The 121,896-nt window shown below is 42.5% G+C and overlaps 2 protein-coding genes and 2 long non-coding RNA genes across 13 annotated transcripts; 1 reads left to right on the forward strand and 3 right to left on the reverse strand.

Annotated features, from left to right (window-relative positions):
• Positions 1–14,618: 14,618 nt before the first annotated feature.
• On the reverse strand, positions 14,619–23,076 carry LOC147302922 (uncharacterized). The gene is made up of 14 exons (XM_086283610.1): positions 23,057–23,076; positions 20,838–20,912; positions 19,669–20,145; positions 19,321–19,345; positions 18,772–18,893; positions 18,404–18,632; positions 17,445–17,610; positions 17,277–17,359; positions 16,930–17,109; positions 16,573–16,680; positions 16,400–16,480; positions 15,325–15,462; positions 15,040–15,168; positions 14,619–14,765 (listed from the first exon to the last, which is right to left on the reverse strand). The coding sequence occupies exons 1-14, from the start codon at positions 23,074–23,076 to the stop codon at positions 14,619–14,621; spliced, it is 1,980 nt and encodes a 659-aa protein (XP_086139736.1).
• A 6,780-nt stretch (positions 23,077–29,856) lies between these two features.
• LOC147302923 (uncharacterized) lies at positions 29,857–33,973 on the reverse strand. Of its 5 annotated transcripts, XR_015127327.1 has the most exons (6): positions 32,787–33,973; positions 32,465–32,681; positions 31,170–31,300; positions 30,878–30,915; positions 30,581–30,702; positions 29,857–30,438 (listed from the first exon to the last, which is right to left on the reverse strand). It is a non-coding gene; the product is annotated as an uncharacterized LOC147302923 (long non-coding RNA). The 5 variants fall into 5 exon arrangements; XR_015127325.1 differs by having other exon boundaries at positions 30,581–30,915; XR_015127326.1 differs by having other exon boundaries at positions 30,808–31,300.
• An 11,663-nt stretch (positions 33,974–45,636) lies between these two features.
• On the forward strand, positions 45,637–120,585 carry LOC147302924 (protein NLRC3-like). Of its 6 annotated transcripts, XM_086284387.1 has the most exons (17): positions 45,637–45,737; positions 46,066–46,197; positions 52,819–52,953; positions 53,259–53,393; positions 55,016–55,257; positions 55,362–57,147; positions 59,218–59,391; positions 61,472–61,651; positions 66,616–66,795; positions 68,135–68,308; positions 85,763–85,939; positions 90,948–91,127; positions 94,661–94,834; positions 97,210–97,383; positions 115,271–115,444; positions 117,916–118,095; positions 120,393–120,585. In XM_086284387.1, exons 1-17 carry the CDS (start codon positions 45,637–45,639, stop codon positions 120,583–120,585), a joined length of 4,491 nt encoding a protein of 1,496 aa, XP_086140513.1. The 6 variants fall into 6 exon arrangements, with proteins under 6 accessions (XP_086140513.1, XP_086140514.1, XP_086140516.1 ...); XM_086284388.1 differs by lacking the exons at positions 53,259–53,393; positions 97,210–97,383 and having other exon boundaries at positions 55,022–55,257; XM_086284390.1 differs by lacking the exons at positions 52,819–52,953; positions 85,763–85,939; positions 90,948–91,127; ... (3 more) ...; positions 117,916–118,095; positions 120,393–120,585 and having other exon boundaries at positions 45,637–45,667; positions 46,089–46,167; positions 53,259–53,363; positions 68,135–68,327.
• On the reverse strand, positions 103,327–104,755 carry LOC147302925 (uncharacterized). Its single transcript, XR_015127334.1, has 3 exons — positions 104,185–104,755; positions 103,988–104,099; positions 103,327–103,907 (listed from the first exon to the last, which is right to left on the reverse strand). It is a non-coding gene; the product is annotated as an uncharacterized LOC147302925 (long non-coding RNA).
• Positions 120,586–121,896: the final 1,311 nt, after the last annotated feature.

The raw sequence follows: 121,896 nt of genomic DNA on the forward strand, positions 1-121,896 counted from the left end.
TCTTCAGTCACCTTTCCTACTCACTGTGTGTTAATGCAGCTCTCTGCATTGAATCATACCTGTTATTAACCTCTGTCTCTCTTCCACAGCGTGTCTTTATCCTGTCTTCCTTCTCTCATCCCAACCAGTCGCAGCAGATGGCCCCGCCCCTCCCTGAGTCTGGTTCTGCTGGAGGTTTCTTCCTGTTAAAAGGGGGATTTTCCTTCCCACTGTCTCCAGACTGCTCACTCATAGGGAGTCATATGATTGTTGGGCTTTTTCTCTGTATGTATTATTGTAGGGTCTGCCTTATAATATCGTTGTGATTTGTCGCTGAGAAAATAAAATTGAATTGAAAATTGAATTGTGAAGGCCACACCAGAAGCCACACAATTGGGAAGTCAGTAACGTCAGACACCAGCATCTTTATTTTAATTTTAATGCACATTTCCACAAACATAAATAACGACACATGTCCCATAAACTATTTCTGGTTAATGTTTTACTGGTGCTGGAGGTCTGTTGGACTGCTGAGGGTAACTGGAGAGAAAATGATGTGTTGTTTTCACTGGACGTTAAGGCGTCTGGGAAGGGATCTCAGACCATTTACATCCTGGGCCATCTGACCTCAGGAAATCACATGATAAGGTGGGGCCAGGTTTCACAATGAGCTCACCCGAAACCCTGGCTGATTAGGACCCACATCCGCTTTCACACCTTGGCTCATGTGATTAGGTAGAGGATCATCAGGGGTCCTTTGTCCCTCTTTGGGGGGAAACTCCCACTGGTTTTAAGTCTGGGACTCCCCACCATTGACCCTTAGAACTGAAGAAGCTTCTCGGATGAGAGGTGAAACGTCTTCAAGCAACTCAAGAAGTCCAGACGCTTTTCTTTCCAAGCTCCTTAGACTACGATGACCTGGATGACTGAGAACCTTCACAGACTTAAGTATTAAATTAATAGTTGGTTTTCATTCTTTGTTTTTAGATTTTTTTTTTCTATTCGTATCCTCTCGTGTATTTAACTGGCCAGTTCAGTCCAATTTACTTTGGGAAATATTTAATCTGAGGTAGGGATGCACCGATACCGGTATCTGGTATCGGCCTCGATACCGCATTTTCTAAAGTACTCGTGAAAAGTTCCCCGATACCGAGGACCGATGCCACGGTCTGAGACCTGTCTATGTTTGAGCGGCATGTAAGGGGTTAATCACAGGCGCCGAGTGCCCGCCCCCAGGCCCCGGCTGCATCTCAGAGCTGGGAGAAAGCGAGGCGAGACAAGTCAGCCGTGTGGAACTATTTCAAAGTGAACGAAGACACTAAAACAAAGGCGGACTGCAAATTGTGCTCATCGAAATTGTCCAGAGGAGGCTCAAAAGGTAGTGCATTTAACACAAGTAATTTAATCAAGCACCTAAAATCCCAACACGACAACGAGTACAAAGAGTTTGCCCACGCTTATTTACCCACGCTTATTAGCACAGAGGAGCATAGCTGATGCTAAAGCAGTGGGACGGAAAATAGTTGGGCATTTTAAACATTCCGCCTTAGCCTACTCCCGCCTCGAGGACATTCAGGGACAGCTCAACCAGCCAATAAAGAGACTGCAGCAGGACGTACAGACACGCTGGAACAGCACGTATTACATGACATCAGTCCTATTTTTCCACATATTAATACATTTATGAATTTTGTGCAGGTATAAAGATCGCTTCTTCTCCAACAACACTGCTCCAGAGGCCAAGCTGCACCTGAAGCAGGAGCTTCTAGAGGTGAGGCAGAGGGGAGTCGGGCAGAAGCTGCAGAACCTCCTGCTAAACTGTTCCTCAAGGCCCAGGCTGCCGCTGGCAGCAGGTGCTGCCATTGAGCTCGACACATACCTCGGAGAGGCCCCAAGCCCTCGTGAAGACAGTCCTCTGAAGTACTGGGGTGTCAACAAAATCAGGTTCCCCACTTTGGCTAAAATAGCCTGTAAATAGCTCTCAGCCCCATGTAGCAGTGTGGACAGTGAAAGGCTTTTTAGCTCAGTGTCACACATTATAGATGAAAACAGAAACAGTCTGACTGCTGATGATGCAGAAAAGCTACTTTTCTTAAAAAACCCTGCCACTCACTGTTTCTCTCCATTTAGTGAGTCATCTTAGACTTGATGTTAATACCTACCTCAGCTGCACTGACTGCCACAGTTCTATGTCAGTGGATGTTGTTAGTTTATTCACATATTGTGCACTAAATGGCAAAGATGTTTATTAATGCCCCTTGTGTTGTCCAAAGCGGCAGAGTTTAAAATAAACTGAAAAATACTTGAGTTGCACTGTCACTGTTTAAATTTTTTTTATAATTATTTATTCTGTAATATGTTGCATACAACATGCTTTTATTTTAAATAAATGTTCTTAATTCCAAACCAGTCCCTTGTTTTGTTTTGTTTGTTGTTAAATTATAGGACTAAAGCTGTTACCTGTAAATTTAAATCATGTTTTTATTAAGTACTCGGTATCGGCGAGTACTGAAATGCAAGTACTCGTACTTGTTTCCAAAAAAGTGGTATCGGTGCATCCCTAATCTGAGGTAAACATTTTGCTTTTCATTTGACCCCTGACCTGTCTGCTGTAATGCAGGAGGCAGGTTTATGACCTATACTGCAGACAGACACCACAGGAAGCCTTCCTCCATGTTTTCTTTACAGTAATTGATTCAGCCAGTTTAAGTCTCCTTTGTTTTTGTGCATTAGATCACTGTGTGGGTTGTGTTGAGTGCTTATGTATTTGTAAGTAGCCATTATGACTTGACTAGTGGTGTTTATCTCTTTTAAGGGTCTAGTATCATCAGTTAATTAGTTTTTACTGTTTGGAGAATTATAACCATCATAATCAACCGAATCATCTCAACATGTATTTGCTCAAAAATGTATTTATTACCACAAACATGTATTTAATTATCAACAAAAGGAAAATCAACAGTTTCTAGAACTCCAACAGGGGCAGGACTTGGAGGTACTGGGATTTCAGGAGGCAGCAGAATGGTACACTGGTCAGTGTCATTATTATTGACCTGTGATGGTGGATGGCCTTGGAGGGAGCTGAGAGGTAACTCAGACCTCTTGTCTTCAGGACACATAAAGCAAACATACTCCTTCTCAGCAGCTGGAGACTTAGAGACATCCCAACTCATCAGCCTCATGCGTTTGGGCATCAAATGTTCCTCTTCATCATTAACAGAAAAAGCAGTAGAATACCTGCGCTTTCTGCAGAGACCTACCTCTGCAGTTGGTGGAGGTCTCGGAGGCAGAGGAACATCGCTAGGACACATGAAAAACATCACGTCATCATCCAGGGATGAACGATCGTTTTTCAAATCTGGATTAATGATCTTGTCTGTGTCCTTTGCATGAAAGCTGGCATCAGCAGGTGGAGGAACTGAAGAAACTGGTACATCAGAACTCATCAGCCTCATGCGTTTGGGCATCAAGTGTTCCTCTTCATCCTCCACAGAAAAAGCAGTAGAATATCTGCGCTTTCTGCAGAGACCTACCTCTGCAGTGTGTGGAGGCACTGGGATTTCAGGAGGCAGCAGAATGGTACACTGGTCAGTGTCATTATTATTGACCTGTGATGGTGGATGGCCTTGGAGGGAGCTGAGAGGTAACTCAGACCTCTTGTCTTCAGGACACGTAAAGCAAACATACTCCTTCTCAGCAGCTGGAGACTTAGAGACATCCCAACACATCAGCCTCATGCGTTTGGGCATCAAATGTTCCTCTTCATCCTCCACAGAAAAAGCAGTAGAATATCTGCGCTTTCTGCAGAGACCTACCTCTGCAGTGGGTGGAGGTCTCGGAGGCAGAGGAACATCGCTAGGACACATGAAAAATGTCACTTCATCATCCAGGGATGAACGATCGTTTTTCAAATCTGGATGCATGATCTTGTCTGTGTCCTTCGACTGAAAGCTGGCATCAGCAGGTGTTGGACTTAGGAGCTCACATGCAGGTGCGCTGATAGGTCGGAACATGAAAGCGGGAACTTCACTGTCCAGAGCACAACGGTCTGCACTGGATGAGCGTGGGAGCTTCTCCTTTGCCTGTGGAGGAGGCAGACTTTGACTTTGTGTTGCAGAGGAACATTCAAGTCATCTGACGTTTTGCTCTGTTACATATTATTATTGTTGTTGTTGGATTTTTCTTTAAAAATTCACACGATTTAATGTTTAGAAACAGACACAGTGAAGGGTAACTTACCACAGCTCGAGCCATTTTAGGCGTCTGTCAAGGCAAAGACGCAGGATTTGGTTTCTCTGTGTAAGATTACAGGACAGTTGTCAGTTTCATTTTCAAGTCAGTTGGATAAATTCATATCAAACTTCTCAAAATGTATCATTAAACCATTGTTCAGGTGGACAAATATGAAAGATATGAAGATAAAAACAGTAACAGCTGGCAATCAAGGGAAAACAACCTTACGAAAAAGGTCTTAATCATTATTGTTTAAAAGTAAATCTTTCAGTCCTTACTTCAGTGATTGTTTGAAGTCTCTGTGCTTGTTGTCAGTCGCAGATTTGTGTAAAATATTTGCAGTTTGTGAATAAAGTTTGCAGGAGCTCCAAAGTTTGTCTGTTCAATACCAAAGTAATGAGGAGACTGAGTGCAGGTTTGGAATCCTCAGTGACAGAAGAATGCAGCAATGTTTGAATTTGAATTTGTTATTGTTTTATTAACAACAACTACCAGGATCATACCATAGCAACACAGTGATGCCCAATCAAATGTCAGGTACAAGGGATAGCCCACATACACATCCAACAGCACAGTAAAGCAATGGGCACCAATGCCACCAGTCAGGCCTTAAAAATACTGAGTTATATAACAGCACACTGACAGTGTCTCATCCAAAAATAGAAAATGTATAAATACAGTTAATATCATTTTTATTTAAATTTTATTTAATTCTCTTCATATAGTGCCAAACAGATGTCTCAAGTCGTCACTGTTACAACATAGATAAACATGAACATGAAATCCATTATTTAATTCTCTTCCATTCACTCCAGTTCAATTCAATAGCTATATAGATGGATAGACAGATACTGTATTATATACTATATTGATTCCAAATGGAGAATTAATGTGTTATATCACCAGGATAATGAATTCAAGTAGTACAATCTCCAATAAACAGACAACACAGTTCAAGTTCAAAGTGCAATATGTGCAGGATCCAGGCTTTATATTGTAAGATGCAAAATGTTTATATATACATAATATTGTTGAAAAACTAAAGAAAGTTAAAAATCAAAATAAGTTTATTGTCACGGTGGCTGATGTGATTGCAATATGAACCCGGAAGCAGACAAGGGAGAGATGGAACTGAATCTTAACAAAAAACAAACCATTTATTAGGTTGAAAAACACGAACACAAAACAAGGCCCAGCAAACAGGGGCGGAAACTAAAACCTATCCTGGGAATAACTCGGTATGACTATGACAACTATGACAAGAAAAACATGAACATGAATCCGAGGAGGTGCATGCGAGAAACTCTGATGAAAAAACATGAACATGAACATGGACCTAAACAGAATCAGGAGATAACCTGAAACCCGGAATAACGTGAACGGAGGAAAACGCACCAACACTGCCCAGAGGAAGACAGCGGACTTAAATACACAGAAGAGAAAGGAGGGAAGTGGAAACACAGCTGACACAAATGAACCTGACACCACAGGGGAAGCAACATGAAACACACTGAACATGGAAACACAACCCTTTCATAATAAAAGACGAAACAAGGAGAGACGTGGACGTGTGATGGGCTGAGTTGCCAAATGGCTGGTAGGCTTTTAGCTAGGCTTTAGCTTCAGCCAAGTGGAAGCTAAATTGGCTAGTCATTCATATGTAAATTAGGTTGTTACCTGAGAATTCTGGAGGGGAGTGGGGGTGTGTGAATGATTGCTGATTTCTAACTGCCAACTGCCTCTTTGTTTGTCTGGGGGGGAGCTGCTAAAAGCGGTGAACTTCCTTTTGTGTTCGTCTTGATGCATTCTCAATCATCCAGGAAAATAAATCTCCAAAAGTCACCAACTTGGAGTGGTTAGTTTCCTGAGCCACGAGGAAACTTGTGTTTCAGTTTGCCATCTTAGGGAGAAATCAACACACATGGGTGTATGTCCTTTGTTGCTGAGATTTATTGATAAAAACAGTACAAAAAACCAACCATTTGTACACATATTTACAAATAATAATAAAAAGTGAGTGAGTACATTTCAACATTTTCAGCAATCACTCACAATCCTGGCACTGCCATGGTATCTGTAGTCTGCATTTACCACATGTGTATCTGTAGCAGTGAACACATCGCACAGTGGCATGATTGTTCTTGCATTTGTGTTTGACCTGACACATGGCTCTTTTTCCAGGGCTCGGTGTGGAGGGTTGTGTCCAAAGCAACTGTTCTTTTCTTGCCTTCTTCCCAGCTACATGAGAGTGAGCCAGCTCTCTTGCAAGCTCCACCAGGAAGTCCACGCGTCTTTCCTTCGTCCCGGTGCATGCTTGATACAGCACATCCTGCGGAGCTCCATAGGATAATTCTAAAAAATGCTTTAGTTCCTCACATTTTAATGCAACCCACTGAATTAAAGCTGAAACTACATCTGAGTTGTATCATTTCAAATTCATTGTTGTAATTTACAGAACCAAAGTTAGAGAAAGTTGTTTCTGTCCAAAGTCTTATAGATATAACTGTATGATTTTCAATGATTTCAAGGACAGCTGAAGATAAAAAGTATTCAACAAGGAGAGACCAGGAATTAGTGACGTGCAGAGTTTGAATAAGAAGCTGTAATTAGACTGAATGCAAGACGAGAGCAAAGCCATGGCAACAGCAGGAAGTGGAGCAGGACCTGCGTGTGTCCATGAAGCTCCATGTTTTTGTGCACAGATCACATGCAGTCTGAAATGTTGTGCAGTCCAGACTGTATATTTTGCTGAGTGAAATACAAAAGCTTCCTTCATGGATGGAAAAGAAACTGTTTCAGTGTCAAATGAAACACTTTCTGTTGATTTCAACTCCCAGAACTGAGTTCAGCTGAGCTCCACGGTGCAACAATTAGACTCCACTATGTTTTCTCTGCTTTGTAACAGCAACAGGCTGTTTAGGGCAAGATTTGCTAAAAGGCTCAAAACAGCGCTTACAGACATGGTTCGTTTTTTGGGCCAATTACAAAAGTTCTGCTGTTTTCTAAACACTGGAGATGTGAGTTCAAATGTATAAAACACAAAAATAAGACATGCTTATTTGTATTAAATATCTGGATAATGATCTGTAGATGTTAAAAACATTAATAACACAGTTTGAATGTCCAGAATTGGGTCTTCATCAGGGTCACAAAAATCTTTGAGATTCTGTCTCTGACACACAATCCTGTCGCTGCGCTCGATTTGTAAACACTAACAGCTGTTTGACTCCAGAACCCAGTTTGTGTTGGTGCGAGGCATTAGTGGATCTCTCTCTTAGAGTAGAGTTAGAGTTACTACAGTTTCTTAGGAAACTGAAGAAGGCCCATCTCCCTCCTCCAGATTCCCGTGCAAATGTCAGACAATTCAAAATCCTGTTTGACTTTATAAAGGAGACACAAATGTGCAACAATCTTGACAGAGTGCCACAGTGTCACAGACAGTTGCACTGCCTTTGATGAGAAACACTGAGTGATAGTAAAACTAAACAATCACTGCAACACACTGATACAGGAGAAGTTGTGATTGTTCTTTTCATTTGTCCTGTTGTGTAGTTTGGCTGTAGTGTGCCCCCCACCCACCCCCCTTTCAAGAAGCCAGCTGTATGATCGTCCACATTAAGAGAAGGAGTTAAAAGTGGGAGTCAAAACCTCCAACTTAAAGTGGAACATTAATGTCACACAAATGCAGACACAGACTCAGTGCCATTTTTATATTGTTAGATTCAGAGATTTTATTGAAGTTCTCAGTTATATTAGGGACATACAGAATGCTTTCTAATGGAATAAGAGGAGAGAGTGAAGCAACTGTGCCACCCTAAGGACCATGGAGTGGGATTAATGATCAGTTGTGCTCATTTGATACCAACTAATGTGTGTTGGGTGCATTGTGAGCGCCGTCCCGGAGCGAACCAAACCCCAAGACTGGCAATTGGGACATTGAATGTCACCTCTCTGGTGGGGAAGGAGGCTGAGTTAGTGCGTGAGGTTGAGAGGAACCGGTTAGATATAGTCAGGCTCACCTCAACACACGGCTTGGGCTCTGGAACCAGCCTCCTGGAGAGGGGCTGGACTCTGTCTCAGTCTGGAGTTGCCCCTGGTGAGAGGCGGCGGCCTGGGGTGGGTATCCTGGTGTCCCTTCAGCTTGCTGCCTGTATGTTGGGGTTTCTCCCAGTGGATGAGAGGGTTTGTTATCTGTGCCTCCGGGTTGGGGTTCAGAGTACCCAGCCTTCTTGGAGTCCCTGGGTGGGACACTGGAGGGTCCTACTGGGAGACTTAAATGCTCATGTGGGCAACAACAGTGAAACCTGGAGGGGCGTGATTGGGAGGAATGGACCCCAGGACCTGAACCCGAGTGGTGTTTTGTTATTGAACTTCTGTGCAAACCACAGCTTGGCCATAACGAACACCATGTTCGAACATAAGAGTGTCCATAAGTGCACGTGGCACCAGGACACTCTAGGCCACAGGTTGGTGATTTGTTGAGTCTTCTCAGTTTGTGCTAAATCATTGAGTTGATTCTCAGTACTGTTCATTACAGTTCCTGACCTGTTCTTTCCTGTACCTAGATTTCCTGGACGCGTCCCTGACCCTGTGTGGATTGCCTGTTGCTGGATTGGCATGAGAGTGTAACGGTGTGAGGGTGAGTGGCTGAAGAGGAGTGAGCGTGCGAGCCTGGAAGAGGTGAGTGTAACACAGACGATGCGACGAGGAGCACAGGCAGACAGGAGGGGACACAGCTGGAACTAATGGGCATAACGAGACACAAACCTACAAAGTAAAACAGGAAACTCACAGGCTGTTTCACAATACCAACTTGGGGACACGAACAGAACACAGAGGAAAGACACAGGTAGGGACAATAGAAACACTAAACACACAACTCAAACCCTAAGAACAAATACAAAACAGCAGAAACTGGAAAATAATACCAACAAACTCAAAACACTGGGTCAATGACTCAGGACCACGACAGATCTGCCCTGTTTCACACTTAACACTTTGTGCCCACAGAAATTGGGCGCACCCACAGAAACGCAAAGCAGGAGATGAAGCATCGCTGAATATATGTCCAAACCAACTTCATTCTAAGCCAAAGACTAGAAAATATGGTGAAGCATATTTTACATGTAGTTGTTTTTTCCTGTGTAATAATATTCAACATTGCTATCAATACCTACCTCGGCACTTGTGCAGGTGAAACCAAAGGGAAGATAATCACACCGTGACGCCTCTGCCTTTGTAAATGGAGGGACAGTAACTGCATGTGTGTATGTAAGCGTGTAAAACCTGCAGATAGTCAGATTAACAGTATTTTGTCTCTATCTGCCATTCTGCAATTCATCTCATGTAAAAAATAATGCGCGCACGTGACGTGAAAAAAAGGCACATATCTTTGACGTTGCGTGACCAACTCTGTATTCCTCGTCTACACGTAAACGCAAAAAAGGAGTTTTAAAAAATCTCAGTTTTCGGTGATTCAAAACGCCGTTTACATGTGGATGAACAACAGGTTCTCACTCCCAACTCGTCAAACGTGTGACGCATGGTCAGGCTCCCTCTGCTTCACTTATGGACGCGCAGGGTACCCCCCTCGCGTCGGGAATTGACGTGAAGGGTCCTCCGATTGAAGAGATTGCCACGGAAGTGCCTGTTGTCGGTATATTTAGACATTTTCCAAATCACATTGTAGTGACGTATACAGAACACAACAAATTATATAATGTAAACAACTACCTGAAAAACAGGTAGAACGATACTTTTGTATGGTTTATTGCATTTACGGAGGGAGTGATGTATGCTGGGTAATGGCACAGCTAGCTACTGGGTGACTTTATTCACCCGCTTCGGCTGTTATCAGTCCATACAATGGGCGTTATTAGCACAAATCAGTCCCATAGATATGGGCCATCTCCTGCTAGATTGTTCAGAAGGTTGTTCTCATCCATCCAGATGGAGGATCACTAACAGGAGCGTGGAAGACTCCAGAATCCACTCTGGCTGGAATCTGGTGGATATGCAGTGTGTACAGGTAAGACCATTTAAACGGACAGCATTTATAGAATGACTATTAAAAGTCAGCGAGTGTCAGTAATGTTAATGTGGTTATCTTAGTAATACACCGAGTGCTAATATAACAGCTTTAAGATGCATTTGTAGATATTATTACGTGTTTTACCGTCTTTATGGTGCTAGCTTAAAGTTACGGTGTAAACGTTAGCTTATATTAGAAGAAAGCTGTTACTGTTTAAACGATGTTAGCACAGAAATATTAGCTTCTGTCATGACTGATGAAGTTACTAGTTAATAAAGTTTCCAGTAAAGTGTTTAATCGCAGCCACAGACTGACAGCAAATATCTCGATTAGCTTCAGTGCATCTGTAATAAATATGTGCAAGTTTCAGTGCTTCGTTTAAACTGTATGATACTTACACTCACCCAGGGTCAGTGTAAAATACAATCCTAGCTGTGTGAACAAAGCCTGGCTCCTTTAATCCTGCATGACAAACCTCAGGATGCAGGTTATTATTACTCTTTCCTGCTGGCACACCTGTCACACCTGAGAGTCAGCTAGAAACGTACAGTGTAGTGTGCATCATGCAAAGACTGCCAGACTCTGTAATACTGCAAATGATCAGTGACTCAGGTTAACACTAAACTTTAAATGGCACCTCTGTGTCTCTGTGTGCTGAACATCTAGGATTGAGTCAGGCTGCATTACTGGTGTCAAGCCAGCCTCCAATTCGAGACTTGCAGTCAAGCCAGCCTCGAGTTTGTTTTTGCGTATTCAAAGTATTACGGGAATGGATGTGGAAACCGGATTTCAAAATAAAAGCCAACTTCGAGTGAATTAACAGATATGTTAAGAACATAATAACATATAATTTAGGCTTTTTTTATTTTATTTTACAAACTCTAATGAATGATCTATATGACACAGCCTTGTACCCTAATTGTGCCCTGTCACTATCAAGGCCATCTTATTTTGGATTTCAAAGTAAAAGCCCTGTGAATCTTCATTTTTGAACTACTCTTTCAATGACTTCATAATGCTCTTAAAAGCAAAAGTCGTATTTCCTTTTTTTTTTTTTTTTTTTTTTTTTTTTGCCTGTCCCGTTTGGGAAAGAGAAACAGCTGAGAAGAGGGACGGGGGAGAAGGGCAAAAGACAAAAACCAACAGAACGGGCAGAGAAAGAAAAAAAAATGCATATATCAATCACCTGGATCACCTGCTGAGAAAGAAAAAAGAAAACAAGCAGAAGAGAACAAGAGTAATAGAATAAACAACATCACAATGATATATGGGAATATGACAGTAAATACTAAATGTTAAACATTATTGTGCAGCACATAAGATCAACAGAACACAGTGTGCTTTGAGGTAGGAGCCAAAAAGGGTGTAGTTTGTGGGTGTGATCACCCGTGTGTACACCTGTGAGCATGGACGCGCTTGTTTTTTGTTTTTTAAAAGGTTCCTTCATGTAATGATCTGCTAGAGGGTGTGGGGGGGGGGCCACAGCCCCGTCCTCCAGGGCATGAAGCAGGTATGGAGGAGATCAAAACTCCAGACATCCAGAGGCCCCCAGAACACAAGAGACCAAGGAAGACCAACAGAGGGGCAGCCGCGCCACTGTCCCAGAAAGAGCTGAGGAGAGTCCCAGATGAGGGCTCACTCAGCAGCCGCGGAGCAGAAGCCAGGGGGGGTTGCAGTGACGCGCCCGTGAGCTCCGCCGGCAGCCAGCTGTGCCTGAGTGACCGATGCTCTAAAATGAAAAATTCTTGTTTCGACAGGGTAATTCCACTTTAGATCAACAGTATACAACCCCACAGTGATACCATATCAATATCAAGTCATTCTGATTTTGCTTTCAAAAACAAAAGCCCTTTCAAATTGTCCATAATTGACCTAACTTTCAGTGATTTCAAAATGCTCTAAAATGGAAAATTCCTGTTTCCACAGGGTAATTCCACTTTAGACCAACAGTATACAGCCCCACAGTGATACCATATCAATATAAAGTCATTCTGATTTTATTTATTAAAATTTACTGAAGTGGATTTCTTGTCTTTACATATTAATGACACAATCTTTTCTTTGTATTTGTAATGTTATGAAATATAACTATTTTCATAAAAGTAACATAGGTAAATCTGTTTATCTTGGAAAACAAAACCCAGAAAACAGCTCAATACAAGGAGAGTAAATTGTAAATTCCAAAAGGTGCAGTCATGATAACATTAAAGGTGCTTTAAAGGTAAATGACAACATCACGGAAATGTGAATGAAATATGTATGAAAACGTTTCACCGTATTATGTTGCTCAAATTATCACTTTGGTGGAGACAACAGAGTACGTCTTCAAATATTTTGACACAAGCATCCAATAAGTCTGTGGTTTAACAGCACAGGAGACAATTCCACGCTTCTTCCTTTGCTTTTTTAAAGTCATTGTTGGTCATGTCAAGGCACTGTTCATGGTACCATCTTTGACAGTTGTCACATTGTATCTATTTAAAATTAAACAGACAAAGCAAAAAAAAAAACCCATTTATACTCAAAGACTTTTACACATTTTTGAGAAATTCAAATACCCTCCAACTCACCCAGTTCATCATTGAAGGTCCTGATCCATGTGGCTTGGTCAGCGAACACATGGCACAGTTGCTGTTAGTGTCAAAAACTAAAATACAGGATCAAAACACATTAGATAGACATTTTTAATTGAAGGCCAATTCATGCATATGTTAAACTGTGTACTTAAAAATTTCTATCGATTAGACCACAGCATAAAGTGCCATTGTGCACTATAATAATACTACTAACAGAATAATACATTTCAATCTACACACGCACACATATACATTCAAAATACATATACACACACACACATTTTCTCTCTTATTCACCCCCAAACCAACCTGATGCTTGTAGTATCTCCACAGCCATCAATTTTCTTTACTCTGCCATTTTCTCTTTTGATGTTTTTAATTTCATGACGGGAAAATCTGGAAATACTTTCATCACTGCCCGTGACATCTACCGAGAAATACTCAAAATTTTAATTGTGAAAAAAAAAAAAACACAATTCTGCTCAATATAAAATTTCTGATGTTTATAATCTTGCATAAACAGTATGAAAAACAAAGAGCAATAAATAGATTTAAGTCTTTATGAACACCAGGTAACTTCTAACACTCAGTTGTTGAAATGGACATCGTGGATGAATAACTATGTGATATACCTTGTAAACATAGAGAACAAAATGGACAGGGTTAAAAATAACACTCCACTCTACAGTAAGGGCCAGAGCCATGTATATTCTTTTAAGCTGATGAATAACTGAAGTAGGGAACATCTTTAGTTACTAGTTATTAGATATAGTCTGCTTCCAATGTGTGGGCAGCTGACTTCTTTTAACATCTGTTGGGCAATACTCAGTACATTCTATAAAAATGTTGTGGAGAGTCGCAACCTGTGTTATGCTAGTGCCACAGAGACTCAATAAAGTGAGTCCACAGGGTGGCCCTACAGTCTCGTAAGGTGCTGTCAGAGATGTGGCTGTTTTCCAAGTTAACCACAATGCTGGACAATACATACCACCTGCATCATGATGTGCTAGCCATTCACCAGAGCGTGCTCAGTGAGAGAATGAGATTACTGATAATGCACCATTATGACACAGGAAATAATTCCCTACGGTGACTTGCTCTCTTTAAAGTATAAGTACTATCTGCAATCGCTGTGCAGCCTTAATATTTGCAAATCCTAAAAAGAGTATGTCACAAAATCTGCATGACTTAGGGCACCAAAGTATTAACCATATACTTAATTTGTGCAGTATACTGTGAAATTTAGAATTAAGATGTATTCATATCTATTACAGCTACTGTTATGGATGTGGATATTCTTCTGACCATGGCATGATGGCATGGCAAACAAGTAAGAAATTATATACAAATGTATATTATCATCACTTACCATCACCACTAATACTCCACAGCTGAAGCCATCCTTCTGCACTGGATGGGTCAAGACACCTCCCTTCCATTTAATGTCGACCCATTCTGTTTTTGCGTGGCGGGTTCTCCTCATTTTTAAGTAATCACTGCACATTATTACAAAGCAGAATACAATTTGGTATATGTCATATTTCCTAATTTAAAAAAAAAGATATTTTACAGAATTAAAGAGAATTTTATTTATTTTTTATTTATTTATTTTTTGGCCTGTCTCGTTTGGCTCTTTTGCCATCAGAATTATTGTCTTAATAATTTGTTCACCTGATAATTTTTATTTAACCGTACTGATTTATTTTGCAAATGAGACCTGGCCAAGAGGATGCCAACAGAGAAACACACATTGTGGGGCCAGGTACAAAAAGCTTCTACAAAAATGCAGTTGTAGTAAACTAACTTGTAAAGCCTATTTGCATATAACAAAATGTGTTGAAGCCTAAGTACCTGAATTTACGTGCAGCGAGTTTAGAGTCTTCCTCCTCTGATGAACTTGGGGCAGGATCAAGGAGATAAACAGTGTGATTCACTGCATTGATGAATTGTAGCAAAGATAAATCATTAAAACAATATTAATATATCGTCATTAAAAAAATACACAGGCTTTAAAGTTATAATCTTGTTGCTTACCAGAAACTTCCAGTGTACATTTTTAATGTTAACAAACGTGACAATGGCCTGCTACTGATCGAAGTTTACCTGTCAGAAAACATTTATGTATTTCTTACAGTTTGTGGAATTCTATTAGCATTCAATCAGTAATTCTTTCTAAATGTATTTGAACATAATTATATGGACATTGGACAGTCATCTTACGTTCCGCAAGCTTTGGCGAGAAAGCTGTGTCCGATCACCAAAGAAAATCAAGCCCGCTGTGTAATGGTTCATAATGTAGATCCCCTTTTGCTCCTTTTTTGCCAGACAATGAAAAAGCCCTTCAATTACCTACGTAAAGAATTTTCATAAACACAAAGCTATGTAATTTATATAATTTAAATTGTGTTAATGATAAATAATTACATGATAATGTCCTTTTAATTGAATTACATTACACAGTCGAATTATTGTGGTTATGAGTGCTTAAATTAATCATTGATATACCTCGCCTGTTAGCCACAGGTGTGGTCGAAGGGTTCGCAAATCACTGTGGCGGATAATTATGGACGTACCATGGTTTGTTGAGGGAAGCACAGAAACCACAACCTCTGTGTCTCTTTTCTTCCACAAAGACAGGACCTCCTCATTAAAGAAAAACACACTTAACATACGATCTTACCAGCTATTGGACATGATTTTGTTATTTCTAACAAAGGTTTATGGACTGTTATTAACAATATGTCTTTGGAAAATTCATTCAAAATGTATCACTCCAAGTCTTGAATGGTAAATGAACTGGTTCTTATAAAGCGCTTTTCTACTCTTCTGAGCACTCAAAGCGATTTACACAACTTGTGCATTCACCCAAGCAGATTTTTCTAAGTGTGTTCTAAGTAACATTCACACACAATCGATGGATGCACTGGAGAGCAATTTATGGTTAGTATCTTGGATTTTTGGTATGCAGACTAGGAGAAGCCAGTAATCAAACCAGCAACCTTCAAATCAGTAGATGACCTGCTCTACCACCTGAGCTACAGCCACCCTTGAGCACTGGTAACTATATAAACTCAAAGCTGTAATGGCAACACTTGCAAAGTTAATTTTCCCATACTCTAACTATGTTCCCGAATGCTTTTTCCCATTCAGTTTCTACTGAGGAAAAAATATTTATTTATTTAGTTATTCCCAAAATTTACCATGTAATCACTGCATTCATTTTGAATTTTGGTGCCTCCCACTTAACACTAGGAGTCCCAGGCTTCTACCGTTCTACCTTTAAAAGCCGGAGAGCAGTCAAATGCTGGAAGTGGAAGATATGTATATTAGGTTGTTACCTAGGAATTCTGGAGGGAGGGGAGTGGGGGTGTGTCAGTTAAGGTTACAACTAGTCAACCAAAATCCTGGATATTCACATCGAATGAGTTGAACATGAATATCAACATGTAAATAAATAAGATTTGCCCTTCATACACGTGTCCATGACTGATTACTGTGTCATGGAAAGGATCTTCTATGGAAAAAGAAGGCATTACTATTACTTTGATGAATCCTTTATGTTAGCAGTTGTCAATCCTACCTGGAATTCTGGAGTTTCCAAGGTAACATCCTCAACTCTACCAGTCTGCACAGGGGAACTCGGGGCCATAGAGGAAGCAACCTATATAAATATCGTGTACAAGAAATACAAAAAATGTTATGCAAAATATTGGTCTTTATATATGAACGATAAATTTGCGCAACATTTTATACCATCTTTGAAGATCTCCTGAAAGGAAATGGCTTGCGGAGTACTGTTACATATCTCCTCTTCTTTTTTTGGCGACGTTCCTTCCATTTTTCTTCGTCCACTCTAAATTTCTGAACCAAAAATATGAGTCATTGAACATTGTTTAGGAATTACAAGTGAAATGCTGTGACAACATTTTCCTTAATTTACAATAAACCAAAACACACAAAAATGTCCAGTAAGACACACAGGTGCAACCAAGCTAATAACATCACAATGTGGGGCACCTCAATATCCCACCACATCAAGAAGACTTTTTTTTAATGTTCCATTTTGAAACGGCAAAGCATTGATGGACATCAGCCAGTCATTTTGCAAACCTTTCTTTGAAGCATTCTTTTTGAGTCTTCGTACTCCTTCAGCAGCGCTGTGTGACTGATTTGATACTGGACAACAAAGTCATCCAGCCTGGTGAGCCTTCCCGAATGTAGACGGATATGTTTCAGATCCCACTGGCTCTTCTCCATTATCCCCTGCGTTTTATTATTCTCAGTAATATTCTGAAAAATCAAATTAAGAAATCATTAAATGTGATTTTTTTTTAAAGATACACATTGTTGTTGTGTGCAATGTTGTATGATCTGCAATACAGATGACTCCTCTGGACCCGCCGTTTCTCAATCACACCACACAAATATGTATATATACTAAAAATCATGTGTCTTACTTGTCTCTTGATCTTTCTTAAGGCATTGTATTTGTTGTGGTACTGCTCATACATTTTCCCAGTGCCATGTCTTCCAAGGTCACCTTTGGATTTTGAAGATTAGAATAATATTGATGTGTGTAATTTCATTTTATAAACTAATTACTTGTCTACTTTAAAATGGCTTACCTAACATTATTGCAGACCATAATCCAGAAAAAGGAAGAAGATATTTGCTGATGTGCTCCATGAGCCCCTTGCTGTAGTAAGGGTTTGCCTCACCATCCATCTCCAATGATGTGTTGGAAATTAGCTTCTTAAAATGTCTCCCAAAGAGGTTGTTTCCCTTGACTCCCTAGCCAACAGACAAAACAGAATAATTATGTGATTTGAACATTGTGTGCACTCATCTTTCATATCTATAATCTAAAAACCCAACATTATGTTGTATAAAACATTTAAAATTACTTGTGACTTGTGATTATTATAGAATAGAATAGAATAGAATAGAATAGAATAGAATAGAATAGAATAGAATTCAACTTTATTGTCATTGCACATGCACAGGTACAGGGCAACGAAATGCAGTTTGCATCCATCCAGAAGTGCTTTAGTGATATAGATATATTACAATATATATTAGCAATAATATAGATATGTGAGTATATTACAGAAATGGGTCTATTATGGTATGTTATAATGTACACGGTATGAAGTATGTTGTGAATATTCTATAACTATAAGTATGTACAGGCTGTAGTGAGTACAAGCTATGTACAGGATATGAACAGGATATAAATATGAAAAACTATACAGAATATGAAATAAATAACTTTACAGAATCTGGGATATACAGCTATACAGAAATGGGAACTATGCAAGTTGTAAACAGTTGTAGGATTAAAAATTATCGAATGTACAGAATGATTATTTACACAGAGCTATACAGTAGTGCAGTTAAGATAAGTGAGGGTGTAGATAGTTTCTACAGAGGCTATATAAAGTGCTAGTGGTTGTGAGTGGTGGTTCAGTCCATGTTATTATTGTGTTTGAGGGTACAGTTATTATGCTATTCCAAAGTATTTAAAAAGATATATAAGAGGCAAAAGTTTAGCCTTTAGTTTTAATAAAAATTGACTTCAGTTTACCTTCAGGTCCTCATCAGCTTTTGAGTTTCTGTCATTGCCATCAACATCAACATTGGCTTTCTGCATCAACAACTGAAGGTTGTGAAAATGTTTTTCGACATTCTCACCACTACACGGACTCCCAAAAACAACTGCAGCACTTTGAACCATGTCAGTGAGGTCTTTTAAGGAAGTTGCAGTAGTGAAGACTCCAAAAGTGTGCATTGCAAGATGGTAGTTCTTTGGTGCACTGCAGTTAAAGAAAAAATTGTCTTTAAGTGTTTCCAAAACAGTAATAATGTTTTCCCAAATTGAAAAATGAAATGCCATGTCACATGTCACAATAAAAAACAAACAAGTGAACACCATATTAAAAGGACTACACTTACTACTTTTTACAGATCTCCTTGGCATTCTTCATAACATGACTAAGGCATCTGTGAAGAATTGGAACCTCGAAGTCTTCCTTGTTTCCTTTCCCCGAAGTGATGTTATAATAATGATTTATTGTCCATCCATCCATCCATTCGCTTCCGCTTATCCTTTTCAGGGTCGCGGGGGGCGCTGGAGCCTATCCCAGCTGTCATAGGGCGAGAGGCGGGGTACACCCTGGACAGGTCGCCAGTCTGTCGCAGGGCCAACACACAGGGACAGACAACCATTCACACTCACATTCATTCGCACGTTCACACCTAGTGGCAATTTGGATTAATCAATTAACCTATCCCCACAAGCTGATGAATGGGGGCAGCACGGTGGCACGGTGGTTAGCACTGTTGCCTCACAGCAAGAAGGTCCTGAGTTCAATTCCACCATCAGGCCGGGGTCTTTCTGTGTGGAGTTTGCATGTTCTCCCCGTGTTTGCGTGGGTTCTCTCCGGGTACTCCGGCTTCCTCCCACCGTCCAAAGACATGCAGCTTGTGGGGATGATTTATTGTGTCAGAGAGATTTTTTTTGCAAAAGCTAAACAGATAGCTTGCATTAGGACCATAGATCCATCACACATAAGTATTAAAGGTGAACGCATGGCTTTGCGCCCAAAGGCCCTTGCAACATCAGTCAGAAATGCTTCCAAAAAACATGTAACTGAGGCAGTGGTATGGTCACATGTTAAATATGTAGCCACTGGTAGGGGAGAGGATGTTTTCCGTGGATTTCTTACTACAAGTTCGTAAACATAGAAAGGAGGCGAACCCTTTCTTTTTTTCATGATACTTCCTGTAGCATCCAAATAAAGTATGTCCTCCCGACAGCGGCTCTGGAAAATCTCAATGCTCCTGGAAGACCATAAAAAAACACCTTTTGGATGTAACATCACTTTCTGCAATACATCCTCTGGGTTGTTCTTCTTGTTTGCCACCATTAACTGGAGACTCATAATCTCATTATGATGAAGACGACTTTTCTTTCGGATTTCCAAGGCTATGTTTCTCAACACTTGAGGAGTTGGAACTTCATCTCTACAGCCCGATTGCACAACATCATCATCCATTTTGCTCATTGTTTCCAGATACATGGCTCTAGGTAATTGCTTTTCCAATTCATGGCCAATTTTATCTCTCTTATGAGCTCTTACAGGTCTTCTTCTTAGTTCATAGTGGTTGTGCACACACTCGAGACCTTGAAAATTGACTTTTGCCTTTAGATCGTCTTCATTATCTACAGTGACAGTGACAGTGACTGGACAATCCTCAAAACTGCAGTAACCCAGACACCAGAAGAAAGGGCCCTTTCTTACTGAGTCCAAAGCCTTGACTCTGTGTCTTTTGAAGGCAAAGGAACAATATGGAAACACTGTCCGTATTCCGTCTGAAATCAGATTTGTCCATTGTAGTCCCTTGTATCCTCTTTGGGATCTCTTATTTTTTATATTAGTCCATTCTTTCCTTTTCAGGAAAAAAAAATTTGTTGCAAGTGGGACCCTGATTCTTATGAATCCATCATCAGATGAGTTGCTGTTAGGCTAAAAAAGAGGAAAAATTTATTTTGTGAGAAAACATTTTGTCCATGTTACATAACTACCGTAATATCAGTAAATATACCTGAAATACTTGTGTATTTTAAGTATATTAACAACCAGTGTTTCTAATGTCAGAATATATAGCAAAAATTCATGTTGAGAAGTGTCATGAAATATAAATTTCATTCTATGTTACAACATTTGATAAAATTCTTTATTTAATTGTATATTGTGTTTTTAAAAATATTTTTTATGTAACATAAAGTGGTCATTTAAACAATGATCCTAGCGCCAATCATAACTTATGTGAAAGCATTTTTAATGACTGACCTGCTCAGGAGACAGCTGTCCATCCTCCTGCAAGGAGATGTCCGGTGACAGAGAAGCGGCAGCTGATAGTTCTTCTGGTTGCTATTACATGAGTTGAGAGGTGTAACTTTAGTGTAATTACATGGAAGTGTTAAGGAGAAATTATGATAGTACAGACAGACTGACCTGCGCAGGAGACAGCTGTCCATCTTCCTGCGAGGAGATGTCCGGTGACAGAGAAGCGGCAGCTGATAGTTCTTCCTGTTGAAAATGACATTACCCGTAACAATATTAATTTTAGGGATAATTTCAACAGTAACACATTGACTAAAATTTGGTATACCAACATATTTGATATCAAACACATAGAATTTTATTTATGGAACCTGCTCTGGTGGCTTTTGTCCATTATCTGAATCCCCTTTGACTGGTATAGACAAGTTCTGTAGAGAACAGGCATACATTTTTAATAAATTTGATTTTAACTAAATAATTTAATACAATATATTTTTTTTAAAAATAAGTGAAAAGAACTAACCTGATGAAATGCATCACAAATTCTGTAGCGGTTATTTTGATTATTCTGAATACCAAGTGTCAGGCAAACTTGACCCCAGGGGCCTTCTTTATGAAGTGCATGGTCCTCCAGTTGGATGCCATGTTTTTTCAGCTGTTCCACAGTTTCAATAATTTCATTGATTGTAATCGTTTTATTTTTGTTCTAAAACAGAAGATATAGCATTTTCAGTTTTATTTTTCGTGGAAAATGTATATGAAAGAAAAGAAGAAAAAAATACATACCCCAAATAAGCAGAAGCGGTAGACTCTAAGTGTAAAAAAGAAATCATTACATTGTCATTTATATCATTGAAATCATAACATTTTATAAAGAATATGTATAATATTCTCAATGAATTGAGAACAATTTTAAATCGGTGCCACTAATTACAAAACTATCAACTTTGTTTCTATTCAAGTACTATTTGAACATGTTTTTGTGAAATGCAATGCCCCTGAAGAAAATGTGCAGCACTTGATGTTAAAAAGCCATTGCCTGTTAGCAACAGATGTGCCTGTTATAGAACACGTGTTAATTAATTTCTGCCGTATGCTACAACTTTGCCTGAGTCCTGTGCGCAAATCTTTTTTTGTTTTTGCTCATAGCGAAGCCTGTTATCGAAAAAATATGGTGAAATAAATGTAATTTTAAGTGTTACACATAAGAAAAAAGACATTTTTACAATCAGAAATAAACTAGCTAATATCTTAGGCTAGGCTACAAGTAGGGATGGGTATCGTTTAGGTTTTATCCGATACCGGTGCCAAATCGGTACTTTTGAAACGGTGCCGGTGCTCAAACGGTGCTCAAACCGGTGCTTAAAGAATGGAGAACATAAAATTGGTCCAAAAACCACTCATGTTCAGCTGGTTTTTTGTAAAAAGATAACAATGTTAGCCTTTTCTACAGCTATGGGGCATATATGGTATCACTCTTGGCTGGAAGCAGTGCTTAAACAATGGAAAAAACACAAACTTTGTCCAAAATCCTCTCATGTTCAGCTGTTTTCCACTTTTTCTTTGGTCATTTTAGCCTTTTTGGCCAGGGTGAAGGGAGTATCTGCCATCAAACAAGAAGACAGCCGCATGTAGCTATGATGATGTTTGCTAGTTCACCTTACGTGCATTAATGTAATAACGTGGTTAGCCTACTCAAAGTAAATTACACACGAACAACATTAAGCTACTCACGCAGAGAAGAACGGCTGCTGCTGCCATCATCATCCTCATCATTTCTGCTACACTGGCAGGGCTAGGGGCCAGGACTCTACTCTTCGGGTTTTTGGGGATGTTGCTAAATCCGGGTCTGATAACAGGCACCACACCCGCAGTAGATGCGCTCGGTGTGAGGTCTCGCAGCAAGCTATCAAATACGGCGCATTTCTCGGCTTTTAAAAAAAAAACGCTATGCGTCGCCAGGTGTTTCATCAGATTCGAGGTGTTACCTCCTTTGACAGTATCACAGTATCAGCTTAAAGCACTTGTTGCAGGCTGCTGAGTTTGCATATTTTGCTGTGAAGTACAGCCAGACTTTTGACCGCTTCGTCTTGGGCATTTTTAATCTGTAGCTCTGCTCTAAAAGAACGTACGTACCTGGACCCGCCTACTATCCTCAGAAACATAAAATGATTGGCTAGAAGTGTATCACAGCTCAGGAAAAAAAAGCACCGAAATAAAGCACTGAAATGTGCGCTGCTTTTCGGTCTGGTTACTACCGTTTATGACACCGGTACCCATCCCTAGCTACAAGACTTGATTACTCAATTACATGTAATTGGAGATGAACTACTTTGTTAGCAAATTTTAAAAGTTAATATTTAAAGTTTATACTTAAAAAACGAACTCACCCCTTCTCCTTCTTCGGCATTTTTTCTGCACAAGACTTTTATGTTCAAAATGACATGTTTTCACCTCTAGTTTTTGGAATGTCGACAGAGTCAGACACTCAAAGCTCGCATGTCCAGTAGTGGGCGGTATAGGCTCTCCAACAGATTTTGTTTTTTTCAAGTGGACCATTATGGCTTTGCAATATTGCTCCACTTGATTAAAATTTTAAAATATCTCTATTTATTCAATCATTTTATTGTAAAATTTAAATTTGCAGTTATTATCAAAGGAATACACATAAGTGGTTGATAGGAAATATTAAGACTTAGACAAGAGACGTTCAAAAGATGGGGAAAAACAGAGGGGATGTGGGACGGTGACACAAGACAGTAAATTCCATTGGATTACCTACTGGAAGAAAAAAACAGAAAAGAAAACAAGCAAAAATATAACACAATACACAACAGCAAGTATCACATCCACAACCTAGATAAGTATAAGTAACAGTAGAGAATAAATATTGGTGTCAGCACGGCCCCTGCCAAGAAACATTACCATCTACATGTATTTAAAATTGAGACGTGGGCACCGGCAACTTAGGAGAGGTTGAATACACAGACCATCCCTTGGACGCCATTCAGCATGCCCAGCACAAGTGATGTTGATGTATAGATTGTGGAATAAAATTGAGGTACAGGTGGTCGGAAGGGGACACAGCAGGAATGTCTCACACCCACCTCAGTGAAACAACTGTACGCCAAAGCCCTGCATGTGTGGCAGTGTGATGGAGTGGGGATGAGGAGGGGAGGGAAGTGAAGGCAAAGTACTCTCTCGTGGGGCCAGGTCCCCCGCTGACCCAAGTAGGCACCCCTGGAAGCCACAAAGGCCCATCCGGACGGGGGCCTACATTAGCACCACCACCAAGCCCCACGGAGCCTTGGGTGGTGGGCGCACATCGTAACCCACCACAGAGGAAAATACATCCACCCAAACATTCAATAATCTCTCTGACTGCATAAGACGAAAGACACCACAGCTGAGTTTATTGTCCACCTCTGTACTAATTTTAAAGTTAACTATTGTCTTTTTTTTTGTGGGTTTTAAATGTGGTGAATACTTGACAAACAAAGTAAAAAGAAAAAACCAAAAAGACAATTATAAATTAAAGGGCCTTGGAGATGTCATTCAAACTAACACCATTGCACATCAAAACATAAATGTGAGTAACAGAAAGAATAAAAAAACATTTCAGAATAATTCTAAGGTGGAATTACCCTGTGGAAACAGGAACTTTCCATTTTAGAGCATTTTGAAATCACTAAAAGTTAGGTCAATTATGGACAATTTGAAAGGGCTTTTATTTTTGAAAGCAAAATCAGAATTACTTGATATTGATATGGTATCACTGTGGGGTTGTATACTGTTGATCTAAAGTGGAATTACCCTGTGGAAACAAGAATTTTTCATTTTAGAGCATTTTGAATCATTAGAAGATTAAGTCAAATATCGGCAATTTCAAAGGGCCATTACTATGAAAAGCAAAATCAGACTGACTTGATATTGATATGGTATCACTGTGAAAAAGACTGCGGTTGGAAAGTGTTGATACAAAGTTCAAATAGTATTTGGAAATACGACTTTTGCTTTTCAGAGCATTATGAAGTCATTGAAAGAGTAGTTCAAAAATGAAGATTCACAGGGCTTTTACTTTGAAATCCAAACTAAGATGGCCTTGATAGTGACAGGGCACAATTAGGGTACAAGGCTGTGTCATATAGATCGTTCATTAGAGTTTGTAAAATAAAATAAAAAAGCCTAAATTATATGTTATTATGTTCTTAACATATCTGTTAATTGTTAATTAGATGCATTTTTTTTCTTTTTCTGCCCATTCTGTTGGTTTTTGTTTTTTTGCCCTTCTCCCCCGTCCCTCTTCTCAGCTGTTTCTCTTTCCCTCTTTCTTTCTCCCCTTCTTTCCCCCAGTCAAGTCTGTCCCGTATTCAGCAAGTGAAAATAAAATAAACAATAAAAGGTGAATCAAATGGACCATTACGGCAAGGCTGGGATGGTCAGTTTGGTAAAGTAAATCCGTTGGGCATCTTTCTTTGCCTTTAGACAACAATTCTGATGGCAAAAGAGCCAAACGGGACAGGCAAAAAAGAAAAAAAAAAAAAAAAAAAAAAAAAAAAAAAAGAAATGAGACTTTCCTGTCAGAGGTCATTTTTTAAAAAATGAGGTGAATCAACCATGAAAACCATGAATCAACATGTGAACATGAGCTGATGCTGCTGAAGTGAAGTAAAGTTACAGAGGTTGCTGCACTGACTGTGGGACTTTAATGTGTTAAAAGCAGGTTGAAGACGGCTCAGAAACATTTGAAGATTAAAATTTAGCATTATGGCTGCTGGTGGTTTGTAAAGCCTCTACTCAGCTGTATTTTTGTTACTAATTTATGTTTGTTGTTGTTTAACACAGATTTCAGAAGAGCAAATATGCTTAATAGTTTAACTAGATTTCAATTGTCAGTGTGGGACTGCTGAGTCACCTGAAGAACTCATTTCATTCATTCTCCACATGATGTTCATATACAGAAATGTTTCACAGGAACTGATTTCTCCCAAAGGGTGAACTAGTGTGATTCCATAGATTACCTCTGTATGAATGTACTTCTTAAATGAAGGCAAGTGTTTGTCCTTTTCTGTTCCTCAGGTACAGTACATGATATCAAGGGCAGGCGGTCAACACTGGGGGAAGACAAGAAGCAGACGTACTTCCAAGAAGGAGCTGCAGTGAGGTCAGAGGTCAGAATTTAACAGCTCAGGTTTATATTTTAGAGGTTATAAAAAATCAAAATGTATTTATAAAGAAACCTTTAAATAATAGTCATAATTATGCTTATTATAAGAAATATCAAACATTTAAGTGGATTTTCTGTTACACATATCGTGTTAGCCCTGCAATAAACTGGCAGCCTGTCTTTGTCCTGTATCAGCTGGGATAGGCTTCATCCTCCCGCAACCCTGAATTGGATACATTGTATTCCAATTATGTAATCTGATCATTTACAAACTGAAGGTATCTAATCAAAATGTAAGTAATAATTATAAAATGGGAAAGCAGAAATAAGTGTGACATAAATGTAAATGTGTGAGCTGACATAGAGGACAGCTACATGTAGTCTGAAAAACCTCCTGTTAAAGGAGGAACCAGTTAGAAGCTGTTTTCAAAGTAGCTGAGCAGATTTCATCTCAAGTAAGCGATTAAGTGTTTGTTCGTTTGTTCTGCCACTTAAAGAGCATTTAAGGACGTCGTTTGAGTGTCCAGTTGAATTAATTCTACTGGCTCTCATGGTCATTTGTTATTATAGACATATTTTTCATGTTCATCCAGCTATTTAGTAAATTCTATCTATTTAGTAATATCCGTCAGCTATAAAATGTAATATAAATATAAAAATATCTAAATATCTCCTGTCCTTTATGTTTTAATGATGTAAGTCTGTTATCGTGTTACATTAGCATTCCTCACATATCAATGAGATGCTGTACAGTACAATCCTACTGACACAGCAGAAGGATAACGACGGCTATTCAACATCGTTACACGACACATTCGAGCTGCATGACGCAGACAAAGTGACTAAATCATCTTTTTTGTGGTTTATTGTCTTCAAACCAGCAGACAAAGCTGATGGCAGAAGATGTCAGAGAAGAACTTCAGGCCGTGGACTGAAAAGGTATTTTTTTCTTGTTATCAAAAGACATTTGGAGTGGCAGCTTCTACAAGTGGTTGTGCTGAAGTAAAGCTTACAGTCTAAGAAATCTCAGTGTTGATATTCAGCACAAAGAGAAAAGAGCCACCAAAAAGCTGTCAGCCACAGATGTGCTATAAGAGTTAGAAACTCTACTTATGGAGAAACTTTCTAAGTCTAACAGGGGACAGGTACTCCTGCCCAAATAACATGATATAACCCCACATACAGCCCAGCCATAAAGTGAACCAAGCCATTTAGTTAAAGACAGCATGGGACCAAATGCATGTAACCAGCCTGCATCAACCTGGCATTTCTTCCTCCTGAATTAAATGAATGAATGGATGAAAGTTAAATGACTACAAACCTAAAGCCACTAGTTCCCACACTGGAGCTCCCTGACACTGTGTGTTAACCGTATTTATCTTGAATCAACAGTTGTAACAGGCTAAGATACGTGAGACACTGCATTGAATTTGTTCCTGTCTTAATGATTTCAGCTGACTGGTTTCAGCTCAGATGTTCTGCTTTTTCCTTTCAGTAGATCAAAGCAGCTCGTGCTCCTTCTGCTTCCAATTTAGAAGAAGAAGAAGAAGGCGAAGGCTTCAGCGAAGTGGCGTTCATGGTCTCAGTGAACAGTCACGGTCACACACTGCATGTGGTTTTAAAAGCAACATGTCTGTTCACCACAACAATGGAGATGTGTAATATTAGTGCAGCTACGGTTTGTTCTTGAACATCAGTTCTGTTTTCTACTTTGATCACTTAGACCAAAAAAGTGTTGTTTTCAGATTCTTTCTTTTACATCTATAAAGCACCTGCTCATTTTTTTTATTACAATTAGTTTCACATGAATGTTAGTGTTTCCTTTATGATCTTTTAATGCTTACACTACACTGTACACGTCTACATTAGAGACATTTCTGTTTCCTGTTTCTGTTGACTCAGAGTTGTGAAATGTTCTTTTATTTGATGCACAATATGAAGCTCATAATTTTCTTACAAATAAAACTCTAATGACAAACATGAACAGCTGTGCTTATTTCTGAGACATGAGTTTTTGAATGTGTTCATATTTAGACAGTGTGCATCTGTAATCTGAAACTGTAATGGTGAACCTGAGGTGATGGTCAACAGAAGGCAAATATATATCAATATAAAACAATATTGAAGTAATGTCTTTACCCTCTGCAGCATGTGGACGCTGTGCACGCAATCACCTTATTCACTGTAGTAAACATGCACCGCTAGCTCACGTGACCGACTGTCTCCATGGTTACATTGTATATTATTAGCTATGTAAACAGCTTCCAAAGATGCCGCCATAGCTCTCTGCAGCTGTAACACTTTCACACTTTGCAAATCATTTCACGTGTTTGATAGTTATGAAGACAGAATGTGTTTTTAAGGTCATGCTAGGCGGTTGCTATGGTGGTTGCTGTGGACTTGGGTGGACCGCGTCCGATTCCTGTTATTAGCTGTCCGCCACAGGAAGGCTGCGTTCCATTTACAAGTAGTGACAGTCTGCCGCAACTCGAACTCAAACCCCGCTTTGTTCTTTAATTATAGGCCTTTTATAGCCGTTCATGACACGCACACACACACATAAAGCACTTTGCCTCACCATGAGAATGCAAGTTTACCTAACCTAACCTTAAAGTATCTGATATAGGATAGAAAAATGAAGCAACCAGAGATTTAATGATGAAGACTCTGGGTTCTGTAGTTCACGTTTTACAGTCCTGAATGACTCTTTGAATATGATTTATTGAAGAGGAGTTTAGAATGCACTTTACATTTAGACTGTTGCTGTTTCATTTTTTACATTGTTGCCGTGTTATGTCATGAATAAGGTTCACCTGCTGGGGGTTTGATGGATCAGCTGGACAATACAGTCAAAGACAGACTTCATTCATCATATGCAAGAATCCTAGTTGGATTTTTGTTGTCACTCATGTTTTTGAACCAAATATTGAAAACAATTCTGGCAGACTGGATACCTGGTCAGGTGTACATTACCTTGTACTCAAGCATCCCAGGACAGAGCCCTGCCCCACCATGAGCCTGGGTGGATACGTGGTTATTAATATAAAAGGACCAATACTGAATATAAATATTTCATGAAAACTGAATTATAATACAAATTAGTAATAAGGGTTTCTCTGCGCCCTTCTCCACCCCATACTCAAAGAGCTGCGGGCAGAGAGGGTGACAGGAGAGGATGGCACTGAAGAGAAGATGCTCGGTTTCTGGAGTCTCCTGGTCCTGTCAGTATTAGTAGGATGCATCTGCTGTCTTCTCGTGGATGCTCACCTACCTTGACTCCTTCCAGCCTGGTATGGATTTCCCAACACAGTGGCCCACGTCAGAGACGTTTAATATTGATTACATATGTCTGAATTGCTAACCCTAACCCTAACCCTAGCTCAACAGACCACAATGCCCTGGACTGTCAGTATTATTACATGCTGTGAACATAAGTACCTTTGATCACAGTTTATGTTGTAAAAGAGAAGGAATATTGGAAAAAAGATCAACATTGTGATATTATTTCTTCCAAACTGACCAGAAACATGCTTGTCAGACTCTCACAGCAAAGGATCAGACTCACTGTGCATGACAGCTCAGGCCAATGATGTCTGTTAGATTGTCAGTTGTTTAGTGCTTCTGTACAGTTAGGGTCACCGTCTCTATTTCAGAATAATTAATATGCGTAAAACACTAAAAGTTGATTGTCTTCCAATATTCTAGCATAATTAAAAAACTTTGACTTTGTAAGTACATATTATTAGTCCTAATGCCAGCATGATTCTTCATAACTCCTGCTTTGAAATACTGAACTTTGAAATGTACCTGATGAAAGATCATTTACAGTGGCACTCTGTCAGGATCATTCTGACTGTAAGATCACTGTATTAATCTGAATCCTTCTGAAATGTGCTGTGAATGAATGCTGATGCAACTCACTGTGGGAAAGCTGTTAATAAAAGGAATCTGTGACACATGCAGCACATTCACAGAGGAAGAGGACACAAAGGGAGGACACGCAGAGGCTGTGTTGAAGTCAGAAATCCAAATCTTTATTAAAAAACAGGCGGCGGTAACAAACAGGAAGACAAGCAGTCCATCAAACAGACTACAGGGTCAAACATACAGAGAATTCAAACAGCAGTAAAAAATAACTGGACACTGAAAAACTTAAAGCAATGTGTGACGCAATAGAAGGAAGCAGCGCAGTATATTCACTGAATTATCATCAATTACAAAAGAGAAAAACGACGATTTCTAAGGATTATTTTCTTAAATGCAGTTAGAGTGTGGCTGGTAAAGATGGAAACATACAGAATGTAAACTGTGTGAGTTTGTGAACTTTGTTAGTAACAAATGAGGTAAAAACCCAAAACAGACAAAACACAGAAAGAGGCTCTCAGTATTCATTCATAATTAGAAAGAAACATTCTGGTCGTGGATTTTTACAGTCTTAGTTCCGCTCGCTGTCATCATTATAATCATCATGATCAATGGCGAGGTCCTGAGGTGGGTGGGGCTGTCTCTGGTGATGTCACCATGAAGGAACAGCATCTGGCACGTGTTGGTGAAACATCCCAGTACACTGGTGTAGTTTCCTCTCCAGCTGTTTGACACGTGACACTTGAACATTAAGGGGAAGAAGAAGAAACAGTGTTAGGTCAGGTGACCACATGGTTTCTAAAGTAACTGACAGGAAGTAACCAGGCCGTCAGAAATGGATGGCATGTGTTTAGAAATACTGGAGTTGGGTAACTCTACTTACCAAAAGCAGAAGCACACAGATGAAGGATCAGATGCTGAATGTTGCAGGAACATGCTCGTGTGTGGTGGTCATTCAGTGCTGCTCCGGCAGGTTAGACAGTCCAAGACTGATATGCTGCCCATCTGAGAGTTTGAAAACACACATGCAAAGATTTATTTTGTATTACAGTCAAAGTTGGATGTTCATTTTTGTCCTTTAAAAATGTTTGTGTATTTGAAAGCACTAACATTTAAGGATGACTTGGATCGTCTCCTTTAAAGGGGAGACAAGTGTATCCACTGATCTATGTCACTTTACCTGGATGATGACTCCTCCGCCCTCACTCAGAAACACTCCTAATATAACCAAGCAAATAAATAATATTGAAGATTTACTTACATCATTACAAAAACAGCAAAAACATCTCCCTTTGATTCTATTTCTCCATTCCTGCTGAACATCAGGCAACAAATATCTCAATAAATCACAGTAAAATGTAAAGCACATGTTTTCTCTGCTTTGTCTAACCTCTGCAGAGCCTCTGTCAAGAAAAACACATCTGTAAGCATAAAACCAAAATATACATTTCATAACACGTCACTGGACAAACCTCGGTCAGCTGATTTCCTCTGTGCAGTGCAGACGAACATCAGTCAGCAAGTGACTCTGCTGGTTCTTCTGAGGAAACACCACCGTCTCTCCACACCGTCACCATCTGTGAGCACAAACTGCCGCTCTGCTCTGCCAGCATGTAGGAATCACATATCACACACACAGGGGTGAAGAAACATCAGAGCTCAACTTTGGATACTTTAGATCTTAACAGATCAAAGCAGCTCTTAGTTTCAACAATCAGACAAACAATGATACCAAACTGATTCTGTATGAATACAATATGGTATTTTCAATACAGGTGTCAAATTAATTTATTAAAACTAATACAGATATATGTATATTTTTTTTGATAAATTAGTTTGCTAAATTATAAGAATATATTTTTTATTTTTTTTTCATTTAACAATTGCAACTGAAAGAAATTAAATATTGAACAAAAATATATTGTCACATTCTGAGCATGCTCAGCATGCTGACAGACTTGAAGTTGCTACAGATTTTAAGAATGTCACAGGCTGGGTCTCTGACCCAGCGCTCTGAGTTCATTTTTGTATTTGTCTCATTTTGATATGTGATTAGTTTTGTGTCATTTCCTATCTAGCTTTAGTTTAAGCTGTTATTTATTATTGTTCCCTTGGTTTTCTATGTTTTGGGTTCTTGTATTATTCTTCACGTATTAGGTCTGTTAAGTTGTGTTGTCATGTCTAGTTTTAGTATTTCCTGTTTTATTCTGACAGTGTCATGTGTTCTTTGTTCATTGTATTTAGCTTTCCTCCTCCTGGTCCTGTCATTTAGGTTTATGTCAGTCAGCTGTTTCCCCCATGTGTCTCCACTTCCCCTGATCACCTCATGTATGTATTTAAGCCCTCTGTTTTCTGCATGTCATTGTCGGGTCGTCTGTTTACCTCACCTCAGTCATAGGTCTAGTTTTCGTCTGTTATTTCCACGTTAGTCATAGTCTTAGCCTGTTTATTTCCACCTCAGTCATAGTCATAGTTATAGTTTTTGGTCTCAGTACCGTTTAGTATTTTGTTTCTTAGTGTCTTGTCAGTTTACTTTGGTTTCCTGGTTTACTTCTGCCGTCATCTAATAAAGGATCACTTTTTCTGTTCAACCTTCAACTCCTCGTCCTCATCTGCTTTTGGGTCCTGTTTCCATTACACACCGGCGCACCCCGCCGTGACAAAGAAGTGATAATTATGGGGAAGAAACTTCTCTTGTTCATCCGTTTAATCAAACATTTGATGCCTCAGCTGTCTCAGTCTATAGCGTTCTGCAACTACAACTAACCTGAAGCTTGGATTTGGCTGCAGGTGCCCCTGTACATCCTTCTCAGATGTGGGTACCAGTTAATCCCACTTCTTCCTGACCTTTGCTTCATCACAAGACCAAAGGTGGCATCCCGTGTCACAGTCTTATCATCATCCAGAAGAAACATTTGAAGAAACATCATGGAGAAGAAACATTTACGCGCCTCCTGGTTTTGTTTTCTGATCCTGCGAAAAGACTGAGGACAAAGCCCAGAGAACACGAGATACACAACATTCAGACTCAACAGCCTCCATAAATGAAGAGCACCAGGTTGGTTCAGTTATAGTAGATATGAGCATACTTCACATTACTGGGTATGAATAATAATGAGGAGGCAAACTTTGAAGATGCAGAGCATGATGTCCCATCATCAGACTGTAAACAAACATCCACCAGGCTTCTTTGTTGCCAAAATTGATGATTCTCCTATCAGGGATCAGTAGCGTGTATTAACGTGTGGTATAAGCAGCAGTCACTGAAATATTACTGTTTCAGATAAGAAATCTAGGACATAAAAGCCAGGGTGGGAGGGATCTCTGCAAACTGACTTACCTCTGCAAGTGTGAAGCTCAACAAAAATCTGACTCTCCAGTCACAGATAGGGGTGGGTATTGATAAGATTTTCACGATTTGATTCCATTTTCGATTCTGTTTAACGATTCGATTCTTTATCTATTCTTTTTAAAAAAGGAGAACACTAAGGTCGATTAGCTTAGAACTTTGTTTTATAGCTTCTCTTTGAACAAGATATAAATTTAGGAGTAACATGGCCTTACAAACACAGCAGTGAGATCTTAAGAGATCCAGCCTACGGCTCTTCAATGGGGTGTCACAGGGTCCCCAGGAAAAGAAATTGTAAATGTAAAATAATAAAATAAATATTCTTCTGTAGCAATAACAAAGTATAACATAAATTAATCTGTAGCAATTACACAAGAATATCCAGTAATGTCCCTGTGTACAAAAGGCCAGCCAGTTCGCAGAACTCATGAACGGAGCCACATCTGCGGAGTAAGATATCAGCATACTGCTGCCGTTTAGCCAATGAGCGGTGAGGCAACCCATTCTCTTCGCCAATCAGAAGACACAATTCTACCTCATCACTACGCACACGTCGACGCAGAGAGTTCGGTCGGAGCTGCAGGTGGGAAGAGTCAGCAGAGTTTACTCACCGTGTGGATTTTCGTTCCTTCTAATGCTGTTAGCGGTGTGCGTCCATGAGACTGTAAGTTTCTGTGTTTTATCGTGTTTGTTCTTTGCTGCGGCCATTATCCTCCCTTGTTTAATCCTTGGCGCATACTTTGTTTACCGATTGTTACTGCCGTTTACTGCGAAGCAGCCTCTGCCGTGCGGTCATTAAGGGACCGTCACTAATTTCTCATGTTAGCTCTGATGTAAAGTGCCTAGTTAGGATTTATGTAAATAGTAAAATTAGCATTTGTTGACACTCCCTTATTTTGGTTGAATGTTCCACTATCCAGTATTGTTTGTATTGTCGTATTACACATTTAATTCACTCTGTTCACATAATTATGGAAGACTTTTATGTTCTTTCCAACAGAAACCACACCATCACTCACCACACGGCATATAGCATTTTACAGCCTGTTAAATCCCCTCACTCACATTATGGATGTGTGCTTCGGATTCTTGTTAATAAATGAGTGAACGGCAGATACCTGAGTGGCAGTGGATTTTGTGGATACTGTTAGCAGAGCTGCTCTGGGCAGCGTTATGGCACGATAATCTTAAGGGAGAATAAAAAGTCGACACACATATCTCATTCCTGACGGAGGACTCTACCACTACACTTCTCCAGTGCATTCACAGAGTCGTTGCATGGTAAGACCTGGATGGGAAGTGGGCGGAGCCTTTTACCGTCATTTTATTACGGCGCAAAGTACAAACACCTGTGGACACACAATCCAACACCCCCACTTGTACACAGGTTGGGGAAAAACAATCCTCCGAAAAAAACATCTTACATTCCAAACACAAATACAGAGAATTTTTCTAACTTAGACTTTGAAACTGGTTTCGTCATCATATCTGCTACCATTGACTCAGTTGGACAGTAATCAATGAGCACTTTCCTTTCATGTACAGCTGACCTTATAAAATGATATTTCACATCAATGTGTTTACATCTTTGTCTGTTCACTGGATTTTTTGACAAAGCGATTGTTCCCTGATTGTCCTCCAATATCATAGGTATTTCATACTCAAACTCATCAAGATCTTGAATCAAATAAGTCAAATACATACATTCCTGAACTGTTGCTGCTAATGCCATGTATTCGGCTTCACAAGTTGATAGTGCTGTAGTTGACTGCTTTTTGGTTTTCCATGATATCAAAGGACCATTTTCATTTAGGCTTACACAATAACCTGTCATACTGCGTCTATCAGAAACATCGGATGCCCAATCTGCATCACTGTATGCTTGTAGACCTAGTTTTCCACTTGAACATTTCCTAAAGCACAGTTCTTTATCTCGACTACCTTTTAGATACCTCAGAACATGTTTCACTGCTGTCCAATCATCAACAGTTGGCGCATTGAAATGTTGTGACAGTTTGCTGACAACATAGCTTAAATCAGGTCGCGTACAATAGCTCAGATAAATAAGACATCCTACCGCTTCACGATATCTCCTCACATCTGGTAATGTCTCGAATTTATCAGAATGAGTCCATTTCTGTTCACAGGGTGTTAACCTTGGCTTACAGTTTTGCATGTTAAATCTCTTTAAAATGTTCTCAATATATATTTTCTGTGACATTTTGACACATTCTTTTTCTTGAAGAAAATCTATTCCTAGAAAATGGTTAAGTTTCCCCAGATCTTTCATTTGGAATTTAGAAGAGAGCATTTCTTTCACGCCTGAAAGCACATTTTCATTGTTAGCTGCAATGAGTAAATCATCCACCCACACTATGATGATTACTTTTTCACTTTCAGTTTCTTTTGAATACACACAATGATCAGCAATATTTTGTCTAAATCCACAACTGCTTAAATAGTCATGTAAGGTTTGGTTCCAGTTACGACCCGATTGCTTCAGCCCATAAAGTGATTTCTTTAGTCTGTACACCAGTTTATTAGTCTCACTTGATTCTGTCTCAAAACCTTCTGGTTGTTGTATATATATTTCTTCATTTATTGGTGCGTGTAGATAGGCGGTTTTTACATCCATCTGGTGAACCAACATATCATCCTGAACCACTTTCTGCATCAAAACTCTCACACTCGATAAGTTAGCAGTTAGTGAAAAAGTCTCCTCATAATCAACTCCTTTTGTTTGACTAAAACCTTTAGCCACAAATCGAGCTTTATATCTGTCTGATCCGTCTGAGTTCTTTTTAACGGCATAAACCCATTTACCCCCCACTGCTTTCTTACCCTCTGGTAAAGTGGTTAAAGTAAATGTGTCATTCTCCTTAAGGGATTGAATTTCTTCATTCATCGCTCTTTCCCATTCTTTTGACTCACTTGACACAATAGCTTCGCTAAATGATGTGGGTATTTCACACAACAATCTGTAGCAATAATCAACACTGGTTTGCATCTGTTCATTTTCACACTCTTTCACATCCGTGATATAATCACTCAAATAATCAGGTCTCTTTCTGATTCTGGATGGATAACGTGTAGCTCCAGCATCTACTTTATCATCAGTTTTAACCTCGGACTCAGTTTGACTGCTTTCACTACCATCTGGAATATCCTCATCCTTCGTCTGTTTGGGTTCACCATCTTTTCTGGATTCATAAACCTCATCTTCATACATCTGATCACTCTGTGTTTGTTGATCCATTGTCGCGGGATTTAGTATTTTTATCAATCTGTGCTTTTCAACTTTCCCGGTTTTTGGGAAATAGATCAAATATGCTGGACTATTTTTGTCATATCCCAAGAAAACACCTTTGTCGCATCTTGGATCCAGCTTTCCCCTATTTTGTTTATAAGCATAGCACAATGATCCGAATTTTTTCATTCTAGAAAGATCAGGTCTTTTTCCAGTTAACATCTTATACGCTGTCTGACCTGTGCGTTTGTTAAAACATCGGTTCCGAATCACTCCCGCGGTTTGTACTGCATATGGCCATAAAGACTTTGGCAATTCGCTCTCAACTAACATGCATCTCGCCATGTCAAAAAGTGTACGCCAGTTCCTCTCTGCTGTTCCGTTTTGATGAGGCGAATATGGCGCCGAAGTTTCCTGCCTAATGCCGTGTCTACTTAATAAATCTCTGAACTGTCTGCTTGTAAATTCAGTTCCATTATCAGAACGAATGCACTTGATTTTCCCATATGACGCCACCTCTGCAATAAATCTTTCAGTTGCTTGAGTTGTATCACTTTTGTGTTTCAGATTATATACAAATGTTGCACCTGAATAATCATCAACAAACGACAAAACATACTTAAACCCTTCTTTCGAGTTCGGCGTAATCGGACCAGCTAAATCCGTATGTACCAACTCTAATGCTGCCCTGGCCTTTTCATCTGGTTCTCGGTTCCTAGTTTGAGTAAACTTCCCTTGTATACAGGCTTCACATTGCATGTTTTTGTTGATTTTACCCTTAATTTCCATTCCATCAACGACATTTTGCAGATTTTGAACATCCTCATAATTACAGTGTCCTAGAATTTCATGCCACGTTTGCATATCAAAACATCCATTACATTTCTCTTCAAACTCTTGCACAGTGTTTATAAAGAACAGTCTCTCGTGTTCATATATAGGGAATTTTGTTCCATCAACATGTTTAAGAAAACTGTCCCCGTGTTTGAAAACCACAGTGGCTCCGTTACTAGTAGCTGCTTTTACTGAAAAAATGTCCTGTGGAAACGATGGAATGTAGAGTGCTTGTTTCAATGTTACCTTGTGACTGCGTCCTTTACTGTCAATCATACTTATCTCAGCATCTCCTCGCCGCTTTGCAGCTCCTCTGCTCCGCCTTCCGTCAGCCAACTCTACACAATGAGCCTCGGGTCGAAATGTGTCATCAAAAGTCTTAAAACTCTCGATCTTCGTAAAGATATGTGACGTCACTCCCGTATCCACCAGTAGCTGGTTATTCAGCATCTCTTGGCCGCCGTCCGGGACCCTCTGGGGTTCGGAGCCCGTCCTGAACGCGTAGTCCTTCTCCACAACCCCTCTCGCTTCATCCCGTCTTAGCTTCCTTCTACAGATCGCATCTTTGTGTGTACTACTCCGGCAAAAACTGCACCATACTCTGGATCAGCACGTTCTTGCAGTGTGTCCCTTTAGTCCACATTTAAAACACACAATCTCATTATTCTTTGATCTTCGGTCATCTGCTCGCCATGAAGTAGAATCCTGGTCTAATTGCACTTTTGTCCTCATTACGTTGTCATCAGTTACAGCCGCACGCATTCTCTCGGTTTCTTCATAACTTCTGAGTTTTACTTTAAACTCTGAGAATGTGATTTTTGCTTCGCTCTGTGTAACGTGCACAATCAGGGGTTTAAACGTCTCTGGTAGACCTCTCATTATCATTGCGATCAGAAGTCCATCAGTTAATGACTCACCCGCATTTTTTAACGCTGTGATAATTGCTTCTGCTCGGATAATATAGTCCGTCACACTTTCATTCTTTTCATTTGTGAGAGAAGTAAGTTCGGTGTACAGACTTATGATCCTTGGCTTGCCCACTCCTGCATAATGACCTCTCAAAATTTTTAGGGCTTTCCGTCCGTCATCAACTGCATCTCTCATAACTAACGATAAACTTTTGTCATCCAGAAATTGTATCAACTCTGCATATGCTTCTGCATTTTTGTCATCATCTTCACCATCGGCTTCTTCATCACCCTCAGCCTTTAAGATGACATCTTTCAAACCTTGTAGTCTGAGATGACCAAGGAACTTCGTTTCCCATATCTCATATTTCCTTTCATCTCTATCAAACTGCAAACGGGAATATCGACTGCCCGACTCTGCCGTGCGTCTGCTCATGATGCACAAAAACGCTTACTCACTCAATCGTGCCAAACTTTTAACACCTGCCGGTAACCTGCGGCTTTCCAGGAAACGCTGCCCTTCCTTTGGCAGTTACAGGATCTCTAGGATCTCTTTCCTGCTGCTCTGGGCCCATAACCTGTTAGCAGAGCTGCTCTGGGCAGCGTTATGGCACGATAATCTTAAGGGAGAATAAAAAGTCGACACACATATCTCATTCCTGACGGAGGACTCTACCACTACACTTCTCCAGTGCATTCACAGAGTCGTTGCATGGTAAGACCTGGATGGGAAGTGGGCGGAGCCTTTTACCGTCATTTTATTACGGCGCAAAGTACAAACACCTGTGGACACACAATCCAACAGATACGCCATCTGTTCTTATCGGACAACCCTGTTGAGATTGTGGATTCATAGAGTCAGCACCTTATCATCTACATCATTCATAGTCAGGAGGTCAAGTCCATCCCTCTTAAAGTGACCTCCTCCATTACACCCTGCCTACAATTAAACACATTCACTTACCGAAAATCAGGGGCATCTGCTGTGGCAAATGGGTGCAAACCTTTTACCACAAACTTAGTCACTGCTTCGTCTATCCTGGCCTGAAAGGACACCGGTAGACTGCAGCAACAACTGCCAGCACCTGAGCCAGCCAGACTCTGTCTGTCTCTCTCATCATGGTCACCTAAATGCACAGTAATAGCAGGTTTTGTAATAAGGCAGATCGCGCTAACATAATATGCACTGTTAGTTGATTATTTACCTGCCGCATTAACGGGAGAGGACGTGCAAACGTTACTGCTGCTGCTGGGTTGAGATTCACGAGATTCATTTAAGGTCATCGCGTCTTTTGTGAGCAAATGCTTTTGCATATTCGTAGTGTTTCCTCCCTTAAATGAAATATCCACTTTGCAAGTATTGCAAGTTCCCCTGTTGTCATCCGTTCTCGTAAAGTATAATCAAACTTTTGAGCGTTTGAGCCGCTTAGGCGCCGTGTTTCCTGCCAGGTAAATGATGCTCCGCAATGTGGTGACGTCATTCGGGGCGACTGGAATTGATAAGGGAATCGTTTGCAAAAATGGCAAACAGTTCCAAGGAATTGAAACAGTGGGAACCGGTTCTCCACAAGAACCGGTTTTCGATACCCATCCCTAGTCACAGACAAACAAAAACTCCAGCTGGGAGATAGAAAACGCTGTCTGGGTCTTGCTGGATGTTGCTGGTCAGAGTCCCACATTAGCAGAGTGCTTCTTGGTCCCACTGACTCATGTGGACAGCGACTGTGGAGAACTGTTCTGGAAAACAGAAAAAGACAATTAAAATAACAAAAAGCCAAACAGGATTTCCACAAAGACTCTCTTGGAATCAGCAATCAAAAAAAATCACTGGTTCATATTTCAATCAAATATGAACAGGTTCCTTAACTGTATGCAGTTCAGATCTGATTTAATTTAATTTCCTTCACACAGCACATTCGTCCAGGCTGACAGGTAAACATAGAATTAATCTCAGGTAACATGACTCATAGTAGAGATTCAGTAAGAAAGATTGCAGGCTCTAATATTATTACCACACAATCCAAGGACACACCGACAGCTCAGATTTGTAGAACTATTTAAACAAATGTCTTCTGAATATTCAATTCATGTTCACAGTGGGAGGGGGGGTGTAGAATATTTCTAACATTTTGAGTTATTTTCCAGTGTTAGAAAATCAGCACTGCTCAGTGTTAGCCATTTCTCCAGGCTGGAGAAATTGATCAGGAGGGCTAGCTCTGTGGTCGGCATGAAGCTGGACACTCTGGTGACAGTGGCAGAGAAAAGGACATTAAAGAAACTGATGGACATTATGGACAATGCCAGGCATCCTCTGCACACGGCCATAAACAACCAGAAGAGTCTGTTCAGTGACAGGTTGCTTCTCCCCAAGACAAGAACTTAAAAACTCCTTTGTCCCACACGCCATCAGACTGTTTAACTCCTCTCTGGAGGGGAGAGGGAGGGGAAACAGGAGGACAAAGGAGGGGGGAACAACTAAGCTGTAGTGCCTCTTCACCTCACTGTACAATACCTTGTGCAATACTTTTTGTAAATAGTCAACAGTGCAATAGACTCAAGACTTGAAATGTGCAATTCACTTGTATTTTTATTTTTTATTCCTATTTATTCTATTTATCCCCTTTGTATATTTTATTTATATTTGTTTCTGTATTTATATATGTGTGTGTGTGTGTGTGTGTGTGTGTGTGTGTGTGTGTGTGTGTGTGTGTGTGTGCGTGTGTATATATATATTTATATATATATATATATATAACAATTCTGTAACTGTAACTTCGGTCGTTGCTGTGCTTTTTTTGGAAATCGAATTTCCCAGAGGAACCCACCCGAGGGATTAATAAAGTTCTATCTTATCTTATCTCTTATCTTGTTAATCTTCAAAACTGACTAGGTTACTTTTAAACATATAACACTGTCAAAAGTGTTAATTTAACACTCAACAGTGTTGTATTTAACACTCAGAGGTGTGGACCCATATAGACACTCTCCAGTGTTAATTTAACACTGGAGATTTTGCTGTGCACACTCGAGAGTCAGGCAGCTTAAATGTGTTTGTCTTCATCTGTAGTTACGTTTCATTGGCTGGAAATGTGCTAACTGGAATCCTTCATGAGTCCAGATGAACAAAAACAAGTGTTTACTGCTCCACGCTGCACGAATCTGAATCAAAATCACTCAGACGCGCCCACGTAGGCATTCCACTAAAACCATGTGACCACCTTCACCTTTAAACCTGTCGTGAATATAATTTTAGACTCTTCACTTTATTTTGAAAGAACAGATTTGCAGGAAGTGCGGCTGCTGCAGAAACTCTTCACTTTTCACTGGCTTTAATCTTGAAGGTTTCTCCAGATGTGGAACTTTCATGCTAAACATTCAACATCTGACGACCGTCTCCGTGTAAAACACTGACAAACTCAAACTTTATACGGTAACTGACAGATTTATTCCTCCATTTTCAGGCATTTCACAATGAACTTGGATTAGTTTGATGATTTTATTCACGTCGGTGAATAAAACCAGCCAAGAGGCTGATTCCTGCAGAGGAGGAGGCAGAGTGGAGGAATCTGCAGGTTCTGTCTCTAACACACAACCAGAGCTTCAATCATAACGAGCACATAATAAAACCATGATCCCCCCTGATCGACTCTTTTAGCCTGTTTCCTCTGGATCGAACAGGATCTAACAAACCCCAGCTTCTGCTGGGACACTGGTCATCATGGGAGGAAAAAGATGGCTGCCATGTTGCTGTTTCCTTTCTTACACCAGGGTTATATTTCCTGTATCTGTGGGTCTGAGTTTTTAATCAGAGGATGAACTTAAAGCTTTCAGTCTGCTCTACAACCCACCACCTATCCACACGTCTGCTAAGTGGACTGGAAATCAGTAAAACTTCTACCAGACTTTAGAAAATATTGCATTAAGATGAGCAGACAGATTTTAATCTCAGCATCATGCACACAGATTTTTCAGGACACTGGAAGAGTTCCTGCCGTGGATTTAGATGTTAGTGTTGTGTGGATGATCCCATTCTGTCATCTTTGTGTTACTAACACTGATGCTTTTACACTTTAGGACCCTCGAGACCTCTGCTGCTCAGCCGTCCTGATCGCTGCCTCCACTTTAACCAGAGGCTGTAACCTCTGATCATTTCACCTGCACCGGCAGTAAAACTCTTCTCCAGAACCAAACGTGCCATAAACCCATCACAGCTTCATCATCAGCTCAGTCTCAGCAACATGCAGACGACCGAGCAGCAGAAACTCTGCAGGGAACGTCTGAAGTCTGTTCTTCAGTTTTCCCAGCTCACTGTTTATTGAACATGAGACAGAAAAATAACTTCACCTTTAATGTGAAACTTCTATCACCTGTGACATGTTTGCAGGAAGTTTACATGCTGTGATTTAGTGTCACAGCCATAAATATCACACAAGGTAAAAACTACAAGTCCCAGCATCCTCTGTGTTTAGGGAGGAGCAGTGAAACAATGTACATTTCAAATTCCTTTAATTTTAAATATGTTTATATTGTCTATCCTGTAAAATAGTCAGATGTCTATTCATATTAATGTACAGAATTCACCTGCTTGCTGCTACTACTGTACATTCACCCAATATATATATATATAATGTTCTTCCTCTACCCCCCCAATTTTTGCACATGTTGAGGAGCGTGTCAGGCTACATTTCACTGTGTGTTATACTTATATAACTATGCATGTGGCAAATAAAGAACCTTGAACCTTGAACCTTGAAAGTGAAAGTGTTGATCCTCCGTTCAGAGCAGCAGGAGGAGGAAGGTGGAGCTGAGGCAGGTGAGTGTTAACATGAATATGTTTCTTCTTATGACATAAAATAATTCCACACTGTTCGTGTCTGTGGGTGAAACGTGAGGCCGGTCGGCTCCTCTGAGCGCTGGTTTCCTGTAAGTAGAGAGGAAGTGAGTTTAGCTGAGAGAGCAGGAGGAGAGTGAGAGCTGTGCTGAGGCAGGTGAGTGTTAACACCGCTCTGACATTACTGTGTCTCTGTGGCGGGAACAACAGGCTCCGTCAGTGGAGGCAAAAATAATCAGACTTTGGTTTTTCAAAGGAAACTACTTTATGTTGGGAGAAGCCGCGCGCTCATTGGATAACGACTTGTCAATCTCAAGTTATTAGCCAATGAGCGTGCCGGTTCACAGTAAGACCCGCCCTTATCACGACGTGTTTTTAAAACTAAAATGGCGACAGAAACTCTGTGAGTGTAGTTCACTTTATGAAAGTGCGACGTTTGAGCCACTTCCTGTTCTCAGTCCCGGCGTCCTGATCACCGAGGTTTCTGTTGCTCTGATATCTGATATCGATTATATCGGTAAACAGGCTGTAGGCAGAAACATCAGGTCTGATCTGAAAATCCCTTCAGAAACAAACTTTAAGAGTTTTATGTCCGTGAGGCCACACGCTGATTGGATAACCACCTGTCAGTCTCAGGGTATTAGCCAATGAGCGCGCAGATTCACAGTAAGATCTTATCACGTCATTCTTTTAAACTAAAACATTAACAGTAAAACTGTAACGTGTCCTGTGATCTATAAACACTCTGTGATGAATAATCTGAAGTCATTTTGAGCCTGACAGTAGTTTCCTGTCACAGAGCAGAAGCTGCAGGCAGTTTTTGGCACCTTTATATTTAATTTATTCCAAAATAAATCAATAAAGGTAGAAAAGAACTCTCAGTGACATTAAAAATCTACTTTTAAACACAGATGTGACCAAGTGCAACAAATATAAGATGAGATGTTTACAGATATTTGAAGTATTGATCATATGTAGAACACAGAGCAGGGGCCCGTTCTTCGTACGTCGCTTACTACATCCAAGATCAAATGACACATCCAAGACCAAACCATCGCGCTAACCGTGAGCTCGCTAATCCGGTTCCCCGAACACACCTGCTGTTGACGATTAGTACAGCTGGACGCAGTAATGTGACATCACTGGGTGTCGTAAAAGGGGCTACGCATCGATAGTAGAAACATTGATCGGCAACCCGCTGATTGGTCGGCGAAAATGTCGAAGGGGCGCGCTCGGTATTTTCCGGCAGCAGAGCAAGAACTCTTGATTGAGGGATTTCAGGAGTTTCAGAGTTTAATTAAAACGCAAGGGAACACTGCAAAGGCTGCAAAAGCAAGGAGAGAGGGCTGGCAGGAAGTTGCTGACTAATCAAACTCGTAAGTAATTTAATAATAACAATAATAATGGAGTGGATTGATATAGCGCTTTTCAAGGCACCCAAAGCGCATGACAATACCACTATTCAGTCACTTTATTATTTATTTATAGATTTATTATATTACACTATATTATCCAATATTATATTACATTATATTATATTGTTATATTATATCCCCTTACACATTAGAGCCACAACAGGACCCACTAGAACATGTGAACAGGTAAAAGTGAAATATAAGAATATTCTACAGAATGGTAATATTTATCACTTATATTGCTTTTCGTCTCTTGGAAAGAGACCCTGGAATAATCTGTTTGTTTATAACAGCAACCAAGAAAAGAGCAGAGCAACAAAAGACAGGTGGTGGTCCTGCACCCCCTCATCAACAAGTTGGTTAAGTAAATAATATCCTCACGGGAAAATCGATATCTCTCTATGAGCACACTGTCGCGCTGAGCTAAAGGATCCTGTCTATCCCGCAATATACGCTGAATTCTGAGGACTCTCCTTATCAATCTTGCACCTTCCGCAATGGGTGGCTCGGGTATACGGACAGGATATGACTGCGACAGACTTCCCAAATCCACCTTCGCTTTTATAGCCGTGGTCTCTCATCTTGATTACACGAAGTAATTTACAATTGCTACTCTGAAATATGAATTACATCTGTAATAATCACATACATGTAATAGAATGTTAATAGTACATTTCCCTTTTTTAGGAAATGACCTGTGTGAAATCAATAAATGGATCAGGTGCTGCATTGTCTTTAGTTACATTGATGTTATTTATTTATGGTGAAACAGTGGTGGAATATCGCTGTTGCTTTCGTATGAATGACGCGGGCATACCTGCGTGGCCGCGATCTAATCCTGTTTACATAAAGTAAACCTGCTCCCGAGCAGGTTTACGCTTACGGCTCTGTTGCTATGACAGCAAGTCCCGGATGAGCTTCGGGGAACCGAACGATCCAAGATCACGCGAAATCGTCAACAATCTAATCCAGCTAACTCACTTAGCGCGGTACGAAGAACGGGCCCCAGGTCCAATAACAGAGTCATCCTGCTCACAAACAGCAGTTTGGTTTCATGAGCTCACTTCCTGCAGTGATCCTCAGCTTCTCTCCAAAGGAGCCGTAACATGTGGGCTCCTCACCATGATGATGATCCCAAACACACTGAGTTCCTTCATCCACCTGATCATGTACTTATTAAATAATGTGATGGTTTTGGTGTTTTTTAAAGACTTTGAGCCTCTAAAATAACTGGTTTGGACTTTAGGGCCAAAGCTCCAACATTAGAAAGCCGTCAGTGTGATGCTTCCAGTACAACAGCACCTCTGAGTGTGTGTGTTTACCTCTCAGACTAACTCCACCCTGACATCAAGAAGATGGAGGAAGAGGACGGAGCAGCATCCAGCTGTGTGTCTGTGAGGAGTGACGGAGTTACACAAACACCTCCACCTTACAGTCATGGACCTGCAGCAACAATGTAAGAACACTACTAACTTTATTAGTCATTTCAACATAACCATGACAGAATCATTGATCTGTGATTGGTTCAAACTGTTTGATCTGAGTTTGATTTTTATTGACTTGTTTTCTTGCTAAGATCTGAACTCTGTAAGTTTAAGTGAAGTCAGTGCAGCAGAATCAGAGAGAAGAGCTGAGAACAAACTGAGTTCATTCAGAGACAGAAAAACTGGCTGATGATTGGCTGACCTGTCAGCGTTATGAGGCAGACACAATATCACAGAGGGATCAGCTGATCATATGGCTGTCAGAGAGAACTGATCACTTATTGATGTTTGTGTTTGCAGAGGTCAGAGGTCACAGTCTCCAGTATCCAGCTGTGTGTCTGTGAGGAGTGACTGGTCCAGAGAAAAACCTCCAGCCTTCAGTAATGAACCTGCAGCAACAATGTTCTTCAATCATGGAGCTCAGCTGACCATGTAAGAGAGCTGCTGACTCAGAGTTCAAAGGTTGTTTCTATAAATGTTCTACCAGTGACATCATAACTTAACCTAACACTGGTCTGTGTATGAAGTATCATTTAGTGGCAGTTGTTAAAGTTGTATAATGATGATGCTAGTTTGGGGTGTATTTTCCTGCTGATGCAAATGCATCTACTTTGCCCTTTGTCTGGTGCTTTGGACAAAGACGTCCAATGAAACTCAGAACAACACAGTTTGCACCACCAGCAGGCAGAGGAAGTGGCTGACATCCAGAAATCCTACCAGTGGCTGAACAAAGCTGGACTGAAAGACAGCACAGAGGCACTAATCATGGCAGCACAGGAACAAGCTCCGAGCACAAGACCCATAGAGCCCGGGGTCTACATGGCTCTTTTTGGGGGGGTTGTGTTGTATTAATAGTGACTTTGTTTCTTTGGACCTGACCAAAATCTTTTGTTTTTCAGTTCAGTTGCAACATTGACTAACACTAATGCAGGGGTCGGCAACCTGCGGCTCTTTAGTCCTTACAGTGCGGCTCCTCGTGGTTTGGGAAAATAAATTAGAAGTATTTAGCTGAAGTGTATTTTATTTATGTTCTTTTTTAACTTGTAGTTCTAAATTGGAAGATTATTGTGATATTGAAATATAAAAATAAAATTATATTTTTTATTTTTTCATCGCTCAAATAAGCGTCACACTCGTGGAAGCCGATGTACCCGCCGAAACGCCGTGCATTTATCGAGACTTTCAGCCCCAGGTAGGCCAGTTATGGATCTTCGGATCCACATTTTGTCAGCAGCTGTTCTCCACCGTGAACTACGTTAAAAACAAACACCGCTCACGCCTCACAGACGACAGCTTACAGTCCTGTAAAGATGAAAGTGACTTCGTACAGCCCCGACCTGCAGACGCTGTGCGCAGAGGTTCAGGAGCAGAAGTCCCGTTGTAAACATATCACGGCAGACCCGACGATGTTTGCATGAACACGCTTTTCAGCTTCTCTTTATTGACCACTTTTCACACACGGTTGCTGTACGCACACAGCCGGCTGTAGCTTTGCAGCTCACAGCCCGACACACACCAACACAACAGCACAGACGTTAAGGCGGCGAGGCGTGATTGCGGGTGCCGCTCAGGTGCGTCCGCCTCCCCTGCAGCGGCGCTGCAGACCACGCCCCGCCACACACATTAACCAGGTAAAATACATATTTAGGCAGAATTTTGCAAATATCTATTTTTCATCTTTCAGCAGCATAGAGCTTTATTCCAATTATTTTTTAAAAGTCAGCTCAAGGCTCCAAAAGCCCAAAGGAGATATAAGGGTGGCGGCTCACAGCAGCTTTTGTTTGCTACATCATTTTAGTTCAGCTGGGTGTCTTTCCTTTGGTTATATTTCTGTAAGAGTTCAAATGTGCTCATTACATAAATAACATGTAATTTTCTCTGTAGCACTTCATGGATTTCATAAGCAACGCACCTAACGGTGTGTTCACACCGAACGTGATGGACGCGAACAAAACGCCCCAAACGTCCCTAATTTGACGCGTGCACATTCGCGCCTCAACGCGTGTCCAAGAAAAATCCATCGCGCGTCAAAATATGATATTTTGAGGCGCGTGAACCGGAGATGTGGGAGGAAGTTGTGCCAGACCGGTATCCTTGTCAGCTGTCGAGCTAGCGTTTGAAGAGAGAGTCTCCCTTCTCTATTTACTGTGGAGAGCAGAGCAGCGACGTTAAGGACGTCCTCGCCGTACCTGGGTCCATCAGGTCCTCCAGAGGCGTGAGCAGTTTGGTGAGTTTCACCACTTGCTCCAGGAGCTGCGCCTGGATGACGGCCGCTTTCAGCGATATCTTTCCCTCGCCCAGTTTGAGGACCTGCTGTCCCGCATTGTTCCCAGCATCGCCCGCCTAGACACCAACTACAGGTGCTCAATCCCACCTGCAGAGCGCCTGTCCATCTGCCTGAGGTTAGTAAAAGTGTTTAATACGGTAGTCCTTTATTGATACCTGTGCTAATATATGCTAAACCATCCATTTATACACTGCTAACATGGATGTGCTATGCTATCAATGAATGCCGTCTGTGTTTACTGAACGCAAACTGTGGTATGGAGACGACTATTTATAATATTTCTAGTGATACTCGAAATGTCTCATCAAGTCCCGATTTAATTCAATTTATGCTGTTATCAGTGTTAGCAATGATAGCATGGCTGTGGTGTCATGTATGCTCTCGGTGTTTGCTGATTTCAAACTGGTATTAGGACCACTGTGGGTTAATCTTTGTAGTGATACTCACTCCTTTTTATTTAGACCTGGTTTAATTCTGGTATAGATGAATATTTGTATATAATCCCTGCAGTTGTCAGACTCTATAACAGGGGTCACCAGCCTTTCTTTAAACTGAGAGTTAGATAAAACTGAACAGTTTGATTCATCTTTAGTTATATGGTTCTATCTAGCATATTCTATCTTGATATGCTGTCTTATCACAGGTTAATTTGTCAAAAATATTAACAATGATTTAAGCAAGGAAAGGGCTACATGTCAACATACAACTCTTTATTTCTATTAATGTCTTACTTCATTCCTACCTGATTGACATGTTTAGGAATTATGAGTGATTGGCTCACTGTAGTTGTGAAAGTTGCTACCAATCAAATTATGATATGTTGAAGTTAAAACAAAACACAACTGTTTTAGATATGATCTAATATACATTTTGTAATTATCCTTATAATTACAAAATGTTTTATGTAAGATTTAAGTTTTGTGATTTAAATCTGACATCACAAAAGTATTTTGGAATTTGAATAATGTATTTTGTAACTGCAGTACACATAATACTATTATTGAACAATTCTGTCCAGGTTTCTTGTCACTGGGGACTCCTTCACGACCAAGCGTTCAGTTACAGAGTCGGTGTGTCCACGGTGTGCCAGATCACCCCCCAGGCAGCGACGTCCATCTGGGACTGTCTAGTGGACGACTTCATGGCTGTGCCTTCACCTGGAGACTGGCGGTCCATCACAGAGGGATTCCAGGAGCGCTGGAACTTTCCTCTGTGCTGTGCAGCTCTGGATGGGAAGCACGTCCAGACAAATAGGAGACACACACATTGATATACACTAAATATTCATTTCATTTCTTTTTTGTGGTGCCCAAATTTATGCACCTGCTTGATTTTGTTTAAACAATTATTGCACACTTTCTGTAAATCCAGTAAACTTCTTTTCACTTCTCAAATATCACTGTGTGTGTCTCCTGTATGATATTTAACTGACATTTTTTATTGTAACAACCAACGATTTATACAGGAAAATAATGGCTATTAACAAGGTTGCCCAAACTTCTGCATCCCACTGTATCAGTATATTTTGTCATTAGTATAATATGAAATAAATTCTACATGTGTCAAGTCGTGTGCCAACATTTGCTGTGTAGTAGAACTGAGACATTAGTTATTATAAAAATTTATTTGAAATAATATTAAAATTCTCAAACAGAAAAACATTAAACATAAATATATAAAATATAAGAATTTACAGAGAGACAGGAATAAAAAGGACCAGCTGCTCTCCAGAGCAGGAACAAGGCTGAGGAGGAAATGCTCCATTGGAGACTGGTGTGGCCTCTTCAGGGACTCCAGGATGGCCAGCTCCACCGCCGATGGACCGTCCTGGGACCCGTCCCTCATCTGCCTCGGAGCTGTCCTCCCCTGTGGGCCTGTAAAATAGCACAAAACACAGAAATGAGAAGGCTGCTACTAGATTTTAATTTCAACATTGAAAAAAACAAAAACAGGATATAATCAGATTGGTTGTAGATATTTAGTAAAGGTGATCACAAGGCAATCCCACCGACTAAAAAGCTATCAGTGCTTGCTGTACATACCTGTGGGTGCAGCAATATAATAATCAGAGAAAGTATATACAGTGGTCCCTCATTTATTGCAGCAGGGGTTCTCAGAATAACTAGCCCCTGGTCACGCACTTTATACACTGTTTTCCCCACACACATGAACATTGGTCACAGTTCTCACAATTGATTCTCAAAGTGCAAACCTTTGTAGATTGCAAAACGTAAAAGTATTATTATGCCGCGGTTTGTCTTCATCTGCCTGCCACTTTCGTGCGCCTTTTTCCCTCGCGGTGCAGGTGTTTATTTCCGAATGAGGGTCACAGTTATGGGCATTTTTGTGCTGTTTTTTCTATTGGACGTGATGGTTATCAAAACCAAACATGATAAATTTGGCAAGCGCAGGAGACACGACACGGAGCAGATTTGTCAATCAGGCTGCAGAATGCAATGCTGTACAGTGCAAAAAAAAGAAAAGAAAAAGAAAATCAGCGAAAAAGTGAAGCAGTGACGGATGAACAGCGGGACCACTGTGTGCTGTTTATTAATAAACAATAAAATATATTCCTAAATGACAACATGCATAAAAGCAGAACGGTATTTGTACGTCAGTGGGAAAATAGCGGTGGCTTGCTAGCTTTTGTGCGGCTTCCCCTCTTTCAAAAGAGAAATGAATGAACTTACCAGGTTGCCCGATCTCTTCACATATCTTCCTCCAAGCTCGGTCCTTTATATTCCTGTCTCGGTACAGAAAGCAGCTGGTGTCGTACAGCTCTGGGTTGTTTGCTACGGCATTGATTAGCCTTCCCATACGGAAAATAAATAGTAAAAACTTATATGTGATTACTCATATAAGGCTTACATGATTTACTCATGAAAGTGGCCACTTTCGCATTACTTTCATACATTGTTTTAGTAAGTATCAGAAACATACAAGTTTCATTATATAATTTTTCAAGGGATCTTATATCTGTTTTCACACTTATATGCTTTTCATACAAGTTTGGTAAATGGTAAATGGCCTGTATTTGTATAGCGCTTTTCTAGTCCCTAAGGACCCCAAAGCGCTTTACACAACCTGTCATCCACCCATTCACACACACATTCACACACTGGTGATGGCAGCTACATTGTAGCCACAGCCACCCTGGGGCGCACTGACAGAGGCGAGGCTGCCGGACACTGGCGCCACCGGGCCCTCTGACCACCACCAGTAGGCAACGGGTGAAGTGTCTTGCCCAAGGACACAACGACCAAGACTGTCCAAGCCGGGGCTCGAACCAGCAACCTTCCGATTACAAGGCGAACTCCCAACTCTTGAGCCACGATCGCCCCATAGCCACGATCGCCCCAAGTTTCACACAAGACAGATACAAACTTTATAAGATTTATATATATCTTTTCCATATGGGTTCCCTCCATTGAAGAATGAAGGGCTTTGGCTGGATCTGCCCCTTTGACCTAGGTCACGGCTACGTCACCAGGCTCCTGATTGGTTGTCGCGGCGCGATTTGACGCTGGAGTTCAGATTTTTCCAACTCGAGCGTTAAACGCGTAACGCGCGTATGCACAAAATGCAACACAAAAACTCACGCGCGTGGTTTTTTTCGCGAGTCAAACGCTCCTAACGCGCTAGACTGACGCGCGTTTCAGGCGTTTTGGCGTTTTCACGACGCAAATCTGCTTCCGAATTTTCGCGGGAGCCGCAATCGCGGGTCACCACAGCACTTTACAGGAAGGGCCAGAGTCGTCTCTATTTTTTGAGGCGACTGAGGTCCTTCAACATCTGCCAGAAAATGCTGAGGATTTTCTATGAGTCTGTTGTGGCCAGTGCGATCCTCTATGCTGTTGCATGCTGGGGGAGCAGGCTGAGGGTCGCAGATGCCAACAGACTTAATAAACTGATCCGTAAGGCCAGCAATGTTGTGGGGATGGAGCTGGACTCCCTCAAGGTGGTGTCGGAGAGGCGGATGCTGTCCAAGATAAAGACAATGTTGGATAACACCTCCCACCCACTCCATGACATGTTGGTCAGTCACAGGAGCTCGTTCAGTGAGAGACTGAGATTACCGAAAAGCACCACTGAACGACACAGGAAATCATTCCTGCCTGTGGCTCCCTGTACAACGCATCCACTTAACACACTGTTTGCTGCTACAACTACACATGTTTCTTTTCCAAATATTTATTTATAAGTGACTTATGTATGTATGTATGTATATATATGTATATATTGTACTATTCTTAGTTAGCGTATTGTCTGTCTTGTCTTAATGTTGGTTTAAAATGGAGCACTGTAACAAAAAATAATTTCCCCCAGGGATCAATAAAGTATTCTGATTCTGATTCTGATTCTTTCCATTGACTTTACATGTAAACCTGACGCTCTGGCCGCCTCTATCGCGTTCGGTGTGAACACACCTTAGTTGTTCACACAAAGCATAAAGGTAAAAAACAGTATATACAGTGTTATCTTCATTCTAGATGTCAAAAAGTATTTGTGGCTCCCAGTGTTTTCTTTTGCGTGGAAACTGGGTCCAAATGGCTCTTTGGGTCCTGAAGGTTGCTGACCCCTGACCTAATGGTATATTTTTTTAGCTGGATCGTTCTATAAAAACATGAATCAAATCTGAGAAAAGTTTCCACCTGACCTGTTGAATGTTATTGAAGCCAGAAGTTTGCCTTCATACTGTGTTCCTTGCATGCCTTTTGTGGTGTACTAATTGATGTGAAATGAATGCAATGTGGTTGTGTTTGCAGAGGTCAGAGGTCACAGTCTCCAGCATCCAGCTGTGTGTCTGTGAGGAGTGACTGGTCCAAAGAAATACTTCCTCCACACTTCAGTCATGAACCTGCATCAACAATGTTCTTCAATCATGGAGCTCAGCTGACCATGTAAGAGAGCTGCTGACTCAGAGTTCAAAGGTTGTTTCTATAAATGTTCTACCAGTGACATCATAAATGATTCCTAATGGTGGTCCGGGTACGATAATGCTAGTATCAATCGTAGTAGTAATGCAATCCAAGGTAATGATTTCTTCTCTGTTGCTGTGAACGTCTCTGCAGCCGTCTGTACTCTAATCTGAGACAACTATTACTGACAGAAACCATCACATCATCCAGTTTGTGTGTTTGCAGCTGCTTAAAAGATTTTAAACAGAGATTAATCAGTAATTCATGTGATGTGTTTGTGTTTGCAGAGGTCAGAGGTCACAGTCTCCAGCATCCAGCTGTGTGTCTGTGAGGAGTGACTGGTCCAAAGAAATACTTCCTCCAGACTTCAGTCATGAACCTGCAGCAACAATGTTCTTCAATCATGGAGCTCAGCTGACCATGTAAGAGAGCTGCTGACTCATTTACGGGTGTTTGAAATTCTGTGACCACTTTGTAATTTTAGTTTATATTTTAAAGTGTTTTTATTTGTAGTTGCCTGTATTTTTATTACACTGTGTGTAACGTGGTGGTTTGTGCTGTTTGGGATTGTTTTGGTGTATTTGTGTCAGAACATCAGATAAATGATTTCATCACATTTTAAAAGAAAGTATCAGGATAATAATCTGAACTGAGTCATCAGAAATAGAAAGATGGTCTCAACAGGCCACTGAGCTGATCTCCAAAGAAATGCAGAAGATTGAAGAGTCCGAGGCTGTTTATTTGTCACAGGCATCGTCATACACGTACAACACAGTGAAATGTGCTGAGCTGCTCCTGTGACTGGACAAAACATTAGAAACAATCATTAAATGAAATAATGAAACATTGTGCAGATGTAATGTTAAAGTGCTTTGTGCCACATTAGCACAGCATGTACTGACAGAGCAGTGCAAGCAGAACAAAGCAAATGAGCAAAGTGATGTAAACAGAGTAACTGAACAGAGTGAGCAGAGTAATATCAGCAGTAATGAAGCAGCAGGATCAGTGTAGCAGCGTGTGACGTCATAATGAATCAGGTATGATCTGAAATATGACAGTGAGACAAGAACATGATGTAAGGTCCTGTTTAAACCCTGATGGTGATGCTATGAGGGGAGCATGTTCTGATTTAGGACTTGGATGGTCTGAGGATAGAAGCTCCTCTCTGTTTGTGTCCTGATGGTGCAGAAGCTTCTGCCTGATTGTAGAAGGAGCTGAAGCCAGCATCATCCCAGAGGTGAAGCTCCTCTGTGTGCAGACCTGAGGTCAGATTCCTCCAGGCTGATGTTCAGGATCTACAGAAACGTGTGGTTGTAGTTATTGCTGCACTGTGTGCTGACAGCAGATACTCAGAACAAAGCGCTGCACACGTGTTCTTTACAAACATCTGTACATAGAAAATATGGATCATGGCAGTGAATGAACACGTTTCTGTCATTTGTTTCATTGGCTTCTTTTTTCTGCCTGTGTTCATGTGATTAATGTCTAACACATAAACAGGTTTGTAATCAAACATCACATCATCAGGGAGGCATCATGAAACAAAGTTACTGCTGGAGGCTGAACTCAATTTGGTGGCAATGTTCAAAAATATCACTCAGATCATTTCAAAGCTTTTAGTTCTTCTTCTTCACTTCTGTAAAAGAATAGAAAGGAAATCAGAACCCAGAAGTTCACTTCCTGATGACTGAACTCTTTCAAAATAAAGCTGAAAGCTCTGAATGTGACACCGCTGCTGCACAACAGTTTTTAGAGGAGGTCAAAGGTCAGTTGAAAGTGATGGATCCCAAACTTCCAGTACATCCAGTGAAGGACATAATCAGCTCTGTGATGAAGGCTTTTACTGTGGAGTTTGTAGGCTGATCACTCTGTGTTTAATAAGACAGGCAGGAACAGCAAAGGAAACTTGGATTCTGAACTCAAACACAAGTTTCTCCACTTTGACTTTTCTCTGTGACCATCAGAGCTTCTGCACAGTGTCATCAAATCTGGATGTTTGTCACTGACAGTCAATGATTTTAGTGATAAAGAAATGTGTTCACAGAGGGAGGAAGAGGAAGAGGAGTGGTGTCTGTGAGGAGGAGCAGCTGTCCTGCTGTGCTTTGTGTCAGGACGTCCTGAAGGATCCAGTCTCTACCAGCTGTGGACACTGGTTCTGCAGACAGTGCATCTCCTCATACTGGGACCAGTCTGCTTCATCAGGAGACTGGTCCTGTCCCCAGTGTGGAGAAAGATCCAGAAGCAGAGCTGGACTGCAGACAGCCAGTCAGAGCAGCTGTGTACAAAGTAAGACTGAACATCTGTCTGCTGATGGACTCATTTCTGAAAACTGGACTTCTTGTTGTTGTTCAGACATTGAAGAGTTTTCTTTCTGTTTTTCTTTCTTTCAGCAGATGTTGGTCTGCAGGAGGTTTTAGATGAACATAAGATCAGTCTGAGGAGGAGATGTGAACGTGTGACTGAAGGAAGTGATGAAACAGGAAGTAGAACCCTCCTCAACAGGATCTACACTGAGCTCTACATCACAGAGGGACAGAGTGAAGAGGTTCATAGCCAACATGAGGTGAGGCAGCTGGAGACAGCTTCCAAGATGGACGCCCTCCATGACACTCCAATCAGGTGCCAGGACATCTTTAAAGCCTTACCTGACCAACAGAGACCCATCAGAGTGGTTCTGACCAACGGCGTGGCTGGTGTTGGAAAAACCTTCTCAGTGCAGAAGTTCACTCTGGACTGGGCAGAGGGCTTGGAGAACCAACATGTCAGTGTGGTGGTTCTGCTTTCATTCAGGGAGCTGAACCTGATCAGAGATGAGCAGTACAGTCTTCTGGAGCTGCTCCATGTTTTCCATCCAACATTAGAGAAGGTCACAGCAGAGAAGCTGGCTGTCTCTCAGCTTTTGTTCATCTTTGACGGCCTGGATGAAAGCAGACTTTCATTGGATTTCACCAACAGGAAGCTGCTGTCTGATGTCACACAGAAGTCATCAGTCAGCCAGCTGCTGACAAACCTCATCCAGGGGAATCTGCTTCCCTCGGCTCTCGTCTGGATAACTTCCCGACCTGCAGCGGCCAATCAGATCCCTCCTACATGTGTTGACAGGCTAACAGAAGTACGAGGCTTCACTGACGCCCAGAAGGAGGAGTACTTCAGGAGGAGATTCAGTGATGAAGAGCTGTCCAGCAGAATCATCTCCCACATGAAGACATCCAGGAGCCTCCACATCATGTGTAGAATCCCAGTCTTCTGCTGGATCACTGCTACAGTTCTGGAGCACATGTTGACTACAGAGCAGAGAGGAGAGCTGCCCAAGACCCTGACTGACATGTACTCACACTTCCTGCTGGTTCAGACAAAGAGGAAGAAGAACAAGTACCACGAGGGACATGAGACGAGTCCACAGGAGCTGACGGAGGCTGACAGGGAAGTTCTTCTGAAGCTGGGGAGGCTGGCGTTTGAACACCTGGAGAAAGGAAACATCATGTTCTACCAAGAAGACCTGGAGCAGTGTGGTCTGGATGTGACAGAGGCCTCGGTGTACTCAGGAGTTTGTACAGAGATCTTCAAAAGAGAGTGTGTGATCTTCCAGAAACCAGTCTACTGCTTTGTTCATCTGAGCATCCAGGAGTTTCTGGCTGCAGTCTACATGTTCCACTGTTTCACCAACAGGAAGTCAGAGGTGCTGAAGAACTTCTTGGGAAAAAAATACAACGAGTCATCTCTGGACAATTTTTTGATGGAAACACTAACAAAATCCTTCAGGAGTAAAAATGGTCGTCTGGACTTGTTTGTCCGCTTCCTTCATGGCCTCTGTCTGGAGTCCAACCAGAGACTCTTAGGAGGTCTGCTGGGTCAGACAGAGAACAGTCCAGAAACCATCCAGAGAGTCATCAAGAATCTCAAAGAAAGGAAGACAAAATCCTCTCCTGACAGAAGCATCAACATCTTCCACTGTCTGATGGAGATGAACGACATCTTATTATCTCAGGAGATCCAAGAGTTCCTGAAGTCAGAGAACAAATCAAAGAAACTCTCTGAGATCCACTGCTCAGCTCTGGCCTTCATGCTGCAGATGTCAGAGGAGGTTCTGGATGAGTTGGACCTGAAGGAGTACAAAACATCAGCAGAGGGACGACTGAGACTGATTCCAGCTGTGAGGAACTGCAGAAAGGCTCGGTGAGTCCAGATGTGATCATTAATATTATCAGTTGGTGATAGTTTAGTTACTCAGTCATAAACTGCAATCATTTCTTATTTGAGGTCACACTAGGGCTGCCACAAACGATTATTTTTGTGATTATTTGACTAATCAGATCAAAAATAAAACATACAGCTTATTGCACCAGCATGCATCTGCTGTTATGTAACTATCATTAGCTTACAGCTTAGAGTTTTTAAGGTATGTGCTAACTAAAAATAAAGACCAGATGATAGTTTATTAAACTTTTAATGAAATTTGCAGATTGTAGCAACAAACAGAAAGGCCCCCAAAATGTGTGCCGAGTTCTTCAGTGTGATTTCTCCACGATGAAAGCACACTCTGCTCCACATAGTTATGAAGATCTTGATTAACCACATTAGCTTCACATTAGTAACTTTGTCCTCGACAGCTCGGCCATCTTCAGAACCTGCCCAGGAATTGAACTGCACATGTGCACTGGCTCCAGACGTGGGGTTGTCCTGCATAGTCAGTGGTGTCAGTAGATCATCAAGTAAAATAATATGTAACTAGATTCCTTTGAAAGAGCAACCATGGACGACAAAGCTGGGCGGAGTCTGCTCTAAGACACCAAATGAGCAAATGTTTGCTGACCTGTATCAGTGATCACCTTTTTGTTGGCCTGGTCCCCCAGTCCTCCCACTCCCCCTGGTCCTGGGTGGATGCTGTCACTTCCTCTGACACTGGCTCACCATTTATGTTGTGTCAAAAATCAAACGTGAAGATCTAATTTACTCTAAACTCTCTGACTGTTACTAATATAGTCATAAAATATGCAACAACCACTGGAGATGGAGATGAAGCTTCAACTTGCAGAAAATAGTTTATTAAAATCAGTTTGAATAAACCCAAGGCTCAGAGCAAAAGAGACAAAAGCGCCCCCAAGTGGTCAGACAATAGACGAACAGAATAAACCCTATCAAAGACAAACACGCTGGAAGCATCTTTTCTAACACTCCAGTATTTATTAGCATTTAGTATAAATTTATTGTGACTTTGAAGACGTTCAGTGTTTCCTTTGGTATAACGGAGGTCTGACTACAGTCCAGTAAACACACTGATGAGGATTATAGATTAAACTGCAGTAATACTTTCACAGTGTGCAGTGATGCACAGGTCCGAGTGGTTTTACACTGAAATTCTCAACAACAGGAAACTATAAGAATTTGTTACTCTAATAATAAACATAGAAGAAGAAAAACATTTTTCATTTAGAGTTGATGAATATAAATGAATTTGAACTTTACAAACCAATCAAAGACAAACTGATCCATGTGAGTTTATAACAATATTCAAAGGCTGCTGCTGGACACAGACAGGTAACATCATTTTGACTTGCTGTCACCTGGATCTGAAGTCATAAACACTGAAGCGCTGAACATTAATACAAGTCTGTTTCTGCCAACTAGTGATAAACCTGCAGACTAATGGCTCAGAAAGCTAAAACGAGCCAATCATTTCTGTGTTTAGTTCCCCTGAAATCAGATGTGATATCAGCAGCTCTGAGTTCATTCATCATTACTGTCCAGTGATGAGATTTCTGCTCCGTTTGGTGACAGTCAGCAGATTTTTCCTGAGTGTGGACGTGAACAGTCGTACCTGACAGCAGCAGGTAGCAAACAGAGATCGTCTTTCCAGCTGGAACTCTTCACTGAGCTGAGCTCATTCAAAATGTTCTGGATTCAAGACAGGAAACAGTCCACATGTGTGTCTTCACTCTGACTCTGGATCAGATCTCACTGACAGACTGTGGACATTATGGAAGCCTAAATGTGACACCATCTTCCTCCTTCATCTGCAGATTAAAACCAAACAAAGATTCTCATTAAAAGTCTGCAGGTCTGAGAGAGACTGAATCGTTGTGTCATGTCAAACACAGTAAGAGGAGCTGAAGCACAGATGTGAAGAGCAGATGTTCATCAGATTATGACCTCACTCTGTTTTGTCTTCATATACATTCAGTCTGTGTTTATAATGCAGACTTTCTGCTTTTATAATAACACATTTTGTATTTTCTATGATCACAGACTGGCTGACTGTGGACTCTCAGGGACTCATTGTGAAGTTGTGGCCTCGGCTCTGAAGTCCATCCCCTCCCATCTGACAGAACTGGACATGAGTGAGAACAAGCTGCAGGATTCAGCAGTGAAGCTTCTGTGTGCTGGACTGGAGAGTCCAAACTGTCGACTGGAGACTCTGAGGTGAGTTCACTGACTGCAGCTGTTGTTGTTTTTCTATATTTCTGATCTTTGATATTTGAAACGTTCTTTAGTTCCTAAATGTTCAGGATGTGTCTGAAGACAAATGTGAAGAAGTTTGAGTGCTTTCAGAAATGTTGTGTCTTTCCAAACGACTGAACAACAGTTTTCCTCTTGGCTCCAAATAGAAGTGACAGACTTGAGCAGCGTTCATTTAAAGGCTGACAGAAGTGGAGTGGTGACGGGGAGATGTTTGTCAGGACAGCTTTTCAGCCTCCACAGGTTCATGTTGTGCTCCATCAGTCAGTGAAGATGAAGTCAGTACTGGTGAGGCTGTAGAGTGTGTGAGGGATGTGAATGAGGCTGTTGGAGATCTGATGATAGCAGATAAAAACAGGCTGCAGAGACTTTGAGCTTGTGTGGAAACAGACAGAGAAAAGAAAGACATGAATGTCAAAGCTAATAAAGGTGAAGTTAGGAGCTGTGATGATGTTCATGTATCAGAAGCTGATCTGGCTGCTACAGAGGCGACCCACACAGCTGCTGTGGTGAGGTTTGTGTTAAAGCAGAGGAACACAGGCCCACACATGACAGCAAAGCAGGTTTCAGGCTCTGTGAGAGGATTTCAAACAGAAGCTGGAGAAGAGAAAGGACTACAGAAAGAAGGCAGCTGAGACCAGTCCAAGTGTTTCCATGGAGCCCAGTCTAACATTCATTTATACACTAACGTACAGAAGTGAACGGGAAAATGAATCCATAGTTTCAAATGTAGAAATAGTTCTCAGTTCATTTACAGAGTTTAATACAGTTCATGAGGAAATGTTCAAAACAGCAGCTGAGAAGAAATCTGCTTCACAAAGTTGGATCCAATTCCAATAGTTTGTGATGCACTTGAACGCAGCGTGAGCAGTTCACTGCCTAACCCCACAGAGACTGTCAGTCTGGACTTTTCTTTATTTCTATTGGCTGTCAGTGAGATTTCAGAGCAATCAGAGACTGTGGGTCTGTGTATGAAGTATAATTCATGTGCAGTTGTTGAATTTGTAGAATGAGAAATGGCAGTTTGGGGTATTTCCTGCTTTCATTGTCCTGCTTGAAAATGTTTATTGACGTGTGAATTCATTCTTCAACGCTCGATTCTGCCTGAACAACGTGAAAACTTTGCTTTGTGTAACACAATTCAAAGCACTGAAGCATCGACTTATTTCATTATCCAACAATGAAAACAGGAAACACAGACAGCTGGCCTTCAAAGTAAAAGCTGCTCCTTTTGAAACATGTTGGTGGTAAAATGTAAGAAGAGCTGAAGCACATAAATGATCTACGTGCCAAAATATTAAACACAGTTGATATATTTGTGTGAGTGTTGTGATTCAGGTGTAGATGTAATAATGTACATATAGCAGAGTTTCCTCTTCTAGATCAGCTGATCAGAGTAAGGCCAATCAGCTCTGAGCATGCTCAGTCTGAGTTATGGAGCCACATACTATGATTCACCATGGCAACGGCATGAGCAGAGGCTCCGTGTGAATCCAGAGGAGCAGGAACATGAATGATGACAGTAGATGATTGTGTGAAAGTGCTGGAAGCAAATGAGTGTGTGATGTTCTTTCAGTGTTGCACTTTGTAGACGCTCCCTGAGCACTGGTCTCACAGCCAGCTGCACATAGAGACCAGTGTTGTTAGTCCAGGTCAGAAGATGACTTGTTGGAATGAAAATGAGCTTGTAGTTTGTCTGCTTTAATAATGTGACTGGAAAAAGGTGTTGGACTTCAAATATGTCCATTTCTGTCACACTTCACCTTTAAAAGTGAAGCCATGTGGTTCCTGGAAGGAAAAACACGACTTTTTCAAGTCTTTGTCCTGTTTTTATGAGAAATGTACGACTTTAATGTGAAACATTCAGAGTTTTTTCTCTTGTTGTGTTTGTTTGAAGCTGCTTCCTGTTGGCTTCAGCTGTTTGGAGTTTCCATTTTCTAAACTTCTACATTCTGAACCTTCTTCAGCTCTGAACAGATGATGAAACACTGAATGATGTCAAGCACTTTGTCTAATAAACTTACATCTTTCATTCTTTATACAGATTGAAGAGCTGTGGTTTGTCAGATATTGGCCTTGATCATCTGGCAGCAGCACTGAAGTCCAACCCCTCGTATCCCACAGAGGTGGACCTGAGTGGAACCTACAGCAACCTGAACGATTCAGGAGTGAAGCATCTGTGTGGTTTCCTGGAGAATCCACGATGTCGATTTGAAACTCTGAGGTCAGTCAGCATGTTTTAGTTGTGCTGAGATGAATATGATGTGAAAGTTGTGCTGACACTAAACTGCAGACATCAGGCTGATATTATACTGATCCACACTGAGGATCTTCATGGTAAAGTCTGTTTTCTTCTTCTCTGGTTTAGTCCATTGACTGCAGCAGAGCAATGTTCACATTTCAAACAGTGATACTCAACGTATGGCCCGCGGCCCACACGCGGCCTGCCCACCTTTCCTAATTCAGAGAGAGGGGACCCTGATTAACTGTGTAGCTTCTTCCTCACAGTTCTAAGTATCAGACACAACAATGAATAATCCACAGCTGACTGTCTTTAGCAGGTCAAAGGTCACGGCACACAGCACTCTGTGAAACAGTTTGGAGCAGGAATTCTTGCACATTTACAAACTGACACTGCTGCACGGCATGCTGGGTAATGCTAGCTGCTCAGGTATGGGCGTGCTAACGGCTGTGAGGCTCTGTGGCTGCAGAACACTGAAGAAGAGAAAAGAGAGGTGGAGGATGAAGAAAAGAGGCGGAGATGAAGCAGAAGTTAAGCTCCAGAGAGGAAATGTTTCTGTGTGGGTGGGTGATAGGTTTGTAGCTTGAACCTATTCGCTGGAACGTTGAAGACAATATAATTACACAGCAAGCAAGACACAAAGTAGGCAAAGTTCTTCTTGTTACTCATTCAATACAATTCAATTCAATTTTATTTATATAGCGCCAAATCACAACAAAAGTCGCCTCAAGGCGCTTCATAGATACAGAGAAAAACCCAACAATCATATGACCCCCTATGAGCAAGCACTTTGGCGACAGTGGGAAGGAAAAACTCCCTTTTTACAGGAAGAAACCTCCAGCAGAACCAAGCTCAGGGAGGGGCGGGGCCATCTGCTGGTTGGGGTGAGAGAAGGAAGACAGGATGAAGACATGCTGTGGAAGAGAGACAGAGGCTAATAACAGATATGATTCAATGCAGAGAGGTCTGTTAACACATAGTGAGTGAGAAACGTGACTGGAAAGGACAAACTCAATGCATCATGGGAATCCCCGGCAGCCTACGTCTATTGCAGCATAACTAAGGGAGGATTCAGGGTCACCTGGTCCAGCCCTAACTATATGCTTTAGCAAAAAGGAAAGTTTTAAGCCTAATCTTAAAAGTAGAGATAGTGTCTGTCTCCCGAATCCAAACTGGAAGCTGGTTCCACAGAAGAGGGGCCTGAAAACTGAAGGCTCTGCCTCCCATTCTACTTTTAAATACTCTAGGAACAACAAGTAGGCTTGCAGAGCGAGAGCGAAGTGCTCTAATAGGGTGATATGGTACTACAAGGTCATTAAGATAAGATGGGGCCTGATTATTTAAGACCTTGTATGTGAGGAGCAGGATTTTGAATTCAATTCTGGATTTAACAGGAAGCCAATGAAGGGAAGCCAAAACAGGAGAAATCTGCTCTCTCTTTCTAGTCCCTGTCAGGACTCTTGCTGCAGCATTTTGGATTAGCTGAAGGCTTTTCAGTGAGTTTTTTGGACATCCTGATAATAATGAATTACAGTAGTCCAGCCTGGACGTAATAAATGCATGAACTAGTTCTTCAGCGTCACTCTGAGACAGGATATTTCTAACTTTAGAGATGTTGCGCAAATGGAAGAACGCAGTCTTACATATTTGTTTAATATGTGCGTTGAAGGACATTTCTTGGTCAAAAATGACTCCAAGGTTCCTCACAGCGTTACTGGAGGCCAAGGTAATGCCATCCAGAGTAAGAATCTGGTTAGATACCATATTTCTAAGATTTTCAGGGCCGAGTACAATAACCTCAGTTTTATCTGAAATGAGAAGCAGAAAGTTATGCATGAGGGAGACCTGCCTGGAGCCAAGTGTCGTTCCCCATTGCACTCCTTTTATTGTGGTTACATGAATATGCATAGGGTCATTAACATATGACGTCTACATAGGTATACATGTGAACAAAGAATACTGTTTGTGTGTGTGTGTGTGTGTGTGTGTGGGGGGGGGTCAGAGTGTGACCCCATAAATGACTTCCCTAAACCTGCTGGTCTGGAAGTCCAACAGTTCATCTAAACAAAAGGCACTTAGCCTAAAACAGATATAGATACGTTAATCCTGCCATAAAACAATAAGAGAAGGTACGACCTCTCTCGTGCTCCCAGGGTGTAGGTGTGCATTCCAGTGTGGAATGCACACCAAGCCTTTGCAGCCTGCTAAAGATCACACATCCTATCAGTACGCAATTGATTATACACCTCTAAGCATATATGGTTAAATATTTCTAAGCATAAATGACAATCAACAATACAAAACCTAACAGCGGGGCTCAGGCAGCTCCGCCCACACAGTGACAGTGAAGCAGGTGAAGAGTAATAAATGAAGACAGCAGACAGGATTTGATAAGCTGATGTACAAACATGTAGAAACGGGTCCATACAGACTGAAGCGTGTCTCCTTTGCATCTTCCATATTTGATACTGAGAGTTTCCAGAAGAGCAAACATCAAACACGCCTCCAAACATGTGACGAGTCAGACTGACATCATTTCTACAGAGAACAGTGTGAGCTCTCAGCAGCTCACTTCAATAAGAAGGACAAAGTGCAGCAGGAATGACTAAACCCACTAACAGTCTGATATCCCCGTGTTCCTGTTGTTCTACAGCATCATCATTAATGCTGCTCCACCACCATCACTGCAGCTGACCAATCAGCTTCTGTCACGTCATGTGACGCTCTGTGACTCAGACTGGAGAAATGCTAAATGGCTAACCTGAAGCTAACCTGAGAAACAGTCAAAGTACTGATGATTCCTACAAAGTGTGTGTGTTCAGTATGAGATGAGTGTGAATGAAACCATGGAGGAGCGGGCCGTGGCTGCTCTCACACACGTTTGCTGCAGGGGCGGAGCTACAGAAATGTTCATAGGGGGCAAAATCAAAGCCATTATTGTTGACACATATGCAGCTGTTACATCCTGTAATATGCATTAAATATGGTTCAAATACATTAAATGCATTAAATATACATGTTTCATATAAATAAAGTCTACAACGGTGTTTTCTTCAGCCCACATAAGGAAACAGTTGAGTCAGATAAATGTCGTGTCCAAATTCATGGGCTGCATCCTCCTGAGGCCGCATTTGTAGACCGATTACGTCACAGCGACGCGCCGAAGGCTGTTCAAATTCGTAGACTCCTCCGAATGCAGCCAACAAATGCGTCCTCCTTTTCCCCGAATTTGAAGGATGGGTCGGGTGTGTCCTTCGTGGCCTACCATATCCCAGAATTCATAGCGCGGCCCAGCCAAACTCCAGTTTCCAACAATGGCGGCCACTACTAAGTTTTAAAATTACTCATACTAATCTTTCTGGGTCAGAAAATAAACTTTTAACATATTTTCAGGCGAGAAAGTAGTTGTGTAAACATCAAATATCAGCTCGGTTTATCAAGATATCGCATATTTGCAAAAGTGCTTCGACGTTTTCGGAGACGTCTGCTACCCACCAGCTCGAAAGCCAGCCGGGAGCTCGAGGTTACTGATGCGGCCGAGAACGGCACATCATTTTCAGATCACCGCGGACTTTCGCTACTCGGGTTAAACGTAAGATATAAGTCACTTAGACAACCTAAAAATGTTATTGTTGGGCTCTTTTCAGTGTTTTGTTTGTTCGTGAGTAAATCGGTTTGGCTGAGATTAAAGTTATTAGATTAGATTAGATAAAATAAAACTTAATCCCCCGGGTGGGTTCCTCCTTGGTTTTTACACAGCTGACTAAACGTCAAACAGAAAACTGATTAAACAGAAGTGTGAGACAGTCGAGAATTTATGCCAGTGTCCTGTTATATTTTAGATAGCAAGGAGCAGACGGCTGAGTTTATTAAACTCCACCGAGACAGCGGTGACGCTAATCAGAAGGCTAGACTGTCCAATTTCACGGCCGTTTACTTCCGGCCTACCCGAACTTCTGAGGACCCGGCCCACGTAGACCGCGAAGGCCAGGTCCTCAGGAGGATGCAGCCCATGAATTTGGACACGACCAAAGACAGAAGGCCTTTTCCACGTCCCTCTGCTCAGTGTTAAAGTGCTGATGATGTTCAAGCTCAGGCAGCAGGAGGGATTTCTAAGCATCCTTCACTGATCCACAACAAAGGTCCAGAGTTTGATCCGTCCTAGTAGGACAGGAAACATACTGATAAGAGTTTCAAAGTGTCTTTGTAAGCAGACATGATTGAAATGAGCCAGTCTGAGTTTGGTTCCTGCAGTTTGTGCTTCATAAACAGAGCTGAAGCAGAGGCAGCGTGTGCCTGCAGGTGAATGTACACTGCTGTTATAAGAGCTGTGGAAACTCAGGTCAAAAGGACGTAACCACACTGCTGACAGTTCCAGGACATTCACAGAGTTACAGCATGAACTGCAAACATGAATAATGACAGTAGATGTTTGTGTGAAAGTGCTGGAAGCAAATGAGTGTGTGATGTTCTTTCAGTGTTGCACTTTGTAGACGCTCCCTGAGCACTGGTCTCACAGCCAGCTGCACATAGAGACCAGTGTTGTTAGTCCAGGTCAGAAGATGACTTGTTGGAATGAAAATGAGCTTGTAGTTTGTCTGCTTTAATAATGTGACTGGAAAAAGGTGTTGAACTTCAAATATGTCCATTTCTGTCACACTTCACCTTTAAAAGTGAAGCCATGTGGTTCCTGGAAGGAAAAACACGACTTTTTCAAGTCTTTGTCCTGTTTTTATGAGACATGTACGACTTTAATGTGAAACATTCAGAGTTTTTTCTCTTGTTGTGTTTGTTTGAAGCTGCTTCCTGTTGGCTTCAGCTGTTTGGAGTTTCCATTTTCTAAACTTCTACATTCTGAACCTTCTTCAGCTCTGAACAGATGATGAAACACTGAATGATTTCAAGCACTTTGTCTAATAAACTTACATCTTTCATTCTTTATACAGATTGAAGGACTGTGGTTTGTCAGATATTGACCTTGAATATCTGGCAGCAGCACTGAAGTCCAACCCCTCGTATCCCACAGAGGTGGACCTGAGTGGAACCTACAGCAACCTGAAGGGTTCAGGAGTGAAGCATCTGTGTGGTTTCCTGGAGAATCCACGATGTCGATTTGAAACTCTGAGGTCAGTCAGCATGTTTTAGTTGTGCTGAGATGAATATGATGTGAAAGTTGTGCTGACACTAAACTGCAGACATCAGGCTGATATTATACTGATCCACACTGAGGATCTTCATGGTAAAGTCTGTTTTCTTCTTCTCTGGTTTAGTCCATTGACTGCAGCAGAGCAATGTTCACATTTCAAACAGTGATACTCAACGTATGGCCCGCGGCCCACACGCGGCCTGCCCACCTTTCCTGATTCAGAGAGAGGGGACCCTGATTAACTGTGTAGCTTCTTCCTCACAGTTCTAAGTATCAGACACAACAATGAATAATCCACAGCTGACTGTCTTTAGCAGGTCAAAGGTCACGGCACACAGCACTCTGTGAAACAGTTTGGAGCAGGAATTCTTGCACATTTACAAACTGACACTGCTGCACGGCATGCTGGGTAATGCTAGCTGCTCAGGTATGGGCGTGCTAATGGCTGTGAGGCTCTGTGGCTGCAGAACACTGAAGAAGAAAAAAGAGAGGTGGAGGATGAAGAAAAGAGGCGGAGATGAAGCAGAAGTTTTGCTCCAGAGAGGAGCTGTGTCTGTGTGGGTGAGGCTCAGGCAGCTCCGCCCACACAGTGACAGTGAAGCAGGTGAAGAGTAATAAATGAAGACAGCAGACAGGATTGGATAAGCTGATGTACAAACATGTAGAATGATGGTGGCAGCTACAGAAACAGGTCCATACAGACTGAAGCGTGTCTCAGTCTGAATGTACACTGCTGTTATAAGAGCTGTGGAAACTCAGGTCAAAAGGACGTAACCACACTGCTGACAGTTCCAGGACATTCACAGAGTTACAGCATCATTTGTGACCATAAAGACAGAAAGCTCATCCAAATCCTGGGATTAAAAGTCTGTCCTGGTGGTGTCCAGTCAAACACGTCTCTGTGAAAGCTTCAATCCAACAGGCTCCAAAGTCCTTCTGCTCATTTCCTCGCCGGGTTCTTGATGCTCCTGTACCATCTCTCTGTCATCCTCCTCGCTCCCTCTTTGCAATCACAGTCTTTGTGCATCATTAACACTCACATGTGGAAAACCAAAGTTTTACTGGGCAGAAGATGATCATCAGTGACTCTGTCTTTAAAATACTCTTGTTAGAAATGTACGACTTTAATGTGAAACATTCAGAGTTTTTTCTCTTGTTGTGTTTGTTTGAAGCTGCTTCCTGTTGGCTTCAGCTGTTTGGAGTTTCCATTTTCTAAACTTCTACATTCTGAACCTTCTTCAGCTCTGAACAGATGATGAAACACTGAATGATTTCAAGCACTTTGTCTAATAAACTTACATCTTTCATTCTCTATACAGATTGGAGCGCTGTGATTTGTCAGAGATCAGCTGTGATTATCTGGAAGCAGTGCTGAAGCTCAACCCTTCGTATCCCAGAGAGGTGGACCTGAGCTACCACAAGCTGCAGGATTCAGGAGTGAAGCAGCTGTGTGTTCTTCTGGAGAATCCACAACATCAAATTGAAACTCTGAGGTCAGTCTCCACGTTTTAGTTGTGCTGACACTGTCGATCTGTGGAACTAAAACCTTTATACAGGAAGTCTGGTTCAGCTCTTTGTAGACCTTCTAATCTCTGATGCTCTGAGTCTTACTCAGTAGATGATGCAGAGTTGTGAAGCCGATGTGGGTGAGGACACTCGCCCAGCTCTAACTACTTTGACGTCCAGGCGGCTTCCCTGCTTGTCCTGATACAAACAAACCTGAGTAACCTTGCAGGTCAGATCTCATCAGTCACACCTGTTATGGCAGCTCTCCTCTAGATTGTAGTTCTTGTTAACCTGGGATGGTTTTAGAAGCCTGGACCACAGACTGCAAGGGAAGATATTACTGGGAAAGGCCAAAGCAACCTATTAGACCCATTAAACACTAACATAGATGAATACTCAGATTTAAACCTTTATTGTTTCACAAAGGGTTAAAAAGGGAACGTCCACAGTTTAGACTGCAGCAGATTTTATTAAAGCAGTTTGACAGGAGCAAAGCAAAAACACAAAGAATAAGTGTTTCACATATTAATACATATAACATAATAATAAAAGAAAAGCAAAATAATGATAAAAAAGAATGAAAAAGTTGTCCAGAGCAGCAGGATGTCTGAGGTCTGCAGAAACACAAAAACACAGCAGCTAAAAATAGTTGTTGAAAGAAAACGAGGTGGGAGCTGCTGATTCCTGAGCTTTGATACTGGATTAGCTTCAGTAGTTATTCCCATCACTGCTGTAGGAGCTACATTTAGTCACAGCTGATTGTCTTTGACCAATCAGAAGACTACTGTTGTAAAAACAAGCAGACAAAGAACCAATGAGAGTGAAGAACAGGATAAAGAGCTCGTGTGATGGAGGCAAAGCAATAATCAGCAGACTGTAGCAGTTTCTATCTGGATGAAAGTAGAAGGAGCTCAGCGGAGCTCAGTCCCATATCTTTGGTTAGAAACAACATCAGTGATTTCCTGCTGCTCGAGATGATTCCAGCAGCTCTCATTACAGCAGCTGATGAGAGAAACAGCTGATGGCTCACAGCTCGTGCACTGTTGGATCTCCAGATGTTCACGTGGCTGAAGTCTGTGAAGAAACTGTGGTCCACGTAGTTCACACGGCCTCAGATTGGACCGAGCTCCCTGGATCACTGCAGCATCCTCAGCTGGTACATGGACGTCTCTGCTCCTCAGTCTTGGAGCCCCTGCAGGTCCGTCCACACCACCAGGGTCTTCTCACTCACCTTTCCTTTGTCCTCGTCCTTCATCGGCCGTGCTGTGTCTTTGTTCCTGCGGTGTTGTTCCCACGATGCAGCGCTGATGTTCCCTCCTTGAATGCACAACAAGTACGGTGCTGGTCTTTCTCGGGTGGAGCAGAGACAGATTGAAGTCTTTCAGGCTTTAGTGCCGACTTCCCTGACAGAGGCTGGACTCCATGGTCTGCACAGGAGGCTTCTACACTGTGTGGAGGTGACTCCTGGACTCGAAGACAGGCTGCAGGTACATGTGTGATGAAGAGGAGCTACAGCAGTGTGATGGAGCTGCAGGTGTGAAGGAAGTCCTGCTGTCCTGTCCCACCCTCATCTTTGCTTCCTCTGTCTTCTCTGGACTTGTCCTCCTGTTTCAGAAACAGCACTGCTTCATGCCGAGGGTGGACGGGAGCGTTGGCTCTGATTCTTTTACCGTCCACCACAAGGAGACACTGATGCTGACCTCCTGATTCATCTGCATGTGTTCTGCTTCACACTGCTCACCTCCACCAAAGACTTCACAAACATCTTCTTTCTTTGAGTCCAGTTTGTCCCACAAACACTTCCAAATCTCCTCCTCTGAGATTCTGCAGCTTCTTGCAGTGTGACTCAGCTGACTTCTGACAGACCACAGACTGGCACAGCATCCACATGTGTCTCCTTTCAAACAGGCTCTTGATGTTTCCTCCCACATCATTCTGGCCTCTCAGTCTCCTTTGTTCTCCAGCTCTGTAGCTCCAGCTGGTGAAGCTTCAGTTTTCCATGTTGGTAACAGTAAACTACAGCCTCTGCTGTCAGCTGGGTAACTAAACAGAGCTGCAGCACGTCTCTGCGGTGGTGCTACATCCAGCCTGCAGACGGCCGTCTACATGTTGTAGTGGTTTACAGTCACCAGGGGGCGCTGTCCCAGCCATGCAGGCAGTGGGCTGCTCTGCTTGTGCTGTTGTTGGTGAAGCTGAAGTGAAAGTGATAGGTTTGTAGTTTGAACCTATCCACTGGAACGTTAAGGACAATCTGCTACGCAGCAAAAAGCAAGACACAAGGCACCAAAGTTCTCTGGTTTACTCATGCATGAGGGAGACCTGGCTGGAGCCAAGCGTCGTTCCACCACTTGACCACCATCAGACTCTCAGCCAGGCTCCCCATAGCACTCCTTTTATTGTGGTTACATGAATATGCATAGGGTCATTAACATATAGCATCTCACATAGGTATACATGTGAACAAAGAATACTGTGTGTGTGTGTGTGTGTGTGTGTGTGTGTGTGTGTGTGTGTGTGTGTGTGTGTGTGTGTGGTACTGCTGATCAAAGGGTCATATAACATCCTTGGTCAGGAAGAGGGTAGACCCCCCTTCACCCTAGATGGTTCACCCTAGATAACATGGTGAGGAAGTCCAGCAGTTCATCTAAACAAAAAGCACTTAGACTAGAACAGACGTAGCTACGTTAATCCTGCCATAAAACAATAAGAGAAGGTACGACCTCTCTCGTGCTCCCAGGATGTGGGTGTGCATTCTAGTGTGGAATACACACCAAGCCCCTGCAGCCTGCTAAAGATCACACATCCTATCACTACACAATTGATTATACACCTCTAAGAATATATGGTTAAATATTTCCTAATACAAATGACAATAATAAAATCTAAACCCATCAGAAAGCGAGAGTTAAAACACTGAACAGTGTCCACTGAGCTTCTCATGCTCTTCTCATGCTCAAAGAAGTTTAACAGGACGGACGACTCGTCCATCAGGCGTCCAGCTGTCCGTGACCGTGTCCACAGCAGAGTGTGACCGAGGCTTCATGCTAACACGCACACATGAAGCTAATACCACCACGAGCAGCTGCTCAGTGGATTTGGAGGACAAATGTCTGCAGCTTCTCACAGGCAGTATGCAGAATGTGGATCTCCACAAAGACTGTGGAGAGCTCGTCCCACACTCTAAATCCAAACTTGTCTGCACAAAACTTCTCACACGTTCCCGTCACAAGTGTCTTCTAAGTGAAGCTACCAGGTTCAGGTCCAGCTTGTTTATCTGGAGCTGCAGGAGATGATCCATCCTCACAAAGCAACACAGCAGATATGCAAACACACAACACAACCAAAGGATTCTCTCTGCATGTCTGTGGCTGATGCTGCTGGAACGAAGCTGTTTGAAACCTTGTTGTTCTGCACTTTGGGACCAGAAGAGGAAACTGAAGCTCTGTGCAGAGGGTCCAATGGAAGCAGCCAAGCGCTGTAAGTGTCTGCTGTACAGGGATGCTGGTTCAGCTGTGGCTCAGTTTCACAGTGTGACTCAATAAAAGCAGCAGGAAATCAAAGCTTGATGCTTTCATCAGTGTGGAAATAAGAAAGTTTCCTGTGACAGACGCTGGAGCTCTTTCACTCTCAGCTTCACAGTTTCAGCTTCAAACTTCTTCCAACATGTTTCTAACACGGCCACATTCCACCTTAATGGAGCTGATATCTTGTGCATCAGCACATTTTCTAAAGGCAGCGATCACATCTTTAGTTTTGGATGTTTAACTGCAGATTGTTTATGTGTTTATAGCACATTAATTACAGCAGCAGCGTTGACCACAGTGCTGTACAAGAATCCAAGATAACTATTAAAATAACTCCTAATATTAATATCACACATCAAATATCAAATAACTCTCATGCTGTATTAAAAGCCAGTGAATACAAATGTGTTTTCAGAGCAGATTTACAGAGACTGACAGCAGGAGCTGGGGCTGTTCGATAGAACGATGTATATATGATGACCATATGAAAACGTCTATCGTTTCATATCACGCTCTTTGTTTCCTGCTTATGTGTTTGTGTTTTCCAGATAAAGCTTTCAAAATAAATCTGAAGATCCTGTTGAGAGTTTTCAAAATAAACACAATACAGTACTGCGGTCGCTCGTTTATCGAGTTACGTTCTAAAAATAAGTCTCAGAATGAAGTAGCAGCTTTATGTTTTACAAGTATTATAGAAGTTTTAAGGCAGTTAAACCCTCACTGCACACTTTCTACACTTTTCTCAGACAGGCATGAACATTTTCACACTTTTCTCTCTTGTTTAAACAAAGTTCAAACCTTCATAGAAAAATAAGTTCATTATTAAAGAGTGAAAGCAAAGTGTTTCTGAAATGTGTCAAATCAGCCTTTGCTGGCATTAAATGAGCTTCTGTGTGAGGAGCACTCGTCCATGGCCTGGGCTCCTCGCTGTCAGGTAAAGTTTCATAAAGCTTTTGAGTTTTTCTGCAGATAATGTTGGTGTCCAGCACGATGTTCTTTTTCCTGCGGTCACTGAGCCACAAAGCCAAAGCTGACTCCATCCTTACGATGTTCTTGTTGTGGACAGTTACAACCTTTTTGCCTCCTTGTTGAAACTATGATGGTCAGCATCTTCCTCTGCCTTTGGCTGCTACCACAGGTGCAAAACGTCTCGTCATCATTGTTGTTTGTTGGGGACAAAACGTACAAACATACAGTGCAGCACTGCAGAGTCACACTGCTGTAAATTTGAACACATTCTGTACTGTACAGGAGACACGGCACGAGATTGGCTGACAATGGTCTACAGCCAATCAGGACGCAGAACACAATGCGCTGTAAAAAACAAAAACATGCAAAATTGCACAAAAAAGATCAGCGAAACAGCGAGGCCGCCAAAGGTGAACTGTGTTACAGCGAGGGACCAGCGTATATGTGGTTGTTGGGACGATAAATGTCTTTGAGCTTGTGTCAGAAGACGAGCTGCAGCTTTCTGGACCAGCTGCAGTCTTGCCAGGCAGGTCCCACTAACTCCAACATATAAGGAGTTACAATAATCCAGCTGGGACGTCATGAAAACGTGGATCGCCCGTTCAAGGTTTTTAAAAGATATAAATGATCTCACCTTAGATAAAAGCCTCAGTTTGAAGAAAGACCGCTGTACAACTGAGCTCAGCTGTTTTTCAAATTGCCGTCAAATATAAGCCCCAAATGTAATAATGCGATTTAATAAAAGAGCTGAACCAGTCTAATAGAGCGCCCTTGATGCCGCCATGCTCCAATGGTGAGGTCAAGATGCTGTGGTCAAGGCAGCGGTCAGATCCAAAAGCACAGCTGAGTCTCCTGATCAGTGGCTGATAAAAGATCATTAAGAACTTTCCAAAGTGCAGTTTCAGTGCTGTGAAGAGCTTTAAAACCAGACTGAAACCTTTACAACAGATTGCAGCTGAACAAATATAATCTTTTACAAAATCTTCGACAGGAAGGGAAGCTTTGAAATAGGCCTGAAATTTGAGCGGACAGAGGATCCAGATCAGGCTTTTAGTACAGGCTGTACAACAGCATGTTTAAAACAGGCTGTACAACACCTGAACTAAGACTGCTGTTAAATGTAATAGCAATGTAGCTTGCTATCACCAGTGTGTGAATGTGTGTGTGAATGGGTGAATGACTGAATGTAGTGTAAAGCGCTTTGGGGTCCTATGGACTAGAAAAGCGCTATACAAATGCAGGCCATTTACCATTTACCATTTAAAAATCGCTAAGATGTCGGAACCGACAACTTTTAAAATCTTTTTAAACACGTGTTGGAACAACTTCATTTGGACAAGATGATGTCTTTATAGCATCACATCGTTCCTCCACCTGATCAAACCACACAGGCTCAAACTGATCAAAAACAGCTGAGCAGGTGAATATTTTAGCCCCGGTGCGATCTCGGGCGAGAGTATCGATGATGGCCAAAGGGCAGCGTCCAGCTCTACGGCCGCTGAAGAGCAGACTCAACAGACGCGCGTGATGTGGATCCTACTGCTCTAAAACTGGAGCTTCTTCAATCCATTAAAGAGGACATTAGTACGCTGTTAAAAGAAGAACTCAGAAATGCATTGAAAGAAGATTTTGACAATATAAGGGCTGACGTGCAAGGACTGAGAAATGAGATCGCTAACAGCATGGCGGCGACGTGCGGCGAAGTTGATGGAGTAAAGGTTACAGTGAAAGAAGCTGAGGATGGGCTGTCAATGTGGAGCGATGAGGTGACCACCCTGCAGTCTACAGTAGAGAGTATGAAGGAGGAGCTGTCTGACCTGAAGGATAAATGTGATGAAGGCAGGAAGCGGAGAGCTAACATCCACATCATAGGGATCCCAGAGGGCCTGGACTCGAGCTCCTCCACGGCCGTATCCGTGCTACTACGTGAAGTGCTGGGTATGGATAAAGACGTTATTGTCGACCGCTCACACAGGAGCCCTATCCTGAGAAAGCCAGCTGGTAACCCGCACGCCGTCATAGCCGAGCGTCACTACTACCAGGATTGTGTGGCTACGCCGTGCCAGGGCCCAAGCCCCGCTTGAGTTTAACGGACAACCTATTGCAATATTACGACTGGGCGATATGACCCAAAGTTCATATCTCGATATTCTTTAGCTGGATGGCGATATACGATATATATCTCGATATTTTTAAAGCCAGAAAGTTCGAACAAAAAGAGAGTTCTTAGTCAAAGCTGTGTCCCAAATCTCACACAGGCACATTTATTAACATACAGCGTAGATGTACATGAAACAATTACTCAGGAATAAATGATCAGCATTTATTAAATAATAATGCTCCATAAATAAAAGAAAACAATGTTGTTTTTGTGCATAACAAACAGCTCACAATCGTGCAGTCAAAATGTAAACAGACGCTGAGCATAATAACAAGCAGCTGCTCTGTTCCCAGGTTCTACTGCGTGACTGACAGCCTGGAGTTTGAAACCCTCTTTGTAACCGTGTCTCTTACAGGTGCCATTTATGGTCCTTATACACACTCAATACAGTAATATTACGTTGAAGCAGAGTACGTATCACTCCGCGAGGCTCCTCGTAGCTGTAATGCTCCAACAATCCATCAAGCGGTGCGGCCTCGTAGCTGAGCAAAGTCGTACCAAAACATCTTTTGAAAGGTTTCTGAGCGCCGTGTAGCACATAAAATCGGTTCGAGGTCAGTAAGCACAACCAGAATTCATCCATAAGCCGCACTGTCGATTTATGAGAAAATTACAGGATTTTAAGTGCAGAAAACATAGTTTATGGTTTTCCTTTGATCTTAGCAAATATCTACGCCTCTAATTGGGACGATCACAGATTTTTCACTAATGTCTTTGCGCGGCTCCCCAATATGTCATCACACAATATCATCTTTGAGGGAGACCTAAACTGCTCATTATCTGCTATGGACCACAGTTCACACAAAAGTACACTTAGTCCAAACTCAGCATGCGTCATTCAGAGCTTTCTTGATAATTATGGGCTGGCTGATGTATGGAGATTTCATAATCCTGCTTCACGTCAATACTCTTTTTTTCTAATGTCCATAAAACATATATTTGTATAGAAAAACGTCTCCCTTTAGTTACAGAATGTGATTATAAGACTCTGGTGATTTCTCCTCTTGTTTTTTCAATGTGTATTCCTGATGCCTGCTCCAACTATCAGCCATGGAGATTCAACTCAGTGTTGTTAGCAGATGAAGAGTTTGTCAGTTACAAAAGGTCTCAAAGAGATTTTTTTTCTATCAATCAGACCCCAGAGATGTCATCATCAGTCATTTGGGAATCTCTAAAAGCATCTGAGAGGCCAAATAATTTCATTTTGTGCCAAACAAAGTGCAACACTGAAAGAACATCATCCATAAATATTGAGTAAGAACTGGACTCTCATACAGCGAGACTCAAATGCCTTTAAACATCAGCTTATCCTGCTGATCCAAGTCCAACACTGAGTTTGTAAAAACATGTTTGTCAATCATTTTGTTTGGTTTCTGAGGAAAATGATTCAATAACTTGCTGCTAATACACAACATTTCATCATATTTCCTCATAACCCTCTTTTGTCTGACCATTTGATCCCATTTGAATTTGCAATAAAGGATCCACAGAGTTTGGTGACAATAATGACAGTAGATGTTTGTGAAGGAAAAAATGTCCATCCCGGTTTTCCCTCCAAGGCACGAGCGATAAGCAGAGTTCTGTCCTTTCCTTCTAAGATTCCTAATTATTTAAAGTAACACTCAGGTATGCCATTCAGCTGGGTTAGTTACGACGTCGGGAGCAGCTTGGGAGAACAAGGAAACACAGACTGCTTCAGGTTGTCTTCCCAAATCGACTCAAAGGTTTATTTAGTACATAACAGCTTATATAGAGAAAAAAAGGTTCGTGTGTCAGCTTTCCCAGTTCAAACCGGTACAGACCAAATAAGGAAACGTCTTCCTGCCTTGTGAGCAAAGAAGTATCCTGTGTGTAGTTTCTCTCTTCAGCTACAATTTATGATCATCCCAGCAAAATACACTCCTAGACATAAAATACAGAGTTCTTTCATTAGTGAATTCTGAAACAAACCACCTAGCCTTTAACGAGCCTTTTCCAGGAGATAAAGAAAAAGGGAGGATGGGAGTAAGGAAGTGGTCTCATCTCTGTGGTGTTTTCGACCTTGGGGTACCAGCTTGTGAGTCTTTACACATTAATTCTTGGGTCAGAGAGAAAGAGAAAAACAACTAGTAGATGGGCCTTATTGAGTAACTCTTTTCTGTATAATATCACAATAAAACAATATCCTGTAAATGCTACCATGGTATCAAAATATCACAACAGTTCTCTCCTTTTATCATGAAATGATAACATAGTATAAAGACAGAATGTAATAACATAATATAAAGACAAATCATAACTGTAACTGGTCCTTCGAGCAAGCTTAATATCAAAAATTCTGAAAGCGTATACATGGTATCACACAACAGACAATAATCATCGAAAACAAAATAATACATGCTGCAACGGTTACAAAGGCTACAATTAGTTCCTTCCATCTTCCAAACGTGTCCTGTAGCCACTTATCTAGCCACTGACCGTGGCCTGTATTGGCAATTAGTTCTATCTTCAATGCTTCAAGTTTATTCATAGCTTGTGTGAATGAACCGTTAGGAGCGGTGTTATTGGGAATGAAAGTACAGCATACATCAACGGTTACTAGACCACAGGTACCGGTCCAATTAACAGGTAAAGCTAATCTAAGGGTATTATTGCACAACCAATAAGCATGTGGGATTGCTCTAGTTAGGCGCGTGACCATGTGTGATTTAACTAACTCCCCCCAGTCAGTATCATTTAAGACACCCTCTGGGGGAACAATGATCGATTCTGCGCTCGAACTTGAACTGTGTGTGTGTTCCTCCAGATATGATACAACTTCAGCCACAGAGACAGCTAGCCATGTCTCATTACAGCGTGCACCTGGGGAGTCAGAGAAGAATGTATAGTTATCCTTTGTATAATCTATGTGTGTGTCTGGGCCAGTTAACTTTAGTCTGCGCAGACATATCATACTAGTATTAAAATGGAGAGGGATCTGTCCTAAGGGCAGTGAGGGCTTTAACCTATTCTTGGGGCGCAGGTCCCTGCGGTGTCATTAGATAACTTCAATAATTCGCCTAATGGAGTCTCAGGGTTAGTTGGTGTGTGTGTGTGTCTAAGTAGGCAGTCGAGAGGGCTCAGAGTCAACTGTAAAGCGTCTTTAAAGAGAGCATTATCTCCGCCGATTTTCTCTAGTCCCTCAGTGAGGGGGAAACCGGATATGGGGTATCCTACTATTACCTGTTCTGGATTAGCCTTTGAACAGACATAACAGTTACTGTTTCCTAAATCACGAGCGGCTGTTCTGGCATTTGCATACCAGGCGTTGACTCCTGTTCTAGAGGGCGCATAAGATGGTTTATTAGTGGCGTCTATGTTGCTATTTACTGATTTTAGGGAACGTAATGAGTGCATTAAGTAGGTGTCTTGCAAAATAGAGCATGAGGTATCGTCAGCAAAATACGACCTGCAGAAATGTGAACATGGTTGCAGTCTACAATACAAAATAGCAAAGAGAAATCCTAAGGTTAATGCGATGGATATGATAAATAACCTAAATATATATAAGAAAGACAGTTCTTCAGTCGTCTTCTGGCCTGGTCCCAGGTTCGAGAGACACAGAATAAGCGTCGTATGATGACAATGGGCATTTCATTTTCTCCATCATCAGGATGAAATGAGTCTAGCTTTATCAGGTTAGACATCATGTGGTACTTTTGGCTTTCTGTTCCTGCTGGATGTTTGAGTACCTTGTCGTTGTTCTTTCAGACGTTGTGTGTTAATCAGTGATTGCGTGTGTGTATGTACATTGGATCCTGGCGCTGGCTCGCCTGAGATGTCATCTACCCGTGTGTGTTTATTTGTTCTTGTTCCTGGCGCTGGCCCGCCGGAGATGTCATCTGCTTGATCCGACGCCTGAGATGGTCCGATTGGGCTGGTCTTAACCCTGCTGGCATGAATCCACTGAGGTTGTCCGTCTGTGAGGATGCTGGTTCTTCGTCACTGCCAGTACAGTCTGGGGCTGGAACACGCGCGGCCTCCCAGAGTGTCCTTGGTTTTAGTGGCTTCTCCGACATGCATCTCCTTGTCTCCACTGGTGGAACTGTGGAGGGGAAAGGCTGAGAGAGACAAACTTTCTGATAGTTATTATTCAGTTTTTCTATCAGGTTGTGAACATCAGTGGACAATGCAATATACATCACCTTCTACTAGCGGTGCCCCTCTGGAAGCTGACCATGGTGTTGGAAATAATCTTATTTCAAATGGAGATAATTTGGTTACTGCAGATGGAGTCATTCTAATCTCACAGAGGACTTGAGTAAGTAATTTGACCCTGGTCATTAAAGTTTTAGCACACTTTTGAATTACTTCTAATGTGAATGAAGATCCTCTATCACTGTTAATCTGGTGAGGTATTCCGAATCTGGGTATTATTTCATTGCTCAACTTTTGATAGACTACTTCTGCAGTTTCTTTTGAGGTTGGATAAGCTTCTACCCATTTACTAAATTGATCCACTATTACCAGTAAGTACTTGATGCTTCCTTGTGCTGGCATATGTGTGAAATCAATTTGTAATGTATGAAATGGAAAATCTGGTTGTGGTAAATGCTGATGTTTTGCTTTTGAGCTACCTACATTAGTTCGTGCACATGTTAGACAGGTTGCTAATATGCTTTTACTGCATGTGATGTTTTTTTTTAATTACAAATCTTGATTTTATTGCCCCTATTACCCCTCTTTGTCCGACATGACTCACACAGTGAAAATGTCGGGCAAGGACTGGCATCAGGGAATATGGGAGGGCAATCAAACCCTTAAGATTTTGTATAAGCCATCTCTGTCATCTAAGGTATAGTCATTATTCTCCCAATAGGTGTAATCACATGCAGAGGCTTGCGCTTGTATGAATTTTAAACCAACATTTGTTTCTAAATAGTCTGGGAGTGTAACAAGTGGCAGCTTTAGGGGCACAGATAATACTTCCTGCGGAGGTGGGAGCTGTGATGCAGCTGCAGCCTTGGCTGTCACGTCTGCTAAGGCATTACCTGTTGCTTCGTCTGTGTCAGCTGTACTGTGTCCTTTCGTTTTTACAACTGCAACGGCCGATGGCAGCTGTATAGCCTGAAAAAGTCTTTGAACAAAATCAGAATTTAGCAATTTATTTTCCATCAGCAGATCTAAATCCTCTCTGTCTCCACAATGTGCCAAAGTCATGCACAACGCCAAATGCATAGCGGCTGTCTGCGTAAATTGTCACATGCTTATCCAAATGTAGCTCACAGGCGCGTATTAAAGCCATGAGCTCTGCTTTTTGTGCTGAGTGAAATGGTAATGAGTGAGCCTCTAGTATGATGTCAGGCACTGTTACCACTGAATAGCCACAAAGAAATGAGTTGTCATTCGGCCTTGAACAGGACCCGTCCACATAAACCGTGGCTGAGTCTGGGATAGGTGTTTGCTCTAAATCTGGACGTGGTGCTGTGGATTCCTGTATACGTGTCATGCAGTCATGATCGTCAAGCCTGTCTGAGCCATCCTGTCGGTCAGAAGAACACAGCATAGGATCAATAAATGTGCTGGCGAATCAGGTGTGCTGCTCGCTTTTATAGTGAGATTTGCATATGTTGTGTAGTTATGTTTGCTAGAATGGTCGTGACCTGGTGATTGGTGTGTAGAATAGTGTCATGTGAGAGTGTGAGCTTCTCGCAGTCCCTTATCATGATAGAGCAAGCTGCTACTGCCCTCAGGCAGGCCGGCATCCCCTGAACAATTCAGGCAGCACCTTTGAGTGGCGGAGGTCAGCACTCCCTTTAATGCATTGAAAGAGGCAGTCATTTCTGTGGACCACAGTATTCGAGGAGGCTTGTCTTTTTTACAACAGTCACACAGAATGTGGTCATGAAAAGAACAGTCTGGTATCCACTGTCTGCAATAGTTCACCATGCCCAGGAAGGACAACATTTCCTTCTGTGTAGTGGGCCGAGGGACAGAGGTCACAGCTTTGACCCTGTCTGCAGTCATGGAACGTTTTCCGTGAGACAGTGTGAATCCCAAATATTGAACAGAAGTCTGACAGTACTGCATTTTCTTTGCTGATGCTTTGTGGCCAGTCTTTTGGAGGTGCTGGAGAAGCATGTGTGTAGCAGTTTGACATAGTTTTTCACTTTCAGCACAGAGGAGGAGGTCATCCACATGTGGATCAGGGTGCAGCCCTGGAGGAGTGAAGCACCATTGAGAAAGCAGCAGAGCTGTCTATCATGCCTTGGGGCAAACGAGTCCAAGTGTACTGCTTATTTCTATGTGTGAATGCAAATAACAGCTGTGTGTCTTCATGCACAGGTACTGAGAAAAAGGCAGAGCATAAATCCACCACGGTAAAATGTGTATGCAATGCATGTCAATATGCTGTGAACATCTGAAACGAGAGGTGGCAGAGGAATGTTGACTGCATTAATTTGCCTTAAGTCTTGTATGAAACGCCATACGCCAGGTTTGTTAGGCTTTGGCACAGGATTGACAGGAGTGTGGGCTTTATTACTCCTGTAGTCAATAAATCTCCTATCATGACATCTAGGGCTGCGGCTTTTTCGGCAGAAATGGGATGTTGCTTGACATATACTGGCTTGTTGTGTTTTAATAGGTGTACGTGATAAAGTGTACAGTCAATAAATCCTATATCATTCTCACTTTTAGACCACAATGTCATATTCTGGTATTCAGCTGGCAACGTAAGTGCAGAAATAGTACAGTCGATAGGGTAGGTTAGATCTATGTGACGACATATTTCGTAACCTATGTCTGAGTTATGTAACAAAATCACTGTTTGACCTTAGAGAAACAAAAGTGTGGCTCCCAGTCATGGGATGACCTGGTAGTGGCGTCTGTACACGTTTTTTTGGCACAGTGCGTGACATAGAGTACCGGACAAAAAGGATGTTGAGTTCATTCTCTGCTGAGGGTCCAGCTGACACAGAGGATGTTCCTTCTCCATCATGTCGGTACATAGGGCAGAGAAAACATAAGCTGTTATCAGTGTCAGCAAACATTTCACCCTTTATGTTAAATGAAATACACAAATTCATTTTTGCTCTGGGTGTCTGCGGCTGCTGGAAAACTGAGACACAATAAAAACACATATCTCTACTTTTATCCTTCCGTCCTCTGAAACTTCCATGCTGTGCTGGAGCGGGTAATCCTGCATACATTAGTTTCTCACTTTCCTCTGAGCCTTCTACATCAAAATTCAACATTATCTTAACACTTTTAGCTTTCGTGGTAGTATCTGCACTGGCCTTCAGTTGTACAAGCTTTAAGAAAGCATCTTTACTCAATTCGTAGAGATTATCAGTAGCTGTCACTTTTAGCAACTGAGAGCATTCAGGGTGGATATTGTTCAAAAAGGTGGTGATGAAAATCTGATCATTACCATCCTCTGGCATGCATGCCTCATTAGTCCAACAGTGCATAAAGCGTTTTATGAATACTAGGATAGATTCATCAGGCTTCTGTTTACACATAGTTACTGCATTTAAGTCAATTTTGTCTCTGGACATTGTGAGCAGGAATTTCTTTAGATTCTTAAAGAAATCGGCGACTTTGTCATTATTTACCCACAAAAACTCTGCAGTTGTGGATGCTTTATCATGCTTTGGGTCTAATTCACCTATCTCTCTTATGAGTTGTGACTCGGTTACTCCAGGAATACATTGACACAATATGTACCTGTAATCCGGACCACCCAAATGGTGATATCTGGTACTTCTCTGTAGTGCAGAGACAAAGGCTGTAGGATTTTTAAGAGGATCGGGAAGCTCTTTAATAGTTGTCACTAATTCTGAGATTTTAGGGGGCTGAATACAACACTGATCTCCTATTATCATAAAGGGGTAAGTGTCATTGACGTCACTAGATTTTGGGTCTGTTTGTTTACTACCGCGAGTGTTGGCGTAAGGACCTTTGTCATTCCGGCTTTGTTTTTCCTTTTTTCCTTTTAGATAAGTCTTTATTAAAGTTCGGGTAACAGGTATTTCTTTAGCTACCTCTAAACCTCTAGCTACGATATCGTGGCGTTTCATGTGGGTGTCTATCGTGGACACTGCCTGATGCAAAAGTTTTTCTTCATAGTCGTCTAAATTGTTTTTCATAAGTTCCTCACATTCTTCTTTCAAAAGTTTTTCTCTTTTTCTATGTTCTGCTAATTCTTCCTTGCGGCGTATATATTGTTTTTCCTGATCCTGTTTAAAGAGATGGCTAAGATCCGTTGCATGTGATTCAGATTTTTCGTCGCTTTCTTTTGAGCTGGTTGGATCAGAATGCTGACGTTGTTTGCGTGCAGCTGCTACAGCGACTATTAATTCGGTCTCATCGTAAGGGTGTGGGGCTGTAGGCTGAACGGCTGAACATGCAAGACTAGCTTTTCCTGCGGTAGATTTATTTTCTTTGCTAGAGCCTGCACTAGTTTTATTTGATGTAAAAGTATCTACACCTGGTTCCGGTCCCTTTTTCCATAGTGGTAACATTTGATGTATCACGTCGCGGCATTCTATCATGTATTTTCTACAGGACTTTTTAAGCAGACTACTTTTCTTATCACAAATGATATTCAACATTTCTACTGACCTGTTTTCTGGCGATAATCGTTCGGGATAAGGCTCCAGAAATAAATTAGAATGCATTGAACTTCTTAAGTTGTAAACAAAGTCAGTCACATAAGCACTTCCGCATGTTCTGGATACGTAATCATGGAAGTCTTCGCCGATTCGCGGACGTAGGTTACACGTAACCGGAAATGGGAGTCGTACTGAGCCGTTATTTGAGACTTTATTTTGTATTTTATTAATTTTTGGTTTTACAGGTACTTTAGATTTTTTATCGGACCTGTCTGTGGTCTTTGAATAATTCTGACTCATGTTCAGTGATTTCCAGAGGGGTTTACACGCTTGAAGGATTTATGTTAGTATTTTCGCTGCGGCACAGCTGAGGTTACTTTAAATTTATTGCTAGCAATTTTTTGTTTGTGTGAGCAACTCTCACTTAGCGAGCAACTTCTCGCTTAACGAGCAACTTCTCGTAAAACAACAGGCAACTTCCTGTGTCTTTCTGCTTTTAATTTACTGCTTTTAACCCTTGTATGGTAATCGGGTCTGTGAGACCCGTTTTCAGTTTTCTTTCGTTTTTTTTTTTTTTTTTTTAACAAAATTAAATTTAATTATTTACTAGCTTTCTCTGAGTGAGCAACTTCTCACTTTTTAACGTGCGTTTCAAGACAACAGGCAACTTCCTGTGTCACTTTTTGGTGAGCAACTTCTCACTTAACGAGAAATATTCAAGACAACAGGCAACTTCCTGTGTCACTTTTTCTGAGTGAGCAACTTCTCACTTTTTAACGTACGTTTCAAGACAACAGGCAACTTCCTGTGTCCACCAACACCACACAAGGGTTAATTTACTTTATTCGGGGACTGAGGAAGTCGTCAGTGTATCTCTCTGGATCACTAAGTGAAACTTCGTCAGCATATCCCGTTTTTTTTTATGGATCGATCACTGAGAGAGGCATAATACGGTCTCATATAAATATTAAAGACGCATATTTACCTTCTGTCAGTCAATCCCACTTCTGACACCAAATTGAAGGAAAAAATGTCCATCCCGGTTTTCCCTCCAAGGCACGAGCGATAAGCAGAGTTCTGTCCTTTCCTTCTAAGATTCCTAATTATTTAAAGTAACACTCAGGTATGCCATTCAGCTGGGTTAGTTACGACGTCGGGAGCAGCTTGGGAGAACAAGGAAACACAGACTGCTTCAGGTTGTCTTCCCAAATCGACTCAAAGGTTTATTTAGTACATAACAGCTTATATAGAGAAAAAAAGGTTCGTGTGTCAGCTTTCCCAGTTCAAACCGGTACAGACCAAATAAGGAAACGTCTTCCTGCCTTGTGAGCAAAGAAGTATCCTGTGTGTAGTTTCTCTCTTCAGCTACAATTTATGATCATCCCAGCAAAATACACTCCTAGACATAAAATACAGAGTTCTTTCATTAGTGAATTCTGAAACAAACCACCTAGCCTTTAACGAGCCTTTTCCAGGAGATAAAGAAAAAGGGAGGATGGGAGTAAGGAAGTGGTCTCATCTCTGTGGTGTTTTCGACCTTGGGGTACCAGCTTGTGAGTCTTTACACATTAATTCTTGGGTCAGAGAGAAAGAGAAAAACAACTAGTAGATGGGCCTTATTGAGTAACTCTTTTCTGTATAATATCACAATAAAACAATATCCTGTAAATGCTACCATGGTATCAAAATATCACAACAGTTTGTGTGAAAGTGCTGGAAGCAAATGAGTGTGTGATGTTCTTTCAGTGTTGCACTTTGTAGACGCTCCCTGAGCACTGGTCTCACAGCCAGCTGCACATAGAGACCAGTGTTGTTAGTCCAGGTCAGAAGATGACTTGTTGGAATGAAAATGAGCTTGTAGTTTGTCTGCTTTAATAATGTGACTGGAAAAAGGTGTTGGACTTCAAATATGTCCATTTCTGTCACACTTCACCTTTAAAAGTGAAGCCATGTGGTTCCTGGAAGGAAAAACACGACTTTTTCAAGTCTTTGTCCTGTTTTTATGAGAAATGTACGACTTTAATGTGAAACATTCAGAGTTTTTTCTCTTGTTGTGTTTGTTTGAAGCTGCTTCCTGTTGGCTTCAGCTGTTTGGAGTTTCCATTTTCTAAACTTCTATATTCTGAACCTTCTTCAGCTCTGAACAGATGATGAAACACTGAATGATTTCAAACACTTTGTCTAATAAACTTACATCTTTCATTCTTTATACAGATTGTGGAGCTGTGGTTTGTCAGAGATCAGCTGTGATTATCTGGCAGCAGCACTGAAGTCCAACCCCTCCCATCTGAGAGAGCTGGACCTGAGAAACAACGACAAGCTGCAGGATCCAGGAGTGAAGCATCTGTGTGGTTTCCTGGAGAGTCCAGGATGTAAACTTGAAACTCTGAGGTCAGTCAGCATGTTTTAGTTGTGCTGAGATGAATATGATGTGAAAGTTGTGCTGACACTAAACTGCAGACATCAGGCTGATATTATACTGATCCACACTGAGGATCTTCATGGTAAAGTCTGTTTTCTTCTTCTCTGGTTTAGTCCATTGACTGCAGCAGAACAATGTTCACATTTCAAACAGTGATACTCAACGTATGGCCCGCGGCCCACACGCGGCCTGCCCACCTTTCCTGATTCAGAGAGAGGGGACCCTGATTAACTGTGTAGCTTCTTCCTCACAGTTCTAAGTATCAGACACAACAATGAATAATTCACAGCTGACTGTCTTTAGCAGGTCAAAGGTCACGGCACACAGCACTCTGTGAAACAGTTTGAAGCAGGAATTCTTGCACATTTACAAACTGACACTGCTGCACGGCATGCTGGGTAATGCTAGCTGCTCAGGTATGGGTGTGGTAACGGCTGTGAGGCTCTGTGGCTGCAGAACACTGAAGAAGAAAAAAGAGAAGTGGAGGATGAAGAAAAGAGGCGGAGATGAAGCAGAAGTTTAGCTCCAGAGAGGAGATGTTTCTGTGTGGGCGGGTGATAGGTTTGTAGCTTGAACCTATTCGCTGGAACGTTGAAGACAATATAATTACACAGCAAGCAAGACACGAAGTAGTACGTGTACGACCGACAAACCTTACTGGACATAAAAGACGGTCTTTCTTATAACTTTCCGGAGTTCAAGTTTTGCAACACGGACGCTCCGTTTGCAGACCCCCCATTCATCTCACCTGAGACGCCTTTGTTCTCTGGCCCTGGAGGCCGCAAATGCCGACGCAGAGGGAGAAGATCTGGCATTCTTGTTCGACTGAGACGGCGCACTAACAGACCACCGTTACCCAGTTTATTACTGGCTAATATGCAGTCTCTGGAGAACAAGCTGTGCGAGCTTCGGGCACGGATCTCATTCCAGCGAGAGAAGCGAGACTGCTGCGTGATCTGCCTCACAGAAACCTGGCTATCGGACAAGGTACCGGACTCCGCAATACAACTACCGGGGTTCTCCGTGCATCGCGCGGACAGGTCACAGGATCTTACTGGGAAAAGCAGAGGCGGTGGTGTATGTTTCATGATCAACAACAGATGGTGTGATTATGCGAACGTGCACCCGGTCAAATCCTTCTGCTCACCGGACCTGGAGTACCTGATGATTAAGTGCCGGCCATTCTGGCTACCGAGGGAATTTACAGCAGTGATTATTACGGCTGTTTACATTCCCCCACAATCCGACACTGACCGAGCACTCAGGGAACTGTTCAGCGCGATCAGCAGTGAGGAAACCGCACACCCAGAGGCAGCGTTTATCACAGCCGGAGACTTTAATAAGGGAAACCTGAAGAAAGTCTCACCCAAACTCCACCAACACATCCTTTTTAACACACGTGGAAACCGGCTACTTGACCACTGCTACACCTCTTTCCGGGATGCGTACAAAGCCCTCCCCCGCGCCCCATTCGGCCAATCAGATCACTGCTCCATCCTGCTCCTGCCCGCCTACAGGCAGAAGCTGAAACAGGAAGCTCCAACCCGGAGGGCGGTGCACTGTTGGACGGACCAATCGGAGTCTGCGCTGCGGGACTGTTTTGATCACGCGGACTGGGAAATGTTTCACGTGGCTGCTAGGGACATTGATGAGTACACAGACTCAGTCTGTGGATTTATCAGGAAATGCGTGGAAGATGTCGTCCCATCCAGAACAGTTAAATCCTTCCCAAATCAAAAACCCTGGATTAACGAAGATGTTCGCGCGTCACTGGCGGCACGGAGCACTGCTTTTGCCTCCGCGAACACATCGGACTACAAACACGCACATTACCAACTCTGGAAGACGATCAAAGCAGCCAAACGTGAGTACAGGGACAGGGTGGAGCAACAGTTTGACAACCCTCGGAGTATGTGGCAGGGACTAAACACGATCACAGACTTTAGAGGGAAAACCAGCACACCGCAGACCACGGCCTCTCTGTGTGAGGATCTAAACGTATTCTACGCTAGATTCGACACAGCGAACACCATGAGACCGGACAGTGTGCGCACCGCGGATGACGTCAGTGCGCACGCTGTGTCTGAGGAGGATGTGCGGAAGTGCTTCAGGAAGGTGAACGCACGCAAAGCTACTGGTCCGGACGGGATTCCCGGCCGCGTCCTCAAGTCATGCGCGGCTCAGCTGGCTGGAGTGTTCACGCACATCTTCAACCTTTCCCTCTCTCTGTCTGTAGTCCCAGCCTGCTTCAAAATGGCCACCGTCGTCCCTGTACCCAAATCCTCCACCATCTCCTCATTGAACGACTGGCGACCTGTAGCCCTGACCCCCATCGTGAGCAAATGCTTCGAGAAGCTGGTCAGGGACTTCATCCGCTCTGCACTACCCGACTCACTGGACCCTCTACAGTTTGCATACCGCCACAACAGGTCCACTGATGATGCCATAGCCCTGACACTACATACTGCCCTGTCACACCTGGAGAAGAGAGACACGTATGTGAGAATGCTGTTTGTAGATTACAGCTCAGCATTCAATACCATCGTTCCCTCGAAGCTGGACAGGAAACTACAGGATCTAGGACTGAGCAGCTCCCTCTGCAGCTGGATCCTTAGCTTCCTGTCTGACAGATGCCAAGTAGTCAGACTGGGCAGCATCACCTCATCCCCCATCACACTGAACACTGGTGCTCCACAGGGGTGTGTACTGAGCCCTCTCCTGTACTCACTCTACACCTATGACTGCACAGCCACTAACAACTCCAACATCATTGTGAAGTTTGCGGACGACACTACAGTGGTGGGTCTTATCACCAATGGTGATGAGACGGCTTACAGGGAGGAGGTCAGCGCACTGACCCACTGGTGTCAAGACAACCATCTCACCCTCAACGTCGCAAAGACAAAGGAGTTGATAGTGGACTTCCGGAGGTGCAGAGAAGTACACACCCCCATCAGTGAGCAGCTTCCGGTTCCTTGGTGTACATCTGGCTGAGGATCTTACGTGGTCAGTACACACAAACAAAACAGTGAAGAAGGCGCAGCAGCGCCTCTTCTTTCTCAGGAGGCTGAAAAGATTCGGCATGAGCCCCCGCATCCTCAGGACCTTCTATCACTGTGCCATTGAGAGCATCCTCACTGGATGCATCACCACCTGGTATGGCAACAGCACCGCTTACAACCGCAAAGCTCTCCAGCGAGTAGTGCGGTGCTCTGAACGGATAATTGGAGGTGAGCTTCCCTCCCTCCAAGACATCTACAGGAAGCGGTGCCTGAGGAAAGCGGAGAGGATCATCAAGGACTCCAGTCCCCCCAGCCATCAACTGTTCAGACTACTTCCATCAGGAAGGAGGTTCTGCAGCATCCGGTCCCCAACCAGCAGACTGAGAGACAGCTTCTTCCACCAGGCCATCAGACTGCTGAACACTTCATAGACACCTCAGCTTCACTACTGGAACTTCAACATTATGCACTACATACTGTACAGTGATGCCACTGTTTTGCACATGTCTCAACTCAGTATATTTTTATATATTTATTGTTTACTCTATTTAATTTGTAAAATATGTACACACACACACGCGCGTGTAGAAAAACATATTTAGTATACACATCCAGTAATGCATATACTATTATATATTGTACATATATTTATTAGTTTCAGATGTAGCCATTCTTGTATTCTGCTTGTTTACGTTATTGTATTTTTGCACACCTCTGTTGCTTGTGAAGCTCGCACATAAGAATTTCACTCACATGTACTGTACCAGTGTACCTGCACATGTGATGTGACAATAAAAGTGATTTGATTTGATTTGATTCCTACAAAGTGTGTGTGTTCAGTATGAGATGAGTGTGAATGAAACCATGGAGGAGCGGGCCGTGGCTGCTCTCACACACGTTTGCTGCAGGGGCGGAGCTACAGAAATGTTCATAGGGGGCAAAATCAAAGCCATTATTGTTGACACATATGCAGCTGTTACATCCTGTAATATGCATTAAATATGGTTCAAATACATTAAATGCATTAAATATACATGTTTCATATAAATATAGTCTACAACGGTGTTTTCTTCAGCCCACATAAGGAAACAGTTGAGTCAGATAAAGACAGAAGGCCTTTTCCACGTCCCTCTGCTCAGTGTTAAAGTGCTGATGATGTTCAAGCTCAGGCAGCAGGAGGGATTTCTAAGCATCCTTCACTGATCCACAACAAAGGTCCAGAGTTTGATCCGTCCTAGTAGGACAGGAAACATACTGATAAGAGTTTCAAAGTGTCTTTGTAAGCAGACATGATTGAAATGAGCCAGTCTGAGTTTGGTTCCTGCAGTTTGTGCTTCATAAACAGAGCTGAAGCAGAGGCAGCGTGTGCCTGCAGGTGAATGTACACTGCTGTTATAAGAGCTGTGGAAACTCAGGTCAAAAGGACGTAACCACACTGCTGACAGTTCCAGGACATTCACAGAGTTACAGCATCATTTGTGAACATAAAGACAGAAAGCTCATCCAAATCCTGGGATTAAAAGTCTGTCCTGGTGGTGTCCAGTCAAACACGTCTCTGTGAAAGCTTCAATCCAACAGGCTCCAAAGTCCTTCTGCTCATTTCCTCGCCGGGTTCTTGATGCTCCTGTACCATCTCTCTGTCATCCTCCTCGCTCCCTCTTTGCACTCACAGTCTTTGTGCATCATTAACACTCACATGTGGAAAACCAAAGTTTTACTGGGCAGAAGATGATCATCAGTGACTCTGTCTTTAAAACACTCTTGTTAGAAATGTTCGACTTTAATGTGAAACATTCAGAGTTTTTTCTCTTGTTGTGTTTGTTTGAAGCTGCTTCCTGTTGGCTTCAGCTGTTTGGAGTTTCCATTTTCTAAACTTCTACATTCTGAACCTTCTTCAGCTCTGAACAGATGATGAAACACTGAATGATTTCAAGCACTTTGTCTAATAAACTTACATCTTTCATTCTTTATACAGATTGAAGAGCTGTGGTTTGTCAGATATTGGCCTTGATTATCTGGCAGCAGCACTGAAGTCCAACCCCTCGTATCCCACAGAGGTGGACCTGAGTGGAACCTACAGCAACCTGCAGGATCCAGGAGTGAAGCATCTGTGTGGTTTCCTGGAGAATCCACGATGTCGATTTGAAGCTCTGAGGTCAGTCAGCATGTTTTAGTTGTGCTGAGATGAATATGATGTGAAAGTTGTGCTGACACTAAACTGCAGACATCAGGCTGATATTATACTGATCCACACTGAGGATCTTCATGGTAAAGTCTGTTTTCTTCTTCTCTGGTTTAGTCCATTGACTGCAGCAGAACAAGGTTCACATTTCAAACAGTGATACTCAATGTATGGCCCGCGGCCCACACGCGGCCTGCCCACCTTTCCTGATTCAGAGAGAGGGGACCCTGATTAACTGTGTAGCTTCTTCCTCACAGTTCTAAGTATCAGACACAACAATGAATAATCCACAGCTGACTGTCTTTAGCAGGTCAAAGGTCACGGCACACAGCACTCTGTGAAACAGTTTGGAGCAGGAATTCTTGCACATTTACAAACTGACACTGCTGCACGGCATGCTGGGTAATGCTAGCTGCTCAGGTATGGGCGTGCTAACGGCTGTGAGGCTCTGTGGCTGCAGAACACTGAAGAAGAGAAAAGAGAGTTGGAGGATGAAGAAAAGAGGCGGAGATGAAGCAGAAGTTTAGCTCCAGAGAGGAGATGTGTCTGTGTGGGTGGGTGATAGGTTTGTAGCTTGAACCTATTCGCTGGAACGTTGAAGACAATATAATTACACAGCAAGCAAGACACGAAGTAGGCAAAGTTCTTCTTGTTACTCATTCAATTCAATTCAATTTTATTTATATAGCGCCAAATCACAACAAAAGTCGCCTCAAGGCGCTTCATAGATACAGAGAAAAACCCAACAATCATATGACCCTCTATGAGCAAGCACTTTGGCGACAGTGGGAAGGAAAAACTCCCTTTTTACAGGAAGAAACCTCCGGCAGAACCAGGCTCAGGGAGGGGCGGGGCCATCTGCTGGTTGGGGTGAGAGAAGGAAGACAGGATGAAGACATGCTGTGGAAGAGAGACAGAGGTTAATAACAGATATGATTTAATGCAGAGAGGTCTGTTAATACATAGTGAGTGAGAAAGGTGACTGGAAAGGAAAAACTCAATGCATCATGGGAGTCCCCCGGCAGCCTACGTCTATTGCAGCATAACTAAGGGAGGATCCAGGGTCACCTTGTCCAGCCCTAACTATATGCTTTAGCAAAAAGGAAAGTTTGAAGCCTAATCTTGAAAGTAGAGATAGTGTCTGTCTCCCGAATCCGAACTGGAAGCTGGTTCCACAGAAGAGGGGCCTGAAAACTGAAGGCTCTGCCTCCCATTCTACTTTTAAATACTCTAGGAACAACAAGTAGGCTTGCAGAGCGAGAGCGAAGTGCTCTAATAGGGTGATATGGTACTACAAGGTCATTAAGATAAGATGGGGCCTGATTATTTAAGACCTTGTATGTGAGGAGCAGGATTTTGAATTCAATTCTGGATTTAACAGGAAGCCAATGAAGGGAAGCCAAAACAGGAGAAATCTGCTCTCTCTTTCTAGTCCCTGTCAGGACTCTTGCTGCAGCATTTTGGATCAGCTGAAGGTTTTCAGGGAGTTTTTTGGACATCCTGATAATAATGAATTACAGTCGTCCAGCCTGGAAGTAATAAATGCATGAACTAGTTTTTCAGCGTCACTCTGAGACAGGATATTTCTAATTTTAGAAATGTTGCACAAATGGAAGAAAGCAGTCTTACATATTTGTTTAATATGTGCGTTGAAGGACATGTCCTGGTCAAAAATGACTCCAAGGTTCCTCACAGCATTACTGGAGGCCAAGGTAATGCCATCCAGAGTAAGAATCTGCTTAGATACCATATTTCTAAGCTTTTCAGGGCCGAGTACAATAACCTCAGTTTGATCTGAATTAAGAAGCAGAAAGTTATGCATGAGGGAGACCTGCCTGGAGCCAAGTGTCGTTCCCCATTGCACTCCTTTTATTGTGGTTACATGAATATGCATAGGGTCATTAACATATGACGTCTACATAGGTATACATGTGAACAAAGAATACTGTGTGTGTGTGTGTGTGGGGGGGGGGGGGGGGGGGGTCAGAGTGTGACCCCATAAATGACTCCCCTAAACCTGCTGGTCTGGAAGTCCAACAGTTCATCTAAACAAAAGGCACTTAGCATAAAACAGATATAGATACGTTAATCCTGCCATAAAACAATAAAACAAGGTACGACCTCTTCCCATGCTCCCAGGATGTAGGTGTGCATTCCAGTGTGGAATACACACCAAGCCTTTGCAGCCTGCTAAAGATCACACATCCTATCAGTACACAATTGATTATACACCTCTAAGCATATATGGTTAAATATTTCTAAGCATAAATGACAATCAACAATACAAAACCTAACAGCGGGGCTCAGGCAGCTCCGCCCACACAGTGACAGTGAAGCAGGTGAAGAGTAATAAATGAAGACAGCAGACAGGATTTGATAAGCTGATGTACAAACATGTAGAAACGGGTCCATACAGACTGAAGCGTGTCTCCTTTGCATCTTCCATATTTGATACTGAGAGTTTCCAGAAGAGCAAACATCAAACACGCCTCCAAACATGTGACGAGTCAGACTGACATCATTTCTACAGAGAACAGTGTGAGCTCTCAGCAGGTCACTTCAATAAGAAGGACAAAGTGCAGCAGGAATGACTAAACCCACTAACAGTCTGATATCCCCGTGTTCCTGTTGTTCTACAGCATCATCATTAATGCTGCTCCACCACCATCACTGCAGCTGACCAATCAGCTTCTGTCACGTCATGTGACGCTCTGTGACTCAGACTGGAGAAATGCTAAATGGCTAACCTGAAGCTAACCTGAGAAACAGTCAAAGTACTGATGATTCCTACAAAGTGTGTGTGTTCAGTATGAGATGAGTGTGAATGAAACCATGGAGGAGCGGGCCGTGGCTGCTCTCACACACGTTTGCTGCAGGGGCGGAGCTACAGAAATGTTCATAGGGGGCAAAATCAAAGCCATTATTGTTGACACATATGCAGCTGTTACATCCTGTAATATGCATTAAATATGGTTCAAATACATTAAATGCATTAAATATACATCATTTGTGAACATAAAGACAGAAAGCTCATCCAAATCCTGGGATTAAAAGTCTGTCCTGGTGGTGTCCAGTCAAATACGTCTCTGTGAAAGCTTCAATCCAACAGGCTCCAAAGTCCTTCTGCTCATTTCCTCGCCGGGTTCTTGATGCTCCTGTACCATCTCTCTGTCATCCTCCTCGCTCCTTCTTTGCACTCACAGTCTTTGTGCATCATTAACACTCACATGTGGAAAACCAAAGTTTTACTGGGCAGAAGATGATCATCAGTGACTCTGTCTTTAAAACACTCTTGTTAGAAATGTTCGACTTTAATGTGAAACATTCAGAGTTTTTTCTCTTGTTGTGTTTGTTTGAAGCTGCTTCCTGTTGGCTTCAGCTGTTTGGAGTTTCCATTTTCTAAACTTCTACATTCTGAACCTTCTTCAGCTCTGAACAGATGATGAAACACTGAATGATTTCAAGCTCTTTGTCTAATAAACTTACATCTTTCATTCTTTATACAGATTGGAGCGCTGTGGTTTGTCAGAGATCAGCTGTGATTATCTGGCAGCAGCACTGAAGTCCAACCCCTCCCATCTGAGAGAGCTGGAGCTGAGCTGGAACAACCTGCAGGATCCAGGAGTGAAGCATCTGTGTGGTTTCCTGGAGAGTCCAGGATGTAAACTTGAAACTCTGAGGTCAGTCAGCATGTTTTAGTTGTGCTGAGATGAATATGATGTGAAAGTTGTGCTGACACTAAACTGCAGACATCAGGCTGATATTATACTGATCCACACTGAGGATCTTCATGGTAAAGTCTGTTTTCTTCTTCTCTGGTTTAGTCCATTGACTGCAGCAGAACAATGTTCACATTTCAAACCTTCAAAGAAGAAGAAAAATCCTCCACTGGAAAATTCACTGTGAAACTCTCAAACTCTTCATTGCACCTTAAAGTCTGTCTGACACTGAAATCCAAAGCAAAATGTGCGTTTGCTTTACAGACAGCAGTCCAACACAAACATACACACATCATCCAAAACACAGTCCAACATCCAAATCTCCTCCACTGCCAGCATGAATGATGGGAAAGAGAAGGAGGAACACTCTGACATTCAGGGTTAGAATGAGTTTCATCAAGCAGACTGTGAAGATCAAAGCTGCATTAGAAAGCTTACATGAATGAATGAGTGGACAGAAGTGGACAGAGATCATCTGAAGCACTTCAAAGGCTTTAAATCAGCACATTTCTCTTTATTCTTTATCAACTCTGTTAGTTTCTCTCAGTTTTCTGTGGAATGAAGCTAACAGCAGGCTAATAAGATGCTGACCAATAGGTTTCTATTAAAGGTTGTAATTTGTATATGAAAAAGTGCTTTGGCTCAGCAGGGATCAGCTTACAGGTAGAATACAGCTGCTGGATGGGATTAGCATGTCATAGCTATCTACCAAACTGCTAACTGGGGGATTTCAGGCCATCTATGGATCATTTTTGCTAACTGTTTATTCAGCTTAGGCTCACAGGGCTGCAGCCTGTGCCCTAGCTGTCATAGGGCAAGAGGCGTGGTCCACCTGCACAGGTGAGCAGTCCATCACAGGGCCAACAGAGAGCGACAGAGAAGCACTCCCTCACATCCACACCTACAGCCAATGTAGAAGCACCAATGAACCTAAGCAGCATTTCATTGGACTGTGGGAGAACATCCAACCTCCACAGAAAGGCCCAGCTGACCAACAAGCTTCAACCTACAACCTTCTTGCTCTAAGGCACTAGTGCTAACCACTTTTGCCCATTTCAGCCCAAATCCTGCATCTTCCTGTTTCTGACTCCAGGCCAGCTCCACTAACACTTTCTCACCAGACACTGCCACCTAGTGGAGGAAGTCTTAGTTCCATTTGAAGCTTCAGATTACAGTTAGTTCCTTTACAAAGAGGTGGAGGTGGTGGGGCCACAGCACCATCATCACTGAGTGCCATAGGACACTTAACCTTTGTTTCCATATGCTGGGAACTTCCTGTTGTTCCAAGGAGGACTGGAAAATGTGTGAAAATCTCCCAGTCACTTCCTCACAGCACACTTCAATCATTTCCCTCCCACAGCATCAGGACCAGGGCTTTTTCTCTCTCTGGTCCCACTAAGAGATTTCCACACAAACACCTCATCAGTGGGACTCTCAGAGCTACCAGCCCTTTGCTACAATCACAAAGCTCTTCATTGAAATCAATGATATCAAAGCTGGAATCAAATGAGTCCAAGTTTTCTGCTGATTCAGCATCACATTCATCTTTGCTCCTTGTCCTGCATCCCCACCATGGACTTCATTCCTTTCCAAGCCAGCCTTGAGTGTCCTTTATTCAGCTCATCCTCTGCTTTACTTTTACACCTGATTTTAGCTGCTTTATCTCTCTTTCAACAGGTTTCTGTGCCTCAATCTTTTTCTTCTCTCCCTCATAACAAGACAGCTTCTTCTGCCTGAGAACATGTTGGAGTGATTTACTAATCCAGGGCTGCTTATTGGGGAAAATACTTCCTGTTTCCAAAGTAATCCCCATTTTTCCCAGAAAGAAATGTCAGTAGAAATCGATGATCTAAGTGAGAACATGAGCCCTTAAAAAGTCCCAGTGGGTGCAGTCAAAGCAGTCCCTCAGTCCCAGTATAGAGTCTTTGGTCCAGACTGGAACAACTGTGTGCCCAGTTTGAGCTCTCTTCAGTGCTGTGACCTGACAGACCCAGAGGGGCCATCACATCACATTTAGAAGCTCCCCTGATGGAGCCACAACACATGTCCAATACTTAGTCTGTCTTGTTGGACCAACTGGAAGAAATGATTCAAGGACTTAGTCACAGAACAGAGATTCAAATCTCCAAAATCCAACTGGCTGCATCAGGACATATAGTCTGAAACTCTGCACAGTTTCCTGTTTGAAGCTGCTTCCTGTTGGCTTCAGCTGTTTGGAGTTTCCATTTTCTAAACTTCTACATTCTGAACCTTCTTCAGCTCTGAACAGATGATGAAACACTGAATGATTTCAAGCACTTTGTCTAATAAACTTACATCTTTCATTCTTTATACAGATTGAGCTGGTGTCGTTTGTCAGAGATCAGCTGTGATTATCTGGCAGCAGCACTGAAGTCCAACCCCTCCCATCTGAGAGTGCTGGACCTGGACTTCAACAACCTGAAGGATCCAGATGTGAAGCAGCTGTCTGATCTTCAGCAGAGTCCAGACTACAGACTGGAGACTCTGAGGTCAGTAGAGTGATGGAGTGAGTGGGTGGTGCTGTCAGCAGTATTGTACTAAACACAGTCAGTATGAAACAAAGATCCAGTGTTTCCTGTAAAGCTGCAGCTTCTCAGTGAAGCTGTGAGAGGAGAACGGTGACAGGCTTCAGGATTGGACACAAACACTTCCTGTTTCTCACCTTTATGGTCACCATAGTAACGGCTGACACGCTCTGATCAAACACTGTCAACAGCCAATCAGCTCTCTGAACAAAGCAGCACGCAGACCAATGACTGCATTGATTTCCAAGTTTAAAGCAGTGAAGAACACAGTCTGTAGGTGAGGAAGAATTTAGTGAGAGCAGATGTTTGGATGGAATTCCTCCAGTTAACAGCTGGAACCGTCCATCTGGATTGTTGGGCTTGTTGTTGGGGTTCCTACAGAGCTCAGAGTGGACACACCAAGGTTCTTCTAATGAATGAAAGTCCAAACTCAAACTAGGAGGGAAAAACATTTTCAGCAACTTCAATAAAAATCCAAAGATTAGAAAAAGTGAAGCAACAATGAGTCCTAGTACAGTCCCAGCACTGACGTCCCTGCTGCTCTTTATACTGGATGTGCTGCATCACTGACTGACAGCTGATGAAGAGTCTCTGGAAACACTCGTTTATCTCCTCTGCTCTTCCTCCTTCTCTCTGCAGGTGGAGCTGATGATGGTAAACAGGACGGTGTGTGTGCTGAGAGAGGAGCAGCTGTGTCCTGATGATCCAGAGAGGTTGAAGCAGCAGCAGCTTGTGTGTAGAGACGCTCTGACTGGGCCATGTTACTGGGAGGTGGAGAGGAGAGCTTCATCCAGCAGTGACTGACAGAGGAATGAAGTGCAGATGACTGTCAGTGCTGCAGAGTGAACTGCTCTGAGAGCAGCTCCACTGTCAGACACAATGTAGAGTCCAGCATCAGCCCTGTGTGTCCCTCTGGATCTGACAGAGGATCATCAGTGTATCTGGACTGCTCTGCTGCTGCTCTGTCCTTCTACAGTCTCTGCACAGTCTCTGTCTCACTCTGGAAAGATTTTACAACTTGTTGTAATTACAGAACGTTAATATAATATTCAAACATGTGATCTTCTCTTTATTTCTGAATCTTTACCAAATAAAGAAAAACCAAACGAACAAACAGAAGCTGTCGTGTCCTTTTTCACCACATCTGTGAATCTTTTCTGTGTTTTTCCTCTTTTCCTCCTTCCTGCAGCTCCATCTTCATCATTCTGTGTCCAGTATATGTGAACACGTCCAAAGCATCTGAGCCTCATGTTACCCGTTTGTGTGAGTTACGCCTGTCGTTGTGTTGTGGTGTATAAATAAGGGGCAGGAGACAGCGCTGGATCTCTGAGTTCTTTACTCTCAAATTCTGCAACATCTGCAATATCTAGAAATGCAAACCTGTGAGCTGTGTGTGTTGTGCGTCTGCTCGGCCACCTCTCCTCCGGCCGTGCTGGAAGCAGCTGTGCGTTTGACAGTTTTATCGACTCGACAATAATCGAACAAATTAAATGTTCAAAAATATCAACTTAAGCACTTCAAAGTCAACAAAAAGCTTAAAACAATGAAATAATATTTCACTGACAAAACAACAGCTCATAAGAACGATACACAAAATAATACAGAAACAAACAAATAAAAGTTATTAACCAGGATCCATGTTTTTGTCACAAACACTGAATCAGCTGATTCACTCTTTATGTTTCTGAGTTTGTTTTGTGATTATAGTTCTGGTTTCTGTTTCTGTGTCTTCACTGTGTCCCACGTCTCCTTACTTTGGACTCTGTGTTATATTTCCTGTTTTACTTTGACAGTCCTGTGTTACTGTTTCCTGTCTCGTGTGTGTAATTGGTCCCAGCTGTGTTTCCCTCCTGTCTCCCGTTCCCTGATTACTAAACTGCGTCCACGCCGCCGGCGCTCCTCTCCACAGCTGGATTCCAGGATTTCAGAGCATCCAGCTGTGGTGAGTGATGGAGACACTTTCTCTGCTCCCTCAGTAATCAGGACAGTTTATTGAACATCAGAGGACATAAAGGACTGTTTTTCACCTGCCCGTTCTGAACCTGGACATTAAAGACTGCTGGCTTCAAGGACATTAATCCCAGTGTCAGCCAACCAATAACAGCCTGTGTTTTTCAGCTCTTTAGGAGTCAGAAATGAGAAAGACACAGACTGCTAACCTCTCCCTGCAGGAAATAAGCTCCGCCTCTTCCTGTCCTGTATATGAGTGATTCTGACATGAGACACAATGAGTTTCCTGTTTATTGTGACTTAAAGCGAGCAGCAAAGACACTAAACTGTGTGTTTCCAGCTGAAGCTGCTTTTTGTGTTGCTCCCACAATCCTGTCTAAAACAGTCAGTGAGGAAAACTCAGTTTATGCTTCCAAGCACATTGTGAGAGGGCACATTGTGTTCCTGCAAGTGCTGATTTTGTCTGCATCCCTGAGTTTAGTGAGCTGCCTCCAAGGACTTGTGAAGCCCAGTGTGTTAAGGCTGCATCTCCCAGATGTTTCCACCTTTCCAGCAGAGACGATAAATGTTCCCACAAAGGCTCAAAGACGGTTTGATTTTCTGAGTGTTGGCCTCAAGAGATTGCTCAGTGAGCACCTGAGTGTTTCTGGGACATCGGACACTAACTGGAACTTCAAGTCTGGTTCTGAAGCTGCACATGCAAAGACTGTTTCTGGTTGTAGAGACCTGGCTGTTCCAGGGATTGTAACCTCCCCAGAGGCTGAGCTGCTGACCTCAGCTGACTCTGGAGCGTTGAAGGTAACTAAGTTTGCACCGCTCGGGTGAGCCATCTCAGCTGCAACAGCCTCCACAGAGAGCTCACGCAAGCTTACCCAGCCTGCTGAGGATTTTATGCTGCTGCAGCCCAAAAGGCATCCTGAGCTGGCTGACAGCCACCCACAGCTTCAGCTGCCTCAGCCAGGGGTCTCCACACCTGCTGGCCCTGCATCTGCTCTGACTGGGGGCTCCGGAGAGCCGCGCCAGCCATCCATCTCTGCTGGGGCTCCTGTTTGAGAATGTAGGAGTGTAAACTTCAAATATCTGCTCGGTTTGTCAAGATATCACATATTTGCAAAAGTGCTCTGACGTTTTTGGAGACGTCTGTTACCCACCATCTGGATAGCTAACCGGGAGGTCGAGGGTCATTAGAGCCGGCGAGAACAGCGGACTCCCGGCACATCGTTTTTGGACCCCCACGGCCTTTGGCTGTTCAGGTTTAAACATGATATATAAGTCACTTAGATCACGTAAAAATGTTATCGTTTGGCTTTTTTCAGTGTTGTTTGTTTGGTTTGGCTGAAGTTACAGTTTTCACACAGCTGAATAAACGTCAAACAGAAAAGTGATTAAACAGAAGTGTGAGACGGTCGAGAGTTTACTCCTGTGTCCTGTTAGATTTTAGACAGCAAGGAGCAGACGGCTGAGTTTATTAAATTCCACCGAGACAGCGGTGACGCGGATCTGAAGGCCAGACCGTCACAGCCGCTCACTTCCCGCCTACCCGACCTTTGGAGGACCCGGCCCACGTAGACCTTGAAGGCCGGGTCCTCAGGAGGATGCAGCCTGTGAGTTTGGACACGCCATGACACATGATGTTCTACAGCTGATGTGTTTAAATGAGCTCTACAGGTGAACAGACTTATTAACGTTACCAGCATAATAAACTGTCCTGTCACTGAAGGTGTCTGCCCAACAAGGACGTGGTGCTGAATGCATCCAGACCCCTGCTGACTGTCTTTGCAGCTTCGGTCAAAGGTACAGTGTCCACTGTGACCCTGAGAGCAGGACACAGCCAGAGGTGAGTCAGCAGTTACAAACTAAATGCTGCTGACATGAATCAAACTGCTGGATAACCCACTGCTCATGAAAATGGCACCTTTCTGTTGCTTTTTGAGATTACTGAGAATATTTGAATTGTGACTCAGATGGCAGATCCAGGCTCTCAGCCTCCAGCTGAAACTTCCAGTCCTCCCCCAGCCAGAAGCTCTGATGCTGGGCTGAGAGACTTTGACCCTTCCCTGGATCCAGAAATCCAGGAGGGAGAAGGAGAACAGGACCTCCTTCCTGATCTGGAGAGGCCTGAGGGAAAGAAAGATGGAGCAGACAGAGCTTTGAACAAATCCAAACCTCCTGAGCTTCACCTCCACAAAGGTGCAACGTTTTTGTTTTCTTGCGCTTAAAATAACCTGATCAGCGTTCTGCGGACGGTTTGTTTACATTTCTCACATCTGTGATTGTTCACACGGGTTGGACACGAGCAGAGAGGGCTTTCAAGATGAAAAAGCCAACGTGAAACTTTAACGGACGACAATTGCAAGTTTTTCAATCAAATCTCCGTCACACCCTTCCTTGACCTCATCACGTTACCCACCTTAGTCAAGGAACAGTGGTTCGGGAAAATATGCATTTGTTTTTTGGGACTACTTTAAAACGTATCTCAACTAGTGATGTGCGGATCGATACTGAAATATCGATTCCTGCGATACCCGTCATTGTGTCCGGCCCCTTGGCGTGCACACTCACAACAATGGCTGAGCGTAAACAGAGTCATGTGCAGACGTATTTTACCTCCACGAATAGCTGAGACGTGGTTTGCCATACATGTGGCAAGAATGTGAGGTGTTGTGGTAACACCGCTGACCTGGGCCCTGTTTCAGGAAGCCGGTTTAGAAAACTCAGAGTGAAAAACGATACTCAGGGTTGAGTAACCCCGAACTGTCCAACTCGGAATATCCGGTTTCAGAAAGGCTGATAACAAGTAGTTCAATCAACGCGGAGTTGCTTTAACCCCAAGTGAAGCGCGCACACGAGGATACATAAAGCCCTGATTAGTGGAGCACAGATTAAGCGAGTCACCATGGAGACGGAGGGAAAGAAGGCACGGTCAATGTATTTTACAGCGCTTGACGCCGAAATTCTGATGGCAGCATATGCCGATAACATGCAAATTTTGCAGAAAAAAAGTAACACAGCCTCAGCTGCAAAAAAAAGGGAGCATGCATGGCAAAACATAGCCGACAGAGTCAATGCGTGAGTGTTAATTTAAACATTGATCTAGGGATTTCCACCCATTTAACACGTTATTTTATTATATTTAATTTTTTATTTTATACATTTGATTTTGTGATGATGTGAGCACAAGTGCAACCCAACAGGCCCCAAACGTGCCTGGCAGCAAGTAAAAATGAAATATAAAAATATAGTCCAAACAGGTAAGGTGTAATTGTATTATGAGCCATAGTGCTTGGTCTGTTTGTCCCATGTAAATCGATTGCAGTTAGAGGCTACATTAATTTTCTTTCTGTAAGCACTTATTGAAATTATCTGAGCACATTACAAGTACATATTTGCTTACTCTGTATGCTCAAATGTGGCCCGTTATAGCCAACAGAAAAAAAGCGGAGGCCCGAAAAACAGGTGGGGGTCCTCCACCACTCACAGAGGCTGAGCAGTTGGCCCTCAGCCAAAACAGTGGGCGCCCTGTGGCCGAAGGCATCTCTGTGGGGACATCCTCTGAGTCAGTAACCCCGCAAGACACAAGTGCCTACATAGGGGGTAAATTCAAAATAATACATGATGTGCATACATCCTTTCTTCACAGTCACCTTTGCAGTGCTGCTCATTCATTTGATAAACTCTTTACCATAATGGATTATTTTGTAGTGAAGTTATTTTCCTACTGATTTTGCCTTCCCTCAGTCTTGGTTGTCTTTGAGAGCATAATGACAATGAAGTGTAAGGTGATTGGTATGTTTGTTAATTGCCATTTGGTCCCTTGTAAGTTATAAGTGACCTGTATAAACCTCATATTCTATCAGTTGATGGTGGTGGTGTACTGCATCTGGTGCAGCCTCCTGTTGAGCCAGACCAACATGCAGTTGTGAGTAATACTCCACAGATTATATGAGTTTACAGTAGAACAGCAATGTTGTTTATTTCTTTACTACAGGAAAATAATGAAGAAACATTGACAGCTGTTACAGAGGAGGAAGCAACAGAGACACTTTATGAGGTTTACATCTTTTAATACTTTGTGTACAGGAAATACAGGTGACCAATAAAGCCAGTTGAACAAAAAATCTGTTTATTCTTCTTTCAACATGTTGAGGTGATGGGTCAAAAGAAATGATTGTGACATATGGTGTCTCTGACTGCTCTTCCATCTTGTATGTCCGTGGGAGGGTCAGGATGTTCATGGTTTGGATCACTGCTGATGTTTGGTTCAGAAGGACAGTGTTCTCCTCTAATTGTGGCAATGTTGTGAAGAATCACACATGCCACAATAATGTCACATGCCCTTTCTGGGGTGACCCTGAGTCTTTGCAGGCACTGGAACCGGGCCTTAAGCATTCCGATAGTCATTTCAATTCTGGCTCTTGTCCTGCAATTAGCCAGATTATATCGCTGCTGTGGGCCCGGTTCAGGGTCAGAGTAAGGGGTAAGCAAATAGGGTAAACATGGATACCCCCTATCACCAAGCAAGTAGCCAGTGAACTCTCCTAAGACAGAAGGATACACTTCAGTTCAAATGTCCCTGAAGCAATTGGTCTTTATATATTTTAAAGTATTCTCAACTCACCATGTCCAAATTTTGTGCTCAGTGTACATTCACGGAATATTTGTGAGTCATGGACAGAGCCTGGCCACTTGGCTTCCACATTTGTGATAATGTTGGCAGCATCACATATGATCTTCACAGTGCAGAGAACACAAATTAGCATCCATTACTATAATGAAATAATTTGTTAGTTTGACATGCTACAGGGAACTATGTACCTGTACATTAATGCTGTGGAAAGACTTCCTGTTCACATAGTCTCCTTCATTTACTGAAGGAGCAATGATTGGAATGTGAGTACCATCTATACAGCCAATCACGCCTGGGAACCCTGAAAATAAATGTGCAATTTAAGTAGTAGTCCAAGTAGCACCACATCATAAATTAAGTTTTGGTCATCCTGATACCTGCAATTTTGTGGCATCCCTCTTTGATAAATCTTGTGGGTCTGTGACCGGGGAACACCACAGACGAGTACAGGAGACGTTTCAGTGCAACTGTAACATTCCTGACTGCCCGACAGACGGTAGCCTTGGAAACGTGCTCAGCGTCACCAATATTATACAGAAAGCTCCCGTTTGCAAAAAACCGAAGTGCAATACAAATAATATGTAATAAAATGAGAGCATGTCCGCGATGTGTCACATGCGTAATATATGGCCTGAGGATGTTATTCACATAACTTATAGATTGTGCTGAGAAACGGTAACGTTCGCACAGAAAATCATCAGGAAATGATAAAATGTCCAAACGCGCTCTGATCACTCTCTCCCGGCGGTGAGCTCTGCGGAGAATTTGGGCTTCACGATCTACTGGCTCTTCAAGGAAGTGGCACGCCATGTCCGACACTTCCTACTGTCAGGTTTCCGACAAAGGGGCGGAGACAGTCAGGGTTAGTTGTAGTAAACCTGCTAGGGGGCAGGTTAGCTTCACGGAGTGTGTCGTCATAGTGACTCACTCAGGCTGCAGCTGAACTCACTTTGTGAAACCGAAAACCCAGAGTTTTCGTTAACTCAGGGTATACTTACTCAGTTTTTCCACTAAACCGGCTTCCTGAAACAGGGCCCTGATGGTGCAGAAGCTTCTGCCTGATTGTAGAAGGAGCTGAAGCCAGCATCATCCCAGAGGTGAAGCTCCTCTGTGTGCAGACCTGAGGTCAGATTCCTCCAGGCTGATGTTCAGGATCTACAGAAACGTGTGGTTGTAGTTATTGCTGCACTGTGTGCTGACAGCAGATACTCAGAACAAAGCGCTGCACACGTGTTCTTTACAAACATCTGTACATAGAAAATATGGATCATGGCAGTGAATGAACACGTTTCTGTCATTTGTTTCATTGGCTTCTTTTTTCTGCCTGTGTTCATGTGATTAATGTCTAACACATAAACAGGTTTGTAATCAAACATCACATCATCAGGGAGGCATCATGAAACAAAGTTACTGCTGGAGGCTGAACTCAATTTGGTGGCAATGTTCAAAAATATCACTCAGATCATTTCAAAGCTTTTAGTTCTTCTTCTTCACTTCTGTAAAAGAATAGAAAGGAAATCAGAACCCAGAAGTTCACTTCCTGATGACTGAACTCTTTCAAAATAAAGCTGAAAGCTCTGAATGTGACACCGCTGCTCCACCACAGTTTTTAGAGGAGGTCAAAGGTCAGTTGAAAGTGATGGATCCCAAACTTCCAGTACATCCAGTGAAGGACATAATCAGCTCTGTGATGAAGGCTTTTACTGTGGAGTTTGTAGGCTGATCACTCTGTGTTTAATAAGACAGGCAGGAACAGCAAAGGAAACTTGGATTCTGAACTCAAACACAAGTTTCTCCACTTTGACTTTTCTCTGTGACCATCAGAGCTTCTGCACAGTGTCATCAAATCTGGATGTTTGTCACTGACAGTCAATGATTTTAGTGATAAAGAAATGTGTTCACAGAGGGAGGAAGAGGAAGAGGAGTGGTGTCTGTGAGGAGGAGCAGCTGTCCTGCTGTGCTTTGTGTCAGGACGTCCTGAAGGATCCAGTCTCTACCAGCTGTGGACACTGGTTCTGCAGACAGTGCATCTCCTCATACTGGGACCAGTCTGCTTCATCAGGAGACTGGTCCTGTCCCCAGTGTGGAGAAAGATCCAGAAGCAGAGCTGGACTGCAGACAGCCAGTCAGAGCAGCTGTGTACAAAGTAAGACTGAACATCTGTCTGCTGATGGACTCATTTCTGAAAACTGGACTTCTTGTTGTTGTTCAGACATTGAAGAGTTTTCTTTCTGTTTTTCTTTCTTTCAGCAGATGTTGGTCTGCAGGAGGTTTTAGATGAACATAAGATCAGTCTGAGGAGGAGATGTGAACGTGTGACTGAAGGAAGTGATGAAACAGGAAGTAGAACCCTCCTCAACAGGATCTACACTGAGCTCTACATCACAGAGGGACAGAGTGAAGAGGTTCATAGCCAACATGAGGTGAGGCAGCTGGAGACAGCTTCCAAGATGGACGCCCTCCATGACACTCCAATCAGGTGCCAGGACATCTTTAAAGCCTTACCTGACCAACAGAGACCCATCAGAGTGGTTCTGACCAACGGCGTGGCTGGTGTTGGAAAAACCTTCTCAGTGCAGAAGTTCACTCTGGACTGGGCAGAGGGCTTGGAGAACCAACATGTCAGTGTGGTGGTTCTGCTTTCATTCAGGGAGCTGAACCTGATCAGAGATGAGCAGTACAGTCTTCTGGAGCTGCTCCATGTTTTCCATCCAACATTAGAGAAGGTCACAGCAGAGAAGCTGGCTGTCTCTCAGCTTTTGTTCATCTTTGACGGCCTGGATGAAAGCAGACTTTCATTGGATTTCACCAACAGGAAGCTGCTGTCTGATGTCACACAGAAGTCATCAGTCAGCCAGCTGCTGACAAACCTCATCCAGGGGAATCTGCTTCCCTCGGCTCTCGTCTGGATAACTTCCCGACCTGCAGCGGCCAATCAGATCCCTCCTACATGTGTTGACAGGCTAACAGAAGTACGAGGCTTCACTGACGCCCAGAAGGAGGAGTACTTCAGGAGGAGATTCAGTGATGAAGAGCTGTCCAGCAGAATCATCTCCCACATGAAGACATCCAGGAGCCTCCACATCATGTGTAGAATCCCAGTCTTCTGCTGGATCACTGCTACAGTTCTGGAGCACATGTTGACTACAGAGCAGAGAGGAGAGCTGCCCAAGACCCTGACTGACATGTACTCACACTTCCTGCTGGTTCAGACAAAGAGGAAGAAGAACAAGTACCACGAGGGACATGAGACGAGTCCACAGGAACTGACGGAGGCTGACAGGGAAGTTCTTCTGAAGCTGGGGAGGCTGGCGTTTGAACATCTGGAGAAAGGAAACATCATGTTCTACCAAGAAGACCTGGAGCAGTGTGGTCTGGATGTGACAGAGGCCTCGGTGTACTCAGGAGTTTGTACAGAGATCTTCAAAAGAGAGTGTGTGATCTTCCAGAAACCAGTCTACTGCTTTGTTCATCTGAGCATCCAGGAGTTTCTGGCTGCAGTCTACATGTTCCACTGTTTCACCAACAGGAAGTCAGAGGTGCTGAAGGACTTCCTGGGAAAAAAATACAGAGAGTCCTCTCTGGATGATTTCCTTAAACGAGCCATGGAGAAATCCCTCCAGAGTAAAAATGGCCACCTGGACCTGTTTGTCCGCTTCCTTCATGGCCTCTGTCTGGAGTCCAACCAGAGACTCTTAGGAGGTCTGCTGGGTCAGACAGAGAACAGTCCAGAAACCATCCAGAGAGTCATCAAGAACCTGAAGAATAACAAGAAGCTTAAATCCTGTCCTGACAGAAGCATCAACATCTTCCACTGTCTGATGGAGATGAACGACCTCTCAGTACATCAGGAGATCCAAGAGTTCCTGAAGTCAAAGAAAAGGTCAAAGGACCTCTCTATGATCCACTGCTCAGCTCTGGCCTTCATGCTGCAGATGTCAGAGGAGGTTCTGGATGAGTTTGACCTGCAGAAGTACAAAGCTTCAAAGGAGGGACGACTGAGACTGATTCCAGCTGTGAGGAACTGCAGAAAGGCTCGGTGAGTCCAGATGTGATCATTACATCATTGATCAGTGTCGGTTAATAGTTTAATGTTTAAATTAAAAACACAGTCCTTGGTTATAAAGTGCTTTACAAACACCAACATTACGGCTAACAGCTGGATTCTCCTGTTTCAGTGCAGCTAGCCAAACAACAAAGAGCCACTTGCTGCTAAAGACAGAGTGAAAGTGGACGGTATATCCTCCATTCTTCATGTAAAACACATGCAATGAATTGTAATGCACCATCTGTGTTTCCCTTCATGCAGTTTTCTCTTTATGGTGGACTTGGATATTTAAATGTTGACCTCCTGGAGAGTCTTGTTCACTTGATTAGTTTTTGTGAAGGGGATTCTCCTCACCCCGTCTCCAAGGGAGACACCAGCTACCCTTCAGAGAAAATTTATTTGCCCCACTTGTAACCACGATCTGGTTCTTCCCGTCACTGCCCACAGCTCGTGACCATAGGTGAGGGCAGGGACGTAGATCGACCGGTAAATTGAGAGCTTCGCTGTCACGCTCAGCTCTCTCTCTTCACCACGACAGACCAGTACAGCGTCCACCTCACTGTTACCGCAGCAACAGTCTGTCTGTTGATTCCTGCTCCCCTCCCCCTTCTTTACTCAACCCTGAGATACTCAGACTCCTCCACCTGGGGCAGGAACTTGTCTCTGAGCCAGAGTGGGCACTCCACCCTTTCCCAGCTGAGGACCATGGCCTCAGATGCTGATCCTCATTCACACGGCTTCACACTCTGCTGAGAACAGCTCCACTGTGAGCTGGAGGCCATCACCTGATGAAGCCAACAGAACCACATCCTCTGTAAAAACAGAGACGAGACTGTGACACCACACAAGTGGAATATAAGGTCAGAGGTCAGCTAATACCTAATATGGTAATCCTGAGCTAACAGGAAAGGGAAATGCAGTGAAGAAATGGATTTTCAAATGAGGAGTGGAATCACCATTTTAAATGTACAAAGTAAATCTTTGATTTTATTTTTTAAAAGATTTTAAAATCATTTTAAAAATTGGAATTCAAAAATGTTTTTTTAAAATGAAATAAATGTACTCATGTTTTATTGCACAATTTATTAATGAAGCATGAAATGTATTTTGATGTGTTTTGACTCTTCTGATCCTCCATAATATTGAGATTGTATAGAAGTTTTCAACATTTGCAGATTTAGGATTATACTGTACACTATTATTAGCATAGTATGTAACACATGGGGACACTAAAGCAGTCGCGCCAGAATGTCCTCTAAAAAGAAAGCTTCTTTAAAATACAAGCGAGTCAGACACCGAGGGCACAGAGATGAAGCAGGTCTGATCAGGAACAGTTTATTACTGGGCCAGGGAGCACAAATAAAAACACCCTTAAAATGTACGTGATACAAGGTTGTCAATTTAGTAAAACTAAATAAAACAATCCTAGAACCCGTAAAACTACCATTTTCTATATTCACTAACAAACCCCTGCTATAATTATGCCACATGTTCATTATGGGTCCATCAGCAGGCCAGGAATTCCGGCTTTAGAGCAGAGTCCACGCCAGCCCCGTCTTCGGCAGACAAGCAAGAGCCTCCCATCTTGTCCTTCCACTGGCCCATCATATCCCAGCCCAGCTTGCGTTCTGCACCCGAATCCATCATGCGACCACCGCCACAGCTCCCCTTGCATCAGTGTCCTGTAAAATAACAGATAGTAAACCTGCTGCCAATCACACGCGTTGTCTCCTACTGTTGCCGTTCCATGAGGTCAGGACTGGGTCGCCGTGTCACGCTGGCCATCTAGCATTAGCCTTCCAGTCTTGGGCTTCTCTCCTTCAGTGCTCAGCTAGCCTGCTTTTAAAAGGTCTTTACACAGCTGACACACCCATGCCTCAGCAGGTGGTCCCTATCAGCTAATTTGTCCCATGTGTAGCCAGTCCACAGTGGATTAAAAACTATGTCACATAAAACACTAAAGCCCATGCAATAGAAACAGAATAAAACAATGCAAATAAAACGTCACTCATAAATAAACACTAAAAATCAGAATAAAAACAATATACAAGATAAATACAAATTTCCACTGTGTGACATCCCCCCATATTTTAACTGTGACAGTCCCTGTCACAACATTCAGGTGTTCTGTCCAGGAGGGTGGCTGAACAACACTTGGCCTTGCTGGCTACTGTGTCTCTGGTAGTCCCTTCTTTACACATAACACATGAAACATCAGCAATAATCTGCTACCAACGAGTTCCTTTGAATGCATCCTAGAAAAGTTACAGCATAGGTGAGTTATACAGTCCAATTGCCACATCCAGGTAACCTGCTGTTCTTCCATTTCGTGACCACATAGCATAGCTAATGTATGGGATTATCAGAACACTGACTCCTCTCAGCTCAGCTCCTCTGATATCCCTTGTGGATGAACACTACTCATGAATACTCACGTGGCAATAAAACGTCTTTTCTGTACACCCCTTGCTCACAACCCTCAACAAGGGTAGCTGATTTAAACACTTAGCATTCTATCATCTATATCTGTACCCCAGGTACTGAACACTGCTCCCAAACTTGTATCCTGTCGACAAACGCCAAAATTATGTAGCCGCTAAGACTGGTGGACCTACATCTTCACCTCCCAAGTCCGTTCACATACAAGAGGAAGGGGAGCAAGCGGGTCAGCGCTCAGGGCACAGAAACTAAGCTGGCTTTGAACACACACCATTTATTTCCATAAAAAACACAGCCAGAATCACAAATACAAGTTAAAATCCCCCGTATACAATAAAAAGAGTGTTCTCAATGCGCTAAAAACCCTGCCGGCAGAAATAACTATACACTATTAAAACAAAGCTAAAAAAATGTTTTCCATATGCTAAAATTACCCTCCCACAGTCCCATAATCCCACAGTACAGCCACACGCGGGCGAATGTGCCTTATCTGAAACAGGAGAGGAATTTCTCTTCCGGGATGGAAACCACGCCGGCCAGAAGAACAAGGAGGGGGCTCCTGTCGCAGACCTGTCTCCTGACAGCGCGTCGCCGCACAGTCTCGCCCCACTCCACACCTGCACACGGCCTCCCTCGTAGCACCGTCAGATGCAGGCAGAGGGGCATCCCTGCCCTGTTGTGAATTGAGGGCCATCGCCACCCACTGTTGCTGTTCCTGCAGTTGGGACTGGATCGCCGAACGACTCGCGGCGCCCCACAGTCAGGCAGCAGTTCCTTCAACACACGTGCGGGCTTACACGCGTTCCTTTTTCTCCTGCTCACCTTTCGTGCGTCGCTCCTCTTCTCTCTGCGCTCACCATCCCCTTTAACAGGTCAATCTGGCAGCTGATAGGCCACCTTGGGGAACGCCCCCATCTGTTTAGTCCTCAGTGGATTAAAGGAATATGGTACAACAACATTAACACACATAATATAAGTATGAGGATAAAACCATGCAATATAAATATCACAATAAAATCATGCAAATAAAATCAACACTATGTACCAATACACAGATTGATAAAACATAAAAACACAAATTTCCACTGTGTGACAAGTATACTACTATACTAATAACAGTGTATAGTATACTATTGTACTATACACTATTATTAACATAGTATATTTTAACAGGGAATCTTGATCCTGTTACATTTGACTTCTGTTGAGCTTCTTGAATTGTCACCTTCAGTTCCTTTCCTTTACTCTTCCAGTGTCTTTGGTTTAAATGTATTTACCCTGATAACTGCATATGAAACAGTTCACCTCTTTTCACTCACTATTATCTGTTTGCCATAAAAGTGTTGGTGATGTGTTGGGAGAATCATTATTTTCAGTCTCTTCTTATAAACATAGTGAGGCAAAGATGTGGGTCGTGGTCCCTGATAATCAGATGTGTCTGTGTTCTGTTACATGTGACGTTAGAGAGGTTTTAGTGGAGATAAAAACAGGACCAACATCACTCGTGACTGCTTTCCTGTCTTCACAGTGTGTTTACTGTTGGAGCTCGTCCTCCTGTTGCATCTGTCACAGCTGTTACGCTCCTCTGTGACTCCTCCTCTGTCTGCTGTCACACTGCAGGAGTTTTTGGTCATGGCGTGTGAATAACTGCCGAGGTCGGCTAGGACGACGCCACCACTCGTTGTCAGACCCTGTCACGCTGTCTGGTGTCATCTTTAGCCGAGGTTATTAAGAACTTCAAAATGAAACCAGTCTCTGTTTTCAGTCTCCGCCCTCTTTTGCAGCTTTGAGCCAGGTTGTAACACCTGTTAAAGTCACCACCTGTTGTGACCGGGGAGTGAGATGAGTGTGAGAAAGATGAAAACAACGTCTCCTTCTGACTAGTTACTGGGAACTGATGTGTGATGATGCAATAACAAAGATGACTGTTTCTATGATTTTCTGTTTTATTAATTGTTTTTATTGATGATAAGGACAGGCAGAGGAGATTGGATGGATTTACTTCGTTTTATTCTTTTGCACTGAAATGGAGTCCAGTGTACAGTCCTTGGCGTTGCACATTTTAATATGTTTTAGCTGAGACTGTAGTGGGCACTCTTTAAATGTCGGGTCAGTTTGTCACGTTAGAGCCTATTTGTGCCTGTTAGTGCTGACGATGACTTCAGACCGAGCTGACTGAGGGGTCTAAGCTCATGATGCCACCAGCAACACCCGGGTCATGCTGCAGAGTTTTCAAACCCCGCTGACACTCGACATAATTTACTCAGGTTATATCAGGTGATCTAAGAAAGGCCGCTTAGAAAGAAAAGCGAGTGCACTGCTTTAAGTTTCTTGAAGATGTTTAATCCGAACATTCAGCTTCTTCACTTCTAAAACCAAAAAGTGGAGAGTCCCAGATTTTAATCCTAGTGGGAGTGTCCCTTAAGAGGGTCGCTGACCAACTATTGATCATGTGGCTCATCACATGAGCCAAGCTGTGAAAAAGGGTGTGGGTGATTATCAGCAGAGGTTTCGAGAGATGAAACGTCTTCAAGAAACTTAAAGAAGTCACTTTTCTTTCCAGGCTCCTTAGATTACCATGACTGTATGATGAGAACCTACACAGACATATCAGGTGAAGTTTTCAGTGTTTTGGTTCAGTTTAATGTAAAAATGGAGATGAAACACATATAAAGGCTGGTTTACACCACTGAGCCCTGCTCTAAAACACTGACACAGATCTGTCTGTGAAGCTGGCTTTAACAAATAAGAGCTTAAAGTTTTAAAAACATGTTTAGCGCCGAACTGTCCACTTTACTGTCTGTAGCAGGAAGTGGCTGTTTGGCACTGAAACGGGAGAATCCAGCTGTTAGCCGTGATGTTGTGTTTGTAAAGCTCTTCATAAACGAGGACTGTGGAGGAGGAGAGCCTGTGTGAGTCAGGTGGTTCACCGGCCGAGTGTGTCAGCGGCAGAAACAGCTGATCAGCGCCGTTTTATGCAGTAAAATAATCTTTCTGTTCCCAAACACATCCACACAGTTTACAACATAACAGCCCACTACATGCACATCACACCACAAACATGCATAAACCTGAACATAAAATATGTCCTGTACCTGTGTGATCTCTTTAAGTAACTCACAGAATATCAACACTAACGCCACAAGTTTGTTGGTATTTTAACATTTTAACCATTGATTTTGAATTAAAACCAACAGTTAAAATATTTTTACACCAGAGGAAAGAGCAGCAGAAATATTAAGACAGATAAATCATTCTGTCTTCAGTCTCCATGAACAGCATCAACATCCTCTGGTGAAATTTCTCTTTCCTCCTTAAAATATATTAAATGTCAGTTTAATTCCAGATTAATGGTTAAAACATGTATGTCACATATGAACATCAGGAAATAAAGAAAAGTGACTGATTCAGTTCCATATATGCTCCAGGGAGGCGTTAAGGTTCATTAAAATTGTTCAGTTATTAAAGTTTAATCTGAGCCGAGCTGACTTCCTCAGGAACAAATAAACACCGAGATAAACTTCACCTTACAGATATAATCTAAATGAATCATATCCAATCTCAGAGAGTTGACAGTCAGCTGTGTGCTGGGAGACATGTTTGTCTGCAGTGTACGAGCTCTGACCGCTCCCCAAAAATGTCGGAGTGAATACATTAATATTAAAAGTGTAGCTGGTGACACAGAAACAGAGGATTTAAGAAGTTTAAGTGTAGGTCGGGTCCACACATGTCCAAACACCTGTGCGTAGGCCTGCTCGTTACTCAGAAACGCACACTAATAAAATGGCCATAAGGCCAAAGCAATGGTTTTGACTGGTGTTGACCCCGCCCCCACCCTGAGTGTGGATGCTGAGAGAAGGGCCAGCTGTGAATATGAGGCTGTGGGAGCAGATGGAGAGAGAGTATGTCGGGGTATCCCAGTACAAGCTTTACTGGGGTCAGAAATTAGACAGACTCCAGTTCCTTTGTTTGATTTATCTAGTTTGATGTTAGGAAAGAGATTCATGAGATGGAAAAACCTCCCAGTCTACTGAGATTCAGAAATGATTTGTACACATGGAAACTCCCTGAGTGGGAACAAAGAGTGTCCTGTCAGGAAGAGCATTTGGAATATGGATGTTGAGGATGTGACAGTGCCTGAAATCCTGCTGCTGTTCTGAACCATAGTTTCTGATCTGAAGGTCAAACAGAGTCATGATGGTTGTTTCTATTTGTTCCTTTTTAGTTTAGTTCCCCTGAAATCAGATGTGATATCAGCAGCTCTGAGTTCATTCATCATTATTGTCCAGTGATGAGATTTCTGCTCCGTTTGGTGACAGTCAGCAGATTTTTCCTGAGTGTGGACGTGAACAGTCGTACCTGACAGCAGCAGGTAGCAAACAGAGATCATCTTTCCAGCTGGAACTCTTCACTGAGCTGAGCTCATTCAAAATGTTCTAGATTCAAGACAGGAAACAGTCCACATGTGTGTCTTCACTTTGACTCTGGATCAGATCTCAGTGACAGACTGTGGACATTATGGAAGCCTAAATGTGACGCCATCTTCCTCCTTCATCTGCAGATTAAAGCCAAACAAAGATTCTCATTAAAAGTCTGCAGGTCTGAGAGAGACTCAATCGTTGTGTCATGTCAAACACAGTAAGAGGAGCTGAAGCACAGATGTGAAGAGCAGATGTTCATCAGATTATGACCTCACTCTGTTTTGTCTTCATATACATTCAGTCTGTGTTTATAATGCAGACTTTCTGCTTTTATAATAACATATTTTATATTTTCTGTAATCTCAGACTGGCTGACTGTGGACTCTCAGAGACTCACTGTGAAGTTGTGGCCTCGGCCCTGAAGTCCATCCCCTCCCATCTGACAGAGCTGGACATGAGTAACAACGAGCTGCAGGATTCAGCAGTGAAGCTTCTGTGTGCTGGACTGGAGAGTCCAAACTGTCGACTGGAGACTCTGAGGTGAGTTCACTGACTGCAGCTGTTGTTGTTTTTCTATATTTCAGGCTGCAGAGACTTTGAGCTTGTGTGGAAACAGACAGAGAAAAGAAAGACATGAATGTCAAAGCTAATAAAGGTGAAGTTAGGAGCTGTGATGATGTTCATGTATCAGAAGCTGATCGGGCTGCTACAGAGACGACCCACACAGCTGCTGTGGTGAGGTTTGTGTTAAAGCAGAGGAACACAGGCCCAAACATGACAGCAAAGCAGGTTTCAGGCTCTGTGAGAGGATTTCAAACAGAAGCTGGAGAAGAGAAAGGACTACAGAAAGAAGGCAGCTGAGACCAGTCCAAGTGTTTCCATGGAGCCCAGTCTAACATTCATTTATACACTAACGTACAGAAGTGAACGGGAAAATGAATCCATAGTTTCAAATGTAGAAATAGTTCTCAGTTCATTTACAGAGTTTAATACAGTTCATGAGGAAATGTTCAGTTCGATTCAATTCGATTGGAATCTGGGAAATTTTGCCTCAGACAGAAATATTATAATTCAGTACATTTACATATTTTTGTGTCTATAAAAAGGAAGCTGACACTCGCAAGACTTTATCAAATGTGTGAGCATCACAGCAGAGGCCTTTGTGTCAAAGTAGCTGAAGATAAAACACGGAAGAACATGAAGGTGATTTTCCTGTTCTGGGATTTTATAGAAATATTCTGCAGTAGATCAAAAACGAAAGAAAACCATGAATCAACACATGAACATTACCTGATGCTGCTGAAGTGAAGCAGAGCAAAGTTACAGTGTTTTTGTTAAAGACACAACTGAGCGTTTTGCAATTTGTATAATTTTAAAAAGTTTAAATTTGTTCAGTATTGAACAGCAGAAATTAGGTTTTCTTTTCGAAAGCAAGTAAAAGGAAAAAAACAGCGGTCGACAGCGCTGTAAACAACGGTAGACTTGTGCGTAACAAGCAAGCAAATAATGCAGAAAACAGATTTTTAGACGGGAAACTGTTCTTGAAGTACAGAGAGAGAGAGAGAGAGAGAGAGAGAGAGCTGTGCATGACGTGTGATTTTATCCTGGTGGAAGCAAAACAGCAAAAGTCAGAGTGAGTTCATGACGATGTTTATGTGAAGCGTAGTTTGGATCTTCTTTTGCTGCTGGTTCAGTCAATATTGTTTGGAGAGAGATAAAACTAACAGCTTCAGAATCGAGCGCAAAAAGGACGTAAACACAAAGCGTGGACCCGCCGAAACATCAGAATCAGCGAGCTGTCGGCTTTCAGCCCCGACCGTGTCTGTGCCGTCAGTGAGAAAGGCGACATCTCACTGATTCTGATGTGTCGGCGGGTCCGAGCTTTGTGTTTACGTCTTTGTGCAGAATCCGTGTTCCTGCTCTCATTTACTGTTTCAGCTGTTTGGTGGTTGTTAAAGTTTTGTGAGGTTTAACCTGAGATTCTGACATTTCGGGCAAAATAAATTTATATTAAAAAATTGATTCAGGATTTTAATTAATCAATATCACGTTATCCAAGCCAGAATCGATTTTAATCGATGAATCGATTATTAAAACCCACTCCTAATTCAAAGCACTGAAGCATCGACTTGTTCCATTATCCAACAATGAAAACAAGAAACACAGACAGCTGGCCTTCAAAGTAAAAGCTGCTCCTTTTGAAACATGTTGGTGGTAAAATGTAAGAAGAGCTGAAGCACATAAATGATCTACGTGCCAAAATATTAAACACAGTTGATATATTTGTGTGAGTGTTGTGATTCAGGTGTAGATGTAATAATGTACATATAGCAGAGTTTCCTCTTCTAGATCAGCTGATCAGAGTCGGGCCAATCAGCTCTGAGCATGCTCAGTCTGAGTTATGGAGCCACATACTATGATTCACCATGGCAACGGCATGAGCAGAGGCTCCGTGTGAATCCAGAGGAGCAGGAACATGAATGATGACAGTAGATGTTTGTGTGAAAGTGCTGGAAGCAAATGAGTGTGTGATGTTCTTTCAGTGTTGCACTTTGTAGACGCTCCCTGAGCACTGGTCTCACAGCCAGCTGCACATAGAGACCAGTGTTGTTAGTCCAGGTCAGAAGATGACTTGTTGGAATGAAAATGAGCTTGTAGTTTGTCTGCTTTAATAATGTGACTGGAAAAAGGTGTTGGACTTCAAATATGTCCATTTCTGTCACACTTCACCTTTAAAAGTGAAGCCATGTGGTTCCTGGAAGGAAAAACACGACTTTTTCAAGTCTTTGTCCTGTTTTTATGAGAAATGTACGACTTTAATGTGAAACATTCAGAGTTTTTTCTCTTGTTGTGTTTGTTTGAAGCTGCTTCCTGTTGGCTTCAGCTGTTTGGAGTTTCCATTTTCTAAACTTCTACATTCTGAACCTTCTTCAGCTCTGAACAGATGATGAAACACTGAATGATTTCAAGCACTTTGTCTAATAAACTTACATCTTTCATTCTTTATACAGATTGAAGAGCTGTGGTTTGTCAGATATTGGCCTTGAATATCTGGCAGCAGCACTGAAGTCCAACCCCTCGTATCCCACAGAGGTGGACCTGAGTGGAACCTACAGCAACCTGAAGGGTTCAGGAGTGAAGCATCTGTGTGGTTTCCTGGAGAATCCACGATGTCGATTTGAAACTCTGAGGTCAGTCAGCATGTTTTAGTTGTGCTGAGATGAATATGATGTGAAAGTTGTGCTGACACTAAACTGCAGACATCAGGCTGATATTATACTGATCCACACTGAGGATCTTCATGGTAAAGTCTGTTTTCTTCTTCTCTGGTTTAGTCCATTGACTGCAGCAGAACAATGTTCACATTTCAAACAGTGATACTCAACGTATGGCCCGCGGCCCACACGCGGCCTGCCCACCTTTCCTGATTCAGAGAGAGGGGACCCTGATTAACTGTGTAGCTTCTTCCTCACAGTTCTAAGTATCAGACACAACAATGAATAATCCACAGCTGACTGTCTTTAGCAGGTCAAAGGTCACGGCACACAGCACTCTGTGAAACAGTTTGGAGCAGGAATTCTTGCACATTTACAAACTGACACTGCTGCACGGCATGCTGGGTAATGCTAGCTGCTCAGGTATGGGCGTGCTAATGGCTGTGAGGCTCTGTGGCTGCAGAACACCGAAGAAGAGAAAAGAGAGGTGGAGGATGAAGAAAAGAGGCGGAGATGAAGCAGAAGTTTTGCTCCAGAGAGGAGCTGTGTCTGTGTGGGCGGGGCTCAGGCTGCTCCGCCCACACAGTGACAGTGAAGCAGGTGAAGAGTAATAAATGAAGACAGCAGACAGTATTTGATAAGCTGATGTACAAACATGTAGGTCGTGTCCAAATTCATGGGCTGCATCCTCCTGAGGCCGCATTTGTAGACCGATTACGTCACAGCGACACGTCGAAGGCTGTCCAAATTCGTAGACTCCTCCGAATGCAGCCAACAAATGCGTTCTCCTTTTCCCCGAATTTGAAGGATGGGTCGGGTGTGTCCTTCGTGGCCTACCATATCCCAGAATTCATAGCGCGGCCCAGCCAAACTCCAGTTTCCAACAATGGCGGCCGCTACTAAGTTTTAAAATGACTCATACTAATCTTTTTCGGTCACAAAATAAACTTTTAACATATTTTCAGGCGAGAAAGTAGCTGTGTAAACATCAAATATCTGCTCGGTTTATCAAGATACCGCATATTTGCAAAAGTGCTTCGACGTTTTCGGAGACGTCTGCTACCCACCAGCTCGATAGCTCGCCGGGAGCTCGAGGGTCACTGAAGCCGCCGAGAACGGCACAACTCCCGGCACATCATTTTCAGATCACCGCGGACTTTCGCTACTCAGGTTAAACGTGATATATAAGTCACTTAGACAACCTCAAAATGTTATTGTTTGGCTTTTTTCAGTGTTTTGTTTGTTCGTGAGTAAATCGGTTTGGCTGAGATTAAAGTTATTAGATTAGATAAAATAAAACTTTATTAATCCCCCAGGTGGGTTCCTCCTTGGTCTTTACAGAGCTGACTAAACGTCAAACAGAAAACTGATTAAACAGAAGTATGAGACGGTCGAGAATTTACGCCAGTGTCCTGTTATATTTTAGATAGCAAGGAGCAGACGGCTGAGTTTATTAAACTCCACCGAGACAGCGGTGACGCTAATCAGAAGGCTAGACCGTCCAATTTCCCCAGCCGTTTATTTCCAGCCTACCCGACCTTCTGAGGACCCAGCCCACGTAGACCGCAAAGGCCGGGTCCTCGGGAGGATGCAGCCCATGAATTTGGACACGACCGTAGAATGATGGTGGCAGCTACAGAAACAGGTCCATACAGACTGAAGCGTGTCTCAGTCTGAATGTACACTGCTGTTATAAGAGCTGTGGAAACTCAGGTCAAAAGGACGTAACCACACTGCTGACAGTTCCAGGACAGTCACAGAGTTACAGCATCATTTGTGACCATAAAGACAGAAAGCTCATCCAAATCCTGGGATTAAAAGTCTGTCCTGGTGGTGTCCAGTCAAACACGTCTCTGTGAAAGCTTCAATCCAACAGGCTCCAAAGTCCTTCTGCTCATTTCCTCGCCGGGTTCTTGATGCTCCTGTACCATCTCTCTGTCATCCTCCTCGCTCCCTCTTTGCACTCACAGTCTTTGTGCATCATTAACACTCACATGTGGAAACCCAAAGTTTTACTGGGCAGAAGATGATCATCAGTGACTCTGTCTTTAAAACACTCTTGTTAGAAATGTTCGACTTTAATGTGAAACATTCAGAGTTTTTTCTCTTGTTGTGTTTGTTTGAAGCTGCTTCCTGTTGGCTTCAGCTGTTTGGAGTTTCCATTTTCTAAACTTCTACATTCTGAACCTTCTTCAGCTCTGAACAGATGATGAAACACTGAATGATTTCAAGCACTTTGTCTAATAAACTTACATCTTTCATTCTCTATACAGATTGGAGCGCTGTGATTTGTCAGAGATCAGCTGTGATTATCTGGAAGCAGTGCTGAAGCTCAACCCTTCGTATCCCAGAGAGGTGGACCTGAGCTACCACAAGCTTCAGGATTCAGGAGTGAAGCAGCTGTGTGTTCTTCTGGAGAATCCACAACATCAAATTGAAACTCTGAGGTCAGTCTCCACGTTTTAGTTGTGCTGACACTGTCGATCTGTGGAACTAAAACCTTTATACAGGAAGTCTGGTTCAGCTCTTTGTAGACCTTCTAATCTCTGATGCTCTGAGTCTTACTCAGTAGGTGATGCAGAGTTGTGAAGCCGATGTGGGTGAGGACACTCGCCCAGCTCTAACTACTTTGACGTCCAGGCGGCTTCCCTGCTTGTCCTGATACAAACAAACCTGAGTAACCTTGCAGGTCAGATCTCATCAGTCACACCTGTTATGGCAGCTCTCCTCTAGATTGTAGTTCTTGTTAACCTGGGATGGTTTTAGAAGCCTGGACCACAGACTGCAAGGGAAGATATTACTGGGAAAGGCCAAAGCAACCTATTAGACCCATTAAACACTAACATAGATGAATACTCAGATTTAAACCTTTATTGTTTCACAAAGGGTTAAAAAGGGAACGTCCACAGTTTAGACTGCAGCAGATTTTATTAAAGCAGTTTGACAGGAGCAAAGCAAAAACACAAAGAATAAGTGTTTCACATATTAATACATATAACATAATAATAAAAGAAAAGCAAAATAATGATACAAAAGAATGAAAAAGTTGTCCAGAGCAGCAGGATGTCTGAGGTCTGCAGAAACACAAAAACACAGCAGCTAAAAATAGTTGTTGAAAGAAAACGAGGTGGGAGCTGCTGATTCCTGAGCTTTGATACTGGATTAGCTTCAGTAGTTATTCCCATCACTGCTGTAGGAGCTACATTTAGTCACAGCTGATTGTCTCCTTTGACCAATCAGAAGACTACTGTTGTAAAAACAAGCAGACAAAGAACCAATGAGAGTGAAGAACAGGATAAAGAGCTCGTGTGATGGAGGCAAAGCAATAATCAGCAGACTGTAGCAGTTTCTATCTGGATGAAAGTAGAAGGAGCTCAGCGGAGCTCAGTCCCATATCTTTGGTTAGAAACAACATCAGTGATTTCCTGCTGCTCGAGATGATTCCAGCAGCTCTCATTACAGCAGCTGATGAGAGAAACAGCTGATGGCTCACAGCTCGTGCACTGTTGGATCTCCAGATGTTCACGTGGCTGAAGTCTGTGAAGAAACTGTGGTCCACGTAGTTCACACGGCCTCAGATTGGACCGAGCTCCCTGGATCACTGCAGCATCCTCAGCTGGTACATGGACGTCTCTGCTCCTCAGTCTTGGAGCCCCTGCAGGTCCGTCCACACAACCAGGGTCTTCTCACTCACCTTTCCTTTGTCCTCGTCCTTCATCGGCCGTGCTGTGTCTTTGTTCCTGCGGTGTTGTTCCCACGATGCAGCGCTGATGTTCC

Source organism: Aulonocara sp. 'chitande type north' Nkhata Bay, linkage group LG23 (assembly GCF_057382095.1).
Source record: "Aulonocara sp. 'chitande type north' Nkhata Bay isolate Kocher_YH1m ecotype deep benthic linkage group LG23, A_spYH_male_GT1.1, whole genome shotgun sequence".
In the NCBI taxonomy this organism is placed as follows: Eukaryota; Metazoa; Chordata; class Actinopteri; order Cichliformes; family Cichlidae; genus Aulonocara; species Aulonocara sp. 'chitande type north' Nkhata Bay.

Excerpts from the sequence above, each read along its gene's own strand:
- LOC147302922 (XM_086283610.1), bottom strand. The coding sequence starts at position 23,076 with ATGCCGAAGAAGGAGAAGGG. Across the intron at positions 19,346-19,668 it reads CCAAAAGGTGTTTTTTTATG|CTTTTGCAAAAAAAATCTCT; the intron begins GTCTTCCAGGAG and ends CTATCTGTTTAG. Across the intron at positions 17,611-18,403 it reads AAGCTGATGAGGACCTGAAG|GGAGTCAAGGGAAACAACCT; the intron begins GTAAACTGAAGT and ends TCTGTTGGCTAG.
- LOC147302924 (XM_086284387.1), top strand. The coding sequence starts at position 45,637 with ATGGAGGAAGAGGACGGAGCAGCATCCAGCTGTGTGTCTGTGAGGAGT. Across the intron at positions 45,738-46,065 it reads CATGGACCTGCAGCAACAAT|AGGTCAGAGGTCACAGTCTC; the intron begins GTAAGAACACTA and ends TTGTGTTTGCAG. Across the intron at positions 94,835-97,209 it reads TGTAAACTTGAAACTCTGAG|ATTGAGCTGGTGTCGTTTGT; the intron begins GTCAGTCAGCAT and ends TTCTTTATACAG.